Raw genomic sequence first — 121,896 nt, forward strand, 5'->3', positions numbered from 1 at the left:
ATCCCAATCCTTAATCATCTTGTTAACACCGTTGCTTGCTAGGATAATATTTATATGACTTTCCGATGTACCTCTCACAAAGGTTGGTTTTCTGTTGTTTAACACTGCGAGGTCCGCCGCATAGATCTATTCGTTCCAAAGTTCATCCCTCTCGTTATTTCGGAGGGATCCTCATAGAATGGACTTTGCGTATATGTCTCCGGCTACTAAAAAATCTTTCTCACTGTCTGCGTCGCACGTATCGATTATATTCTCCACGTGTTGTTTGTAGTGCTCTCTGTTAATATTTAGGGAAATATAGCATGCTATTATGATTATTTTATCAATTTTTATTGCTATTTATGGCTATGTCGATGTTATTACTATTAAATGATTATTCGGAGAACGCTGTCCGGCGACAATTTTTCCAGCTTCTGGCATATGCCTCGGGGTGTGTGAGCCTCGTTGAGCGTCGTCATTATTTCGTTGCAGGCCTTCAAGAACTCCGCCATAAGAGGATCTTCAAAGACCTGGACTTCTTCAACAGGTACCTGCGCGCTGGTTTGTATGGGTATACTAGGAGAGGAGGCGGGTGTAACATTGTCCTTTGCCTTTCGGCATCTCGGGCCTTTTGCAGGGATTCCCAAAAGTCTGGACAATCCAGGCTTCCTATTTTATGCATCACACAGAACACACCAGTGTTTTCCCTGTTACTATTTTAGGCCGTGATTTTTGTTTCCACAGCAATAGCACATATTGCTGCGCCCTGATCCTCTACAACTCACCGTTTCATTGCTATAGTCCCAGCACTTATTGCATCTAATAACTCCTAGTATAACTTCTGTCACCTTCACAAGAACTACCAGTGTGGTTACTTGGGTGTCTCCTCGTAGCGGTCTTAAGTTACCTATTTTGTAGGTGTCCTCCCATTTGACGACTTGTTCATTGAAGGCTTCTATTATTTCTTTTTAGTGGTGTCCATTGACATGTCCCTAATATATAGATTAACGTTCTTTCCCTCGTCCCTTAACTGAAAGTCCATTAAGCCACTCTTCTTTTTATTTAGCGCGGCCTTAGTTTTATTTGAGGCTAATTGAGTCTTTCCTAAAGTGATGAGAAGCGTACCATCTTTGACACTTCTCATTGACCTGACTGATTCCATGACCCTAAATGTCTTAACGGCTGTTTTTACCATTTGCAGAAACTGGTTGTAATCTCCATCGTTTTTGGAGACTATCACACCATACGTGAAAAGCGATTTCTCTGTGTCGGCGTGTAGACTAGCTCCTCAGTTTCAGTTTTCTGGAAAACGGCCTCACACATCTTCTTGAGGTCTTCAACGGTGAGATAGCTGACGTGATGTAACGTCACTTTACCTTCCAAGCATCTTTTCTTTTACTTTCAGGACGTTTTCCCAAAGATTTTTCCGGTCCCCTGTTAACGTAAAAGCACCGTATACCGTCCGGTCTCCCAATTCCGTCCGACAAAGAAATTGCGCTTTATACCTCAGAGTTTCGTCTCAATCAGACGACCGAGTAGAATTTTTGATAAGTTATATCCCCACTCATCCTACCTTTAGCACGCAGACATTTTACGTTCACTGCTGTTACGCAGTACGCTGTCAGCTGTCAGTGCGGCTCAGTTCATTGTAAGTGCATGTTTTGTTTCAAGCGATACTGATTCCAAAAAAAACATAAAGGTAAGGAATACTTATTTTCCATATTTTATAGATACTACGTTTAACAGTTATGTTTTTACTTTTTTTATTAGAATCTTACATATTTATTTATTGTAAATGTACATATATTTTGTGATTATCTTCGAACAATAGATTTTTTTACAGGAATTAAAGTGGGCGGAATACGGTAATTTAGAATATCAAGGGGTCCTTGATACCGTCCTACCGGACGGTATTAGGAATTAACTCCTTCAGTTTCAAACGCTTTTTAAATATAAGTCTTAGTTAAATAATATAATCCAGCATATTTTTAACATACTATATATTTTGCTCCGTTTAAAAACCTGAATACGACCTATAATAGGTACAACTCATTTTAAGAAAATTAGTGTCAAATATTAAGTGCATTCGAAAATTAAATTTAAAATTTAACTCAAGAAGGATGCATTTATTAACTATTCTATATTTAATGTGTAAGTTTGGTTTAGTTTTTATTTGTAAAAAATGTTTATGGTAGTTCTTTCTCGCAGTTTGTATTATCAAGTATGATAAAATGACTATCTAATTAGTAAAACACTCATTTAAAGGAATTGGACGGACACAGAAACCTTCTGTCCTATATCCGTGCAGGGTGGACGGACAGAGCTATTTTAAACTCCTGTAACCGGCCCCATAAAATATTACTAATAAAAGATTTTTGTTTAAGTTTTTTATTATCTGCAACTATTATATACAAAAATCGTATGAAGTATCCTCGAGAGAATATCCAAAAAGCTATAGAAGATATTAATTTGAAACGTTTAAGTATTCGACAAGCCTCCAAAATATTGTTATGTTATTATTAATCTAATTTATTGTCTTTTTATTTATTATTAAAGGTTCTACACTTATAACACTTATAAGTTTATTTAAAGTATTTATTTGCACAATATATAACTAATTTATATTACACCAATAATTATATAATTTATCTACATTTCTTATAATACGTGCGTTACATTTTAAAACCCGACGCGATGTTCAAAAACTAACTGTTCTCTTTACAACAAAATTCCTCTTTAAATATAAAATTCCGTTAGTTCCAGAATTGCCGCGATTTCCCATCGAAGAGCACAGAAGGTCGCTCAGACTGGTTTTATTCGGCCTGCTTCTGGAAATTTCAAGTCGCGGTTGAATTATCAGAATTCAGGTAGACAGGTCTTTCAACTGAGCTCCGAAATAACTAGAATAGAAAAGATATTTTCTGTAATTCATATGTCTACAGTTTTGAGTCATATGAGGCGTCATTATCTATAGTAACAATATACAATGTGCCTAAAAGTACTTTGTTAGATACTATGAAAGAAAAATACAAAACTCCGGGCAATATTGGAGGGCCAACAGTTTTGTCCAGTTCTGAAGAAGACTTGATTATAAAATGGATAATCGAAATGGGCAACGTGGGATTCCCGGTAACAAGATCTCAACTTGTTGATTCTGTTTCAAAACTAAATCAAAATTTGAAACGAAAAACCCCATTTAAAAATTACATACCTGCTAAAAAATGGTACAATGGTTTTCTCGCTCGTCATCCAGAAATTTCAAAACGTGTTCCACAATCACTTTCTTCTTGTAGAGCCGCAGTTGCGGAACAAAATATAAAAAATTGGTTTACCCAAGTTCGGGATTATATGACAAAAATGAATTATTAACACATTCTTTAAAACCCCAAAAGAATATTCAATTGTGATGAAAGTGGTTTCTATTTATCCCCTCAAGAAAAACAAGTTTTGATTAGAAAAGGTGCAAAAAAGGTATACAATCGCATAGCTAATGACGAAAAAGAATGTCTTGCAGTTTTGCTAACTGTTGGAGCTGATGGTTCTGTACCTCTGCCATTAGTTTTGTATCCCTACAAAAGGTATGTGTCAGCTGCAATAATAACGAACATACCAAAACAGTGGGGAATTGGGCACTCTGAATCTGCTTGGATGAGAAGTGAGACATTTTATGAATGTGTTACAAATGTATTTTTTCCCTGGTTGGAAAAGAACAGTATTCCACTCCCAGTGATATTGTTTCTGGATGGACACTCTTCCCACATCAATCTGCCTATTACTGAATTCTGCAAAAAAAAAGGTATGATTTTTACAGCATTTTATCCCAACGCAACTCACCGATTACAGCCGTTAGATGTTGGTATTTTTTATCCCATTAAATAACTGGCGAAAAGATGTTCGATCTTGGCGTATGGAGAATAACGGAAGAAAACTTCAACGGGCTGTGTTTGCAAAACTCTTAGACAAAACTTTAAAGGCTACAGTCTGTACATCGATAATAAAAAGTGCATTTGAATCATGTGGACTCTTTTCGTTCAACGAAAATGGCATTGATTATTCAAAATTAATAAAATCAATAGAATAAAAAGATTCTGATGATAAAATAACTGAATCAACATCCACTACAACTGTTAATGTTTATGATTCTGAACTACTTCCAGAGGTAGAGGTACGCTTAAACCCAGAAGTTGTTAACCGTTTTAGCATTGCTGAATCAGCAGCCCAACTAGAAGAAAAATATGTAGCATTGTATGATTTCTGGAAGAGTCTTCATCCACAAAATGTCGATCATGATACAACTTTGGAAAACAATTTGCCGATTAATGCTGCTAACGAGACCATTGTTGACATACACCTCGATGAAAACTTTTGGTTTCGCAATAATGATACAATTGAAGCTACAGTCAAAGCAGATGGAGCATTGGTCTTAATTCCTTCACAGAATAGCAATTCTAGTTCGCCAAAACCTGGTCCATCATCATCCAAGGACAATGATTCTGAGAAAATAGACTATTATTTAGCAGTAAGTTCACCCCAAGAAAAAACACCACTTAAGAACAAAGTAGTAAACAGAACTCCTTGTAATAGCCCATTAAAAGATGATTCAATAGTTATAGTTCATTCTGATAAAAAAAAGGACAAAATCAAGAAAAAACCCCACTCAAGCAAATTACAACATCAGAAAATAATAGTAAATATCCAACACCTTTTAAAAAAGCACTATTTTGGCCGAAAAGCTCTGCAAGGAAAAAAAAAATAATAGCACAGAAGAAACCAATGAAAGGAAAAAATCAAAGATTTATCCTACAATAGCTATAAGTGATGAATTTATGGAACGTCAACGAAGACTGAAAAAAGAAAAAAAGGAAAAAGAAAATGAGAAATGTGAACGAATCAGAAAGAGAAAAGAAAAAACAGAGATCCAACAAGCAAAAAAGAAAAATTGACCTCCAACACACACACCAGGCATAGATACTGGTAATAATAATACGGAAAACATAAATAAAAAGAATATAGAAATATATTCAAAGGACGATTTTGTGTTGGTGCAGTACGACAATGAATATTTCCCTGGTGTAGTTCTGGAACGAAGCAATGATACTTTGAGAGTTAAAAGTATGACTATGAGTGGAAAGTACTGGAAATGGCCAGATAGAGATGACATTTTAAATTATGACTTTGATGATGTAGTTTGTAAGATTGTGAGACCTTTCTCATAAATAAACGGGGCGCCTATGAAGTTCCAGAAATTGAAAACCTAAAAAAAATAAAGTCTTATTTTTTATTATTTAATTCATTTGCAGGCATTATGTCCTTTTCAAAACTTTGTACTTAAATAAAACATATTTTTAAATTATCTTTTTAAATTTTTGGCCATTTTTTTGCAAATTTACTTAAAAATTATTCTTAAAGGGTTTTTTTTGTCATAACTAAATAAATAGGACGGATAACGGCACTCTTGTGGGCGGTATTGGGAAAAAATCATTCATGTGGACGGAAAACGGCTATTTGCCAAATGTTTGCATTTGGTTTTTTAAATAAGCAATTTTGTTGAAATGACTAGTGTTACTATTATAAATTTAGCTCTAGTAAGAATTAATATTGCATAATAGCTTATAGACATGTATTACTTTCAATTTCAATGATTCGGAATTGATCTTTCAAACAATTTTATATATACCACTTATAACCGGTCGGAATTCGGTGCTCTTACGTTAGTTAAATTTTTAAGATCTTTCTAATCTAAGTGTCCTCATTTCTTATTGTTGTTGATTGCTCTAGGATCTCGTATGGGTCCTAGACCAGACAGTCTGGGTATCTCTCCCTGTACAGTCTTTGGATACTATTTTACATATATACGTCCCTTGGCTCAACTAAGAACACTTTCGCAGTCTTGTTGTCTGTTTCGACCGGGGTTACCGATAGCTACCTTGGTTCTGGTGACTGTCTACCTTTGTACGAGTAAAGCTTTTATAGGCAATTTGAATATTTTCATAAACTTCACTTCTGGGAAATAAACTTTATGGAACTATTTACTAATTACCTCTCTCGTGGCCCAACTTTTAGATCGTTTCTTGTAGCAGACAAACGTTTTTGAAAGCTCTGGGATTTTTAGCTTTACCAATCACTAGTGAATCCAATTTGCATGTTTCAGAAGCATTTGAACACGGCATAAATGTGATTTTATCTTTACTCATTTTACGACCTGATGCGCTCGTTTCTTTAGTTCATTTACTTTTTGTTTAATATGCTGGATAAATGGCTGCACTGCGGATTACCTGCTTGATAATTTTTCACCCGATATAGTTAAGACAGATACCAAATCGCTTTTTAAATTTATCCAGCCACCCAATACTGGCACGGAAATCATCTCTTTATATTCTTTATATTTTTTATAAAAGTCGATTGTTGTTAGAGATAGTGAAAGCACTCCTGACCACGGCGCAGTAGACGAAATTTGGTTTAGTCCCCACTTCCATGCGAAAGGCATTGTACTGTGCACTGTATAATTCCACTTACAATAGAACCTTTCTGCCTTTACGTGAATTTGACTCCGCCTTCGCGCAGCTCCATGGTCAGGAGTGTTTGTTTTACCTATACTTTCATAATTTTTCAAGATATGGGAATATGTTTGGAACGCTCTTTGAACCACATGTAAAAAGCGTTTTTCATCTTTGGACATTCACCAACTCACGTATTACACTATATTTGTTTTTTTTTCCTAATATTATGTATAGTAGCACTATACCCTCTTTAACGATAGATTAGAGGTTACACAAAGAACGCTACTAGGCTCGGGCTTCAGTCTGGTAGAGGTATCTTGGTCGGGGCTCTTATTACAGCTCAAATATAAAGAATCAGTTAGAGAAGTAGTGAAGATACAGAGACGAGAAGTTAGAAGATAAAAGAAAAGAAGTTGGAAGATAAGAGAAGGGAATTATTTTATTTGGGCACCACCCTATTTTTAGAGGAACAGGGAAACCTTAAGACATAAAGAATACGATAACGAGAAAGGTAAGATACAGTTTAGATACGCGAGAATAAAATAAACCTTGAGAGAAAAGGTATTTTGATCGTGCGGTACACACTTAATATTTCGACACATATACACTAGTTATATGATAAAACAAATAATAATATAAGTCAATAAAAATGCCTGAAAGAGATACACCTTGCACAAACATATAAATTCATATCATAGCAAAAAATAAAAAGCAAATATATCGTTAACAAAGTTATATTGAGGTATATTAGAAAAAAAAATGCACTATAACAATTTCGGCACAGTTAAATGTCACGAGATAAGTGATTACACAATCTATTATCGAATACAACAACAAAATATCTTTTTTGAAAAATAATACTGAATAATGTAGTATTCTCAAGAATAAAAAAACAAGGAATATTATGATTGTCAATATTCGTCAAAATAAAATATTATTATGCCTGGAGAATACGTAAACATTTACTAAATTTTTTTTTAATGTGATCACCTCAAATCTATTCCTAAAACTTATCATAAATATAACCTACTTTAATATCAAACAAATGGATCGTAATTTATACGTATAATATCGTAAGTTTATACCCGTGAAAGTTCATTCGGTTATACTTAACCATAAAGCAAAGTCACTGAACTGGATGTTATAAATCAATTTGTTACTATTTAGGTATTGAAGTTGAGCTTTAGTCAATAAAATTTATGGTTACTCACAATACCGTAGACAACAGGTGGACACACAGGTGATGGCGTTACGTCCTCAATACAGGCACTTGACACTGGGTCCTGGCAACAGGTATTGGACTGCAGGTACAGAAAATTTATGGTTACTCACAATACCGTAGACAACAGGTGGACACACAGGTGATGGCGTTACGTCCTCAATACAGGCACTTGACACTGGGTCCTGGCAACAGGTATTGGACTGCAGGTACAGAAAATTACGGTCTTCGATCCGTAATCCCTCGAATTTACTTAGGTAGTCGAAAAGAGAAACAACCAGACAGGAACAGCACAGGTAGTAGTCAGTAGTATAGATAAATTAAGAGACAAATGAACGTAAAGTTGAATGAAGGCGTCGAACAGCAGAGACGAATGAAGGTAGAGATGAAACGATGGTAGAGATGAACGATCGGCAAATAGAGGTTACTTCGTTCCTTCGAATTGGAATACGTCGCCGTGTGATGGAGAACCAACCGTTTGCCACAGGAAACAACTTGAAAAATGAATTCGAATTTTGATCTTAGGCAAGCTAAAGATAAAAAAAGAAGTGGAAGTATTGGCTGAAGAGTGCCACGCAAAATTGATATTTAAAAGACAAGGCTAGTGGAGTCATTTTTGTAACTTAAACACCATCTCCTGACAGGAATTATACGTTCACCGAAAACCAACTCTTCTGTTTTTCTGAGAAGGTAGACCGGGGATTTCACAATAGGCACTGACTCCTTTGTTACTAGGAAAGATTTCTATTAAGCAAAGGATAGATAAAAAGATCAGGGAACATTTGGCGAAATATTTCATTGTTAAAAAAAGCGTAGCGAATCGCTCGCTGATGTTGGGTTATTTTTACGGCTTTTAACAAAATATATGGACATAGGCGGCGGGAAATTAATTTTCTAAGGGGAATAATTTAAAGAAATTTTAAACATGCTTCAGCACGGCCAACTCCATATTCTTTTGTCAATTTGCACATGTTTTCTCCACTATCTCACTTCTTTCAAATTTGCACTTTATATTTCAAAGCTAGAGTCTTGTGTTTCCGTTTACCTACATGTCATTTTTAACTACAATATCCTAACTTAAAACAGCAGGTATAATCCCGGAAAATAAGATTTTTCTCGTGAAACTGACCCGGCCAGTCAAACGACTTGTTTTGAGTAGTATGAACCTTTATAACAAGAATGTTTCCTGCAGTCGATTTTTTAATTAGTTATTAACAAATTAAGGTCAAAAAAGTGAAGCGTTTGAAACAAATGTGAGAGTAATAATCTTATTAGTCATATAAAATCCTTCAAAATGGCGTTCTTTAAATGTTTCTATCCGTATTTGTTGCTTAGAAAATTGCAAAATAATTAAAACATTTTGGTTTTTGGGCCGAAGATATAGTAGAAGAAACATACCACCTGATACATGAAACCATCTCTAACATTCTTAAAAAAGGACCAAGGATGATGATAGGAGATTGGAATGCAAAAATAGGAAAAACTAAAATAGATGACCATTTGAAAGGATGAGCATGGCTTAGGCGAGCGAAATGAACGAACGGCTCCGTCAATTTGCCATCGATATGGATCTTAGTATAGTAAACACAATGTTTAAACATCATCATGAAGATTATCAACATGGTCTTCGCCCGGAGAACGATGCGAGAACCAAATAGATTATATTTTTGTCACTAAACGATGGAGGAGCTCAATAATCAACGTGAAGACAAAACCAGCTGCAGACTGTGGTACCGACCACAAAATGTTACAAGCAGAATTTCGCATTAAGTTACACAGTAAAACAATCACAAATAAAAGACAAAAATTGATTCCAAAACACCCGGAAAAGTTTATAGAAGCATTAGAAGAAGCTGACCTACCAGTGACTACCGGAGATCCTGACAAAACGTGGGAATACACAAAAAAAAATTGGATCACTGAAGCCATCAACAATACTAATCCCAAAGACAAAACAGCTAGGAAAAAACATTGGATGACTGAAGAGACTTTCAATCTTGTAGAAGAAAGACGAAAACAAAAAGAAAATAGAGATATGCACCATAAATACAATTATAAAACACTTGTGCAGAAGGGACAAAAAGAATTAAATTCAAAACATATGTGTACCTACAACTAGAGGAACATGCTGACCGCAGACTCTAGAGAACTTTTCTCAAAAGTCAAGTATCTAGCGAGAGAATTCAAACTGCAGATATACATCATCAAAGATAATAGTGGAAATACCATAACAATCCCAGACGGTATCGTAGAGGTGTGGAAACAATATTGCGAAATACTATTCTCTAACAACGACCCAGACAATAATACAGAGAAAAGAAGTTATGAAAAAGAACCTCAAATATTGAAATCAGAAATTGAGGCGGCAATTAAAAAGCTAAAATTCAGAAAAGCAGAAGGAGAAGATGGAATAACAGCTGAAACACTTAAAGAAATGGGAGAAATAGGGACGGCAGTAATGCTTAGAATTTGCAATGAGATCTGGAATACCGGAAAGTCGCCAAATGACTGGGGTAAACTCACGTTTATTCCCATATATAAAAAAGGTTCACCGACAGATTGCAGTAATTACCGTACAGTAGCATTGATATCACACGCGAGCAAAGTACTTCTAACCATCATCAATGAAAGACTAAAATCAATTCTCTTACCAGAAATTCCCCAAGAACAATGCGGATTCGTCCTAGGTAGAGAAACAAGAGAACATATTTTAAATATTCGTCAAATTATCGAAAAATCTCGAGAGTTTAATATAGAAACATATTGTAGCATTTGTATTTCAACAAAACGAGCGGTTTTAATTTATATAAATATATTTATTTATAAGTTTATAGCACGATTATATCTTATCAACTAACTTTAGCTAATATCAGCGCTACTTATATATACAAGTTATTATGTACTAAAATATTCTGGAATAGTCCACCTCTATTCACTTGCATTAACGCTTCGATTCCACCCCAGTCGATACATCCGGAAGGTTCTCGAAGGCAGTTTATCGTCGTCTCGAGATGCAACCTTTATATGGACTACGTCGAAATAAGCAAGTTCGTTACAATATTTATGTTTTGTTGACTATTCCAAGGCCTTCGATACCGTAAAATGGGATAAAATATGGCATATACTTAGAGAAATGGGTACGCCAGAAACATCTAATCTACAAAAACTATATGTAAATAATACTGCTAATGTAAGATGTGGTTTCTAAAAACTTCCAATTAAAATCTGGAGTTCTATAGGGATGAATAATATCCCCTATCCTATAGATATATATATATATATATATATATATATATATATATATATATATATATATATATATATATATATATATATATATATATATATATATAGTGAACATATTATGCGTCAAGTTTTTGAGAAACGGCAAGGTGGAGCAACGATAAGAGGAAGAAAAATCAAAAACCTACGTTATGCTGATGACATTGTTATATTGGCGTTATTACCCGAAGAACTGGAACAAATTATGATTACGCTAGGCACGGTGAGTACGGAATATGGTTTGAAAATAAATATGAAGAAAAGTGATGATCATCGATAGAATCAGAAACAACCAAGCAGAGATAAGAAACATGGCAGGTTACGAAGTGGTCAATTAATTTATTTACGTAGGTTCCGTTATTATTAACAGTGGAGAATGCTAAGACGAGATCCGTCGACGCATTACAATGGCCAGATCAGCAACAGCCAAACTCACAAAAATTTGAAAAAACACTGACATTACAAAAAACACAAAATTACGCCTTGTTCGAGCATTGATATTTTCTATCGCCACCTATGCTTCAGAAACTTGGACAATAAAAAAGCCGATTCAAAGCATATAATGGCATTTGAAATGTGGGTCTACCGTAGAATGTTGCGCATACCATGGACGGCCCATCGCACAAATAACTCAATTCTAGTAGAACTTAACATAAAAACTAGACTCATCACAACTATCAACCAAAATATACTGAGATATTTTGGACATATAACTAGAAGAAGAGAAGGCATAAAGCGAATGATAGTTGAAGGTAACGTAGCGGGTAAAAGATCCAGAGGAAGATCTCCAGTACGATGGTCGGACCAAATAAAGGACATGACTGGTTACTCATTCTCCGAAGCAAAACAACACGCACAGGAGAGAGATAATTGGACAGAAATAGTCAAACAAATTACATGACGCCACTACATCCTTACGAAGGAGAAAAGATATAGGGGGAGGTTTTTTTTATAAATGTTAATACTTTTTTTAATTATGAACCATCATATTATATGGAATGTTGGGTCTTGTGTAGTGTTTAAAATATGATCAAAATTTCGAAGCGATCGGTCAAATGGTTTAAAAGTTATTTTATTTGTTTATTCCAAATTAAATTTTTTTGCAACAATATAAGTAAAAAAATAATGAAGTTGTAGTAATTCTAGGGCTAGCTTATGAAATAAACAGATTTATTATATCAGTGTTAGTAAAAAAAATGAAGGTTAAATATTGCAAAATCATTTTGCAAAAACATCGATTTTTTTTATTGTAAACAATTATTGGAATAACTTTTTAACTATTTCCTTGAGAGCAGAATTATTCTATGTCCAAAATTTCATTTTGTGGGATTTTACGTCGAACGTATCCATTAAAACAGGCTTGCTTTGCCGCAGAAGTAACCGAAGCCCAAGTGAGGGGAAACCAGAAAATTACATCCTATTAACTAGTCTATGTGTTGAAGCGTCGTCAGTGTCAGTTCAGTGTAGAAGTATGCTGTATATGGAACGGTATACTTAATGAATCTGCGTTGTGTAATTTTAATGGACGTACACTTGTTCTGGTCTGTTTTCAGTTTATTAGTATATTGCGGTGGTGGAGACTTGTTCTGACCTAGTTTTGGTGCGTTAGTATAGGATATCATTGAAGATACACTTTTTCTGGGACATTGCTTCTGTATTAAAATATGAATAATCCAAGGATTTAAAGAATGTTTCAAAACCTCCAGCAAGGGAAGGAGAATAGGTATTTAGGTAAGTAAAATCGATAATAAAAAAATCGCGCCTATTAACCATTACCTAAAAATATTTTGTAATGCGAATTTATGTAATTATAAAAAAATACTTTTTTCAGTAGATAGCATGTGTTTCTTAGTCATACTTAGTTTGATCTTACATTATTGAATTACAATTATTTCATAGCATAAAATTTGTGTCACCTGAAATTAATTATAAAATAGTACCGACCTATTTTTTTCATTTCAGATAAGAAAATATCCGTGGGGAGTTGTCTGTCTCCAATTGCACGCGTCCCCAGGTGGTGGATAGAGGATCCCCAGGTAGTTGGGAAATAAAAATACCAACCGCGAGCCAAAACAGTCTAAGGTATGGCAACCCTAACAAAAGAGTCTCTGGCCCTCCAGGTTGGGAGGTTGGGCTAGAGGCTGACAACCTCTACCTGTAAAAAAACATATGTTACGGAACCTCAGGAACTATTAGCTGGACGGAACTAACGACGACGACTCTGCAAACGAAAAAAGGAATTAAGATTAGGAACATGGAATACCCGAACCCTGTGCCGAACTGGAGCACTCACATCTTTACTAGACATAGTGAACACGTACATACAAAGTAGATGTTTTAGCGCTGCAGGAAATGCAATGGACGGGAACTGGCACTCTTGACAAGAGAACCCATTCCATATATTACAGCTGCAATGAAAAGCAACACATAGATGGGGTGCGATTTATCGTAAACCGAAGAACATAAGGCCTTATTATTGATTATAAAGCCTACAGTCAAAGACGTGCTATTTGCGCTTAAAAGGAAAATTCTTTAATTACAGTTTGATCAATAAACATGTCGCAACTGATGACAAACCAGAGAAAATAAAAGAACAGTTCTTCGAAGACCTAGAGCAAGCCTACAGGAGATGTCCCAGAACTGACAATAAGATTTTATTGGGTGACATGAATGCAAGAATAGGACGAGAGCCAGTTTTCATGCCCACGATAGGAAAGCCTAGCCTACACAACATCAGTAGCGATAATGCATTACGACTGATAAACTTAGCAGCAGCACTCAATATGACAGTCGCTAGCACCTATTTTGAACACAAGAACATACACAAGGTAATCTGTACCTCTCCTGATGGAAGAACAACGAATCGGATTGATCACATCTTAATAGATTCCAGGCATGGAACAGACGTAATAAACTACAGAAGTTATAGAGGTGCAATCATAGATGCGGACCATTGTCAAGTGATCTCAACATTGAGGGTTAGAATTTCAGATACTAGTAAAGAAAATAAAATGTATACAAAAAAATGGAATGTGCAAAAGCTGAGAGATGTGACAATTGCAGAACGGTACTCTTAAAACATCACCAACAGGCTAAGGAATCAAAATGTAAATGAAGAATGCTAGACAGATATAGACTGCTACTGGAACAGAATAAAGGAAGACATTAAAACAGCAGCAAAAGAGGAAATAGGAACAGGAATTTGTGCCCATAGAAATCATTGGTTTGGCGATGAATGCAAGAATACAACAAAAGATAAAAATTAAACCTACAGAAAGATGCTTACCCGACGAACTAGAAGAACTGTATAGAATTACTAAACAGAGAAGAGAAGAAAAGAGGATACAAAAAGAAAAAATCGAAACCACCTAAATGAGGAACTTAAATATATAGAAAACCTCAACAGAAAGAAATAATTCAGAGCATTCTATAAGAAAGTTAACATCCACAGAAAAGAATTCAAGGCAACCACAAGACAATGCAGAAGTTAGAATGGCGACCTATTAACAACAAGGAAAGATGTATTGAATAGATGGGTGGAATACTTTAACCAGGCACCTATAGAGGAAGAAGAAAACCTGGAAGACGAAAGAGATGAGGTAAGGGGAACAGACGAAAGGTAAGAGGAACCACCAACGATTCTTGAAGTTAAAGATGCAGTTAAAAAACTAGCCACAAACAAATCACCCGGAATAGATAATCTCCCAACTTAACTATATAAAGAAGGTGGCCATGATACCATAATGGCATTAAAGCTGCTTATAAAAGGAATATGGATACAGAAATCCCTCCCCAATGATTGGAATATTGGAATACTTTGCACCTTAGACAAAAAAGGAGATATCTTTGAATGATCTAACCACAGAGGAATCACGGTTCTAAATGCAGCGTATAAAATATTTTCCACAGTATTATGTCATCGTATGGCACCATATACAGAACGGATAGTAGGAAAATACCAGGCTGGTTTCAGATAAAAAATACTAGATCGGTGTCGTAAATCGACAATTCATCAGATTGCAACCCTGAAACAAATTTTGGAAATAACACTGGAATATGGCATTGATACTCATCACAAATTTATAGACTACAAAGTAGCCTACGACTCTGTGAATAGAAGAGAAATGTTCAAAGCAATGAAAGAACTAAGAATACCAAATCAGTTGGTAAATTTAACAAAACTAACTCTTGAAAAAGTTGAATATAGAGTACGAATTCAGGGGGAACTGTCTGAATCTTTTAAAACAAATAACGGGCTGCGCCAGGGAGACCCTCTCTCCTGTATACTGTTTAATCTGGCTCTGCAAAAAGTAATAATACGTAGGTAACAAATCACAACCACTGGTTCAATATATAATAAATCAGTGCAAATCCTGCCCTATGCTGATGATATCAATATTGTTGGGAGAACGGAAAACGCTGTACGAGAGGAGTATGTAGCATTAAAAGAATCAGCTACAAAAATGGGTTTAATAATAAACAACAACAAAACGAAGTATATGAAAATAAGAACGCAACCACAAATACTACGACCACTTGTTATAGAAAGCGACGTCATCGAAGCAGTGAACAGTGAACGAATTTGTATACCTGGGAGCGCTCCTTAACACTGAAAATAATACTACCGCAGAGATAAACAGCAGAATTTGCACGGCCAACAGATGCTATTTTGGGCTCAATCTCCTCCTTAAATCCACAATTATATCGAAAAATAAAACTCTACAAAACAATAATAGGTCCAGTCCTAATATATGGTTCAGAGATCTAGATTCCAACAAAAATAATGAAAACATGTTAGGATGTTTTGAAAGAAAAGTACTAAGGCGAATTTATGAAGCAGTGAATGACAATGGGGTGTGAAGAAGACGATACAAGTTCAAACTTTATAGAATATACCAGGAACCTGATATCGTAAAACATATTAAGATAGGACGTCTGAGATGGATAGGGCATGTAATTTGGATGGAATAAAATGACCCAGCTAGAAAAACACTCCTTGATAGACCCATTGGTCAGAGAAGAAGAGGAAGACCTAGAACAAGATTCCTTGATACCATCGATGAAGACATGAGAAATATGGAAATACGTGCTTGGCACGTATGGCTATAAATAAGGCGATGGATACGGGCGAATGGAACGAAATTCTTGAGGAGGCTAGGACCCACGTAGGGTTGTAAAGTCAGAATAATGATGATGATAACAAAATAACTTGAAAACTCTTACTACAAATCAACTTCATATGTGGCAAACCATATTGATGCCATTGCCAACCATAGTGGATGTACCTAGTACATAACATAACATTATGATGGAAGATAAGTTAATAATTGATTGACTTGGTCCGTCTTCAAATGTATTGCTTGACGATTTAAGTCTATCTTCTTCAAATAGACTTACTATCTTCTTCAGTATCAGATCCGTTTGGAGGAGATGACGAAGATAATGACCCCAATTATGAATTAGCAGCTACTGTTGGCCGTCATAATCAAATTCCAATTAATGACTCTGAATCTGATAGTTCCGATGAGGAAGACACAAGTGGAAAAGAAAAACAATTCCGTAAACGAAAACGAAAATACAACACCTGGAGAAGAACTGAAATCAAAGCATCGAGAAACAGCGGCAAGTCTTACATAAATTGGAAAGGAAATCTAGTACCTGAAAGAAAAATTAAGGCGTTACATTTCAAAACTCGACTCGATATTATTATTGAGACTAACCCACACAATCAAAATTTCTCAATATATATTTATATAAATAAATAAATATATATATATATATATATATATATATATATATATATATATATATATATATATATATCTATATATATCTATATATATATATATATATATATATATATATATATATATATATATATCAAACAGCCGTTAGTCTGGAATCCCAGCAACCTGTGCTGACCCTTCGTGAATGATATGGAACGAAGACCGGTTTTATAGCGGCTCGCAGATCCTCCGAGAAAATACTAGAATAATAAAATGTTCACAGGTTCACATAAATATGAGTCATATTTAGTGTAACAATATCTCAAAATTTGTTCAATGTAACAGTAAGGTAAGAACTCGAATCCGAAATAATAACGCAGATGAAACAACCGGGGACGTAACTTCCAGACGAAATTTTACATACGTCTATTACCTTCAAGTCGACAATAAGAAAGTTCAAGTCTGCAAACTTTTCTTTCTTCATACTATAAGTATTAGCGCTCAGATGATTAGGACTGTATTTAATAAGATTGGTTCCACAGGAGTTATACGTGAGGATAAAAGAGGTGAAGTTTGTCAAAATTCAATTTTAGATGAATCGGTTAAACAATCCATTCGCGACCATATTAAATGCTTTGAAACTGTTGAAGGACACTACTGTCGACAAAAAACAACATGTGTGTTTTTACCTGCGACTTTAGATATATCCAAAATGTATAGCCTTATGAAGAATATTGTCAAAATAACAATATCGAACAAAAAGCGACGAAAAGTTTATACAGAACAATATTTAATAAATACCGAGTTCAACATGTTTTTTTTCGCCCAAAAAAAGATTTGTGTAATACTTGTCACGATTACGAACATTCATCTGCAGAAGAAAAATTAAAACTAGAAGAACAATTTCATTTACATATTCGGAACAAGAACACGGCGAGGGACCTGAAAAATATCGACAAAGAAAAAGCCAAAGAGAATACGACATTTTGCGCAGCCACGTTTGATCTACAACAGGTGCTTTCAACCCCAAAATTCGACGTCGGTCTTGCGTACTATAAATTGAAACAGTACGTATAATTTCATGGTCTTCAACTTGGCAACTAAAGATTCATTTTGCTACATGTGGTATGGATGTATTGCAAAAAGGGGATCCTCAGAAATTGGCAGCTGTCTCCTCCTTTTTATTGAAAATCAGATCCAAAAAGGTGTAAAAGTGTTTTCGTTCTATTCGGGCAACAGTTCTGGTCAAAACAAAAACAAATATTTGTTTTCGTTATACAATTACCTGTGTAAAAACACGAAATAAAAATTCGCCGCCATACATTTTTAGAAAAAGGCCATACACAGTCTGAAGGGGACTCGGTACATAGTGTTATAAAGAAAGCTGCCAGGAACGTATCTGTTTATACTCCTGAACAATGGTATACAATCGTTAGGTCTGCAAAAAGAAAACAACCTTACGTTGTAATTGAACTAGAGCAAGCAAACATATTAAATTTAAGAAGTCTACAAGAAAAAACTGCAATGAACTGGGACAAGGATGAACAAAATGAAAAAGTCACGTGGAATAAAATTAAAACTGTTGAAACAGACTTCCATACCCCAAATGTAGTTTTCATCAAATATTCTTACAGTAACGATGATTCATTTAAAAAAATATTTAAGTATATTTAAAAAAGGAAGACAGTCACTCAACGTCAATGCCAGAGACTTTTGCTTAAAACCACTTAATACAACATTACTTCCCATATCAAAAAAAAGTATGACCATTTAAAATTTCTGTGTGACAAGAGAGTTATATTGAATCGTTATCACAATTTTTTTTTTAATTTGCCATTTTCTGAGAAAAAACAGCAAAAGATTTCTATCCTAGTAACAGTATAAATTTGGATTATTTTTACGTTCGAATTATTTATTCATTGTAAAGATCATCTTAAAAATTTGTTTGCTTTCAAATAAAAGATTTAAACTAGTGGGTATTGTTTATAATTAATTATTATTATTACATCAGATCTATTCTATGTCACATTACAAAAGTAGTAGGTAACCTATAACGATACTTTACATTGAGTTATTAAAAAACTTGGGAGTTATACTATCTCCACTTAATTCATAATTTCATAATTTTACACAATATTAGGTAAAGGAACATGTATGTGGGTACTAAATAAATAATTCAATTTAATTTATTGCTACAATTTTACGTAATGAGATCTCAAAAACATCTCCTGTAAAGTTCTGCTCTCAAGGGACGAACTATTACCTACAGGAAAATTATTTTTTTATATTTTTAAAGTTTGCATTATTTCACAAATTTAAAAAAAGAAAAAGTTGTCCTAGAACAATTTGGGACGAAGTTAGTCCATTTTTTAACAAATTTACAGCAGATCTTTTTTTTAACAAGTAAGAGATCTAATTAGCGTCATTTGACAAAACATGTTAAAGTTTTTGAACATTTTAAAGTTTTAATGTGGCAAATTCGAAAAAGATTGCCTTTCAACATAATGGTCCACGAAGCTTCACAATGTGCTCATCAAAATCAACTGGTTTTAAAAATCGCGGGAGCGATAGTGGAGGAAAGAGCTGTTAATTGTATCTCTGGTTCTTACTTATAGATTTCTACTGCTATACATGCTATTGTTACGATACATGTAAGTTATACCCTATGCTATAAACACGGGTCCCCGCTTATACCTGCTATTGTAACTTTCCAGATGAGGATCGAATAATATCGTTGGCGTCCCGACCAAAGGTTAAAGAAGCAGGCAGAATCTAGATAAACAAATCAGGTATAAATCGGACGATTTGAGATTTAAAAGGACAATCAAAAACAAGTGTAGATGAATAAATTGTGCACGCGGCAATTTAAATTGTAACCGGTGTGAATGTTTTAAATAAATTATATAAGTGTAAATAAATTAATACTTAAGTGTTTCTATGTATATTAAATAAATAAATGTATGTAAATAAACTCATAAAGTGTTGTAAAGTGTAGAACATTTTTATAATAAATAAAGTCAATAAATTAGATTCATAAACAGTTCAGTGGTGTCAGAGTGGAATATATTTTAAATAAACTGTGAAAATGACTACGATTTATGAGCTCACAGTTACGAATTTAAGACATCTCGAGGACAGAGAATTAGCTTCTACCAGAAAAAAAGCTGATTTAGTCCAACGACTAAAGAACGCTTTGGCGGAAGACGGTTTGGATCCGGAAATTTATATATTTGAAGAAAACATGCTGCTGTCATCTCGTCGATTTCGAAAGTTTCTGGTGATGTGGCCAAAGTTTCTGATGACATCGCTTCTTTAGAAAACAAAGTTTCTGGTGACATCGCTTCTTTAGAAAACAAAGTTTCCGGAGACATCGCTTCTTTAGAAAACAAAGTTTCTAGCGAGATTTCTTCTCTGGAAAGCAAAGTTTCTGCTAACGTCTCTTTGGAAATCTCTAAAGTCACTTCTGAGACGTCTGCCCTCGACGATAGAATATCTTCGTTAAAAAACCAAGTTGCTGCCGATATGTTGGCCTTGGAAGAAAAGATGAAAAAGATGGAAAGCAAGATGGATGAAACAGGGAGAGCAGAGAGAGGAAACAATCCAATTACAGAAAAGACAAAAGAAGACGAGACGAAATGTAAGTTGGAAACGCGGCCGAAATTTGAAGGAAGTGGACAGAAAGTCCCAACTTTCGACGGAAAATCGTCATGGAACAACTACATGAAACAGTTCGAATCAGCTGCAAGAGCGAATGGATGGGAAAAGGCTGTGAACCTGACTATCGCTCTTCGAGGAGATGCCTTAGATGTGCTTCAGACCATAGCCGTAGAGGAGACGGATGATTTCGAACAACAAGAAGAGGTTAAATATGCGATATGGCCACGAACATTTGGAGCATGTATATCAGTCGCAGCTTAAAAAGCGAAGACAAAAGAAAAATGAGGCTCTTCAAGAATATGAGGTAGATTAGTACGATATGCTTATCCAACAGCTCCCGAAGACATGATGGAAAAGTTAGCAGTTCAAACATTTGTTGATGGTTTTCGTGATCATGAAATGCAGAGAACACTGCGATTAGCTCGTCACAAGACGCTGGTTGATGTCTTATCCAGACCATAAGATGCTGTAATTGTGGCGAAATAGGACACGTACGAAGTGCATGTAAGCACCCTGGGTGCGATGCAAATCAAGAAACTCACCATCAGGAAAACTAGAACGGGTCGGCCTTAGGGGGGCAGCTTCGACCCGGAACCTTTCCAAAGACCCTCTCATACTAATAGCTTCCTTGAAATGTCGTGAAGATAATGTATATGTAGATGGAGAAATAAATGGTAAAAGGCATACGTTGTTGGTGGATACCGGAGCGACCAGAACCATTATACGCCCGACAGTTATAAACAGCCGTAAGAAACTGTTACCAACGAGATTGCGACTTCGGACCGCTACAGGTGAAAATTACAACATTCATGGAGAAATCCAGGTACAATTAGGAATTGGAGCAGAAAAGTTCGTCCATACTGTTATAATTGCTGACATCGAAGGGACGTAATGAATATGCATGGATTCCAATTGGATTTTAAGAATAAGGTAATCAAAGTTGGTAACGAGGAGGTATTTCTTCATCCACATGATGACAACACTGTGCAAGCAGCCGTTAAAGAAGATACAGTCGTGCCTGCGCAAAGTGAAACGATCATAGTAGCGGTTACAGGGAATTGTGGACGAAGGGACACCTGTTATGATGGAGCCTTGGAACCATGATGACGAATTTGGTCGAGGAATCATTATTGGAAAGGAATTGGTGACTTCAGCTAAAGAAATACTTGTCAGACTTATCAATGTCAATGAATACCCAGTGACGATCAAGAAAGAGACAAAAGTAGGAACTTGTGTACCGGTGACATCCATAATCCGTAAGACTACAACATCTGAAAATTCCAACGCCAAATTCGACCAAATGATTGCAGTTGCTGGACAGCCTTTAATTAATCAGATGAAAAAAAGGAAATTAAGGGAATGCCTTCGGCGGTATCGTGATATTTTCGTACCGAATGGAGGAAAGAACTACCGTTGTTAAGCATAAAATTGATACTGGTAATGCTAAGCCAATTCGTCAAAAAGCTCGACGATTACCACAGGCGAAAAGAGAGGATGCTGAAACGATTGTTCAGGAAATGAAGAAAGACGGGGTGATAGAACCTTCTACGAGCCCATGGGTCTCTCCGGTGGTCCTGGTTAAGAAGAAAGACGGAACGACGAGGTTCTGTTTGGATTACCGTTTGCTGAACAGCGTTACCAAGAAAGATAGGTATCCTTTGCCTCGGATCGACGATACATTGGACATATTGGCTGGAATTGTTTTCTAAACTTTTGATTTGAAGTCTGGATACTGGCAGGTAGAAATGGACCCAGTAGATAAAGAGAAGACAGCCTTCACCACAGGATCTGGATTGTGGCAATTCAACGTTATGCCATTTGGACTCTGTAATGCTCCTGCGACATTTGAGAGGCTTATGGAAAATGTGTTGAGAGGATTATTTTGGAAAACATGCCTGGTTTATCTAGATGACATAATCGTATTGGGGGAGACATTTGAAGATCATTTGAAGAATTTAAAAAACGTTTTTAGTCGACTTAAAGCTGCCCAATTGATGTTAAAGCCCAAGAAGTGCCAGCTATTTAAAGGTAGCCAATTATCTGGGTCACATAGTCAGTAAAGAAGGAGTGGCCGTGGATAAGGGAAAAATCGATTCCTTTGAGGAATGGCCAGAACCAACTGACAAACATCAAGTGAGAAGTTTTCTTGGACTATGTACTTACTACCGGAGGTTTATTAAGAAGTTTGCAGATATCGCTAAGCCATTAACGCGACTTACAGAGGAAGCAAGAGATTACCGCTGGGATACAGACTGCCAAAATGCCTTTGAGACCTTGAAAAAGCATTTCATCACAGCACCAATTTTAGGGTACCCACTGCCACAAGGAGAGTTCATCTCAGATACAGATGCAAGTAATGTGGGAATTGGAGGAGTGCTATCTCAGATTCAAGGATGACAGGAACAAGTCCTTGGATATTTTAGTAAAGTTCTTTCAAAACCTGAGCGGAATTATTGCGTCACGAGAAGAGAACTTCTAGCAGTAGTGAAATCAGTCTTCTTCTTGCAGTACCGTCTCCTATCGGAGGTTGGCTACCATCACAGCAATCTTTACTTTGTTGGCTGCAGCTCTGAACAACTGTATTGAACTGCATCCAGTGAAATCAGTAGAGTACTTCTATCAATACTTCTATGGAAGGAACTTCTTAATCCGAACCGACCATGCCGCCCTTAAGTGGTTAATGCAGTTTAAGAATCCAGAGGGTCAGATAGCCAGATAGATCGAACTACTCCAAGAATACAAATTCAATATTAAGCACCGGGCCGGAGTGAGCCACAGAAACGCTGATTCTCTTTCCAGAAGACCATGCCCAGCAGAGTATTCCCACTGCATCAAAACGGAATCCAAGGAAGCAGCAGTGCTAAGAACAACGATGGTCAACGACGACTGGGCGCCTACTAAGATAAGGGAACAAGAGCGAGATCCAGTTGTACAGAAAATTTGAAAATGGAAAGAGGAAAACCGTCGACCACCTTGGCAAGAAATATCAAGCCTATGCTCAGTAGTTAAGACGTATTGGGCCCAGTGGGGCTCATTTATCATGGAAGATGGCTTGCTCAAACGAGTGCTGGAAAATGATGGTTCAGGGAAGAGAAGACAGTTGGTGATCCCAAAGAGCAGAGTAGTCGAAGTACTTCGTCAGGTACACGACAGTCCATTAGGAGGGCATTTCGGTGTAAAGAAAACCCGTCAGGGTTTTACTGGATGAACAGTTCCAACGACGTAAAGGACTGTTGTAAGAAATGTACTATTTGTGCTACGAGTAACGGGCCTTACCGAAAAAGGAGGGATCCTATGAGACAATATAATATTGGAAGCCCGTTTGAAAGAATAGCTTTGGACATTGCTAGGCCATTTCCAGAAAGTGAAAATGGAGGCAAGTACATGTTGGTAGTAATGGATTACTTCACTAAATGGGTCGAGATTTACGCACTTCCAGACCAGAATGCCGCCACCATTGCAGATAAGTTGATCAAAGAATATATCCGATTTGGATTGGAGTGCCTTTGGAGATCCATAGTAACTAAGGAAGGAACTTCGAAAGCGATCTATTCCATGGAATATGTGATAGACTAGGCATGAAGAAAACAAGAACTACAGCATATCATCCGCAATCGGATGGTATGGTAGAACGGATGAATAAGACAGTTGGCAAGTATTTGACAAAACTGAGACCAATATCTTCCGTTCTTCACAATGGCCTACAGATCTGCTGTTAACGAATTAACAGGTCAGACACCAGCCAGAGTCCTAATCGGACGCGAGATGAGACTACCTTGTGATCTGGAGTTTGGGTGTCGACCTGGAGAAGATGTAGCAGGTGAAGATTATGTGATCGAATTACGAAGAATGGACGATGTACACGGGTTGGTCCGTTCCCATCTTCAGGTCGCTTGCGACCGAATGAAGAAACGGTACGATACGCAAGCCGAAAATGAGTGCTTTAAGAAGAACGACAAAGTCTGGCTCTATAATCCCAAGAAGCGAAAAGGTTGTTCTCCCAAGTTGCAGCAGTTTTGGGAAGGTCCATATCTTATTATGGAGAAGATCAACTATGTCATCTACCGAATAAGCAAGATTCCGAGGGGAAAGCCGATGATAGTACACCATAACCGGCTGGGGTCTTTCGAAGGTGACCACGACGTAGATGAAGAAGTGGAAATACACCAAGCCCAAGATGTGTCTGACCTCACGTTTAAGGAATTCATGGGGGCCTATGGAGGTACCGGTAAAGCAAGACATGGTATTACCATTCAAGGTAATACCATGACTTCCCGATGACTACTCACTGGTTCTTACCATCTCAGCCAGTATCAAAGACGCACCAGGGTTGGCATCCGTCTTTCTAAGGAAATTCGGTCGAGTTGCAGCACTTCAATGCCAAGTGCCAGCTTCCGGGAAAGCCTTGAAACTCCAAGTTGCATCACGTTACCTTTTCTACCTGGTAAAAAAAGACACTGCCCGTGACCAACCTACCTATCGAGATGTATGGGAAGCCTTACTTCAATTGAGAGAACACGTACTAGAGTCCGACGTGCAAAAGTTAGCCATGTCAAAGTTGGAGTACCGCCAATTAGATTGGCGGGTTATCCGAAGTATGGTAGAGGAGATCTTTAAAGACACCGAAGTCCAGGGATTAGTCTGTTGCAATCTGCATAGTTACTGGTGCGGAGAGAAAACCGTCCCTTGTCATTTTTATACAACTGAAAGTTGTAAAAGAGGGTCCAGCTGCCGATACCAGCATACCGTTCCAGTTCCAGTCCCGACAAGGTTCCAGGAGGAACCGTCTTTTAAGAGGGGGGTAATGTTACGATAAATGTGAGTCAAAGCCTAAGCTATAAATGCAAATCCCCGCTTATACCTGCTATTGGAACTTTGCAGATGAGGATCGAATAATATCGTTGGCGTTCCGACCGAAGGTTAAAGAAGCAGGCAGAAATTTCTAAATAAATAAATCAGGTATAAAACTGATGGACGATTTGAGATTTAAAAGGACAGTCAAAAACAAATGTCGATGAATAAATTGTTCGTGCAGCTATTTAAATTGTAACCGGTGTGAATGTTTTAAATATTATATGTATAAGTGTAAATAAATTAATATTTAAGTGTTTCTATGTAGATTAAATAAATAAATGTATGTAAATAAACTCATAAAGTGTTGTAAAGTGTGGAACATTTTTATAATAAATAAAGTCAATAAATTAGATTTATAAAAACAGTTCACTATTATTATTAATTAGCATGTCACAAATTATACTATAATTCCACAGTGTGGAAATCTACAAAAAGTTGATGACTTTCAACATTAAATTTGTCTTAATATGAAAGTTTGGTCTGTTGTATACTTTTGCCAGCAGAAGTCACACTGATATTTTTTAATTATCGTCTCTGCCTACGATTTTAGTCTTTGGTATATCACATTTGACAAGATCTTACATGTAACATTAGGCAGGGTAATGCCTCGGTAATTGCCACATTCCATTGGGTCTCGTTGTTTGAATATGGTGACAATATATGATGATTTTCTATTCCTAAGTTTGTCGATAGCATATTTATTCTCTGAAATTATGCGAGATTCTTCTTTTTGTGGTCGTTTATATGTTGAATAGGAATCTCCACCACCTCGTTTTTGGTCTTATTTAATCGTTCTTTGAAATTTTCGACCCATCTCTTCAGAATTTCATCCTGGTCGTTTATTATTATTCCGTTTTTATTTCTACACATTAGTCTAGGTATGAACTCACGTTTTGTTTAACTCTTGATGCAATTTTCTCATCTCTAATCTGATTTTTGTGATTGCCTTGTTGTTGCTCTTTGTTGAAGTCTTAAGTACGCTTAGTTTATTCTTCTTGTTATCTCAGAACATTCTCCATATAATCAATGTTCCCCTTAACCGCCTCAATTACCTCATTAGCTGTTTCTTTTATGACGTTTTTGCATGTCTGCCAGTACTGTTATATGTCATTCGTTGAGTGTACATTAATTTGTGTTCTAAGTTTTGTTTTTTTCTACACTCTTCCACTTTGTGACGATTTTTGGCTTTTCCACATGGTATCTCTCTATTTTATGGACTCTTTTCTTTTTAATATTTGATATTCTTGCTCTTAGTTTTATTTCTACGATGTAGTAATCAGACGATAGATTTGTGCCGTAACGGTTTCTAACATCTAGTACATCTGAGAAATGTCGGCTGTCAATTGCTACATGATCTATTTGGTAGAATATGTGTTCCCATCTGATAAGTTCCATGTCCGCTTGTGCACGTTTTTATGCTGGAAAGATGTGCTTGCTACTGTAGACTGAACTTGCCAATGATTGGTCTATAGTAGTCTTTCTGTCCTATTTTTGCATTAACAGCACCCAAAATAATTTTTATATCGTAATCTGTAATAAAAAACTCGTTCGGTTAATCTTATCTTGCACAATCTCTCTGAATACGATTTGAGGTCGATTGGCTCTTGGTTTTTTTGTCTATTATGAAGCTGTAGTAGAATGAATAGGTATTCATTATTTTCCAGTATGTTCACGCCCGTCCACCTAATCTCCTGCAGAGCTAGTATATTGAGCCTATATTGTCGTAGAATTTTCCGAAATATTTAGTAAATAATTTTAAATTTTTGTCCACATTCTCCTGGAGGACCAAGACACTTCTGTTAGGGTTATCAAACCTCAACTAAGGGGTTCCAGATTTAAGGCGCTGAAAACTCGCCTTCGTCCATCTACACTATCACCCCCACTTGGCATAGCTACTACCACCAAGACCTATTCACAAATCATTTACCCTTACCCTCATCCTTTCTCAAATGGGCTTAGAACCGGCTACAGCGGAGGGTTTTTTATTAAAGTTGCATTCCCAATAAGTAAAATTCTGAACTAGATAGTTTGTGTTGGGATGCATGATAAATCTTAAGGCTCAGTTAATAATAGTCTCCCTTTATACCGTGGTTTTGGGGTTATAGCAGGGTAGTATTATTATACCGCCTATTATTACCACTGGTTTTATGAAAGGTACTTATTTTATTCAGACTGAGTCGGCCTGGTGCCTGTAGATATTTAAATATATCTAGATGTTCTCACAGGCGCGCGGCGCTGGGATTCGATCCCTGTTCTTTTGCGTGGAAGTCATACATCCTACCGCCTGAGCTACACGGTCCGATTAGGCCTCAGTTCAATTCGATTAATTAGACGTTGAGAGCCTTCTGCACAATCCACTAGTAGGACTGTATCAGCAGCGTATCAGAAATTATTAATGAATTTTGCAATATGATAATATGCAATATGAATAAGTTGAATGATAACAAGCCCTTTTTTTGAATATATATATATATATATATATATATATATATAGTTATATATATATATATATATATAGTTATATATATATATATATATATATATATATATATATATATATATATAAATATATATATATATATATATATATATATATATATATATATATATTAATAGATAATATATGGTAGCTAATTATAATTTATTCTCTTTCAGCCCTGAAGAAGCCAAATTAATTCTCTTTGGCGAAAACGTTCGGCGAAACAATTGATACACATTAGAGTATTTCTTGCAGATTTCCCCAATATTTAAGAGTTTACTATTTAACTAATCTGCAAAGATTAAATTTCTTTTCTTTTTAGAGGAACATGGGGTTCTATAACAACATACGGGTTAATTATGGTGCTGAGGCGTTGAGGTTGCTCAAGGATTACCAAAAAACTAATGTAAGACTAGCAAAAGAAAGGAATCGGAGACTTTTTTTATTGTCATGTCGTTCTAAAGGTATAACACCAAAACACATTGTTCATGCCACCTCCTCTGTCCAAAACTATATTCACAGAAATGGTTTCTGGCAATTGCAGGGATGTCAACAAATTATCAGGTTAGATAGCAAACTTTTAAATGTTGAGATTGCAACCAATCATAGAGTTCTCAAACAGTTAGAAAAATCACTCACTGAACAAAAAACCGAAATCATTAGATCAACCTCGGAATATGATTGGATGCAATTTTCACATATTCAATCTATTAGATATAATAAAATATTTTATTCAATTAAATCAGACAATATCAAAAAAATTAACTCACTATATCAGTCCTGTTGTAAATCTGTTCTTAAAACTGATCCAAAATGGATTAAAAACTTATCTACTACAACTATTCCTGATGATATTCTAGGTTTCTTGGCATTAGGAAATAAATTTAGCATCGAACCAAAGTTAGGAAAAGATTTTCAAGTAAAAACACTTTTAGCAGACTTAGAATACATAATTTCTTCATTGCCATCTGAATTAGAACAAAACTTAATCCGATCTAGAACCACCAACATTATCACTAATCACATTTTGAATACTTCTAAATCTTCTAATACTTTTTTTCATAACTTATATACTAAAACTAAAAAATTTCTTAAATACAATCCTGAGCTCTTAGTGACAAAAGCAGACAAAGGTAATGTTACAGTCATCTTAGAAAGAACTCACTACTTACAACTGTGTTCTTCTCTTATAGATAATGATAGATCTTATGTTTCACTTACATCCAATCCCACTTCTTCTCTGCAAAGGAAATGCAATACATTAATCGCATCCTTAGCCTCTTCCAATGAGATTGACCGTAACACAAAGAAAAAACTAACAACATATAATGGGAACATTGCAAAGTTTTATGCTTTGCCAAAAATCCACAAACCAACACTATCGGTTCGTCCCATAGTAGCTTCCATTGGAACACCCACTGAAAATATCTCAGCTTTTGTTACAGACATACTTACTAATGCATATAATTATGAAAGTCAATATTACATTAAAGATTCTTTTGAGATGGTAAATAAATATAATGGCTACATACTTCCATCAAATTATGTCCTCGTTAGCCTTGACGTTGTATCCTTATTCAGCAATGTTCATCTAGGAATATGTTTGACATCAATAGAGATCAACTGGGACCGTATTAGAGGTTGTTGTTCCATGTCTTACGACAGATTCATCAGCATCGTCGAATTTCTCTTTAATAACACTTACTTCTCATTTAATGATAAATTCTATCAACAAACTTTCGGTACCCCTATGGGAGCTAAGATTTCTCCTATCATTGCAACTTACGTTATGGATTATGTATTAGACTCAGTCATTCCTTTACTATCCTTTAATATTCCATTTATTAAAAAATATGTTGATGATATCATTTTGGCTATACCCAATGACAAGGTAGATGAACTATTAGACACTTTTAATGGTTATGACCCCTACATCCAGTTCACTATAGAGAGGGAAGATGGTAATTGGTCCGTCCCCTTTCTCGACATAAGGATGATCAGGGAAACCAACAACATCAAAATAGATTGGTATCAAAAACCGACCCATTCTGGTAGATACCTTAACTACAACTCATACCATAATAATTCTACCAAGTCAACTTAATCAAACAGATGAAAAATAGAGTAACAAAACTATCAGATCCTTCATTTCATACAAAAAACCTACAAATCCTACAGAAACTTTTTATTTCAAACGCTTATCCAACACCATTAGTTAATAAGATTTTGTTTAATACTATCCATGACGAAGATATTTCACCTTCCTTCGCGACTAACAATGCTGATCCTGATGTCTTAAGTGGGAACCCAGTCTCTGATACTCCTATAAACAAATATTTTTCATTACCATATTTCAAAGATATCACTCCGGGGTTAACAAGGATTCTGAAAAGTGTTGAAAATAGCTTTGGCAATAATAATAACAACATTAAACTTAATGTAGCTTGTAGATCAGCCCTAACAATTAATAATCTTTATTCTAAGATAAAAGATAAGACTCCCATAGATAGGCTTAGTAATATTGTCTACAACATTCCATGTCTCTCTTGCAACAATTCCTACATCGGTCAAACATCTCAATTATTGAAATCACGTATTACATTACACAAAAGTGATTCTCGACTTCACCCTGACCGTTGTGCATTAGCCAAACATGTCCATTCCACTGGTCATCTCATGGACTATACCAACACCACAATTCTCCACCGTGAGAACAATAAATCTAAAAGAGAGTTCATTGAAATGTCCTATATTTTTCTTAACGATTTCTCCATTAATGTTAAGAGTGACATCAAGAATCTAAGCGATATATACCACCTGTTACTTAAATCAGATACCAAGAACAATACTATATCACAGATTACTAATTTGACTGATATATCCATTAACAACTAACATACCTTTATAATTAATTTTCATTAACAAAAAAATATATAACATTCCCTTGCTTTTCTTAGATACGTCTCAATAAGATTCAATAATACATGAACAATAATATAATTAAATAAAGAAAATCAAAATAATATTTCCCTTTACTGGGATTTAAATTTATTCGTTTTTTACCAATGAACCTTAACGACATAAAGATTCATACCAATTACAATGAAGTTGTCAGCGCTTGCGTTCTGGCTTAAACAGAACCTCACTTTTAACTATTTAAAATCAAAATTTAGTTATTGCCGACATTTCAAAGAATTACCTCCTTTTAAATGTAGTTGCATTGGGTTTTTCGATTAACCTTGGGTAAGCCTTTACGTGTCAAGTTCGAAGCTACCATACATTTCAATTCTTATAAAAAACTTTTTTTGCACATAGTAACAAAAAACACCACTATGTTACTAGCAAAGTTTTTTAATATTCTAACTCTACAATTCTAAGTTACGGTAAGATCAATAATGTTTTAATAGATAATATATGGTAGCTAATTATAATTTATTCTCTTTCAGCCCTGAAGAAGCCAAATTAATTCTCTTTGGCGAAAACGTTCGGCGAAACAATTGATACACATTAGAGTATTTCTTGCAGATTTCCCCAATATTTAAGAGTTTACTATATATATATATATATATATATACACTGATAATAATATACAAACAGCAGATTACCAACATGTCGGGAAACCGAGTTATTCTCAGTTAAATGGAACATGGCATTCATGAGACGGTGTACATATATGATATATAAGACAGAAAAAATAGAAAACAGCCATCAGTGTATGAAGTTTATACATTACTTTCGTTATTACATTTTATAACAGTCTTGGAGCCAATCTATTGCGTCGAAAGTGAGTTGGTTGATGTGTTACATGTATTTGATTGTTTGTTCAGCAGTACTGTATGTGTCACATGACGGGTTGCTGGTAGTACCCCATTGGTTTAGCGGTTTGTTTTAAACTTCATGGAAAACTCTGACCAAAATGCACCATTGACAACGAGGGAGAGAAAAGCCGTTAGCTTGATTGTGAGGTTCTCTATGAGATCCGAATTTCTAATCTAATGACTCCATTTGCCAATTTAGTGCTTCTCAGATGTGAAATTTGCAATGTTAGTAGCAGTTCTTGTTGGCGGTTGTCTGGATTTTAGTCGCAGTCGTTCTCGACCTAGTTGATCGATGTCTGTATTTTATCGACAGTGATGTTTTTTTTACACTTTTCGACTACAGGTTTAAGTGCAACTAGTGATCTTGTTTTAGGTGGAGCGATATTGCTTAGAACCGGGAACCATTGCTTTGGCATATATTTTACAGTCCCCGTTATCTTCCTTATTATTTGATTTAGCAGGGAATATAGGACGTTTGTGTAGTGGCTGTTTACCTTCTGATTACCCCTGCATTGGGCCTATATAATGTATTTGCCAGCTTGTTGGGACTTTTTACTTTGGCTGCAGTATTTTGCAAGTGTTGTTCGAATATTATTTACTATATTTATTTAAAATTAACCACAATTTCAGTTTAAAATTGACGTTTCGTTTTCCACTTCGGAAATCGTTCTCAAAATACTGAAGTGGAAATCGGAACGTCAAAATAATCGTATTTAAACTGAAATTGTGGTTCATTTTTATTAAAAACAGTAAATAATATTAAAATGCCACAAGAAAATAGCTTTAAAACAATGTTGTTTGAATATTAGGTTACGCCGATGTATTTTGAATTTGAGTCGGGCTTTAGAATAGTACCATCGCAATCTATGTTCCGTCAACCTTGCTTTTATTAAGACGGAAAGCCGTTACTACGGTCGTTGCCTGGTTCGGTCTCAAACCCATTTGTTCATTAAGTTCAGATATGCTTCTATGGTAGATTTGGCGTTATCATGCCTTTTTCTTTGCCTCCCAGGGGTATGTGGTAAAAGCGTGGTAAAATTTGTGTGAGATGGTAGCCAGAACATCTGATGTGTAAATGTTGGAGAAACGGAGAAAGAACTGATCCTTAGTGTAGATCGTTTTGCAGACTTCTGGATTTGCTAATTCCTCCATTGAGGTTTATTTGAAAATGTCTATCACTTAGCATTACGATTATTGTAGGATATTCAATGATTGGCAAGGTACAATCTGGTATATTTTAACGAAAAGACTCGCTTCCCATGCCGTGTCTAGACCTATCGTAGGCGCAGGTTAGGTCTATGAAAGCTATTGCTATTTTAATTTTATTTTGGAATCCATTCTATAAATGCTGTTACAGCAAGAACTTAATCGTAGCAGCGTCTTTCTGACACGAATCTAGCTGAATCTGGTGAGATATTTGATTTTGCAAACTGAGAAAGTCTCATATAGATTATTCTCCCAATAGTTCTCAGGTAATGCAGAGTCTTTTCTCTGCTTTTTTGAATGAATTTTGCTTTATTTAAATGAATTAGGCAACTTCTGTTTAATCATTATTTGATTGTAAAATTCAAGTAGCCACTTACGTGAATTTGGTTGCATTGTGTTTTATAAATTCGGCATAAATTTTGTCAGCTTCTGCGGCTTTTCGATATTTAGTCAAGTTTAGTGCGTGTGCTAGTTCGTCAGACTCTATGACCTTCATAATTAATAGGGTTTGTTGTTGTGTAGCCTAGATTTCTTTAAATTGCTACCAAACTTCTCTCTTATGTTTTTTTGATTTGTTTTGACAGACTGACTATGCGTTTATTTATGTCTTCAGGTTTTGGGGTCGTATACTTTATTGTGGGATGTAAGAGATAGTGATGCGCAACGTATAGCCTCTCCTATCCAAATGTCAACCTTTCCTGCCCGTATGATGATTTGATTCTGGTCATCCGGTGTCTTTTGCCAAATTTCAAACGAGGCTCTGAAGTCCAAATGATTGCCTATAAAAGCAATCCCCCACTTACTGACCAACGGCTTCGAGCGGATGAGTTGGTAAGTGGTAGGTCACTCTTGTTTCCTGAGGTTGAGAAATCAGCCCCGAAGACAGATGAATCAACAAATGGCCAACGAAATAAGAATGCAGAAAGCAAAGGGGAACCACTGCATTAAAAACTCATAGAGTACACTCAGGAAAATCAGCATAGAATTGACACTTCAATTGCAAATTGTTACTAATAATGGAAAGCAGAGGCGAAGATTCGACAGGAGAGGAGAAACATATTTACACACAAAGCCTCTCAGGTCATAAACACGCGAAAACCTCGTGAAGAAATCCTGGAAATGCACATAGAGTGCCAGAAGTCTATCGGCGGCTTGAAAATTTGACAATGCAATGAAAATAGATCTAAGAAAATCTAATTTAAGAATATGCACATGGAATGCCAGAAGTCTATTGCCGGCTGGATAATTTGAAAATGCAATGAAAATAGATCTACTGGGAAATTAGCTTATTAGACAACAGTGTAGGTATATTATTACCATCAGAACTGAGTAAAAAGGTGACCAACTTCCTACCAGTCTCGAATATAATAATATTACTCCAAATAAATATTCAACCATTCAAAACCAATATACTTAAAATCTATGCCCCGACAGCAGATAGGAAATATGACATGATCTTGAAAAGTCTCATTTGATGATGGTAGCAACCCTGGGTCTTCAAGAAATATATAAAGAAATCCACAAGGAAACTAAGTTCCTGTAGTTGGCTGTAGGTATACCGTATATTAAAAAATTTTCAATAAAATCCTTTATAAAAAGGTATATAAAAACCCAGTCGGGCTATGTTAAATAGACAAAACGTTTTCGAAATAAGTATTCCATCATCAGTGTCAGGTTAAAACATGAATGTAGCCACTAAATATGGGGGTAAAAACCCTTTAAAAATTACTAAATGAAATATATTTAGTTTACATTGTGTCTTGTTTAAAATTCAACAAGACACAATGTAAACTAAATTTCATTTAGTAATTTTTAAAGGGTTTTTACCCCCATATTTAGTGGCTACATTCATGTTTTAACCTGACACTGATGATGGAATACTTATTCCGAAAACGTTTTGTCTATTTAACATAGCCCGACTGGGTTTTTATATACCTTTTTATAAAGGATTTTATTGAAAAATTTTTATATAAAGAAATATGCAAATAAATTATATACTTGTAAATGAGCGCTTCCAAAATACCGTCAAAAAAGTCACTTCATTTTCAGGAGAAGATATTGAATCTGATCACCAACCCCTTGTGCCAGATATTAAACTAAGGTAAAATGAATCCAATGATACAATCAAAAACCAATATACTTAACTTTGACGATATATGCATAAAAGATAACATTAAAAAAGAATTTAACAATAGAATAAAGAACATCGGAGAACAACTTGAAGATCCAGAGGAACTATGAAATGAATGTAAAAACCAAGTGAATGAAATCTCCACAAACAATGATTATAGTAGTAACTTAATCAAGAACAATAATGGATTTTGAAAGAAGGAAAACAACAGAAGATTTTGAAATTGATGGGACAACGTCCGCTTATAAAATCGAATGAAACAGAATATAGACATCTACAGACTAAAGAGAAGAATTCAAAGGGAGATATGTGCACAAAAAAGTAAAAGAAACAAGCAACGTCTTTAAAAATACTCGAGTTCTCTCTGTACTAGCTGATAGTAACGACAAAATTATTGTAAATGAGAACGAAATAAGAAGAGAATGGCAACTGTATATATCAGAGATGTTTGAAGATGACAGAAATAATATTACTGAATCCTACCAAAATTGTACTGACGGCCCAGAAATTATGAAATCATGGGTAGAACACGTTACAAAGAATGTTAAAATCAGTAAAGCATATTGTCACTAAATCAATAAAGCCAACTGAGTTGCTGAACCTAATAGATGAAGATAACAAAAAAGTAGTAGTCAAACTTTTTAATGCAATATAAAACACTGGAGTGATTCCCATAGCATGGTTCAAGTCTGTCTTTGTCGCAATACCTAAAAACACAATGCTAGAAAATGCTCAGAATTTCGTTTAATTAGCCTAAGGAAACACACTTTTAAGATTTTTCTAAGGATACTCCACAACAGAATTAGACGCAAATGCGAAGAAGATCTCGAATATACTCAATTAGGCATTTTTTGCGTTAAATATCCTATTACAAAAATGCCGTGATCAGAGAAAATATGTATTTGTATGCTTCGTGGACTTCGAAAAGGCATTCGATAAAGTACAGCATATAAATTAATGAAGATGTTAAAAAAGATAGAAATACATGACAAACATATTCGTGTCATTAACAATTTGTACTAGAATCAAACTGCTAGCGTACAAATTGCAGAAAACTACGATGAAATCTCTATATAACGAGGAGTCAGATAAAGTTGCATTTTGTATAAACATTATTTAATGTTTACTTGGACCAGTTATTTAAAAAAGCACTTAAGAGACAGCCATATGAAATAAAAATCAAAGGGGAACTACTTAGTGTAATTAGATACACGGCGATACAATAATCTGTCAGAAAATGTTGAAGGTCTCCAAATTCTGCTTGATCGAATTCACGAAGTAGGAGAGGAAATGGGCATTAAAATAAACTTAAACAAAACCAAATTTTTAGTCTTTAGCCGTAACCCAATCCAGATGCAGAGCATCAATTAAATAGAGCCCAAGTTGAAAAACTTCACAAAATTTCATATTTGAGAACTGTTATAATGACCAACTAGATGCAGACATAGAAATAAAACGCCGAATAGCAATGGTTAAAACTACTTTTATGAAAATAAAGACATTTCTTTGCAATAATCATCTCAGTTTCGAACTAAGACATAGAATTGACACTTCAATTGCAAATTGTTACTAATAATGGAAAGCAGAGGCGAAGATTCGACAGGAGAGGAGAAACATATTTACACACAAAGCCTCTCAGGTCATAAACACGCGAAAACCTCGTGAAGAAATCCTGGAAATGCACATAGAGTGCCAGAAGTCTATCGGCGGCTTGAAAATTTGACAATGCAATGAAAATAGATCTAAGAAAATCTAATTTAAGAATATGCACATGGAATGCCAGAAGTCTATTGGCGGCTGGATAATTTGAAAATGCAATGAAAATAGATCTTCGAACTAAGACAAAGAATGGTTAAGTGCTATACTTGGTTTTTACTTTTGTATGGGGCAGAAAAGTGCATATAATAAATAATTAACATCCCTGCTACGCCATCATGGGATATATCGCCGGATAATAAATATCACTCTTCTGTGTAGGTACTTACATTTTTATTCAGGAACACATATGCTTAACACTATTAATCATTAATGAATTAAATAGTACTTAGTTGACGTTGTAACCAGATCCATATCTGGACATTAAGTTATCAAAAAGAGGTTAGTCTTTGTATGTGGGTATATTTTATTAATAAAATATACCCACATACAAAGACTAACCTCTTTTTGTTATACGTGGTATACAGCCAGCTGCAGGAATGATTTTCCTTGTGGATTTTATTAAGTTATCAGTTCTAAATTATCAACTCAACTCTTCTAATTTCGTTGTTTACCCTTTTTATAATCGTCCTTGCCTAAGATGATATCGATAAAGTTTGTTGCGCATGTGTAAGCAAGACCACGCTTAGATTCTTTGACTTGACACACTACGTGTGTCCCCGATTCTAATTGAAAACAATTCCAATTAAAGAATAACATAAATAAATAAGAATTTAACAATTACGCAATGTAAAATATTACTGATATTATTTTTGAATTTTAATATCTTAGGAATAATGTCACATGGGCAATAAAAGTATGAAGCATTGGAAATATGGATTCATAACCGCATGCTGAAGATACCTTGGGCAGCCAGAAAAACTAATGAAGAAGTACTAAGGAGGGTTAACAAAGATAGAGAATTGCTAGAGAATGTTATATACCGGAACATGTCTTATCTGGGATATATAGTGAAGCGAAATCGATATAGAATACTACAACTGACCCTTAAAGGCAAAATAGAATGCCGTAGAGGTGTAGGACGAAAACAGGTTTCTTGGTTAAAAAACATTCTTGGACGGATTCAAATGCAAGACAATTATTCCATGTGGCAGATGATCGAGAAAAAGAAGACTTTGTTGAAGGGTTGTTTGAACCAGGATTTATTTTTCTAATAAGATTCTATACAGTGCAGCTACTGTGTATGAAATTAAGATTTTCCCATTAAAAGTTTCTCTCCATCTTGTGATTCTTGCGGCATTTGTTCATCAGCATCCAAATCTCCTGATTGTTCATAATTAGTCAAATAGGTCTTTATATTCATCATTCTAAAAGAGATGTACGATTTGTTTATTATACGTGAAATGTATATTTTTTAGGCAGCTTACCACAAGAATTGCGAATCTTTTATAATTTTCGATCACTGGCTTTATATGTGTTGGACTTGAAAATCTTCCCACTTAGCCTTTCGAAAATTTCATCTTGGCAGAGAATTGAGTTAATAATGGGAATAATTTTGCCCATGTTAGGATTTAAGAAAGTTCTCGATAACTTTTCTTGTAGCATTGTTAAAACCAGCGTCGCTGGAAGATATGAATATGAGATCGGGATTGTAGCCCCTTGTAAGTTGGATTTTTGTTTTGCATCGTGTACGAAACAGATTGTGAAACTCAGTCTATTCGGCCAGTTGTTTTCCCTACGCAAAATGGTGGTTGTTTAAGCCTCCAGTTTATATTGTCGAGCGACGAGTTGTAGGAAGCACATCGGGTTGCCACCCAACATTCTGTGGTTTCTATATGTTGACGATATTGTTGGGTCTACCTTCACAGCAAGCCTGAAAATCTTTTCTGTCGAGTAAAAGTGTAGTGTGAGAGTAAACTGTGCTATGTGTAATGTCTGCTCTGCAGTAGGTAGAGATGCCGTATTGAGCATGAGTAAGTGACGCTATCACTTTATAACGAGGAATTTGGCTGCGACTGCGACTTCTTTAAGTTCCATCTTCTATCGAAGGTTGAAAATCATCATCGTTATTTGATTTAATTCGATTCGATAACCTATTTGATCCGATAATCGCTTCGAACAGGATCGATAAACGATTCGATGTAATATTTGATTATATTCTATATTTGATTTGATTCGATTCCGATTCAATGATTGATTCGATTTGATAATCGACTCAATTTGATAATCGATTCGATCATCGACTCGATTGTATTTTATTTTATTGTATTCTATTGTATTTCGATTCGATATTCAATTCGATTCGATAATCACTTCGATTCGATAATCAATTCGATTCAATAATCGATTCGATTGGATAATCGATGAGATTCGATAATCGATTCGATTTGATAATAGCTTCGATTCGATTGTATTTTATTGTATTTCGATTCGATAGTCGCTTCGATTCGATAATCAATTTGACTCGATATTTCATTCCACTTTATTCGATAATCAATGCTATTCAAAGAATCAATTCGATTCGAGAGGACTGTATCGAATCAGGAAAGTGAATCGTCCAAAACAGTTGACTCATTCTAGCCTTAAAATTATTTTAGACGTGTAACAGTATACACGATTCATTTAACTAACTATATATAATAAAGCTTCAAGAAATCCCTTGTGTTATTTTTTTTCTACATGTCTTGCATTCGAATAATTTTAAACAGGCAAAGTTCTGCTATCACATATTATAGTCTTTTAAAATTTTCTACTCTAATCAACACATCTTAAGATACATTATCCTTCTTCTTCAATACGTAGGGAGGCATAACGAAGTAAAGAACGTGTTCTGTCCGTCATTTGGTCGCTTGACCTAAGGCATATGTATATGATTATCAGGATCCGACTAACCGAATTCAAAAGAACGAGTTTATCACTTTAGTTACAATTCAGGGGTAAGGTTTCTGTGGGATACAAGAGTAGCAAATTGTATATAAAATCAGTACCTATATATTTCTTAGGACTATATAGTCATGTTTACGGTACGTCAAATTTGATGATAAAGTTTTTATATTTGGTAATTGTATATATAACATAGTAGTACTCTAAAAATGTAACACAACTAAATCAATCACACTTTTGTCTTCTTCTGTTTGGGCTGATCAGTCTCCGTATCATCATCATCATCGTCGATGTCCACCGCAACATTAATATCTGCAGTGGCTATTGTTTTTTCTTGTTCATGGGGGATGTTTTCTACGAACATGATGGCTTTTCCGTGTCGTCTTCCAACTAAAACAAAATATTATAACAATTTTTCTGTGCGAATTTTTATTCTGCAAGCAAAGTTGTGTATCAAAATTATTTCGATCCAATAAGGAATATTTTGAAATAATTTAAATAATGAGAATTTCTCATTTTTAACAACTTTTCCATGATTTCCGACTAAATCTACATTAAAACCGAAAGACAACAAACTTATTCGGCGAAAGTAAAAACATTTTATGACCGAAACTTAACCAAGACACATTTTAGACGTATTTTTGCACGCTGATCACGAGTCCGTTCAGTTGAAATAAGTGTATCTATAGCCGTTTGTGAGTTATACCGTTTTTATTATTATTTAGTTCCAATGTCTGCTCTACGATGCTTCGTAGACAGTTGATAGTGACAGTTTTAAAAGAAATTTTAATGTCTATCAATTGTAAATGGTTTCGATAAAAACCATTATTTTGACGACGCTTCGGCAAGGTCGCACTTGTCATTGTCAAGTCAGGTAGTAGCGGTTCTTGCTGGTGCTTGAAATGAACTGATTTTCCTGGTCGATGCGTTTAAATACTGTTATAGCCGATCGAGACGCGCTTCTCTCGAACGGTCCTTGGCAAAGCTTCTTGTGATTGGTCCTGTCCGTGTGTAGGTAGGCGGGGTCCTACTAGTCGGTCTTGTGGTCTGATGTATTTTTAATTTTTTCTTTAATACCGTTTTCCATGTTGCTGGAAGCCTTTGAGCATCATCTTTTTGGTTTAGACTGTTGGAATATTTTTCTATTTCTAGTGATTCTCTGATTTCACGTTTTCTTTTAATTTCAATGTTAGCTAGCATGTTTGGTTCAGGTTCATTGTATGTCTTGTGTTTGAGATATGTTGTGCAGAGGACGACGTTTTTTCTCTCCTTTCAATGGCATTTCGATGTTCTTTTCGTCTAACATTGATTCCTCGGTTGGTTTGTCCGATGTACGATTTGTCACAGTCCCCACATTTAATCCCATATACGTCTTGACTTTCTAACGATATTTTTGTTTTGGCGGATGGTAAAATGGTTGAGATTTTTCTGTCGGTATTTTTGTGTTTTCTTAGCACTATCCCTATTTCCTCTGTTGCACCCTTTACATATGGTAAATTCGCTTTTGCAATCGGTTTTTTCATCTTCTGTTGGGGCCTTAATTCTTTCTTGAGCACTGGACTGTATCGGACAAATAGGACAGGGTAGGGATAATTTAATAAAAAGGGAGATTGGTTTTTATAATATCTTTTGCTTATTTAAGCTGGGTATTCGATTCAAAATTCATTTTATTTATTAAATCTCTTCCTGCAGTGAGTACTTACATTTCTAGTTACTCAATTATTTTATCTGTCTTTTTATAATTTCATTTTTTATACATACATAACCTCCTCCACACATGTTTTTTTAGCATTATAATTCGTCTCATATGCAGTTAGTATCTTTAATATAATTTAACTAATTTGTTTAATAATAATTATATTAATTTTATCCTTGCCAATTTTCTATTTAATGCAAATATTTTCAATCTTTATCCCTCGACACCTAACGGTATATGTTCTAAAACATATGATGTTGCTAAAACAAGGATTATTATTTTAGTTTTTTGGCTTTGTTAATTTTTCTTGTCCACCTTTTGGTTGGGACATATGACATATCGAAACCACATGGGTGGAACTTCCTGAGCCTCGTCAAAGACTTTCCACAGTACTTGGTCGAAAATGCAATAACAACTGCAGCTACTATTCAGAACTCAATAGTCACCTGAAGATACAAACATGAAAGTATTTAGATTCAGCTATCTCAGTAACTAACTAGTAACTGACTAACATCAGTAGAATTGGTAATATAGGAATTGTTTTTGTTCAATATCTAAGCCATTTTAAACTTTTCGACAAAATGGTAACAACTTAAATTTTTGCAATTATGATTACCTACAATTTCTTTTATGCAAATTTTTTCGTGTGGTTGGTATTTTTTCGAGTTAAAGGGGAAAAGAGTGACTAAGAATAATTATTGAATTATCTCGTTTATTATTAATTTTACGACATAAATGTACGTAAACAAAAATAAAGAGAAAATTATATTTTATACAATTTTGATTTCTTTAACATTTTGTGCTACAGCCAACATTTAAGGTCCTACGCCTATGACAAGTCTAACGAAACACAAGCGATTAACGAATCCTAGACGCTGACGTCATCAGCAGCAAGACAAAATAGGAACGAACCTACGACCTTAATTGATTTTAGCAAAAAAAAAGAGATCAAAATGATATTCCGACTGGACTATTTTTACAAGGCTCGGAAATAGGATATTTGGCGCCATGTTTTATAAAATATTGATACCCTATATAATTAAAACAATCAGTTTGACATACTTAAATATATCATCTTTTTTCATACTGAAGCAGCAGTTAAATATTCGCGAACTGAAAATCGCGCAAGCAATCTGGCAAAATTGTCTATTTTCTAGTTATGAACGCAGCATTTTCTGCGTAAATAGTCTTTTACGAAAGAGATAAAGCAATGGCGATCACTTTATTATTTCAATTTATCGTTGTCAACTTTGATCAGTCTCCAATGATCAACAAATTACTGTATTTATTTTATAAAAAAAACTTTCTTATTTAACTACTGAGGAAAGAAAAATTTATTGAAAACACTTACCAGAATTAATTACAACCTTATGAGGACAATACGACACTGCTGTTTTGCACTGTATTTCGCTCAAGCCAAATAAAAATCCACTGCAATATATAAAGTTAAGAAAAATTCATGAAATACATTTATAGATTAAGAATTTTTAAAATACAAAAGGGCATCAGTCATTCTTTCTTCTGTTTCAGGGAAAGCTATAATTAAATATTTTTACTTCTTGTGTGTTTACAATCCCAAAAGAAAAATAGGAGGAAATGTAAATACAGTCAAAAACAAAAATATTTCGTATTTTATTTTCGGTCTTTATTCTTTTTAATGTTTATACTCTTTATTGCTAAATATTCTCCACTGCAGTGTTTTACATTATAAATAGTCAAATAAATTAGATTTACCACGTATAACAAGTTCTTAGAGGAATTATTAAAATCACTTGTTTTTTGGCTAGAACTTCATTTTAAAATTCAACAATAATTACAATAATTAAATTATGAGCTGGACTTAGTGAGCGTATATTTCTTTTCAATTTGTCCCATAGCTGTTCTATGAGATTTACGTCAAGACGCCTTCAAAGCATGGGATCACTATCCTTGCTGCACACTCTTTGGCCTACGATAAGTACAAAATTCAATAGAATACAGAGCTTTGTACGGTTCTCAGAGGTAGTAGCGTAACATACTATAAAAAAAACCGCTTCCAAAGTTAAGAATGTGTGCAAGATTATATGTTGCGAAACTCTGCCCAACCTTCTGAATACACTTCTTGTTTCGTGAATTTTATGTTTTGCGACGTAGACGAAGTCTTAGGGCTCAGATAAAATTTATAAAAATTTTCGACGTTTACTGAGAAAAATACATTTTTTTAATTGTTAATTTTTAATTTATTTTTATGCATGTCAATCACTTCCATTTAAAAGTCTTCGTGAACTGTATCTACATCGATATTAAATGGCGAGGAAAACATATTCATGGAAACTGCTGTCTTTTCAACTTTGAACATTTAAAATCGTATTTGAAATTCGTTCATTAAGATGTTTACACATTAAGCGTATTTTTGAGAAATAGTAACGTTTTCTTTTTCAAACATGTGGAAAGTGAGACACACTATTCTGTAAAAGATTCTGTTTCCACAATTTTAATTTGCGCTCAAAGCCCTGAATTTTATCATGTTCTTCGCCTTGAAATTCCACATTTAGATCATTGAGATGCTGAGTTATGTCGATAAGACAACCAAAATCGCACATTCATTGTTTATTACCGAAATAAGGAAAGGCATATATACTTTATATCCGAGAATAATTGTATTTCGTTGTATATACTCTTTTTAAAATTGCACCTCTACTAAGCCAACGTAGTTCGGTATTAAAATCCACATCGCCATATTCAGTTTCTAATTATTTCAGGAATTCTTTAAATTTAGGGTTATTTAACCCGCGCGACTTTATAAAATTGATTAGTTTAATTATCGGTACTGTGACATGTGGCAAACTCAATCTTTTCGCATACAAATTTTCCTGGTGAATTATGAAATGGTTAACGAATATTTCCCTCAATGCTTCACAGTTCTCGTCCTCTATCCGTCGATATATCAATAATCTTTTCTAATAAAATTGAAAAATTTTCCAACACAGACTTTAGTTCATTGTACAGGTTTTTGCCGGTTGTCTCTTGCACTGGAATCAGTGAACACAATTCTTCGATAATATTAAATTTGTTGTCAATACAATGTTTGCAATGTGTTCACAAAGCGTTCTTGCTATGTTCTCGGAAAAGTCTTCAATTCTCCTTGCATTGGTGGATCTTAATAAACTAATGTTTGAAATATTATGTATTTCATCAGGAAATACTATTTCTGCAACAGCAGACAGACCATCTCTCCAGACCAGTTATGATCTCTCCATCCGCAAAGAGATGCATTATTTTTTTTACAAGTATTTAACAGACAACAAAATTAGCCTTTACTACCGTATTTGATAAAATAACTTTATTTTAAAAATAGTCTGTTTTCCCCCAGGTGTTTTTCCATTTGAGAATTTACTTATCTATCCGGAGTTCTTCTGTTAAGTTTTTATATTGATCTTCATGTTTTGTATCGCAATGCCTTTTTTTGTTATATTCTTTTATGTCGATACAGTCTCTGAGCATATTAAGCATACAGCTTTAACTTTGAAGAAAGTGAAAAAATAATCGAATTTCCATTTTTTCTTGAAAATGCCTGTGCTCATCCGTAACCTTCCGTTTTTTGTTTGCTTTTTCGACATGCTATTATGGATTAAAAATTTGAAAGTTAAAAAAATTTAATTAATTTTGAATAAAAAAACTCTAATATTACCTTTTTGACAATAATATTGCACTCACGCTTTTCAAGAAACACAAGAATTGCTAAAATTGCTAGTTGACAGCTTACCAGTCTGACTGATTGTGTGACAGATGACAGACCTGTATCTCGGGCAGCGATTGGGATTCACGACTACAAGTGTTTATAGCGATGTCAGTCGAAGTTAGGTGCGCTGGCGGGCTTATGAGGATATACCTACATTCCCCTTTCGCTGCCACTCCAGGAAGTGTGTATGTTATAATCAGTAAGTTTAAATTTTCAGACTACTTGGATGTCATAAAAATATAAATATATAAGCTTAATAGGCTTAATACTGATAATGATGAACGAACTAAAAAAGTGAAGTCTATGCTGATAGAATTTCAAGATGTTTTTGCCATTGATAAGAAGGATAAGGGCAAAACAAGGATAGTAAAGCATAAAATTAATACCGGAGATGCTCAGCCATTCAGACAACAACCTAGACGACTGCCATTTGCAAAAAGGGATGAAGCCGAAGACATCATCAAAGATATGAACAAACGAGGGGCAATTGAACCATCAAACAGTCCATGGACACCACCAGTAGTGCTAGTAAAGAAGAAAAATGGTTCAACGCGTTTTTGTATTGACTACCGATAGCTCAATGCGGTAACTAAAAAAGATAGTTATCCTTTGCCCAGAATAGACGATACATTGGATACACTTTCTGGTTCTCGTTGGTTCTCCACACTCGATCTGAAAAGTGGATATTGGCAAGTAGACATGGAGCCAGCTGATCGTGAAAAAACCGCATTCTCGATAGGATCAGGGCTTTGGCAGTTCACAGTTATGCCCTTTGGTTTATGTAATGCCCCTGCCACATTTGAAAGATTAATGGAGGCAGTTTTAAGAGGTCTAACATGGAAAACATGCCTGGTTTATTTGAATGATGTAATTGTGGTTGGAAGATTCTTCGATGAACATGCCAATAATCTGACGGAAGTTTTTCAACGATTGCGGGCAGCGAATTTGAAGTTAAGTCCGAAGAAATGTCACTTGTTTTGACAAGAAGTGAAGTACTTGGGACATATTGTACTAAGTAATGGTGTAACAGCTGATCCTGAAAAACTTGCAGCAATTAAGGATTGGCCATTACCAAGAGATAAACACGAAATTAGAAGTTTCCTTGGTATATGTACATATTACGGACGTTTTGTCAAAGGATTTGTCAACATCTCCAAGCCATTAACCAAGTTGACAGAAGAAGGCAAATAATATACATGGAGCGAAGAGTTTCAAAGAGCTTTCGAACACTTACACATGGCTCTGATCAGTACACCGATTTTAAGCTACCCTAGACAGGCAGGAAAATTTGTGTTGGACACCGATACCAGTAACAGTGCAATAGGAGCTGTTCTCTCCCAAATCCAAGATGGACAGGACTTGGCTTACTTTAGCAAAGTCTTGTCGAAAATAGAAAGAAACTATTGCGTTACCAGGAGAGAATTGCTAGGCGTAGTGAAGCCTTGCGAGCATTTATATAAATACTTGTATAACAGAAAGTTTCTTCTTCGTACGGATCACGCCGCTCTAAAATGGCTTCTACAATTCCGTAATCCAGAGGGCCAGATGGCAAGATGGTTAGAACGATTACAAGAATATGATTACGAATCTAACACAGGGTTGGATGAGTTCACTTAAATGCTGATGCTCTTTCGAGACGACCGTGCAGTGCAAATTGTAATCACTGTCTTAAATTAGAAGAACGACTTTGCCCCGTGAGACGAACCACTGTCATTAATGATCAATGGCAGCCTCAACAGCTACAAGACGCTCAAGCAGATGATCCATGTATAAAAAGAGTATTGGATTGGATGCGTCGAAGTCAAGTGTTACTGGAGCCAATGGAATTTGCTAGTTCTAAAAGATGATCTTCTGTATAGAAACTTTGAGAACGATAATTGCGTCAGTTGCATGACGGTGCATCAGGTGGACACTTCGGTATTACGAAGACTCTGCAAAAGGTTCTAGAACGGTTCTATTGGGTGAACTGTAAAGATGATGTAAGAAGATGGTGCCGGAAATGTGAACTGTGTGCACCCAGTAATGGTCCAGTTGGTAAAAAGTGGGCACCCATGAAACAGAACAATGTTGGTAGTTCTATGGAAAGAGTAGCAATCGACATTACAGGTCCACTTTCAGAGACTAATGATGGAAATAAATATACCCTGGTAGCCATGGATTATTTTACGAATAAATATGCGATACCAAATCAAGAAGCTGCTACCGTTGCAGAGGTACTTGTTAAAGAATTCTTTAGCCGATTTGGTGTTTCCTTGGAGATCGACTCCGAGCAAGGGCGAAACTTCGAGTCAACCCTTTTCCAAAACGTTTGTAAATAAACGATGTGTAACCACCTGTCCAAAGTTGTATCTGAACATCAAAGGGATTGCGACCAACACATTCATTTATTCCCAATGGCCTACCGCTCGGCCGTGAATGAAACTACAGGCCAGACTACATCAACCTGCCTGATGTTAGGTCGTGAAGTTCGTTTGCCTTGCGACCTAGACCTTCCGAAGAACATGTTGCAAGCGAAGATTATGTCGACCGCCTGAAGTTAAGAATGAACAACATTCATGAACTTGCCCGACAACACATCCAGTTAGCCAGTGACAGAATGAAAGATCAATATGATTCTCGATGCAAGAATGAAAGCTATGAAGTAGGTGATCTTGTTTGGCTTTATAATTCACAACGTCGTCGAGGCTTGTCTCCCAAACTGCAAAGACAATGGGAAGGTCCGTATGAAATTTAAAAGAGAATAAATGACGTAATATACCGAATTAAGAAGTTGCCAAAAGGTAAACCAAAAGTAGTTCACATAAATCGTCTTGCACCATATGCTGGCTCAAATAAAACAGAAGAAGCACGAACCCTTCAATATGAGATCAAAGATGACCGGCGACCAAGCTTTAATGAATTTATGTCAAATTACGCAGAGAGAAAGAGTACTAGATTCGGCGTGACCACAGAAGTTCAGCAGGATCTTTTTAGTGTTGTGCATAACGTCTCTCTAGCCCACTGTGTTGCCCAAGATCTTGAGATGACTAAAGGAATCTCATCTGTATTCTATAGGAAGTTCGGTCGTTTGGATGAGTTAAAAAAACCAGCAGCCTAAAGTTGGAAGAGCACTGAGATTAGAAGATGGTCCTCGATCTTTGCTGTATATGGTGACTAGGAAGTCGTATACAGACAGGGCAAGCTACGAGGATATATGGCGTGCTCTAACTAATTTGAAGAAAATCGTGTGCAATTATGACATCAAGAATTTGGCCTTACCCAAGATAGGCCATGAACTAGAAAATCTGGATTGGAAGATTGTCAGAAGCATGCTTGAAGTGATCTTCCGAGAAACCGGCGTACGAATTACTGTGTGCTGTATTAACCCGAAGAGATCGTATCCTTCAAATATAGTAGACAGTAGACAGTTATTTCTTTCTGAAGGGTACATGCAGAGCTGGAGAGTCCTGTAGATTCCGCCATCCTGAGCCAGAATATAGAGTTGCTGATCGGGACGCTCAGATTTAAGAGGGGAGCAGTGTTACGAACATGCATTTGACGTACACCATATAACGGTTGCATGGCGAGATGACGAGAAGCTTCCAGATGAATCGAGCGCGGGAGAGATCGACCCGTCAAACAAACGAATTAGAGGTGGACTATTCCAGAATATTCTAGTACATAATAACTTTTATATACAAGCAGACCTTCTATGAGTTAAGTTAGTCGATAAGATATTTTCGTGCTGTAAACTTATAAATAAATATATTTATATAAATTAGAACCGCTAGTTTTATTTAATCTCGCTACAATATATATATATATATGTATATATGTATGTATGTATAAAAGGATACAAATTAATAACATCATATGGACCTCTGATTACCACAGAATCATGGGCTCCACTTGAAAATATAATATTCCTCGATTTACCAAATGCGTGATACAAATGTGATGCGTGTATTAAATTTTTTCGTTTCGTCGTATCCTCTATGGCGGGGCTGTAGAGTAATTCGAAATGATATCCTCTCTGTAAGAGTTGGTTGTAGAGTTTTCTATTCAAACGAAGGCCAAATTTGTTCTCGGGATTGAAGGTGAAGATGTCCGCATCGAAGTTGTTGCAGGTGTACTGGAAAAATAATTAATAGTATATTAAAAATAAATATAAAAGGTCGAGTTGCGTTTTGATCTACGTTGAAGAAAAAAATATTATTAACATTATTTTTTGAGATTTGTTCTTATGTATATATTTATATAAGTATATATTTATTCGTTTAACACAAGTGAAATGGACCATAAGAAGAAAATGATGAAGATAGTTCATTCGATTACATGAAATCAACTTTAAACTAAAAATACCCGTCAGAAAAAATCATAGCATGTGATTCGTCTATAAAAAAACAATCACATTTCTTCTGTTAGTGATTATATATTTTGTATAATATCACTATTAATAAGGCAATAACATATCATTTAAGTATGTTTTTAAATTACATACATAGATATCAGAATTTAGTGTTTATTGAGAGTAAACTAAATGTAAGACCAAATACTTACTATGTCGGGATAGTATCATGAGTTTGTTTCCTGGTTTTTCCTCATGATTTATTAAGAAATCACCAACATAAGAATTTTACTGTCATAATTGTATGTGGTCGTCTTTTTAAAGGCAAATCACATGCTATGATTTTTTCTGACGGGTATTCTTAAGTTAAAGTTAATTTCACGTAATCGAATGAACTATCTTACAATAAAGTCGTCCCAGGAACGCAACTTAACAATATTGTCAATATCATTTTAAAGTCGTCTACTTATAAATGTATATGTCTGAATTGCCAATATGAATGTCAGATAAAATTAAAATAGAATAATTTTTCACGAAGTATTTATTAATGTTTAGTATTTTGAGAGCGAGTTCAGAAAATATTAAATTTCATTGTCACAAGAAAAAAGCTTCAGAATAGTATGAACAAAAGAACATAAATCTTACAATGGTAGATCCTTTTGGCTTGGTGGCGATTCTATGCAGCGCGTAGCCTTGTTTTGTTATGTAAGTATTTATTTCTTAAGTATATCATTTTTCACTCAATTTTTACCAAAATTCAGCCAGTTTGCTTTGTATATTTTACATATTCTGGTTTTTATAACAAGCCTAACATTTAAAATTAAGACCATGAACTTGAAATATTTTACCTTTCATCATTCTGTCATTTGGTTTAATTTAATTATTAAATTTTAATCAGGTATAAAAAAATACCAACAACCCTCATGGTCCCCTACCACTTTATTTTAATAACATTATTGACATATTCTGATATATACTTGTTAACTAGTTTGGAAAAGACAAAACTAAGTTTGGATGGGTTGGAGTCAATAAAAGGGGCTGTTAGAAAACTATTTTTTAATTACTCGAGCTTTCAATGTGGTTACAATTATTTTCAAAACTAAAATAAAAATCATCTGATAAAATAGAACGAATAATTGTAAAAAGTAGTAACTCACCAAATAAAATTAGGTTTGTTAACGAAACTGCTGCAAAACGGATTTAAAAAACATTATTTGAAAAACTATTGGATCCAATAAATTTTTCTCCTTCTTTTTAAATTAAAAAAAAAATATTTGAAAAAATTATTTAAAAAAATTTGTATTTTGATAAATTATAAACAAATTAGAATAGCAACCAATATGAAGTACAAATAACCGTTAATGTCTTGAATGCCAACCTTGAGAGAAAATTAGTTTGTAGTTTAATTTGTTTTTGACAATTATATTGCCAACATGAAAATGTTTTAAAAGATTTAATAAGAAAAAAGAAGATTTATTTATTATTCACAGATACCCGAAAACATGTAACAAGTATATGGAAAATAAAAATATCAATGTGATGTTTTGGTGGTTTTATGTATAAATTATAAAGAAATAATATAATTATAAATTTTACTTATATTTCTGATCTCTTGTTCAAATTATTATCACTTCTGCTAATACATACCACTTTTAAAAAGGTCATTTTGAATTTATTATCTTCATTACACAAAATTTTAATGTTATCAAAATCCAAGATATGATCTTTGTCAATTACATGCTCCGCCAAAGCACAAGATGGTTTCTTTATTCTACAATCACTCTTGTGGGAAATAATACGATTTGGTAGATTTCTTCCGGTTTTATCAACATTACAGCTTCACACTGAGTACAACTAATGCTATATACTACATTTGTTTTATCTAATTTATCTATAAGATATTTAGTTTTTGAATACAAAGATGAATTAGTTTTGATGTTTTTTGTTGCTATTTTTATATTGTCAATAACCTTTAGTATTTGTATTAATTTAGGTATTAATAATGATGGTATATAAGGCAATGAATGATAATAGATGTTCTGATTGTTAGAAACAATGTTCTGAGATGTCCAAAAAATGGTGTTAAGTCATTCATATTAACAGTTAACAGTATTAAAAAAAATCATCCTATGTAGCATATTTGGAGGATAAGAGTTCTCCAGTAGAGAAAATAGTTTTCAACAATTGAAGATCTTTCTGTAGGTAACCTGGATGAGAAAGCCTTAAAACATGTTCTTTTAATCCTGTTATAAGGTTAATTTTCATCCTGTTTGGATGATGTGAGTAATAGCTTATAAATCTATTGCTACACATGGGTTTTCTAAACCATCTGGTTTTTAACACATTATTTGTAGTTCTTACAATTCTCATGTCAAGGAATGGTAGAGAATCTTCGACCTCTTCCTCAACTGTAAATTGTATATTGTGATTATGATTGTTGAAAATGTTAACAGTTTCATGAATTTTGTCTCTAGGAAGTGTCAAAACTAAATCATTCACATATATTTTAATAAAAGGAATGAAAAAAGTGCAATTGTAGATAAAATCATTAACAACATCATCCATGATATAGCTACTTTGAATAGATGAAAGACTAGACCCCACAGAGCTACCAAAAATTTGTTTATAAAAGGCACCATAAAATATAAAAATATTAAAATCAAAAATAAAGTTGATAAGTGTTTTGAAGTGTAACAAGTCAATAGTAGTATGTTGTGAAATCTCATTCCAATGCTTTTCAACACTGCTTATGATTAAATCTAAAGGCGCAGAATAATGGGCACAATCTGTGAGAATGTTATTTGGAAACGGCGATATAATTTCGAATTGTATGAGAAGTATAAAGAAATAGTTAATGGTAGAGATGTAATATCTTATTACGTAGGCTTAGATGAGCTGGACATGTATCAAGATCTAATGAAAATTACCCATACAGACGAACCCTATTAGCGGCACCAGTAAAATATAGGAGTAGAGGTAGACCAAGATTGAGATGGAGGGATGGTGTATACGAAGACACCAGGAAGATCGGCGTAGCAAACTGGCAACGGTTGGTGATGAACAGAAAAGACTGGCGAAATAAACTGGGGAAGGTTGAGGCTCAACTAGGACTGTAGCACCACTGATGATGACGATGATGTTTCAAATTTGTATGATCTGATAATCATGTAAAACTTATAAATTTCGAAACCGGTCGCATTACACTCTATATGAAACAGTCCCATACACTAAAAAGGTATCAAAGTTACCTTGAAAATGAAAACACAATAGATGAGAATTTAACAACTAGCGCGCAATGGGGTATATGTAGAAGAATAATTAAGTAAGCGACAAATGACGTCCTAGAACCAGAAGAACCCACTCCACACAATGGTTGGTTCGACGATAAACGTGAAGATATTACTAAAAGAAAAAAAAAACAATGCATATAAACTTATGCAACAAAGAAGAACACGGAATAACAAGCAAACGTAGAAAGAGCTCAGGAAGGAGGAATAACGCGTGCATCGAAGAAAAAAGCAGACCTTGGAAAACTAGGTCATTCAAGAGCTTCAATTACTAAAGGGGCTAAAAAGTTCAATAACATTCGAGACGTGGTGCTTTTGAGCACAACACAGCTTTGAGGTGTGGTGTTATCGAATAATGTGGAAAATACCATAGACACAAAACGTAACAAACATGGAAACATTAAGATGAAAAGAAAGAAATACTAAACACTATAAGGAAGGAAAGAAAAATGAGCTACTTTTGTCACATACTAAGAAATGAAAAATATGAGTTGATGCGATTGGTTATACAAGGGAAAGTGGAAGTAAAAAAAAGTGGAGTAAAAAAACAACAATAGAACTCTTCAGAACTGCTGCAGACAGAGTAAAATGGGCCGTGATGATCACCAATGTCCTTAAAGGATGAGGCACAGAAATAAAAAGAACATCCTTCAATATTGGAAGCGAGGGACGCAATCACACGATCAAAAATAACAAGTCCCCAGGAGTGGACTGCATACCCGCAGAAAAAATTGAACGTAACAGCATATATCAAATTAACAACATAACATAATAGTCAAACTCCGAGAAGAAGAACAAATGCCAGAGGAATGATGCACTGAAATTAATTGTCCACTGCAGAAAAGGAGAGATTTGTTGGAATGTAAAAACTATAGGAGTATAACTCTTCTGAACACAATATACAAAATATTCTCCAACACCCTGTATAGTCGTTTAGGTACGTACGTGGAAGAACTGCTTGGTGAACATTAAAGTGGTTTTAGGCCAGGTAGGTCAACAATTAACCAGATTTTTCTGCTACGCAAATCTTAGAAAAAACTAAATAATTTAGTTTGACACGTTTTATACCTTTGTGGACTTCAAGTCAGCGTATAAATAAAGTTAATATTCTCCATGAATTAATAAAAATTGTAAAATCAACTACGAGTAAAGTGATCTACAGAGTGCAAGATCTGTCACAAGCCTTTGAAACATTTGCGGGCTGGCTTTCCGTGTTTGAGTTTGTATCTACCCGACTGTCTGAAGACGTAGGGCATACAAAAATAACGTGTTCCTTTCGCCGTTTATTTTTATATATTCAGCGTCTCAATTCATCAAAGCCGTAGCAAAGGTATTGCCGAAATTTGCAAATCTTTTACATATATATATATATATATATATATATATATATATATATATATATATATATATATACACTTGAGTGCAAAATAATCGACTCAAAAGCAACATTTGAGATTACACCTTCTGTTTCAATGTAAAAATTATGAAAATAAAAAAAAATAATGTGCAAACAATAACTTTATTATTGAACTTACAAAAACTTCTATTGCATTAAAAGTCGCATTTTAAAAATAATATGCAATACAAACAGAGTTTCCTAAATATTCATCATTGGAACTAACGCAAGAAAGACATTATGAACAGAGAAATCATCAGTTACAACATGAATTTCTTAATTATTCAGTATTTAATATTACCACCCCTACTCCTAATTACACTTTTCAATCGATTTCGCATGGATCGGATGACTTTTCTAATAAATTCTTGAGGTATTGCTTCCCATTCATCATTAAGTGCAGCTCTCAATTCCATTATGCTCCTTGGTGCATGATTTCTGTTCCGGACCCTTCGTTTAAGCTTATCCCAAACATGCTCTATTGGATTTATGTCCGGGCTCAACGCAGGCCAATTTATTGTAGGTATACCGATCTCAGTCAGATAGGTGGTGGTGACTCGTGCGGTATGACATCGTACATTATCATGCAATAAAATAAAGGCATTACCAATAAATCCCGCGTATGGAACCACATGTTCTTCCAAAATATCTCTGATGTAACGATCCGCCGTTAAACCTCCTCCACGTCCTCCACCAGGCACGAAAACCAACTCGGTTTTCCCATCCATAGAAATGTCTGCCCAAAACATACAAGAACCGCCACCATTTCCGACACAATTTCTCGTATACAACATTGAGCAAATCGTTCCCCTGGCCTTCTATAGACTCGACGCCTCTTGTCGTTGCCATGTAGGCAGATCCTACTTTCGTCGGAGAATAATACCGGACTCCATTGATAGTCGTCCCAATCCAGATGTTCGCGAGCAAATTCTAGTCGCCTTTGCTTGTGGGCTGCAGTTAGCTTGGGATCCGTAGCTGCCCTTTTTGGTGTCAGGTTGGCTGCTTTCAGTCTCCTTCTGACTGTCCAAACGCTGGTAACCACACCTCGAACCTCTCTAAGCTCTTCTTTGAGAATAACACCAGTCAAATGTCGATTTCTCAGAGATTTAGATACAAGAAATTGATCATCTCTCTCTGTTGTTATTCGTTTACGACCTCCTCCTTGTCGGCGGACATAAGCACCAGTATCTTGGTACCAACGATACACTCGAGACACAGCAGATTGGCTTAAATTTAGTCGATTTGCCACGGCTCTCTGGCTCAGGTCTTCTCTCAATAATGCTACTGCTTGAGCTGCTTTGACGGATGTGGTATCCATTTGTTATGAAGTTGCGAACTTAATTGACTGATGTATTAGTGGGTTGCTATGGAAATTAATGCTTACGATGTTCACCGAACGCGTTAAGTCGGTGCGTGTCGATTTCAATGAGTCAAATTCTGACCCCCTCTCTACGTATTGCATTATTTATTTGTAAGACGTCACCCGATTTACCAAAAATCAAAACTTTTTTCAAACTCAATAATGAGGTTAATAATTGTATACTAAATATTTTTAAATTTACACCTTTTTTGATTGAAACAAGAGACGAACTTTCGCAAAATATTTTTGAGTCGATTTTTTTGCACTCAAGTGTATATATATATATATATATATATATATATATATATATATATATATATATGTATATATATATATATATATATATATATATATATATATATATATATATATATATATATATGTATATTGAGATGATTGGTGTTTAAAGAAAATAATTTATAAATTATATAGTAGATAATATTAGATATAAAAAGTATTTGGTTATTTTAAGAAGTTATATACTAGAGAATTTAATAAAAATTATTTATGAGAGGGCATTTTTAAGAAATTAGCATGTAATAAGTGTAAAAAAAGTTTTATTTTAGTAATTATAATGTTGTAGATATATTTAAGTGAGCCATGTGACTAGGCAACCAAAAATACTCTTTAAAGTGACGTTTAAGTAATGATTACGAATATAAAGTGGGGTTATAATAATATGTTGTTTAAAATGTGTAGTTTATTAAATTAGAGTGTTAGTTACTGATTTAAGTGTATATTCTGATCTGAAAAGCCTAAATGTCAACAAAATTATCAATAGAAAATTAAAGAATTCTCCAGAATACAGAATTTGACCTTTGTTTACGGTAGAACATTCTCGAATAATGGTTATGTCTGTGGATCGAACATATACTTTTTCCAGAACATCCATATAGAGGAAATAGAACAAAATCGAATAGGATTTCTTACCAGATGGTTCTGGAAGATTGAAAAGGTATAAATACTCGGTGATTTGGATTCAAGAGGCCAGTTTTAGTATGAAAGTTAGTTAGAGTCAGTCAATTAGTTACAGTTCAGTAAGTTCAAGATAGTCAGAAGGTCCAATTGTTCAATATAGTGAGTTAAATGAAGATTAAGAAACAGTATAAAGAAAATATTATTGAAGATTAAAAATTATGTTATGTATAAATTGGTGGAAGCTGATAATTGGAAAAAGTAATTTCACAAAAACAAGGATAACCGAAGCACGAAGACATTGAGTGCTGATTAGAATCTATATAGTGGAAAACAGTTCATTTAGGTATTCAGTGACAGAAAAGTACAAAATTTTGTTAATATAATTTAGTTAGTGTCATAACAATTTCAATTTTGAAGATAGTTTGTTTAAATTTTACATTGTCTATAGAATTTAATTAGTTTCATAAGAATTTCAATTTAAACATAGTTTATTTTAAATTTACATTGGCTAGGTTAGATATATATGTGTGTTTCATAATAGATATAATAAAGATAATTTAAAAAAGTACTTACAAACTAATTCTTTGAGAACCGCGATAAAAACCCTATATATTATATTATTAAAAATACTCATTGCTCATCATTCACAAATAATACATCATAACAATATATATATATATATATATATATATATATATATATATATATATATATATATATATATATATATATATATATATATATATATGTATATAAATATATATATATATATATATATATATATATATATATATGTATATATGTATATAAATATATATATATATATATATATATATATATATATATATATAGTGTGTCCGTAAAGTATGGAATAAATTTGAAATTTCCTAAATGAAAAGCCTTTTTAAAAAAATCTAAAACACGTCGATTTTTAAATTTAATGTTCTACATTTTACAATAAAATTTCATTATACAAGGTGATACACATTACAGTGATGACGTCATTGGCTCTTTTTTTAAATGTAACACCCTGTATTTTAAGACATTTTTAGATCGATAAAAATGAGCTGATTCCAAAAAAGTATAATACTGGGGGTCTAACGGATATAATTTGAAAGATATGCGCTTAGACAATTAATTTTTATTGATTTATAATATTAATAAATTATAAATAAATTATAATAAATAACTTGAAAGTAATCCAGTAATTAATACATGACTTAATCTTAAATGTTCGGATGTTGACAGTAACCCAAACGTTGTACAAATTCTTGTAGAACCTTGTTTATGCTTTCTTGAGAAATATTGTTTATTTCTTTACGAATTCTTGTTTTTAAGTCTCCAATAATTGCAGGTTTCGTTTTATAAACAACATTCTTTAAATGACCCCACATTAAATAATCCCAAGGATTAAGGTCTGGCGACCTCGCTGGCCATTCAATATGTCCACGTCTTCCAATCCACCTATTCGGAAAAATTTCGTTTAGGTACCTTCGAACATCTAAAGCATAATGCGGAGGCGCGCCATCCTGTTGTAACCATAAACTTTTATCAAAACCTCCAAGATTAATTGTACTGGGGAATAAATTAACTAAAGTAGGTACGAGATACCAACTTAAAAACTGAAGGTATGCTGGCCCGTTTAAATTACCTTCGAAATAGTAGGGTCCAATGATTTTATTTCTTACAATGCCAGCCCATACGTTTACCTTTTGCGGGTATTGTGGTTTACCTTTTGCGGGTATTCCCGCATCCAGTTGGAGTTTTCTTTTGCCCAGTATCTACAATTCTGACGGTTGACCTCGCCATTTACTTTGAATGTAGCCTCATCAGAAAAAATAATATTTTGAACCAAGAGAGGGTTTCGGTGGCTGTTATCCATGATTATTTCGCAAAATTGTATTCTTTTATCTGGATCATCCTCGTTTAATTCCTGTGCAACTGTGCATTTTACTTAATTTACTTACTTTTACGTACTGTGTACGGCTGTTTTACAATCATCGAGATCACTACTAACCTTACGAACAGAAGTGTGCGCATCTTCTTCAAAAGCAAGTAGAACATCTAATGTTGTAACATAATTTACAGAGGGACGACCTGATTTGCGTGCATTTTCAACCGTACCAGTTTCTCGACATTTCTTTTCAATCTTACTTACTGTTGATTGCGTGATGGGTATTTCTGGTTATTTATCATTAAATAAATTACACACTTCCTCTGAGTTCGCGATTTGTCTCCATACCCAATCATCATGAGTATTTCAATTCTTTGCTTTACACTAAAATTCATTTCTACTTAAAATTAATTCTAAGCAATAATACAGAACATTCACGAATTAATACAATTATTGTACTACTTAATTGTTATTGAACGTTACTAAAAATAATTACAGTTTACCAAATACTAGAAGTAGGCTACATTTTTGCAATTGATAATAAATAATTTATTATCTAAGCGCATATCTTTCTTTCAAATTATATCCATTAGACCCGAGTATTATACTTTTTTGAAATCAGCTCATTTTTATCGATCTAAAAATGTCCTAAAATACAGGGTGTTACATTTAAAAAAGAGCCGATGACGTCATCACTGTAATGTGTATCAACTTGTATAATGAAATTTTATTGTAAAATGTAGAACATTACATTTAAAAATCGACGTGTTTTAGATTTTTTTTTAAATTTAGGAAATATCGAATTTATTCCATACTTTACGGACACACTGTATATATGAAACTAAAAAAGAGTTGAGTGAAAGTGTCTGGTGTACGTTTGCCGAAAATATAGAAGGGAAGATAAACTGTAAGTCATTTCCTTTAATTATTTGACTGGTTCCAAAAAGTTTTTTCATCCTGACTTCTTTTGTCCGAAGGATACAAACTATTGCGGATTTCATTGTAATATTTTTGGACAAATTTTGGGAGAAAAATTGTTTTTTTTTATGTTATGTAGAAAAGTACTTTCCATATAAAAGTATTGGCATTTTTTTGACTTGGTTATAAAAGTCAGGTTCTCCGTATAAAAGTATAATTTTGTTTAACAAGAAAACTAGTACTTATATTTCATTGTGGATTTTTAAAAATCTGATCAGATAATTGTTAGGGATCTATTTTTTTACATTTACAACTAATACTGTAATTTGTGTAAATTTTTGTTTCGGTATACTCCATACCTACTTCTATATTTGTTAATATGTCAATAAATTGTGTTTTATTTTGACATTTGGGTTTTATTTTCAATCTTCTATGAATCTAAATGCAATACAGAAGTGAGATATAAAGCACGAATAACCCTGAGAAATTAATTCATCAAATTAATTTTTTTTGTATGTTTCTGTGATAATCAAACAATAGATACAATTTTCAATAAAGTAAATTTTGTTTATCATAATATATAATAAATAGGATATTTCACTGACACACTCTCAACCTCAAATTAAATTTCTTTTCTTACGATCTTTATAAAAATATTAGATAACCATTGTTATTTTAAATGTTATATAACTAATTTTTGCTGCATTACATCAACGAGATAATGCTCTTTTAATGCTTGGTAACACTATTGCAGTGACAGTGTTTAAATATGCAGGGTGATTCTTAAAGAATTATTGGTGGGATTTTAAGAGCAAATTCAACAACAAGAAATGTTAATTTTTGGCTGAATAACTGGTGATAAAATATTATTGTGTATTAATGAAAATACCCATTGAGTCGTGGACTCTGTGAAGTTCAGGGAATAAAGGGATGTTATCTCAACTTCTTTTTCTTCTTCACTTTTCAAACTACGGTTGATGTTTAACATTTTATTGAGTAAACTAAACAACACTTAACAAGTAACCCAGGTGGGCTTAACTGTCATCGAATGCCATAGTCTGTGGACTAGTACGCATTTCGATGCGCATCGCCCCGCCTCGAATTTTCCCATTGGCTCTTGACCTGGAAATCCCTATTTATCGCTCGAACAGCGCATATAAATATTGGCGATTTTCAGGTCAGCCAGGTCAGTCCTTACGGGCTCTCCGAGAGCTTAGTGCTCTCGGGGCTCTGCTTCCTGCATTTATTTTCCATACTCTGCGGCTGAGAATTGTTTCAACTTAACTTGGTGTTTTTTTATTTCGACGAAGAAATTGTCATGTAAGAAATATCTTGCCTTTTTCAAGGCAAGACACCGAAGATAAATATTTTCCAAGTCCATAACCCGAAAATGGACTTAAGTAGAGGAGCTCTCGACGTTTACTCCGAAGCCCTCTACAGAGCACCCGGGGATATCAGAAGGTGGTTAGACCCTTATTTGTTCCCCCGAGGTGACATAACAAAGTCTCGTACTACATTGCACTGGCAGCAATCTCTACATCTATCCGCTAATTGAACTCTGCAACCTATTTTGTAATATTTGTTAAATATGGACTTGGCACTCTAAACAAGGCCATGTTTGTATACTTAGTTCGTGATAATAATTCACTAATATTTTAGCTAAGGCACACGTTAAGGTAAGGTAATATCAATTAAATCTATTAAGCTATTCTTAGACAGCCATTCTTAAACAGGAACTTTAAACGCCATTGCTTCCAATGTTTTGGAAGCGGAATGACCACTGTATGGCTGACATTTATCCACAGACTGTCAGCAAGGACGTTTTCTGTTTCCCCTTTTTTTGGTCCCAACAATTTTCCCTTTTTTTTTTGAGAGGAACCCCTTTCCAGAGAGCGCTCATCGCCCCTAGAACGGCATCAACCCTAGCCGGGCAATTCCTCCTTCCCCACAGTCTGAGTCACATATTCGTCTTCTATCAAAACGTATTCCTTATACCTTTAACTTACAATATCTTTCCCCCTTACCTTTAACGTTTGCCAGCTGTCTTTCTTTCACTTCTTTCTTCTTGATCACTGCGCGAATGTAGTTTTGTACACTAGTCCAACCTGCTTTATTTTTAATTATTTTTCTCACTGTCACAAACTTCACACCTGTCTCTCTTTCCATGCTGATCCTTTCTACTATCCATCTGTTGCACTCCAACAGAGTATATGTCTCACAGAGTCCGGGTGTCCTCAATACAGGCATTCCTCCGTGTCAGCCTTTACGACTCTAAAGAGGTAGGTCCTAAAACACCCGTGTCCCGTGAGCACTTGCGTTAGGAAATAATCCAGTCGCCTGTGACCACAGTCCACCCAAACTCTTAGGTTCGCGTTTAGCATCTTTGTCCATTGTGCCACATATTCCGTGTTGTCCATTCTTCTTGCCATCCTTTCAATTGACATTTCCCGTTCTTGTCTTCTTTCGGCCATAGTAAGGTCTAGGTCTCTTCTCTCACCTAGCTCTTTTCTTTACACTGCTAACACATGCAGAGGAACACATCCAGTAATATCCCACAAGACTGTAAGCTCATTTCACTCGCAGCAGACTTGTTCTGTACACTAGTGTGCGTCCTGTAGGCCGGTAGATCTACCGCCTTACTCCAGACTGGTGCTTTGTAGGGGACGATCGACTACACAACACCGTGAAAAACTCTTCTTTTTTAGGTTTTGGGTCACCCAATATTGGGCATTACCCTCCTCAGCGCATCCGTACTATTCGCAGTCTTCCACTTCCAGACCACTTCTCGCACGTGCTCCCCCCACTTTCCATGCTCAGTGAGCAACGTCACTCTAAGGTCCTACTATACGTGTTTCTTGAGTGTTGGAAACGCACATTGTAGTTCCACCCTTTTCTTGTTCCTTTTCACCTTCAGAATGATAGCTTCGGTCTTCTCTGACGCGAGTTTCAGTCCGTGTTGTGTCATCCATTTCTTCACGACGCCGCCGGACCTCCGAACCCGTTATTTGAGATATCCGGCATATCACATGCCACTACTAACACAGCAAGGTAATCTGCGAATGCGAATGGGGTTGTACCATTCACAGTTCATAACTTCTCATTTACTCCGGCACCACATTCATCAAGTAACCAGAACATTCTCTCTCCTCCATTGCCTTTACTAACTCGTTCCACTGCAGCGTATTAAAGGCATTTCTAACATCGAACAGGAGCAGGGCCGCCCGCGTGTTCATCCCCTCCGTTGCGCAGTGCGTCGAATACACTCACGATTGCATCAATCGTGCTTTTCTCCTTTACAAAAACCAAATTGCCTCGGGTATAAGCCTCCTAATCGCTCAATCGTGCCATCGATGCATCCTCGCAGCATCCTTTCATACAGCTTACCGATGCACGGAAGGAGGCAGATGGGGCGATACTTTGCATTACACTGCTTAAACTGGTGAGCACAAACTGCAAGGAAGGATTCGACTGAGGTGACTCTAGAATATTGAGGGTGATTTATGTCAACTTGGAGTAACAAGATAGATGATAGTTCACGAGGAAAAAAATGAATGCAAGTTACGAGATTACTGCAATGTAAAAAGTTTCATGACTGCATAACATTCACAATAGGATGCAAATATCTATTATAAAATCCTTTGTAGTGTTTGCTAGAAATATGGAAATTTAATCTCATATATAGAATATATCAACAGAGAGATTTTAGTTAACGTTTAGTTCGATTATTTAAGGCACTTTAAGAAGAATAGACAAGGAGACGCTTACTCTAAAATGAAATAATTTAGAACTAAATCTGCAGGTATACATTCTTTGAAAGGAAGTTGCTCGTCTACAATTATATTTTGACCTAAATATTATTTTTTAAAGTTTTAGTTAACTTGATTCTATATGTCGTGCACTGGTGCTAGTTTATAATTTCTTATTCGTTACGGTCTCGTATCTTTATCGTCAAATCGAACAAATGTTATAAAATGTTTGAAACATTTTACACCAGTAGTAGCCCTAAAGATAGTACCTCCATAAAATACATGTAGACGCGCAGGATTTCCAATTTTCCTACCACCCTGAACTTATACAAATCGCTATATTATACAAATATTTTTATTCATATATCAAGTAGAATCAATGCGATCATCTACACTCTGAGAACAAATATTAATTTTTGAATTATGCTTTTTATCATGTTGCAGGTTCAAATACCGTTGTGGTTGAATCTTCCAATTAGTTCCATTCTTAGTTTCAAAAACAGCAAAATCTCGTCGGTGTCATTCCGATTGGCGGAATATTTTCCGCTAATCGGAATGACAATTGGCTTCCAGTTCTACATCTGTTTATAATTTTCAGTTTCACTACTTTCGGAATGAAGTTTTAGTATTTAGGACAAATATTTTTCGACAGAGAAAATCTTTTAAATAGTAGTAATAATAAAAGCCTAGTTATTACGAAAAAAAAAATATTTTTCGATATAGAATCTTCACTACTGTTTATGAATCACACTGTATAAACAATTATCGATAATTAAGGGGGATAATTGCATCTCTAGTATAGATGCATAATTCTATTTAGTAACAATTATAATTAACACATTAAGTTTTGTGTCTAATGTAATATTATTCTTTCATATGGTTAATTTTTGCAATTAATCATTTTTCGTGGGAAAATAAATGTGATTACTTTATTCTGTCCTTGGTGCCAATAAAAAATAGTTTTTGCAGTAGTCTACCTCCTAAAAGTGTTTTTGCAGTAGTTTTCAGTTTTTTTTATTCTTTAAGTTTTATTTCTTTCAATTGTTGGTACTCTAATAAACCAGACGAATAAAAAAATGAAAAGTTCTTTTCGTGACACTTTTTGATACAGGTATCGAATAATGCTTTTGATAAATTTGTAAATAACAATATATAATTTTTTTATTATTAAACACCTAAGCTGTGTTAATACCACTGAAATCTGGTCACAGTTGACCAATTATCAGTTTATCTTTTAATTAAATTACTAAATCATACATAAATTCTAAGAGCTTAACCCTATGGTGTTCTCTTACGTTTTCTAACGACTATGTACTACAGCTAACACACAACACAGCACTATGCTCTGCTTTTACTTTACACTAATTAACACTTTACACCAACTCAAATAGTTTTCTTCGTTTAAGTCTTTTTTCTAACCCAGTATTATCGAGGAGCTGGATGGCCTCGATGGTTACATGACTATGAAGATAAGTTATCTTCTTGATAACTTTATCTACACCTTCCATCTGAAGATCATTGTGGACGACGACATTTCTGATGTACCAAGGAGCATCAACGATGTTCCTTAACACTTTAGACAATGCTGAGTTTCTTCCCATCAGCCAATACATTTTTTTGTAACGGATACCCTCCCTTTTCTTTTCAATATCGACTTTCCTGCGAAGTCTTACATCAAGTGTGATACCTAAGTATTTTGATTATACATAGAATATAATAATTTATTTGGTCAATATACAAAAATAGTTTTGATGTTGACAAGCCAAAGAAATAGTGACAATTATTACATACATACATCATAACTTTCCAAGATGGCGTCCGATAGTCAAGTCGCAGTTTTAACAGAGGAACTAAATAAGCTAAAAAAGCAGGAATTAATTGACATATTAGTGAATTCGAAGTTATCACTGTCCGGTTCTAATCCTCAGTTATCAGATAATAATAATAGTCTCCCGTTTTATACCGCTTCGCGGCTTTGGGAGTATAGCAGGGTAGTCTGCTATATCTAGGGCCTACGGTATACAAGGAAGGTAACATGGCCAGTGCTACGCTTCAACCGCCTATTATTACCCCTGGTTTTACCCAAGGTACTCATTTTATTCAGGCTGAGTCGACCTGGGGCCTATAGACATTTTTTAAAAATGTCTAGTTGTTCTTGCCGGCGGTAGGATTCGAACTCCGAACCACCGGCGTGCGAGGCAAGCATCCTACCGCTTGCGCTACGCAGGCCCAGTTATCAGATTATGTTAATAAATTAACACAAACAGTGAAAAAGGTATTAAAGCATTCAATGTCGAACATAACCTAGACGTTATTGTGTGTGAACAGTGTATAAAGACTAACAAGGAACTTACTAATATAAAAAATGAACTTGGAGCAGTAAGTAAACTATCATTCCGTCTAGAAAAACGTACGGAAGAGCAACAAGATTTAATTTCTTTATTAAAAGATAAATATAATAAAAATTCAGCCATGCCCGTTCCAATATCATCTAATGAAAAAACTGTAAATAAAGCAGGCCCGACCAACTCAGGTTCTACCAGTCAAGAACCCATTAAAATGTCATTAAACAAAAACATAAGTCTACCTCATTCATACATGAGTGAAAAACAAAAAGAAAATAAAAACAATCTAAAAACGGGACACTCATCTTGGAATACCCAACCGAAAAAAGAAATCAAATACAAACCGATTATTGGAAGCAATGAATCGTCTACTGTAAACACCATTCCTAGACATGTACATGTGTCCCGCATTGGTGTTGATATGAAAGCCGATGATCTTCTAAAATTTTTGGGTGAGACGGTACCCAATATTACTTTTAACTGCGTTGAATGGCATAAAATTGACAAATACTCCACATATAAGCTATCTTTCCCTTTCGATAAAATTGACGAAGTCTACAGTCCTAATATTTGGCCCAAAGGAGCTGCCGTTAGGAGATTTAACTTCAACAGAAATTTTCAGCACAAAAAGAAGACGGAGGAAGAAACCTAGAAGCTTCTACAAAATTTTATCAAAATAAACTAATTCGAAAAGGTACGGTAAGCATGTTTCATGTTAATTTGCAGTGTATTTCAAATAAAGTCGATATGATAAATGCTTTTCTTGCGGATCAAAAATTATATGACGTCATATGTTTTTCGGAGCACTGGCAAAGTGAAGAAAATTTAAAATTAATTAACATCTCCGGTTTTTCATTAGCCAATTTCTTTTGTAGGGTAAAAAAGAAACAAGGCGGAGTTGCAATTTATGTAAAAGAAAATCTTATGTATTCTTCTTTTAATCTAAATGAATATAATGTAGAGCAAAGTTCAGTTCAAATGTAGAGTTTTGTGCAATGTATGTACCTTCAATAAAAACCAATATTTTAACTGTATACCGATCGGGTAAGGGTGACTTTGACTTATTTTTGGTGAATTTTGAAAATGTCATAACCTCCTTGCTTAGTAAAGCAGACAAACTTATCATACTTGGTGATTTTAATATAAATTTTAAACTTGAATCTGAACCTTTTTTTGATATTCAAAATCTATTAACATCTTTTGGTCTAAAAACAACTATAAACGATTATACTAGAATCACATTCCAGTCCAGTAGTTGCATCGACAACATTATGACAAATTTTTCTGAAACTATCTACAGAGTGGGCGTATTTGAACCTTGTTTTTCTGACCATCGAGCTCAATTTTTATTTATTGACTCTGAGCATAAAGTTGTTGACACTTATCAAACATTTCAACGGTTTATTACTTCTTCTGGTTTACAGAAGCTTAAACGTGCGTTAGCTAGTACAAATATGGACTTATTCTACGATATTAATAATGATCCTGATTTTTTAACAGTCTTTCTTACCGAAACTTATAACAATTTAATATTAAAGCATTTTCCACTAAAAAAAGTACGACAAATGGCTGAAAAAACACCGGTGCAATGGTTGAATAATGAATTAAGGTCTTATAGATCCAATCTTTGTCTTGTTAAACACATTGCAGATCCCGATTTGTTCAAAGTATATAAACAACAAAAAGTTGAATATAATCGGCAATTAAAAATTGCTAAAAAGTCAGCTTACTGTAATTTTATCACTAATTCCAATAATAAACCTAGAGACTGCTGTAAAATAGTAAATTTCGAAAGAAACTACAAAGATCCAGTTCGGTACAACCTGATCTACCTCCAGACGAAATGAATCAATTTTTTACTACAATTGCAGAGAATATAATTACATCTCTTCCCAATATTAACGTCGAAGTCTTTTTTTTCGTCCCGTTCTGGAAGAAGAGGTCTCTCAAATAATAAAGTCTCTTAGTAATTCTAATTGTAGGGACGTTCACGAAATGAATAGCAAAATTTTAAAAGACACTTACCAAATAGTTTTAACACCTTTCACTCATCTTATTAATTTAATTCTATCAACTGGAGTATTTCCAGAAGTACTAAAATACTCAAAAGTACTACCAATCTACAAAAAAGGTGATTCCTCAAAAAGTGACAATTACAGACCCAAAAGCATTGTTTCTACTTTTGGGAAAGTGATTGAAAAGGTTATCAAACAACAATTTTATTCCTATTTTGAGTCAAATAATTACTTTAGCAACTCACAATATGGATTCAGAAGTGCTCGTTCTACTACGAACGCGGTATTTAATGTTGTGACCGAGGTGATTGAGGGGCTTGAACGCGGCAATCGCATAGCAATTTCTCTTTGCGACTTGTCGAAGGCTTTTAATTGCGTTTCACACGACATTTTGCTTCACAAATTAAATTGCTATGGAATCAGAGGTATCCCTGGCAAGCTTATAACTTCTTATCTATGTGGCAGATACCAGGCGGTAGTGTCTAAAGGTCATCTCTCCGATTTTCCATCCGTAAAACATGGAGTCCCACAAGGTTCGGTCTAGGACCTCTTTTGTTTATTATTTATTTCAACGATCTGCCTAAATTCATATCTCCGTACAAAACCATACAATTCGCAGATGATACGACATACGTTATATCAGGAAAAAATGATGAGTTAAAAATGTCTCATGAGGAAGTTTCTACTAAATCTAGCTCATGGTTTGCTGCAAACAAACTAAAACTTAACTCTGATAAAACGCAAAATTTGGTTATATCTGCAAGTAATTTACACAATGATCTAGTTAACAAAGAGACTGTTAAACTATTGGGAATAACCATAGATAATCTACTCAACTGGTCCGCTCATATCCCACAACTTAAGAAAAAGCTATCAAGTTCATTATTTGTTATTCGCCAACAAGTATTTTATTCTATTTTCCCTTCGAGTATCAGTTGCTTTTCAGCAACTGATACTCGAAGGGAAAATAGAGGGTAGGAGAGGTCTCGGACGTAAAAAAATGTCATGGCTGCGCAATATTCGACAATGGACAGGAATCCACAGCTATGAAATGCTTCGCAATGCTGCTAAAAACAGAATTATTTAATCCAGAATATTTAACATCTCACCTGACAAGACGATGTACGGTGGACGCCTACGCAGAAATGCATGGCACCTTAAGAAGAAGAAGCCAACAAGGGTTGTCATGACATATTTTTCCTTATTCCACTCTCATCTAAACTATGGTGTAATTATATGGGGCAATTCAACAAATGCACTTCAAATTTTTAGAATGCAAAAGAAAACTGTCAGTGATTTTAGCAGCGGTTAGTTATCTAGAACACTGCCGACCTTTCTTTATCAAATTCAAAATTATGCCGCTACCTACTCTGTTGATATTTCAAGTTCTAACTGAAATTCACAGAAAACGTGCCCATTTAATAAAGCAGTCTGATGTCCATGTTCACAATACGCGAAACTGTCACTAGGTACCTACGAACAAATCGCTGTAGATTAAGTCTTTCAGAAAAAAATAGTCTTAATTATAACTATTACAATATTTTACCAAAAAGTATGAAACAGCTAAGCTGTAATAGTTTCGATAAAGTTATAAAAAAATATCTTCCAAAACATTGTTTTTACTGCTCAGAAGAATATATAACTCATTGCAGAACATCCACTGACCTGCTTACCGTAACTTTGCCATAAATGTTTTTCTGTTTAATATGTGTTCTTGTTTGTATATATTATTTAAGTTACGTTTTATATCCCTTTTTTAATACTATGTATGTTTTTTTTGACTTGCTACAAACAATATTTGTATATATTATGTAGTTAAATAAATACTCTACTCTACTCTACTCTACATACATTGTAAAATTTAAGTAAAATTGTTGCGAATTTAAATATTGCAAACAGATATTTATTACTAACAATTTAAGGAATGACAAACACACTAAATAAAAATATAAAAACATGAAAAATTGTCATAATAGGCAAATACCCTGACCAAACTAGTACTATTGTGTAAAAGCTGTACTTAGGTATTCTGTTTTTGAACAGAAACAATGTTTTACAGTATGATTTGATTTTAAGCTTAGACGATTAGGTTGAGATTTTTTACTTCATCTGGCAAAAAGTACAAACCAACATCAGTAGAATTTTTTATACTCTTTGTCAACCTAAAATGTTGTGCTCTAATAGCATCTCTAGACCTTGTATCGTGATCATGGAAATTGGAGTTTATGTTATAAACTTACCTTATATATATATATATATATATATATATATATATATATATATATATATATATATATATATATATATATATATATATATATATATATATATATATATATATATATATATATATATATATGTTACGAGCAAAGCCCGAAATTGGACAATCCTAACATTGTACACAAATTATTGTCCACTTCTAGCATTGTACCCCCAAAATGTACAATGTCCGAAATAATCAAAATAATTGTCGAAACGATTATTTTCGATCGGTTCGAATCGATTATTTTTGACAAGCGACACACCAAATCAAAAATTGAAAAATCGAATCGAAGAAGAAATTGTTTTACAATAGAGATATTGTTAGTGAAACATTTCAAAGCTTCAAGAGATAGATACATCACTATAATATAAGGAAGATGTTTGTAAAACATCTTAGATTTTCAAGAGAGATGTATGATAATTTAAAACAATTTAATTCTACGAATCCAAAAGTCAAAAACGCTGGTTAGTTATGGATTTATAACCTCAATTGATGTTTGTTTGTCGTTGATAACAAATGGGGAATAATCGTAAAAATCGATATGAATTGATATCTGATATATTATCTCAAACTTTGACGCATGGCTACTTATTGAAATTCGAACATTGTACAGCAATTCTTTTATACAAAGTCCGCCGATTATATATATTTCGGAGTTTGTACAGTAAAGGGGTACAATGCTAGAAGTGGACAAGATTTTTTGTACAATGCTAGGATTGTCCAATTTCGGACATTGCTCGTAACATATACATAGAGTGAAAGTAGTAATATCTAAATCCAGAAATAAAAGTTTACTTAAATATTTATGTGTTATAGCAAACTTTAGCTATATATCTTATATTATATAGCTTATATAATAAGGTTATATTATGTATGTATATTATGTATTTTACGGTATACAGCAAGGTTACTACACCCGTCTCAATTTTTCGAGAAACTCAAAAAAATTTATTTCTGAAACCACTTTTACATGAGAAAAGTGCCTGGTCCTTTGAATTTATGAATTCAGTTTTTGAATTAGTTAAAATCGCTTCGTTTTTAAACCTTTTATCTTTGGCATACCATGGACGGCTCAGTTTTAAAGTATTGAATTTTTTTTTGTCGAAACTTGAACTCTTAATCTTTCAAAAGGTTCTTTTTGAATGCTTGTTGTTTATAAACAAAGCCCCGGTGAATTTTTGGAAAAAAAGGAGCTAACTCGAGTTTTAAGATTAGTGGGATATTATATATATAGTTCAGCTCAACAGGCCTCAAAGGCCCAAGGCTTCAACGGTTTTCTTCCATTTCTTTCTATCTTGTGCTAAGTTTTTCCAATCTTGTACCCGCAGCGACTTCAGATCTTCTTTTGCCGACTCCAGCCATTTTCTTCGGGGGCGGCCTCTTTTTCTTTTTGTACCAGCCTCCGTGTTTATTAATTCATTGGGAACTCTTCCTTCCTTCATTCTTGCTATATGTCCGAGCCATCTTAATCCTTGAATTTTAGCAAGTCTTGTTATTTTTGGTTGTCCATATATTTGCATTATTTCTTCATTCGTTCTTCTTCGCCAGATGTTCCCCTCTTTTACACCTCCATATATCCTTCTAAGAATTTTTCGTTCCCATCTATCTAATTTTACTTCCATATCTTTATTTAGGGACCGACCCAGGGAGAGTCTGACCAAGTTACGGCTCCGGCTACACCTGTCAATACGTGCTCAACACAAGAAAAGAAATTCAAAATCAATTTATTAGAAGAAGACTCAATAAAAGACCTATATAAGCGAAGATTAGACCAAAAGCTAGAAGAGTTTCGGTATGAATCATTAGAACAAACATACGAACACATAAAAACCTGCATGAAGACAGCAGCCCTAGAAGCTCTTGGAGAAGTGGACCAAAAATACACCCAACAAACTACGAAATTAACCGAAGACACACTAACATGCATAAAAGAGAAAAAAGAACTTCATATAAAATACCTGAACACAAAAAACTATGAGGACTTGGAACTATACAGAAAAAAAAATAAAGAAGTGAAAAGAAAAGTAGCAAATGAAAAAAATGAAAGATGGGAAAAAACATGCACAGAGATAGAACAGCACATAGGAGGAACGAGAAATTCAGAGTCATGGCGCATCTTAAAGTCGCTCCAAAGAAATAAGACAGAGAAAATCAAGATCGCTCAAATCAAAGAAAACGAATGGCAAGAATACTATAAAAAATTGCTAACCGAAGACCGCCCCGAATTCAAACAATCAGAAATAGACGGAATAGAAATCTACACACATGACGAAATCGAATTAAGCCTAGCTGAGGTAAAAAGAACGATCAAAACTTTAAAGAACAAAAAAGCAGAAGGCCCCGGCGGAATACCAAATGAATTGATAAAAAACGGATCGGAAAAGTTATTCCGTATGATACATAAAATGTTTGAGAGAGCACTGAATGGAGAAGACTTACCGGCAGAATGGACCCAAGCATATATGACATCAATATACAAGAAAGGAAATAGAAAAAACTGCGAAAACTATCGGGGAATCAGCATTATATCGTCTATAGGCAGACTGTATGGAAAGACCATAAAGGAAAAATTAGAAATATATATACAAGATAAAATCGGAGAAGACCAGGCAGGTTTCACAGCGGGGAAAGCATGCTTAGATCACATTTACACGGTCGAACAACTAATAGAAAAAAGAATGGCCAAAAATAGATCCGTCCATCTGGCTTTTGTTGATCTTAAGAAGGCATATGACTCAATACCTAGAACCAAGCTATGGGAAGCAATGGAAGACATCGAAGTTCCACGAAGATTAATAAACGCGGTAAAAGCACTCTACAAGAATAACGAAGTAGCTATCAAAACGGGCAATAGAATATGCAGGCCATTTAAGACGACAAAGGGACTACTACAGGGTTGCTCCACATCCCCCACCCTGTTCAAAATATTCCTGGAAAAAACCCTGAAACCATGGAAAAGAAAGTGCGAAGGAATGGGTATACCAGTAAGGAACGAATATCTATATACGCTAAGTTTTGCCGACGACCAAATAGTGATCGCACAAGACGAGGATGACCTCAGTTTTATGATGAGAAAACTGGAGCAGGAATATACAAAGAATGGGATGGAAATAAACCTAAAGAAAACTGAATACCTAACAACGGAGAATACAGAAATAAAACAGCTGGAAATAGACGAAGGTAAACAAATCAAAGGAACAGACAAGTATAAGTATTTAGGTTTCATAATATCAAACAAAGGAACAACGGAGGAAGATATAAAAAATAGACTAGGACAAACAAGAGACTGCATACGAAAATTGAACCCGGTACTATGGGATAAGAACATCAGCATGAAAACAAAGAAAAAAATATATAATACCATGGCAAGAAGTATCCTCACTTATGGGTGTGAAAATTGGACAATAAATAAGAAAACCAAAAACAAAATAAGAGCAACAGAGATGGAATTCCTAAGGAGAAGCTGCAGAGTAACAAGAAGAGACAGAATAAATAACATGGAGATTAAGAGGAGAATGGGAATGAACTCCGACATAATAGACTACATCGAACAGAAGAGATTAACATGGTACGGACATGTCAGAAGAGCAGACCAAAATCGGTGGATAAATAGAATAACAGAGTGGAGCCCGATAGGAAGAAGAAAGAGAGGCAGACCCCGAAGATCTTTCAGAGATGAGGTGGACGAAGCAATGAGTAGAAGAAACCTACAGGAAGGGGACTGGGTAAACAGGAAAAATTGGAGAAAACGGTTGAGTGAAGGAATACAGTGAAAACTGTGGAAATCCTTGTATATATATATATATATATATATATATATATATATATATATATATATATATATATCTTTATTTAGTGTCTCGCTAGCATAAGTACTGTAGGTCGGATAACTGTTGTATATATTCGTTTTTTTGCTGTTCTGGATATTATCTTCGACCTCAGTATCTTAGTCAGGCTCCCAGCACTCTTAGTACTTTTGGCCATTCTTTTTATGATTTCTTGGTTCTCTTCGTTCCTATTTGTTAGTGTCACTCCCAAGTAATCGAATTGGCTAACAACTTCAAAGTTATATTCTTTACTTGGGCTTTGTATCTTAAAGGACTGTCCTTGATGATTTTCGTTTCCCCTCATCACCATATATTTTGTTTTTTCTTCGTTTATTTCTAAACCATTTTCCCTAGCTATTCTCTCTATTCTAGTAAAGATTTCTCTTAATTCTGCAGGTCTCCTTGTTATTAAGGTAACATCATCTGCATATGCTACGCATTGATGTCTGTGATGATATATTGTGCCTCTAGTGTAGATGTTACATTCTCGTAAAATCTTCTCTAAGATCAAATTGAAAAAATCTGTTGATAAAGGGTCACCTTGTCGCAGACCTCTATTGGTGATAAAGCTATCCGAAACCCGTCCTTCTAACATGACTTTACTTTTAGTATCATTGAGTATGCATTTAGTCAGTCTTACTATTTTTGGTGGAAATTTAAAATATTTTAGTGCTTCATATACTTTATTTCTTTTTATAGTATTATATGCCTGTCTAAAATCAATAAACAGCATGTGTAATGTTAGGTTGAATTCATATGAGCTAGATAAAATTTGTTTCATTGTAAAAATTTGGTCTATTACCGATCTGTTTGCTCTGAAACCTGCTTGATATTCACCTAGACAATTTTCAACTTTTGTTTTAATTTTATTTCTAATTGATATGACCAGAATCTTATACACTGTATCTTGTAGAGCTATTCCCCTGTAATTTTTACATTCTGTAACGTCTCCTTTTTTATGCACTGGACATAAGATTGCTTCTTTCCACTGATTGGGTATTTTTTCTTTGATCCACACTTCGCGTATTAACTCAGCATCTAAACAAAAAGGAAATTTTACCATGGATGTGGGAAATTATGTGTTTTTCAACAGTGGAGACAATGAACGTGTATTTGGGGTGGGATTTTTTATAAAGAAAACATTTACCAATCTGGTGATAGATTTTGAGGCAGTCACAAGCAGATTATATAAAATAAGAATAAGAGGAAAATATAGAAAAGTAACCCTTATAAATGTGCATGCACCAACAGAAAATACAGATGAAGACGTTTAAGATAGCTTTTATGAACAATTAGAACATATGTTTTACAAAATACCATCATATGACATAAAAATAATTGTAGGAGATTTGAATGCCAAGATTGGCAGGGAGGATGTATACAAACAAATAACAGGGGGAAAAAGTAATCATAGAGACAGTAATCTGAATGGAAAAAGAGTAATAGAATTTGCTTTCGAACATAATATGCGAATTATGAGCACTTATTTTGATCACAAAGAAATTCATAAAGGTACCTGGGTATCACCAGATGAACAAACAGTAAACCAAATAGATCATTTACTAATAGAAGCCAAACATATGAGAGCCATAAAAGATAGCCGAAGTTACAGAGGTGCTGATGCAAATTCGGACCACTTTTTGGTCAAAGTTAAAATGGAGCAAATAATACCACAATTAATAACACTAGTTGTACAAAAATAAAAAGATATAACGGTGCACTACTTCAGGAGAGAGAAGTTAAGAAAAAATTCAGGCAGCAAATTGAAGAGAAACTGAAAAGCCAGACAACAGTAAATGATATAGAAAGCAGATGGGTACAACTAGACGAAAAAATTCAAGAAGCAGCCGACTCAGTATTATCAGGAAACAGACAATGTAAACAAACGGATTGGTATGATGAGGATTGTAAGAAAACCATTAATGACCGAAATAAAGCTAGAATAAATAGCATAAAAGAAAAAATGAAGAGAGTAAAAAACCTTATGCCGCAAAAAGACGGAAAGCAAAGAAGATTTGTAGAAGGAAGAAGCGGTCAAGTTTAGAGCAGAAACTAGTTCGTATTGAAGAAGATTTTTTACATAAACAAGTCAGGAATTTCTACCAAGAAATAAAACGAGACCGAACCCAATATAAAACCACATCAAGATATTATAAAGATGAAGAGGGGAATCTGTTAGGTGGAACAGATGAAAAATTAAGAAGGTGGGCCAATTATTTCGAGAACTTATTATGTACGGACGACCAAGATGAAAGAGAACAAACGCAACTACAACATGAAGAAGTAAGGGACCCAGATGTAAATGAAGAAGTACCTACCAAGGAAGAAATTATAGAGATCATAAAAAACTTAAAAAACAACAAAGCACCTGGTGAAAATGGTATCATTGCTGAGTTTCTAAAAGAAGGTGGCATATGTTCTAATTGTTCATAAAAGCTATCTTAAACGTCTTCATCTTTATTTTCTGTTGGTGCATGCACATTTATAAGGGTTACTTTTCTATATTTTCCTCTTATTCTTATTTTATATAATCTGCTTGTGACTGCCTCAAAATCTATCACCAGATTGGTAAATGTTTTCTTTATAAAAAATCCCACCCCAAATACACGTTCATTGTCTCCACTGTTGAAAAACACGTAGTTTCCCACATCCATGGTAAAATTTCCTTTTTGTTTAGTTTCTTGTATAGCTGCAATATCTATCTCATATTTCTCTAACGTATCTGTTAAGTTCTTTAGTGCTCCTACTTCAAAAGTCCCTCTAACATTCCATTGTCCTATCATCATCCTATTCCGCGCTTTATTCGTTTCCATATTTTTCTGACCACTGTGCCTGTGTAGACTCAGTTTTTTTTTCATTTTCTCTAGTTTTTCGGTACTATGGTTCCATTTCCACCATTCATCGTTTATACATATTTTCTGATAGCCGACTTTTGTTTCATTACCTTTTCCTTTTTCTTCTCTCGCCATATCTCTTAGCTCTTTCTGTAGTTTGGCTTCGGCTTGGGTTAGTTATATTACCCGAATTTTCGAATTAAATATCGGAGCCGTTTTAACCACGTCTTTCTCGCTCGTGTACCAGTGACGGAGTCCTTAGTAGGATATTACGTTTTTTTTAATTCGTGTAAAAATGCCAACATGGAGAATAAAAAAAAATTACTTCCTACATATTATTGCTTGTGAGTTACTTTAATTGTTTATAAGCTTAAAATCACAGTACTTTTGCAAACCTATTTAACAATATATCATAAAATGTTTAAGCTTTAAATGATTCAATTTGATAAAATAAGCCTTTTTCTTCAATTAAGTGCTTTCAGAATTCATGCAGACCCAATCTCTAACGTTGTAGATGCACAGTAATATTGTAGATAAAAACTTTTTGGGATAAAGAATTTCAATTATGCAATAACTATTAAGTGAAACTTTTTGGAAATTAAGTGAAAATTTTTAAAGCTGAATTTTTGTGATATTTTCGTTATTCTCACGCGAAATCAATCTCAATTGGCCGACACTCGTACGTGTTATTTATTGTAAAAGCTGTTTAATTTTTTTCTTAATGGAATTCCATTAAGTCATAATTTTCATTATAAATGGAAATCAATTCCACAACTTAAAATAGAATCCCATATTGTTTACTCAATGAATTGGAACTACTACCAGTTACTTTCAGAGTGAAGTGAATTCTGAACTTTCATAATAATATGTATGATCTTTATATATACATATATATATATATATATATATATATATATATATATATATATATATATATATATATATATATATATATATATATATATAATATATACATATATATATACATATATATATATATATATATATATATATATATATATATATATATATATATTGTTATGATATGTGAATTCGATGCAAGAAAACTACAAGTTGCTCTTATTTACCGGCTAGCTTTATGAAGATAAAAATAATTTTTTTTAAGTTGATTAATTTGTAATATTGTTAAATTTAGAAATGCTTTTAATAAAAATTATTGAACGCCTGAAAATAAAAAAAAATTTGACAAACATTTATTCTACTCACCTTGTATTCTCTAAATCTGTATTTTGAATTTAAATTTTTTTTTACTTATTTGTCTTAGAACATGCAGACTCTTAACTCAAGCGAGTTCTGTGACCTGTACTGCTTGATAAAGCTATATAAAATTATATAAAGCAAAAATCACCACACAAGAAGTTTTATTTTTAATGTACTGTGCAATTATTCACAAGTGATCAATTAAATATTACACAACGATATCTTGTATAATATATATAAAAAAAATTATTTAAGATTCTTCCAATAAATAAGCCAATACTTAACCGTTTAATACTAATATGAATGGATTTAGATTTATGACGTAATACAATATTGAAGTAAGTATATGAAATTAGTGTTTTGTGAAGTTGCAACAAGAAATACTTGATCTAAGATCTAATACGTGTTTGTTTGTCAAAGTATTTATAACCTCACTTACTATCTTTTTAGAGCGAAAACAAAGGTTTATAATCCTTCAATTTTTTTAGTTTAACTGTTTTGTTTAATGATTTTAGTAAGCAAAAGAAACGGTGAATTATATTTGGTTAATATTACAAAAGCGATAATAAAATTTTTGTGAACTTGACTTCAAATTATTTTGTTTTTTAACACAAAGATGATTTAGGATGATATAGGCTGTTTAAAAAAAAAAGGTAAGATTATTTCTAAAGAAATTTCAAAACTTGCGTTTAACTTTATTAAAGTTCACTTTCGTCTTTCAGATAATCCCTTCTCTAAAAATTTTATGGAAATCTTCAATAACAAAGATTGCATCTTTCAGTGACGTCTTCTAATGGATTAGGGCCGCAAAACTATCAGAATTATCTCTCCAATGGTTGAGAAATATTTATAAGTACCCAAAATGAATTTTAAATGATCTTCAGTCAAAAATAAACACCAAACGGTCTCTTTATTCAGCGAGAATTCAAATGAGTGTAAAAACTCACCTTTCTGGTAGCTGTGGACCTCTTTATGATGACTGCTAACAATTCCCTTATCGGAAAATATACTGTTAATCTGCAGGCTTTGCTAAAATTTAATCAGAAACGATGGTTTCTTATCGGCAAGGTAATTTGAATATACTTTGTTATAATTCAGGACTTTTTTAAGGTTTTTTTAAATACTTTTGAAAAATTGTGACTGCTGAAAAAAATCAAAAATTTTCTGGCCCTTCGTAACTATTGATTTTCTATCTTTTATTTTTCATTGCTTACCAGATCTCCAAGCATTTTGACAATGTTTTTTAAGATCTGACAGGATTTTTGTATATTTTTGACATTTATGATTAAAATGTCTTAAACTCTTATTTAGTGTCTTGACGAAAACGGACCTTAGTAAAACATATCTAAAAGCAATACTGAACATCTATAAATGTCCTCAAAGCACTGTAAAAACAGGAAATACTTTCTCAGGGGTATTTACAGTAACGAAAGGCTTGAGACAAGGATGTTGTCTTTCCCCCACCCTATTCAAAATATATATCCAAGAAGCACTGCACCAGTGGAGACAAAAATGTGCGGGAATGGGGTTGAAGCTTAACAACCATTATCTGACAACGCTGTTCTTTGCAGATGATCAAGTACTAATTGCAAGCTGTGAAGAAGATGCAGATTATATGCTTAGAAAGCTCAAAGATGAATACGAAAAATGGGGGATGAGTATGAATATGTCTAAAACAGAATATATGCGAATAGGCAGTGAAGACGAAGACCCGGATTTGGAAATTAGACAAATGAAAAGGTGCTACGAATACAAATATTTGGGAAGTATTATCTGCAGTAAAGGAACAACGGAACGAGATATAGACTATAGAGTGCAACAAGGCAGGAAGAGTGTTCAAATTCTGAATTCGATACTTTGGTCCAACAAAGCTACTATGAAAACTAAAATGACTATCTACAAAGTAATTGTAGAGCCAATTCTTACATATGGAGCAGAATGTTGGCAAATGACAGCAAAAGGAAAGAAAAAAGTTGACACGGTTGAAATGGACTACCTAAGAAGAGCTTGCCGTATATCAAGAGTAGAACGTGTACCTAATTCTGAAATTAGAAGAAAAACAGATAGAGTACATACAACTTCTGAAAGAATAGAAACTAGACAGTTAATATGGTATGGACACGTACAGAGGATGGACGACAACAGATGGCCAAAAAGAGCTATGGAATACAATCCAAGTAATAGAAGGAAACGAGGAAGACCAGCCAAGTCTTGGATACAAGGTGTTATGGAAACCATGAAAGACAGAGCCATTGATGAAGACACCTGGAGAGATAGAAAAAGATGGCGATCGAAATGCGGGAAGCGGCAGAAGCTGTAGGATCCCCGCTTATATATATATATATGATTAAAATAAAAAATATTTTAAATTTTCATAAATTGTTAAATCTTGAGAACTATATTGACTTTTGAAATGAATTGAAACAAATACTAGAGAATTTAAGCATTCTTTTGACATATAATTTCTACAACAAATGATAATTTAAATATTAAAATTTTTACTAACAAATTTGACATACACCAATTTTAACATGAATTAGTTGCTTTTATTTTGCTTTTATTTAATTTTAAAGCTATCTGAAAGCATTTTTGATATTGAATCACTGAGAATTGTCTTCAGATTACCTGTCCATTAAAGATTATATCATTCTGAACTCTTATTTATGAGATATATCCTATTTCACCTCCTAACACGTTTTATTTTCCGAGCTCTATCCATGTTAACTGTATGTTTACTAACAAATTGAAACTTCTTACTTTGTGAATAAATGACTTAAATCTGTATGTCGGAAGCATACTGTCCTAAGTCCAATTTTTACGTATTGGACTTATTTATGTAGGTTTGTTTACATTTTTACAATCTATTTAGTGGTATATAATACTAAGTCCATTTTAAATATAAAAAGAAAATAGTTAAAATAACATCGTCTTAAGTCCGTACCTCCTTAGAGGCATATAATCCTAAGTTGGACTTAGGACAGTATTCCTCTATCTATGTAAACCGACAGTAGTAGTGTAAGTCCGTGTAACACGAACACCCCCGAACATTAACGTCGCTCTCATAATCAAACATTAAATTCCGTTCGTTGTTTCGTTGCGCTTTGAGTGAAAAACACTTGGTTATTGTTTTTGGTTATATCTTAAAAACTCTGAAAATTTGTAGTTATTGACGAGAATAGTATTTATAATTTCGTGAATAGTTTTTATACTTTGTAAATATGAGTGGCCGAGGACATCGTTTATTATCTTTAGCGGTTGACTCCATAATGGATGGTAAGTAATTCGTTTACTAATATTACAGTTCTTAGGATAAAAAAAGAAATTAAAAAAAAATTTCTTTATATAAAATTGATTTAGATGGATTTTCAGATACGTCAAAAGAAAACGAACCTAGTACCTCGCAAGTAACTGAGATCGGTCAAGATGTAGATACTATGTCATCCAAAATGAAGACGTATGAAAAACAGTTTTCTCTCTTAGAAAATGACCTTTTGTTGAGCGACTCTGATGATTCTATAGCAGATAAAGATTATAATCCTATTAATGATGTTGATTATGATTCAGAAGATAACGTTGAACAACCAGACGTTCTTGTAGAAAATAAGCAAGTTAATAAAAGAACAGTTTCCAGAAAATCTGTTACAAAACAAGTTGGAAAGAAACGTTTAAGGCATGTTTCCGAGTGGATTGTAAATAAGCGAAAACGGGAGTATGCTGTCGGTAGATCCTATCTCAGTAAAAGCGGAAAAGAGATGCCTGAAAGAAAGAAAAAAGCTGCTTGTTCGTGTCGTATGAAATGTTATTCCAAAATAACTGAAGAAAAAAAAGATGAGATTTTTAATTATTATTGGAATGACGAAAAAGATTATAATGTAAAAAGGCAGTTCATTTTATCCTGTATAGAAACAAAGCCTACAGCTAGACAAAGATTGCGATTAGGAGACGAATCAAAAGCAAGAAAAAACACCTTGGTATATACTTTAACAGTAGATGGTGTAAAAATTGTAGTGTGTAAGTGCATGTTTGTGAATACATTGGGCATATCGCAATCAGTAGTAAAGACCGCTTTAGCAAAGCGCCAAGAAGGAGGCATAGTTATGGCTGAAAAGAGAGGTAAGCATACACCTAGTAATACAACTCAGCAGCATGTAATCGATTCCGTTGTATGACATATTTCCTAAATATGAAAGCCACTACTTTCGAGAAAGATCAAAGACAGCATATTTAGGTCCTCAGTTGTAAGTGCAGCAAATGTATACGCTCTATAAAGAATATTGCTTTGAACAACATGTTCATTTAGACGATGTAGCAAAACTATGGTTGTATAGGGATATTTTTAATAAAAAATTTAATCTCACTTTTAAACCACCAGAAGTGGATACTTGTGATACGTGTGATTTATTTTTAGCACAGTTAAAGACAGCAGCACACGACACTGATGCAGAACGTATAAACAATGAAAGAAATTTACATCTGAAAGATGCAGAACGTAGGTATAATCTCAAATCCTCAGACACAAATGAAACTAAAGAAAATTGCAAACATAAGGTACTCACAGCAGATCTTCAAAAATGTTTACCTACACCGTTGTTGACCAATTCGCTTACTTTTTATAAAAGAAAGTTTTGGACTTTAAATTATACAATTTTTGATTCCTCAAATAATTCAGCCTGGTGTATGATGTGGGACGAATCAAAAGGTAAGAGAGGTGGGAATGAGTTGACATCAGCTTTGGTAAAATGGGCAGATCTAAACTTACCTGGATCTAATATAGAGCACATAACGCTTTGGTCTGATAATTGCTTTGGCCAAAATAAGAACAGCAGCATCGTAATGGGCTTTTATTTCATTCTAAATAAATATCCACAGCTTAAAACCATTGATCAAAAATTTCTTTTAAAAGGACATAGTCACATGGAAGCTGACACCGTTCATGCACAAATAGAAAAACAGCGAAAAAACCCCTACAATGACAGTTGTAACTCCGTGGGATTGGCAGCAACTTATCCGTCACTGCTCCTCAAAATTTAAAGTAATAAACTTAGAATTGGCCGACGTTAAATCTTTTGATCCAATGTATACCGTTGCAAGGGGTTCTTCAAATGCTGCACCTTTCGTTGCTCGAAAAATTAATCGTAATAAACAGCCGTTCCTATTGTCTAAAGTAGTTGACTTGCAGTATAGAAAAGACCAGTTAGGAATACTGTACTACAAAACATCATTTCAAGCAACGAATTTAGAGGAAATAGATTTGAGAAGAAACACAAGAACCGAACTTACCTTACAGATGGATCTGGACCAAATAAATCAAAGGCTAGTGCCTATTTCAACAGCAAAATATAATGACCTCATGGATTTATTGCCTTTTGTACCATCGGAGTTTCACGAATACTATCGAAGCTTACCACATGCTTTAAATCGGAACGATTATCCAGAAGGAGATGCTGATCAATAAAATTTATTTAATCTAATACGTACTTTAAAATTTTTAGTTCATGTTTATTTTACTTTCTGTTTTAACTTTGTTTAATCTTAATAAATTGAAATTAGTATATCTATATTCGTTTTACTTATTGTCAATAAGGACAGGTGACTTATTATAAAAATGTTTTCGGGAAAAAAAATACAACTTAGAAGCATACTGTCCTAAGTCCATTTTTTTTTGTAAAATTAGAATATTGCAAAAATTTGAAATTGGTGGATTATAATACTCTACCTGTACTATTAATTGCTTAGAAAAAACTAGTTATTCATTATTTATTTATATCTGTAATAATTCCAAATATTCACCGAAAACCGTTAATTCGTTCTCCTGTAAAATCGATAAATTGGACTTGGGACAGTTTGCTTCCGATATACAGAAATATTTTATCTGTTTTAGGACTGTTGAAGATTCTATTGACTTGTATATATTAGAATTTGGATTATAATAAAAATTGTAATTAATTAATAAATACAAATTTATGGTTTTTATTTCCACTCGATCCGAAGTGGTTTGATATTTGCTTTTTGTATCTTTATGTTGTGGCTATATTGGCTTATTCTGTAAGTATCTCTTACATAAATAATATAATATATATATAACGAACAATAACTTAAGTTTAAATCATAATCAATTTCATGATCAACAATTGTTTTTGGTTTAAATTTTTTTTTATATATTTTTTTTTTTTTTGAAAAGTGTTTATCAACCAACTATAACTCAGTGGCTATAATAACTCACATATTAAAAGAATCTTATTTCTATTATGCTGAATTTGTTTATAATAAACCAACTGGTTTTAATTATAATAATAATAAAATTATTTTGAAAACATTAATTAAATCTGGTGATACAATATAGTCCTTATTGGTTTGTTACATGTCTGTGAATTCTGCTTATTTTTGCTTTTAGTTTCTTTCTTATTGTTGAATCTAGTTTCAACTATTAAATTAACAACAATAATACAATTGTTTGAGTTAAATATATATGTGGTATATTCAATATTGTCATTTTGTTTTATGTTCATACTATTCATAAAAAAAACTGTTTAGGAGCTTTAATTTCATAACAATTCTCCAAAAATTAATATTTCATATTTGACAATTTTTTTGGCAAATATCAAATATTCATTTTTCTTTGACTGGTTTTTTTTTTTGCAAGTTGTGTGATTGTTTCTCTGAACGTCGACACAAGTGTATGTTTCAGTGATTTTATGAATGTGTGATGGTTAAAAACAATTAAATTTTTGATTCAGTTGCATATATATGGTATACAATTATGCTGCAGATAGTTTGAATGCTCTCTTTGAAAAAAAATAATAATTAGTTTTGTTCTTTTAATTTTGCATGTGTAAGCTTAGGTTGCTTTAGTTTGTTTTATTAATGCATGTTTTATTTTGAATATATACAAAAAAATATAGAGTTTAAGTTTTATTTAAGCATGTGTGAGCTGCATTTTGTGGTTAGAGTGTAAGCTAGTTTGAATGTGACTTTATTATCATTCGGTTATTTTTAATAAGTTTTCGTTGAGGGTTGAGTTTATATTCTACTTTTGAATCCATTTTATAGTTGTTTTTCTTCCTTGGTTTCTTAGAGTTCTGCCATCTTCGTTTCAAATTTTTCCTCTCCAATCCTTCTTCTGTAATTCCATTCCAAGTTTTATTATTATACTGCATAATTATATCATTATAATCTTTCATAATTCATCATAATTCATATTATATTATATATCATATTCATAATCATAATATCCGCAATAATTCATATTTCATCATTTTTCATAAATAGCAGCATTATTATTATTATTATTCCATCTTCTGTATCCCATTCATGTCCTTTACTTAAAAAAAATTGTTTCATTTTATAAATATAACTTAAAATTAATAATGTCTTCTTATTTCTTCACTTATTGTTCATATTTGTAAATGTCTTTTATGTTAAAAACTCCTCTAAGATACCCACTCTCAGGATATTTCAATAAATAACTATTTTCTCCATCTTCTGTTTCAACTTCATAAGGTCCCTCCAATGGTGGTAAAAGTTTGTTACAAATGTTATCTCTATAATTGCTTACCCTATGTGCTCTAATTAATACTAGTTCTCCTTTTTGAAATTTTTGGTTTGTTCTCATCTTCCTTTTGTTTTGTCTTTTCACATATTTCTCTCCATTCTTGATGATTCTTAGTTTTACATCTTGACAAATTTGGTCATATTCAGGTTCTATTTCTATAATCCAAGGTCTTTCTGGTCTTATCCTTTTCATTAGAAATAGTGGTATCTCATTAGTCACAGTGTTTGGTAACTGATTTATGTATTGTTCTATCCTTAATAAATGTTGATCCCATACAGTGTGTTTGTTTTCTATTGATATTCTTAAAAATTTTATCACTTCTTGAATATATCTTTCCGAAGGATTTGATTGAGGATGTCTGATGCTTGTAAAACTTAATTTGGTTCCATTTCTTGTCATAAAATTTTTGAATCGGTCGTTTTGGAAATATGTGGCATTATCCAGTATGCATTGTTTAGGTTTTCCTATTTCTTCAAAATAATTGTTTAAATTATTTATGATAGTGTTGACTTTTGTATTTTTACTGGAATAAAGTTTGATGAATTTTGAAAATAAATCTACGATTACCATGATATGTTTATGTCCATTTCCTTCCGTTTGTATCAAGTCACTCAAAAAATCTATAGCTATTATATCTAAGGGCTCTTGTGCTATTATATTTTTGGGAGTATTCCAATTTGAAAAATTCTTCGATTTTTGTCTTTGACAAGTATGACATTTTCTAGTCAAGTTTTTGATTATGCTTGTATCCTTCTTGGTGATATAGTTTTCTCGAAACATTAACCATATTTTCTTACTACCCGCGTGTCCATTCTTTTCATGTAAATCCTTCAGTATTTCTTCGGCTAAATTTTTGCTGATGTAATATAACTCTTGCTCTCCAATTCTTTTAATGTAAATTTGATCTTTCAGTATACATCTTTCCTTTTCTTTCTGTGTTAAATTTTGCTGATCTTCTCTAATGGCTTGTTTTGAGTACATTCCCTCCTGTTCTTTTAATATATTTAATCCGATTTGAATTTTTCTCTCTTCTCTTGTTCCTTCCTCTTCGTTCCTTGTCAAGGCATCTGCAATGACATTATCTCTTCCTTTTATATGTCTAATTTCGAAGTTATATTCTTGAAGTAGTAAAGTCCCACGATGTATTCTATTATTAAGCAATTTGTTATTCATGATATTTATTAACGATAAATGGTCAGTTTCAATATAAAATTTTGATCCTAATAAATAATACCGAAATTTTGTTACACAAAATAGTATGCTAGCAAATTCCAATTCGGTGACACTATACCTCTTCTCGTAATTTCTGGTTACACGTGACACAAATGAAATAGGAACTTCTTCATTGTCCTGGACTTGTAACAACACTCCTGCAAATTTGTGCATGGAAGCATCTGTCTGTAGAATGAATGGCAAATCGTACCTGGGGTGATAAATTCTTAGATTAGTCCGAAATATGTCCTTTAAATTTTGAAAGGCCTGGTTTTGTTCTTCTTTCCATTTCCATTTTTGATCCTTCTTCAGTAGTTGAATTAATGGTAATTCTTTCTCACTCAAGTCTGGAATTAATCGTTTACAGTAGTTGATTAGGCCTATAGATCCTCGTAAATTTTTCAAATTTTTCGGTGCTGGATAGTTCATTATTTTCTCAATTCTTTCTTCGTCCATAGAAATACCACTTCTGTCTAATTTATATCCTAAATACGTGACCTCTTGTTGATAAAACTGGCATTTGTTTAAGTTAATTTTTAATCCTGCTTCATTCAATGCATTCAACAAAATATTTATGTGTGTTAAATGTTCGTGTGATGTGTGAGAATAAATGAGAATATCGTCAATGTAGTGTATAATAAAGTCTTCGTATTGATCCAAAATTTGATGTAAAGCACGTACAAGAGCTGAACATGCACTTTGCAAACCGTATGGAACTACTTTAAATCTATATATTACCCCATCTATCGAAAAGGCTGTAAAATCCCTACTATCTTTATGCAATGGTATCAACCAAAAGCTATGCTTCAGGTCAATTTTTGTAAAATAATTTGATTTAGTTATTTTTCCAAAGATTGCATCTACACTTTGTGGTGCTTCATATTGTGGTGTTGAATATTTGTTAATGTTCCTGGCATCGAGGCATAATCTTAACTCACCATTGCTCTTCTTCACTACCACTATAGGGTTTATGTACTTTGAATTGCTGTTTTCAATTATTCCGTTTTGTAACATCTTCTCTATCTCCTTTGAAACTTCTTTCCGGTATTTATAAGGAATTAGATATGTCTTCGATTTAAAATTTTCTATTCCTTTTACCTCAATTTTATGCATGTACTTTTCAGCCACTCGGTTTTCGGATTTTATCAAACCATCATATTTTTGCAACAATCTTCCTACATCTTCTTTCCATTCTTCTGCACATACTAAATTTTCTTCCAATTCCATTTTACTTTCTTCTGGTTCATTATTTATAAAATTGTAGTTTGTATGATTTTGAATATTGTTAATTTCCTTTATCTTTAATTCCTCTTGTTTTGATTCCTCGTCTTCTGTATTTCCAAATTTCAGTACTTCTTCTTGAATTTGTAAAGTTTTGTTTACATAATCGATGACCATTCCATTTCTGTCCATTTCGTCTGTCCCAATCAAAATATCATGTCTCATGTTTTCTACTATTATGAATTGCATACTATATTCGGTTGTATCAAATAATACTTTTCCCACTATTCCCTTCTTTGCTTCATATAGTTTTTTGTTGTTTGCACCCACTAGATTAACCTTTGGAATTGAATAACAATATTTTTGAAAATTTAATTCATTAATAACTTTATTGTCAATTAGTGAAACTTCAGAACCCGTGTCTATTAAAATTTTAACTTGTTTTTGAAAGAATTTACCCTGAATTAAAATTAACCCTTGCAAATTTTGATTTTTCTTTTCTTCCCCAAATGTTATGAACTCCCTTGTATGCTCATAGTGACATACGGCCGCATTTAGCAGGTGCTTTATTGAAAATTTGGTGATTGTGAATCTGTTGTGTATTGTGTGTCAAAGGGTTGTGATGGTGATGATGTGTTGAGTGTTTCAATTGGTGACTCTTGTTGACTGACGTCGGTGTATGATTGATGGTGACTTAGAAAATTCACTTGTCTTTTTTGGTTATTTCTATTTATATCTTCTAGACTTCTAGTGTTATGGTTTCGATTGTTTGTGTAGTTTTGATTTGACTGTTGTTGTGAATTGTTTGTCTGATTCTGTTGAATGGCACTGTTTGAAAATGCATGATTCATATTGCCATTGGAGTTAAAGTTTCTGTTGTTATTATTGTAATTATTTCTGTTAAAATTTCCGTTGTTTTGATTATTGTAATTACCGTTTTGATACCGTCCATTATTTCCATAGTTATTGTTGTTAGTTTGATTGTTACGATTATAGTTTTGGCGATTAAAGTTCTGATTATTTTGGTTGCGGTAGTTATTATTATTATTCCTAAAGTTCGAGTTATTATAGTTGTTGTTACCATTATTTTGTCTATAGTTATTGTTAAAATTACGATGATTATTGAAATTATTGCCGTTCTGATTATTGTTTCTGCTGTAGTTATTGCTCCCATTGAAGTTGTTATTATTATTATTATTTGCTTGGTCATTGTTTTGATACATGGGGTTTCGTTGCTCATGCATCATCAAAAATTGGCACAGTTTGTCTATTTCTTTAAAGTTGTATAACATCATGATATCTTCCAATGTCCGATCAAAGTGTTGCACGATACAACCCACAATGTATTCTTCGTTAAAACCACAGTCTAAGTATTGAGCTGTGCTGTAAATTTGCATGGCGTACCGGTGGTATGACATGCTACGATTTGGGTTGTATTTGCCACTTAACAGCTCGTTTTTGATTGAACGCTGTTGTGCTTGACCCCAGAAATATTCACTGAATTTGGTCGCAAAGTCTTCCAGATCCACCAACTCATTTTCTTTGTTCGAAAACCATAGTAACGCCTCATCCGTCATCTGGTTTCTGATGAATTCTTTAAAGTCTTCGAAATTTCTGTAAGATGCATATCTGTGCCTAAGGAATTTCATGAAAGGTACTGGATGCTGCTGTTTTATTCTTCCACTAAAATAGATTTTACAATCTCTTTCGACCGTTTGTACAACCGGCCTTGCATCCAATTCCTTCTGTGTCACTTCTTTAAGAGACTCTTGTACTCTCCCAATTTCTTTCTCCATTATCTCTTTGGTCTTATTCATATTTTCATCTATTTCATCTTCTTTTTTCTTCCACTGTTCATTAATGTCTCGTCGAAATATCTCTTCCTTCTGCTCAATATGATGCTCCAGCTGTACTGCCAACACTCCCATTTGTTCGTCAATATCTTCGAACTTTTTTTGGTTATTTTGTTGTTCTAGCTTCAAATTTTGTTCCATTAATTCAATCTTTTTATTTTGAGTTTCATTATTCTTTTCCAGCTGTGCCGATAACACTTCCATTTGTTCTTTGCACTGCTCTTCCATCTTGGCCATTTCTAGGGTTAACTCTTCTTTTACTTCTTCTATCTTCTTTCCCAACTTATCCTCAACCTGTTGTGCCATCTGTTGTATTTTGTCATCAAAATTTTGTGTTATTTCCCGTTTTATTTCTTTTTTTGTATCTTCAAGTTCTTTTGTCATATGTTGTTTATTTTCTTCTGCTTTCTGGTTTATATTTTGCTCAGTTTTTTTTATTTCCTGTAACAAAATTGCCATCATCTTGTGAAAGTCCAATTCATCCTTCTTTACGGGCTGAGCTTGGTCTCCACTTGCCATTTGCCTTTCCATTTGTGCTTCTTCTGGCTGTCTTTTCTCCTCCATTGTCTCCTGTACTTCTTCAGTCTCTTTAATTTGTTCTTCGGTTCTGTCTGTCACTTCCTGTTCTTCTTCTACGTTCTTATGTGATCTAGTCTTTCTTTTGTCCATGTTTATTTTTATTTAATTTCAATTCACTCAATAAACTTATTATCTACACAAATTATACTCTTAACACCCTGTATATTATGTTATTAAATGTTTAAGGTACACCACTGGTTAATACTTTGTTATAATGCACTACCTGTCACCGTCCAAATACACAGCCACACGTTGGGCTCGCCAAATTGTTATGATATGTGAATTCGATGCAAGAAAACTACAAGTTGCTCTTATTTACCGGCTAGCTTTATGAAGATAAAAATAATTTTTTTTAAGTTGATTAATTTGTAATATTGTTAAATTTAGAAATGCTTTTAATAAAAATTATTGAACGCCTGAAAATAAAAAAAAATTTGACAAACATTTATTCTACTCACCTTGTATTCTCTAAATCTGTATTTTGAATTTAAATTTTTTTTTACTTATTTGTCTTAGAACATGCAGACTCTTAACTCAAGCGAGTTCTGTGACCTGTACTGCTTGATAAAGCTATATAAAATTATATAAAGCAAAAATCACCACACAAGAAGTTTTATTTTTAATGTACTGTGCAATTATTCACAAGTGATCAATTAAATATTACACAACGATATCTTGTATAATATATATAAAAAAAATTATTTAAGATTCTTCCAATAAATAAGCCAATACTTAACCGTTTAATACTAATATGAATGGATTTAGATTTATGACGTAATACAATATTGAAGTAAGTATATGAAATTAGTGTTTTGTGAAGTTGCAACAAGAAATACTTGATCTAAGATCTAATACGTGTTTGTTTGTCAAAGTATTTATAACCTCACTTACTATCTTTTTAGAGCGAAAACAAAGGTTTATAATCCTTCAATTTTTTTAGTTTAACTGTTTTGTTTAATGATTTTAGTAAGCAAAAGAAACGGTGAATTATATTTGGTTAATATTACAAAAGCGATAATAAAATTTTTGTGAACTTGACTTCAAATTATTTTGTTTTTTAACACAAAGATGATTTAGGATGATATAGGCTGTTTAAAAAAAAAAAGGTAAGATTATTTCTAAAGAAATTTCAAAACTTGCGTTTAACTTTATTAAAGTTCACTTTCGTCTTTCAGATAATCCCTTCTCTAAAAATTTTATGGAAATCTTCAATAACAAAGATTGCATCTTTCAGTGACGTCTTCTAATGGATTAGGGCCGCAAAACTATCAGAATTATCTCTCCAATGGTTGAGAAATATTTATAAGTACCCAAAATGAATTTTAAATGATCTTCAGTCAAAAATAAACACCAAACGGTCTCTTTATTCAGCGAGAATTCAAATGAGTGTAAAAACTCACCTTTCTGGTAGCTGTGGACCTCTTTATGATGACTGCTAACAATTCCCTTATCGGAAAATATACTGTTAATCTGCAGGCTTTGCTAAAATTTAATCAGAAACGATGGTTTCTTATCGGCAAGGTAATTTGAATATACTTTGTTATAATTCAGGACTTTTTTAAGGTTTTTTTAAATACTTTTGAAAAATTGTGACTGCTGAAAAAAATCAAAAATTTTCTGGCCCTTCGTAACTATTGATTTTCTATCTTTTATTTTTCATTGCTTACCAGATCTCCAAGCATTTTGACAATGTTTTTTAAGATCTGACAGGATTTTTGTATATTTTTGACATTTATGATTAAAATAAAAAATATTTTAAATTTTCATAAATTGTTAAATCTTGAGAACTATATTGACTTTTGAAATGAATTGAAACAAATACTAGAGAATTTAAGCATTCTTTTGACATATAATTTCTACAACAAATGATAATTTAAATATTAAAATTTTTACTAACAAATTTGACATACACCAATTTTAACATGAATTAGTTGCTTTTATTTTGCTTTTATTTAATTTTAAAGCTATCTGAAAGCATTTTTGATATTGAATCACTGAGAATTGTCTTCAGATTACCTGTCCATTAAAGATTATATCATTCTGAACTCTTATTTATGAGATATATCCTATTTCACCTCCTAACACGTTTTATTTTCCGAGCTCTATCCATGTTAACTGTATGTTTACTAACAAATTGAAACTTCTTACTTTGTGAATAAATGACTTAAATATTTTATCTGTTTTAGGACTGTTGAAGATTCTATTGACTTGTATATATTAGAATTTGGATTATAATAAAAATTGTAATTAATTAATAAATACAAATTTATGGTTTTTATTTCCACTCGATCCGAAGTGGTTTGATATTTGCTTTTTGTATCTTTATGTTGTGGCTATATTGGCTTATTCTGTAAGTATCTCTTACATAAATAATATAATATATATATAACGAACAATAACTTAAGTTTAAATCATAATCAATTTCATGATCAACAATTGTTTTTGGTTTAAATTTTTTTTTATATATTTTTTTTTTTTTGAAAAGTGTTTATCAACCAACTATAACTCAGTGGCTATAATAACTCACATATTAAAAGAATCTTATTTCTATTATGCTGAATTTGTTTATAATAAACCAACTGGTTTTAATTATAATAATAATAAAATTATTTTGAAAACATTAATTAAATCTGGTGATACAATATAGTCCTTATTGGTTTGTTACATGTCTGTGAATTCTGCTTATTTTTGCTTTTAGTTTCTTTCTTATTGTTGAATCTAGTTTCAACTATTAAATTAACAACAATAATACAATTGTTTGAGTTAAATATATATGTGGTATATTCAATATTGTCATTTTGTTTTATGTTCATACTATTCATAAAAAAAACTGTTTAGGAGCTTTAATTTCATAACAATATATATATATAATCATGACGAACTGTACATCTTCCTAGCCTAAGGGAAATGCCATTTTTACTATTAAAATTATAACACGGGCTATGATTTGAACGGACACTAGAAATTATTAAAAATTAAATTTTTGCAAGAAAAATTATATTTTTTAAATCTATGGTTCAATTTGATAAATTTGATTTATAGTTAGATTTGACTTTTTTGTTAAAATTTAATAAAATCGTTAAACTACAGGACATTATAATAAGTTAATCAAAATATTAAGAGATAAACAAGTTCATAACCGCGACAGGATTGTTGAAAAATTATATTGAAGTCAAATAGCGACCATTCGTATTAATGGGAAGTCGACAGAAGAAAGTAAAATTCTAAAGGGCGTCAGACAGGAGTGCGTGCTGTTCCCACTATTGTTTAATTTATATTCAGATAGAATCTTTATGCTTTGCACACATGGAGTATAGTGTAAAAATTAATGGAAAACTGATAAAAAATACCATCATATAAGCAGATAACACAATTATATTGTGCGATGACTGAAATGGATTGCAATGTCTTTTTGTCCATTAACACGGTGGAAGAAGAAATTGAACTAAAAATTAATTGTTCTAAAATAAAATACATCGTATTTACCCGATTACCTTATTAAAATACACAATTAAAAATAGATAGAGAACCAATACAAATAAATTTTACCAATTTAAAATAAAATTTACCAATTTTAAATATTTAGGTTGTTATATTATCGAACAATTAGACCCAGACACAGAGGTAAAATTTGGAATTTAGATGGATCGTGTAACTTTTATAAAAATCAGGTCACTCTTCTGTAACGATAAATTGAAATTTCAGCTTCGGAAACGCATGATTAAATGTTTATATGGTAAATTGTCTAATATGATGTCGAAGCATGGACCTTGAAAGTATCTACTATAAACCACTTAAAGGCTTTTAAAATGGGGTTGTATAGACGAACACTAAAAACACCGTGAACGGCTGCAGACAAATGAAGTAGTTCTGAACAGAACAGAAGCTACTCGTCAGCTGATTTTAGCGTCAAATCCACAAAATAGCATATATTGAACATATAATACGGGGAAAATAGTATAATATTGTTCGAAAAAATTATGAAGGGTAAAATCGAAAGACGCAAGGAATTTGTACAAAACAAGAAAATCAGAGAATGGACCGGAATACGTAGAGTCGAGACAGTTAAAGTTGATGGGATTGGTAGATGATGATCTATCCAGATTCTGTCACCTCAGAGGAGGAAACAGCAGATCACATTTTGTGTCAGTGCGACAGCCTGACAAATCTGCGGTTCTTTACATTAGACGAAGAAGCAGAAGGCAAAGAGCTACATGGAAGGTTCAATCTCGAAGCCATTAGACCTTTTAAAGAGAATGTAATCTAGGATTAGAGGACCATAATAAATTTAATTCTAAATTTAAATTTATAAAAACTATCTCTTATTAATGTGCCACACACAATTTTGAGCGTAAGTAACTCCTCTGTGTATAGCTGTGTTGTGTATTTGTACACAACACACAATGTACAAACTATGTTGATCTCGAAAAGTTTATCAGCTTGCAATGACAATATATTAGAACCAGAAATGCTGCGAAAAGGGAAATGGTAAGAATATGAAAGACGAAAAATAATGCTAAATACACGAATCCAAAGCATAATATTTAAAAGAAATTTAACACTTTTTGATACTTACCGAGAGTGCTTGATTTGTTGTTGGGGAAGCTGCAACAATCTGGTACTTCCTATAGTTAGGTGATTTTGTCTGTAAAGGGAGAAAATATTTGAAAATTTTATATTAAAAGTAAATCTTTTCTCTAATCTTTCTTTAAAAATGTGATTAATTTTTGTGTTAGTTACGACTCGTAGACAAAAGTTATATAATAAAAATAACAAGAATTGAATAGAGACTGAATTAAGGAGCTAAGTACGAGAAAGAAAAAACTCATTAAGTCACAAAACCGATTAATTTAAGCATTTATGACATTATATATGAAATATTGATATTATGAAATACAAAATCTTTGTAATTTGACAAACCTGTTTATTTTCAAACATAAAGCATATACTCGTAGTGTAAGTTTGTGGTAAGTATAACCTTTTATCTTTTTCCAACTTTCAATATTACTGTATAATATCTTAATAAATACGTATCCTGGGGTGTGTTGTCAGATCTACCGTTTTTGCAGTGTATCTACCGTTTTCATATTATGAACTACCGTACTACCGCAAAGCTATAAATTTCTACCGCAGAAACTTTTATTCATAGTTTTTAATTGTTTTAAATATTTCTAAACTATTTGTTAAATTTTAATTATTTTAGTTTAAAGTTTAAGTGTTCTAATAGGACTAGATATGAGGTATGTAGAAATTATTCTGGATTTTCTGTAAAAAATTATGAACATGTATTATTATTTTAATTCTGACGATGATATAAATTTATCGGATTGCTGGTGCTGGAATACCAAGTAAGGCAAAAGTAGAAAAAGGGATATAAATATAAAAATATATAAAAGATATAAAAAGTCAGCAATATAAGAAAGAATAGGAGGAATAATTTTAAAATTGGCTAGCTATTGGAAATTCAAAAACAGAAGCCTATTGCAAAGTGCGGAACAAGACAACAACACGAACACTTCTTTCGTCAATACAAAAGTCACTACCAATTTAGACACATGTTTAAAAGCTGATTACTATATTTAAACATTCATAGCGAAATATAATTTGCCCTTTATAACAGTAAAACATCTATCAGAAATTGCCAAAAATATCATACAGCAGAATTGAAAACCGTAATTGGTCAATCATACTCCAACAATATATTATGTACGATATTGAGTCCATCCAAATTTTCTTTGATTATAGATGAGTCAACATAAAAAACATCTAGTGCTGGTTGTCTGATACCTTATTTTAATTGGAATGAAACATTCTAGACGTTTTTTTTATGTTTTCGAGATCGTAAATCAAAACGTCAAAATAAACGTATTTTCAAATGAACTTGGTTAATTCCCATTTAAAATAGTAAATAACAATATTAAAATCTACGTCATTGATAAATCCTAAATATATTTTTGAATGCAAAGGTAATAATTGCAAGATGTTTTTAAAAATTATACAGAAAGTCCATCAATATCATTTTGGGTGAACGTGGAAGTTTTTTTTTCATGGAACCCGTCTGTTGTAAACCTGACATACTGCAGACATTTGGCTTATTGTACATTGTACATCTTCCATTCCCTCATTTAGGATTCTTCAACCCTGTACTAGCTTATACAGATCTAGAGGATGGGTACCATATTTTTTGGGGTCCCTCCGATCTAATGACTCGCAGTCCTGCAAGATATGTTTGACTATTTTAGGTCCTCTGCTACAGAGCCCGCAGCGTAGGTTTCCATAAAACAGTTTCATTGTATGCAGGTGTCACTTGACTGGCGCATGTCCAAGAAGGAATCCTGTATGACTCTGAGCTCATTTATGCTTGTTTTCCGCAGTACTTCAGCCCTATTAGAATAGAAATATGCTTTATTGTCACTGAAAATTGTACACTTTTATGAAAAAAGCTTTTACAATAAGTTAGAAAATATCAATAACAATTACAATTTACTGAAATTAGATAAATCGTCAATATCACAAAATAAAACATAATAAAATAAACAATCCATTGCAAAATTTAAATAAATTGCAAATTGTATATAAAAATCTTACGAACTAATAAATTGAAGTTGCTGCATATGATACCCAAATATAGATAAAAATAGTTCCTTAGTTCCTTGTACGTGAAGGTACTGTACTTTCTTAGCGATTCGTTAAGAAACTCTTCTACTGAATAATATAGTCTTTCAGATAGATACGCTTTTGTCATTTTACGGAACTTGGGAAAATATGTTGCAGATTTAAGTTGTAAAGGGAAACGGTTTTTTTAATTGCCGTATTGGCAGATTCCAGTAAGAGCCCAAGAAGGTATCCATTGAATTCTGACAGGCAACGATGTGGGAAATCTTTTTTAGACATCTAACGTCACGGAGCAGGACACCCTGGCATCTTTAGGCCGAGTAGGATACTAGACCAGAAGATCCCAGCGTAGTACCGGATTAACCGTGTTCCGGCTAAAACCTTAACCACCGTTCCAGAGTAGTGGTCTTGCCACTCAATAAACAACTAAAATCCTTATATTAACTGTAACCTTAAAAGAATAACTATAATATATTAAGGAAAAACTTACAAATAACCATACCTATCACTGTAAATCAGAAAAGAAATTGTTTAAGAATTGCCTATTACCAAAAGAAATCAAAAGAACGAAAATATTTCCGTGAGGCCATAAACTAATTTTGGTACTTACCGGTTCTTGGCCCTCGACAAAAAAGAAATAAGATTTCAGATCCCTGGTTCAATTTCCTCCCCTGTCCTCCTGCTCCTTCTTCTTCGTTCATTCTTTCTCTCCTCCGATCATTATGTTTACCATGTTTAAAAATATGGACGGGAGCGTCCGGTACCCCACAAACAGTACAGTCTGCCGAGGCAGATTTGCCTATTCTATTTGTGAAGGTGCCAAAACCAAAGTCATGTTCGGTCAGAAACCGCGCCATGAAGTAGTCTAGTTTCCTGAACTTACATTCCCACCACGGCCTCATATCGGGAATAAGATCCTTCGTCCACCTTGTCTTTTCGTTATCATTCGCACATTCTCTCTGCCACTCCGCTATCGTTCTCTCTCTCTCTCTCTCATCTATATTTCCATCCATCCTCCTGGCATACACCCTCGCTTGCTCTGTGCACAAGAAGACGATCGGTATCACCGCTCCAATGACATACAGAGCCTCACTTGAAACCGTCCTGTGCGCTAGATACCCTGAGGAGCATTCACCTTTGCGAAGTCTCCATCAGCTTGGCGTATTTCCCAGTGTTCAGTGAGCTACAGCACATCGGGCAGCGTAGGTTACCACTGACTGCAAACTCCATTTAGCACCCTTCTGTTGGTATTACCTGGGCCTCCAATGTTTGACATCAGCCGTATCAACGCCTCCAAACTTCGGTTCGCCTTCTCTACCGTCTTTTGGATGTGTACTCCGAACCTCAGTCCTTTCGACAACCAGACTCCGAGATACGTAACCGATTTAACAGGTGCAACTTCCACACCTTCCACTATAAAGCGAAGAGAGGATTTGTCCCGGCTCCCTTTGAGAACTACCACCTCAGTTTTCTGACATGCTACCTGTAGATCGTTCTCTCTGATCCACCTCCAAGACACAGGGCTGTGTTAGCCGCACTAACCATGTCCGTTTTCTGACTCACCTTCGCAACCAGTGCGAGATCATCGGCATAAGCTACAAGAGTGCATCCCCTTGACATCTATAGCCTCAACACCCCGTCGTACAGGACATTCCACAGGGTGGGACCTAGTACTGAACCCTTCGGAACACTTTGGGACAAACTGATGCTGGTATATGTTTCCCTTATCGACCTGTCAGTAAAGAATCTGTCAATTACGTTGACCAGGTACTCACTAACGCCCAATTCTCTCAGTCTGGACATGACTTTTTTCCATGATGCCGTGTTAAAGGGATCGGTAAATAAACATCAAAAGTTGAATTTCTGGTGGAGTGGTCATGATTAGGTCCTGCTGGAAAAACATGTAGGTGTTTACGAATTAAGCAAACTTCTTCTTTATGCGCCGTCTTCTACCAAAGGTTGGCGACCATCAAACGATAGGTTTCTTTGTTTTGTGCCGCATGTATTATGTTCGCAGCTTCTGGTATTTGAAACCATTCTCTCAAGTTTCTCAGCCAGGATTTCTTCTTTCTGCCCAAACCTCTTCTACCTTCAATCTTGCCTTCCACGATAAGCAGACTGTACTTATCATTACGGAGCACATGGCCCAGGTATGACGCTTTCCTCCTTTTAACAGTTGTTAACAATTCCACCTGTTTACCCATTCGTCTTAATACCTCTGTGTTGGTCACTCTATCTGTCCAAGGTATTCTCAGTATGCTTCGATACAGCCACATTTCTAGAGCCGCTAACTTCTTTATAGTTGCTGCTGTTAACGTCCACCCTTCAACTCCATAAAGTAGCGTAGAGAATACGTAGCATTTCGTGGCGCACCATCGGAGGTTAACGCTTAGGTGGCGGTTGCTTAAGAGCTTTCTCATTTTGATGAATTTGGATCTTGCTATTTCAATTCGGATCTTAATCTCTACGTCTGGGTCCCACTTATCATTTACTGTATATCCCAGATATTTAAATCGGTGTACTCTTTCAATACGTTCGGATTCAATATTCAGGTCGATATGTTGAATGTTCTTTTTACTGATCACCATAAATTTAGTTTTCTTTCTATTGATCTTCAGTCCAAATTGGTTGCCAGTTGTATTTACTCTATTTAGCATCATCTGTAAATCTTCGATGTTATCGGCCAGTATAACAGTATCATCTGCATATCGAAAATTACTTATTGGTACGCCATTAATCTTGATGCCCTCGTTGTACTCTTCCAGTGCCGCTAGAAATATTTATTCCGTGTACAGGTTGAAAAGCAGTGGCGAAAGAATACAGCCCTGTCTAACCCCTCTCGAAATGGTTACGTTTTCACTCACCATATGTCCATTCTTCATGTGGGCTGTTTGATTCCAATATAGATTTTTTATAATCTGGATGTCCTTAGTGTCAAGTCCTGTAAGATGTAAGAAGAATTAAGCAAACAGTTTCCAAAATATATAAAGAGGAAAGCGTGAAAATCCCGTGATTCTTTAAGTAGCTTCTGCAATAGGTTGTTCTTTTGCAATTGGTTCAAACAGATACTGTATTGTTCTTTTTTGTAATTTAAAAATAACATCAGATTAGACAGCTGTACTAGAACCGCAAAAAGGATGTCTATATCGAAGATGAGACTAGAACAAAGAAAAATATGTTATTTTGGAAGATGCCTAATTGATTTCCTTCGAAACAGATCTTATTGCATAGCAGGCTGAGGCTAGTTTCTTATGTAATAAATCGATATGAAGGGACCATTTAAGGTTGCTGTCTATAAAAATACCAAGAAATTTTACAGAATCAATGATACTGATCTACCTGTTATTAAGAAGCAAGGGTTGAAGAGCTCCTTTATAAGATAATGCTGCTCGTTATCCACGTTAAAAGAGATATTCAGATACGGATAATCCACGTTAAAACAAAGTAATCTACCATATGGCCAGAAATCATCATCCATTCGGTATCCCCGATTTCATTTATTACGTTACTGTCCTGATCTAGCCGTTACGTTACTCAGGTTTTCTAGCAGTGTCTAAAGGATAGAGATAACTGCCGTTGGCAAAATACTGCATTTTTGGATACTATACACTGATGCATATGTAATTGTTGGTTTTACCACCATGCTATAAATGCAATAACTCATGTCTGGCTTTGAAGCCCTCATATTCTATAAATGCGTCTAGCTACCATTAACATAGTTAACGCTCTCTTAGTTATTCGGTCCATCTATTGATTCCAAGTAAGTTTCGAGTCTTATTTTACTTTAAGATACTTGATTTCACTCACCAGATTTAGATGTGTACCATTTAGACTTAGAGGACCCAATCCATCTAAATTCCTCCTTCTGGTAAATTTCATGGTTTTGGACTTCTTAAAGCTTATGTTAAGACCTACATTTGAAGTCTATTCTGTAACTACAGTCAGAGCCTGTTGCCTGTATAGTGACCGTAGCTCAGCGGCACGTTACTGGCTTAACAAACGGGAAGGTCCAGATTCGATTCCGTCACAGACACCAAGAAATTTTTCAATTTTTAATTTAACTGAGCCGCCACCGTACATCGGAGGGCAGGTAAGAGCCGTTGGTCCCTGCTACCAAAGTCGTCCTGAAGTCATTTTAGGGGCGCTTGCGCGATCGAAAGAAGATTTGGATAAATGTTGACCGTAACCGGTGATTTATATGGCTCAAGTAATTTTATTGACATTTGATTTATTTATTTTTGAATAAAAAATTATTGTAAAATGAACAACAAAATCGAGTAAATTTTGAAGGCTGGTCCAGATACTTTGACTGAATGGATCTCAATAATCAGGGGTTTATTTTTCTCGTTAAGATGATTAATAATATAATAATATTAATAATATTTAATAAATAAATAATTAATAAAATGATTTAATAATAAATAGCACTTTTTAAGCTTATAAACATTTAAAATAACTTCGTAGAATTTAGTTCAAATTCAATAGCTAAAAAATATTTTTAAATCTGGTTAAAAAACACAACTTAAAAAAAGGTCCTACGTCCCTTAAAAGCCAAGATAGCCCTTTTTTTAATCACTGTTACGTTAATTAAAAACATTATTGGCTGAAATTAACCAATCTTTTATAAGAAAAGTCAAAGTTTATAATAAAACTTTTATCAAATAAAATTATTGAATTTTTTTTTAAACAGGAGTGTTGTAAACAAAGAGTACTTTTCGTTCCGATTAAAGTAAATGGAGTGAGGCTAGTCGAATGAAGTTCCAGACGCGCTCTTCAAAAAATCCAGCACAGTTTCAAAATAGAGCACTAGAAAAAAATGACATATCTCGGGTTCTACTGGACCAAATTTGCTCTTTCTTTTTTACACTGGGGTACAACGTTAAAATAATTTATAAACATTTATCATATTTTCATTGCAGAATTATCCAAAACAAAGCAGCTAATGTGGGATGTACAAATATTTTCTTAAGTCGCATATTTATTGTTATTTATTTATTTATTTATTTAAAATATAATTATATTAAATAAATTTTATAAATATTATTAAATTGTTATTTATAGCCAATTATTATATACTCTTATTATGGTCAAAATGGTTTGAACAATTTTTTTAAACAAATTGTAAAACTATTTCTTGTCCCTAATAAGTTTTTTGTGTTAATTAGCTCATTCTGAGCAAAAAATGTTCGTAGTAACTTTTCTCTTAAATTTATCGTTATCGAGTTATAAACAATTTAAGGTGCATGAAAATAGCCATTTACAAGACTCGATAACTCAGTGAAAAATTAATATTTTTAGGTTTAGCAATCATCAAATTAGAATAAAATCGACAGCGACAGTCAGAGGCGTCGGTTTCTTTATTCACAAAAAAATTGCCAATAAAATTGTGTCAATAAACCAAATCTCAACAAGGGTGGTCTACTTAAACATCAAAATAAGCGCAAGATATATCATAAAGATCGTTCAAATGTAATCCCCTACTATAGAACATCCAGACGAAGAAGTCCAAATATTCTACGATCAAATATCCTGTGCAATCAAGGAAAATCCTAGCCACTTCTTAATAACAGGTGGCGATATCAACGCCAAAATAGGCACAAAGCAAGACCCCTCTGAAATAATATTGGAAAATTTTGAAAGGGAAGGCAGAAATGATAGAGGCAAACAACTATTAACTTTTCTTTTGGAAAATAATCTCTATCAAATGAACAGCTTTTTTAAAATGAAAAACCGCAGAGGATGGGCATGGGAAAGCCCTGGTGTAAATACAAGGAACGAAATCGACTATTTCTTAACAAACAAAAAAGAATTATTTAAGGACGTAAATGTGTTAAACCAGTTTAACAAGCAGTGATCATAGGTTATTAAGAGCGAAAATAACGATATCTTCCGAAAAAGAAAAACTCAAAATGACAAATGGACAGCCAAAGAAACAACCAAAGAAATGGATAAAACCAACTAATATTCAGAAGTTCGAAAAATATATTGACAACTCATTGAAATTTATAGTGAGGAATACGCTGATATACATGCAGTTTATTGTAAAATGAGGTGTAACACTAGAGCAGTAACGTAGATTGTTGAAAAATTTCCCGATTAAGAGAAACAAGTTCATTTAATGGAAATCGAGGAAAATTTAGAAATTAGCGTTCGAAGACTATCTGCCATGTGTCCCACAATTTCAAAATCTTCCGCAAGAAATATCTTACACAACGAAAATTTATATCTTTTTCATTTTACAAAGGTACTGCACTGCTACAAGGAGATTTTCCTGCTCGTGAAGAAATCGCTATATAGTTACAAAATCAGAAAAATCAAAATGAAGATTTTTTACATTTTATCCATTAGCAATTTTTGAAATAAAATGTAAAGGTTTTAAGTTATTCGTGAAAAATCGATTGAAAACATAAGAAAAATCGAAATTTTCAAGGTAGTGGTGATGGATTTTGATAATGGATACGACTCTCAAAGTGAAAACTGAAAAAATCCGCCCCACTCGGAAAAAACGAAAACTGGTACAAAAATTTATCCTCCAAAGTTGAATCAATTCCATCAATTGCCAATTTCTAGTACCGGTCATAGACCGGTACTATAAATAAACTTTTTAACTTTTAAGCATTCGTGATACTAGATTATTAGATTTTCAGGTATTCTAGTACTAAAAGGAACTGTCTTTTAAGCCGGTAGAATACACCGTTATCGAGAAAAATTAATTTGAAAATTGTTAGTTTTTGCGTCATGAAAGTTAAATTAATATTTTTTGCACTAGTTGGCTTTGACCAGTCAACAGAAGTGTACTTTACGTTTTTTATTATCAAATTGTTGTCAGTTTGTGAAGTTTCTCTTTTAGTTTTTACTTTATGGCATTTAAACACAACAATTTCAATTCAACAAAAATGGTTTTTACTACTAACGAATACGCTGATATGCATTTAGTTTCTTGCGAAATGAGGTGTAACGCTTGAGCAGTAAAGTAGATACGATGAAAAATTTCCCGATTAAGAGAAACAAGTTCAATGTTCTCAAAAAATAATGAAACAGGGCGACATAATGATGTAACAGCAGCATATGAAGATGTTATTTTAATGGAAGTTGTGGAAAATTTAGAAATTAGCGTTCGAAGACTATCTGCCATGTATCCCACAATTTCAAAATCTTCGTGCTGATTAATTACATTTCCTGCTAAATGTTTTACCTAATTTGTTAAATGATGTGCCTTTAAATATTCAGCAAAACTTATGGTTTCTACATGGCGGCTGTCGGACCAACTTTAGCAGGAATGTACGAGACTTTCTTGATAAGGTCGCAGGATTTGAATCCTTGCGATTATTGGATTTAAGGATATATAAAAGCATTTGTTTATTCCGTTTCGGTACAAAATCGTGCACAACTCTGGCTAAGGATACAAGATGCTTGTAAAGAATTTAGAAATAACTTTGGAATTTTTGCCAGAATTCGGCGTTCTCTAAGCAAAATTGAAAATATATCGTGTTCACATTGAGCATCTTTTGTTACTATCTACCTTTGATACTTGTTCTTTTGTGTTACTCGTAATTTCGTTCCATCGTAATAAATAGTTTGTTTTTAAAAACTTTTAAATACAATTTTGTTTCAAATTGATTTTTTGCTTATTTTCCCAACTCTTAAAGTAAGAGCACCTTTTAGGACTAGAATACCTGAGAATTTAACAATCTAGTATCACAAATGATTAAAAGTTAAGTACAAAAAGTTATGCGTTAAAATAACCGTTGTCTTACCCAAAAGGGACACCTATAAACGGTAATAATTCAATCGCAATTCGCAATTAATGAAATCGATTCAACTCTAGAGGATAAATAATCATACCGGTTTTAGTTTTTCTAAATAGAAGCGTTCTGGGAGTATAAAAAACTACTTACAATGCGCCATCTTCAAAGAGCTCCCTTAAGAAGCATTTTCGGACTAGGTGAATTGGGTTAAATCGTCTTAAAATTATCTGAGGGATCTCCGATTTTCGTTTGTCAGAAGATTTTCTGAACACCCTGTACATTTACAACTTAAACTTAAGTATTAATATCTAATCTCCTTTACCAAATAATGAATTAAACTATATTTTAGTGACTTAAATATAAAATTAGCTCTAGAGGGCTTATAGATAAGACCAATAATAATTGCAGGCGGTTAAATACTAAGGTCCAAAAAAAAGCAAAAACAAAAAAAGCCCTAAGTAAAAAATAATACCATATTATACTAGTTCTTAAAAAATTGCTAAGAATATTTACTAGTTCTTAAAAATAAACTCAAATGAAAAACACAATTTAATCAAATTTGGGAATTTATATTAAAAACTATACCTTTACCAAATAATGAATTAAACTATATTTTAGTGACTTAAATATAAAATTAGCTCTAGAGGGCTTATAGATAAAACCAATAATAATTGCAAGCGGTTAAATACCAAGGCCCTTATAAAAAAAAACAAAAAAAGCGATCATATGCCCTAAGCACAGTATAAAGAGGTTGGAACCTCTTTATACTGTGCCCTAAGTAAACAATAATACCATATTTTAAATACTTACTTAATACTTTATTCCCAACTTCTTATGGGACAAATACACACAAATTAGAAATGTATGGAAAGTTTTTAAAATCCCCGCCCATTGTGACGTCAGACATAAGTAGCCCATTATAAAATAAACAGGTTTCTAAGCAAACGAATGAGATATTCGTCTTCTGAATTTAGGAATTTTAATCAGATGTTGCTCGTCTAATGCGGTTATCTTACCTAGAAACCCCTTATATTATTGTAGAAGAAATAGCGGTAGATGCATTCGTTAATGATTTGAAAGAGACAGCGAGAGCGAGAGAGAGCGAGCGAGATAGAGAGAGAAAAAGAGAGAGAGAGCGATGGACCATGGATTCAAACCATTGGAGGAGGAAAAGAACAGAAGAATGAACATCTGGAAGAAATGGACGGGAAAATATTTTGGGACAAGAAGCCGAAGAAACATGAGCCCAAATGTTGGAATTGTGAGAAATGACAAATTCGTCGCATTTGAAAGAAACCTATACAAACTAAAAAACTAGAGCGGGTCTACATAAAGAGCAATCGGCGACCTCGAAATGTAAATCCCTTGAAGTACTGTTAATATATAATCTTCTGGTGGAGTTCATAGCTTGTACATTGACAATCGTATCAATAATAAGCATATATTGTTTTTGATTGATACGCGTGTAACAAGAACTATTGCTCGACTAGAGATAATAAAAGCCCATCTTCGACGCTCACTAGCATAAGAGCAACTTAAAACAGCAACTGTTGAGATAGACGACAGTCTGACATTGACTGACCACAAAATATTAATTCCTGAAATCTCCGACCACTTTATATTGAAGATGAACCTTTTTAAAAAAGGCAGAAAGACAGAAAGAGGTTTAAGATTTAATTTCAATGCAGGTATAAACATACGTATTTCGACCGTATTAGGTCTTCTCAGAGTGACTTATGCAGAAGCTAGAGCCTACATTGAAATTTAATCTCAAACGTCTTTCTGCTTTATTTATTTACTCATGTTCGTGAGTACTAGAAACTAATTAGCGAAGGATTTTTGCCGTGGTGGATCGACATGGTCGTGGAATGCAAATTGTAGATTCCCCTTGTCGACTAATTCATCAATCTGCCTGCTTTGTATATTGTGGAAAGAGCAGTACGCAAATATCTGAATTTTAGTTTTGCCAAGTAAAAAACCTTCGAATGTCTATTATGATTCTTTTAAAAAAACTTGGGATTACCCAATGTAAGGCTGTACTAGATATTAAAACGGGATTCTTTAAAGTTGGCGATGAATAGCTTCTCTTCATGAAGAACAAGAAGAATTGACCGCTTACTAACTATCTGTGACGTAACTATACCCAGTCATCACTCACTCACTAACTAAACCGGTCAACTATCAGAAAATTAGATTTTACTGGTTGTATAAATACACGATTTGCTCACGATGTGTGTTTGCGGATGATATTATCGTAGTAAGTTGCACCAAAAGTTTAGGTGAAAGAATTACATTGTTGAAACGAGAAGCCTCTAAATCAAATCAAATCTACTTTAAAACCGAAAGGTAGAAAACCACACATACGAATTTGTCTCCAGCTTACTTGGGCATAATATTAAAGGAAAACAATATTGTTAGTCACTATTGTGAGTCTAAGAACATATAAAACATATATATATATATATATATATATATATATATATATATATATATATATATATATACAGGGTGGTCCTTAAGTGTGGCATAAATTTGAACTTAACTTTTTTCCTCTTTGAGTTACCGGTATTTGTGACAAAAAATACTAAGGAAAAATAGACAAAAACATTAATAAATCTAAATTTTTGTATAAAATACCTTTAACCAAAGTTAATAGTTAACGAAATATTAAATAAAATAAATATATCAGTAGGATAATTAATAATAGGATTTGACAAAAAACAGAATAATAGGATTTTACATAAAACATTTTACGTTTTATGTTAAATTAAAGTCATAATTAAAACATTTTGTTTACAAACCAAATTAAGAAATAGTTAAACTAAATATCATAACTTTTTGTCAAAGTAAGTGTTCGATATGTCCACCATTTTCTTTAATTGATTTGTCAAAATATTCCATAAAAGATCGTCTCATATTAAATAGCATCATTAGTTCTAAAGAAACTGCTGCAGTATTTATTTCTTTTCATAGTTGGTTACGAATGTTATGGGATTCTTATAGACACGTTGTTTTAATACGGCCCATACACCAAAATCAAGCGGATTAAATTCTGGGCAGCGTGGTGGCTATAATGTATAATGGATATTCTTTTGGATACATATCCAAATCTTATGGAACTACATCTTATTTGTCGCAGAGGTTAAATAATGTGTTAAACTGTGATGTATCTCATTCATTGGTTGACATTACTTATTTATATGATTACGTTACAGCTTACGAGTAACTATAATTACATCTCGAACAAATAGACTATTATGATTAACTAACGAACTAATATTATGTTGAACTAAAATGCCTGTGTGTTTACTATATTTATAACAATATAGGTTATTAGGCCAACCAATGATGTTTTTGTAAAAATGCTGAGTCTTTAAGGTTAGATTTGTAGCAAAAGTATTATGAAACAAAACACATATGTGTTATTCAATACCTGTGCTTTAGTTTCTAATTGTCCTAATAAAAATGAGTAAAAAATTTACGTAATGAATAATAAGTATTCTTTTGGGATTTTTTATAAATTAAATAGTTATATCAATATCTCACCACATTGCCAAGTAATATGACTGCCACGACCAATCCAAGGTTCAGAAAAGTTATATTTAAGTATGTTCTCACTGCCTTCTCTCTAGAATGTGGTGGTGTACCATCTTACATAAACCACATATTTTGGGTTTTCAGCATTTTACAATAGGGAAAAAGTAATACAACGCCAGTAGGTATAGAAACTTAAGAAGCGATAGAAAAGGGAAATTGTAAACATGATGACGGCCAACGTCTGAATACCGACACGGCACCTAAAGAAGAAGACGAAGAATATTTTCTCCAATAAGACATTTAGCAGCCATAACAAAAATTTTGTAATGTTACATTATCATCTTTGAGTTGTTTTAATAAGAATAAACTATGAATTATGCTTATCTACAGGTATTCAGTGCTTTACCGCATAAATATCACAACTAAGAATTATTATGCAGCTGACTTATAAAATGCGATTATCACGAAAACGGTTAAATTCTGAGGTTACTAAGAACTATACCTTTTCTTTGTAAAAATAATGTATCTTTAATAGTTTTTAAAACAAATAGAGCTAACTTAAAGAGCAAAAAAGTTAAGCGCAAATCTATGCCACACATGTGGCATATGTGGCGCCCTCTATCAGTTACATTAAAGTATGTATAAAATTATAACTTATCCTACTTAAAAGAATCCAATTATAAATTTTTGTCCAAAAATATTTACAAACTTAAGAGTTATAGCGAAAAATAAAATTTTCAATTTCCACTTTAACACCCTGTATCTTTCTTAATATCAACATTTTATTAAAGCAAGTTGGCTTAAATTGTAATATTTTAAAGTGCAGAATCTACGGTTTCTGTTTGTACAATTATTTAAGGACCACCCTGTATATATATATATATATATATATATATATATATATATATATATATATATATATATATATATATATATATATATATATATAATTGATGGATTCGACCGTTACTTGATGGAAATTCATTTTATGTAACAATTTAATAATGAATTATATACAAATAACAGTGCAGGACTTATAATAGGCAATCCTCTAAGCCCATTGCTATCAGATATTTTTATGGATCATCTAGAGACAAAGATTTCAAAACATCCCATATTCAAACAGTTTTTATATTGGTGGAGATACGTAGACGACGTACTGGTATGTTTCACAGGAACTAACAGGCAACTCGACCAATTTTTATCGTATATTAATTCTCTTCATAGTGATATTGAATTTATAATAGAAACAGAACAAAATCAATCCATAAATTTTTTAGATTTAAAAATTACCAGACTTAAAAACAAACATGACTTCTCCATATTTCATAAACCTACCCATACTGACACGACTATTCACAATTCATCATCCCATCCCACACAACATAAACTGGCAGCCTATCATAGTATGTTACATAGATTAACAGCAATTCCTATGTCAAAATACAATTTTGAGACAGAATTAAATATCATTAAGCAAATAGCAGTAAACAATGGATACAACGAACAAACAATTAATAAAATGTTAAATCAAAAACTACACAAGAAAGCCCTGAATTTAGTATTTCCACCACCAGAGAAAAAACCCAGTACCTGCTGCTCGATTACATATACAGGCAAAATATCAACAAAAATAGCCAAACACATAAAAAAGAAAGGAATAACACCAGCTTTCAGAACAAATAACAACCTAGGCAAATATATTAAAAACAATAAGAGCCAACATAAAAAACACTTACACAGTGGTGTGTACAAACTTAAATGTAGCGACTGCCCAAAAACTTACATTGGTCAAACAGGTAGAAATTTTAATAAACGAATAGCAGAACATAAAAGGGCTTTCAATAATAGAAAAACAGATTCTACATACGCACTTCACCTTCTAGATCATAATCATTCTTTTAATGACGAATTTAAAATTCTACACATTCAAAATAAAGACCTTAAGCTATCTTTGTTAGAATCTATGGAAATCAACAAGTTAAAAAACACAGATATAATTCTGAATGACCAGCTTGAGACAAACAGTTCTCCCCTCCTCAACCTATTTCATTAGAGACTATAAAGTGTAAACCCATGCCAAAAACAGATCACTTGAGAAAGGCAATCAGCCGAAACAGCTGTAGTGATAAGAATTTAAAATAAATTTTGTGGAAGTTTTGAAAACAAAGTTTTCAGTGTTTTATTGTTACATATATATATATATATATATATATATATATATATATATATATATATATATATATATTTATTATATATAATATATATATATATATATATTATATATAATATATATTTATATATATATATATATAATACAATATATATATACCGGCCGTATTCCCGTTCCCGGTCCAAGGCATGCTCCTCCTCCAAACCTCTCGATTCCATCGCTCTTCTAATTCCTTCATTCCATGGGAGTCGAGGTCTACCTTTTTTATTCTTCTAGGGGACTTCCATCTGTGAAGTTTTTGGGGCCAACGGTCGTCAGGCATTCTCAATGGGTGTCCAAACCATTTTAAACCCCTTCGTTCTATTCCGTCAATGACCGTTTCTGTAGCATTCATGTTATTTCTTATAGATTCGTTGGTCTTCCTTTCCAGCCTTGATGTTCTAGCACTTCTCAAATAATCCATTTCAACTGCCAACAATCTTCTCTTCAGGTCTGCATTAAATGTCCATACTTCAGAGCCATAACAAAGAACTGATTCAACCATGGTTTGCCCTATTCTTTTTTTGTTCCTTTTGGGAATGTTGCGAATAATATAAATCAATTTGGCCAATTGTCACTATCTCGAAGCGAAAACAACTCATTCAAGCATTAATGAAAATTAGTTAAGAATATTTGAGCGCAAAATCCAAATATCACAAAGGCTAAACTGGCTTGTCCATTTAGGAAGACTTCTGAATAATCGCGCTGTAACAATAATACAATAATGGAGGTCTCAACGAAGAAGAACATGGAAGACCCCGAATATGTTGATGGATGATATACAAAAGGATCTAAAAGCCATGAACACCGGACAATGGAAAAAGAGAGTAGCTGACAATAGACCGTCGGATTTCAATACAAAGTTCGACCACGATTCTATCTCTTATGGCTTTTTGTGTACTGAAAATGTCATATAAGACAAGCAAAAAAAAGGAAATTTGGAGTTAAACCAGGGTACGTTTTACTAAAAATCGAATTTTCCTAATTTTCCGCAACTTTTCCAAGGTAAAATTTTTCGTTTTCACGACTTGCCGTTATGCCTTTTTGCAGGTTTCTTATCCTGAGAACTAACAAACTTTCAAGTGGTATGAAGGAGAAAATCACAGACACTGACCTAAATACATTACATATTTAGGTTATAATTAACACCCTTAGGGCACTAGGAGCCCTTATGCTAAAATTTTTTAAAATAGAATCAATACTCCTCTATTGATTCGTAAAATGGCATAAGAGAGAAAACATTTTTACAAAAGAAGATTTTATTTACAAAAAAAATTCAATTTTCACGCAAATGCCTCCAGGAAACCCCACAGTTTTCACATATTTTACTCTCCTTGATTTCATCTCTCAGTACTCTCAGGGGCATAAGGGATAAAATCGGGGTCGAACTTCGCCGGAAATCCGACGGTCTATAGGGTAGAATGGAATAATATCGTTAAGCAGCCCAAATCTCACAAAGCGTTAAGAGAAGAAAAAGATTTGATTTGTCAATATATCTCAATTGATATACTGACGATGTCATTCTGACAGCTGATAAAAAACGCTGATCTAAAATTGATCATTGAAGAATTAAATACTAAGGCCAAAAAATAGGTCTTAAAATGAATCTCAGAAGATATCAATGATATGAATGACGATATGAATAACAAGTAAAAATAAAAATACCTTGTTAATAATTATAAAACAAAACACAATATTTATATTTCACGCAGTTATTAAGCACGCAATGTTAAAACTAAATTTCATCTTAAACATTGCTATTATAAAGTGAAAGTGGGTTGATTGAAAAATAATAGATGTAGGTGCATAAGATTATAGACGAGGCTAGATTTAAAAACTATTAGTGCATGTAGTGCTATGAAAATAAAAATTATTTATAAATAAGGAGGCGAGGAAAATAACAATAAATAGATTTTAAAATATCTCTTAACTGTCAATTAAATATTTAGTTAACCATAAATCTACGTATAACATTGTGTTGTGAGTAGAGAAACTTTCAGGTTTTAATCCTAGATGAAAAGCTGAAGTTAAAACATCTGTTTTTGTTTTGATGATTTTTCTCAACATTTCTTCCACTAACTGAGTTCTAATTCACTTTTTGGAGTTTTTTACTCATCTTGTGCGACATTTGAAACATACTGTAACGCGAATAAAGTATTTACCTTCTCGTAGAAACATTTGATACTTCTTTGGGCTCAGTTTTATATTAGCTGCAATTAATCGTTGGAAGAATTCTACTCAGATTCTTGGAATGCTCGTCGAATTATCTTTCGACCACAATTACATCATTCAAATAAACCTAATATTTGCTTCTTAAAACTACCGCCATTAGCCTCTAAAATGTAGCATGATCTGTAAGCAGACCAACAAGCATAACAATAAATTGCCAGAGACCTAATCCTATTAAGAATGCAGTTTTTTCTCGATCGGTTGGTTGTATTCCTATTTGCCAGTTTCCATTTTTTTAGTTTGAGAACTAACGACACCAGAAGAAAATATGGCAAGGCTATATATATATATATATATATATATATATATATATATATATATATATATATATATATATATATATATATATATATATATATATATTTAGTTACCGCATTACAGCAAAACAGGGAGATGCACTTTCACCACAACTCTTCAAGTTAGCTCTGGAACACATAATCAGAAGTGCAAGAATCGAAAAACCGAATACAGTATTTCATCGAGAAGGACCAAACTTACTACTGGCATTTGCAGACGATATCGATCTAATAGGAAACACACGTTAAGGATGAAGGAGACTTTCGTGAGGTTCGAGAAGGAAGCAGAGAAGATGGGGCTCAAAATCAACTAAAACAAGACGAAATATATGTATATGAGCCGCAATAACAAAAGTAGAGACATAATCAGTCAGAACATCACCATCGATGACTTTAACTTTGAGCGCTTTAGAGAATTCAAGTATCTTGAAACAACAATAACTGAAGACAATAACGGATCACAAGAAATAAACAACAGGATCCAGGCCGGCAACAGATGTCTTTTTGCCCTCCAAAACCTTATAAAATCGAAACCACTAACAAGACGTACGAAGATACAGGTGTATAAAACAATCATACGACCCGTTGTGATGTATGGAAGCGAAACGTGGACGATAACAAAGGCAAACGAAGAGAGTCCATCTTAGGGCTTATAAGAGTCCCCATGGCTGCTTGGCTATTTGTACATATATTGACCTGCTTCAGTTCGAAGGCCCTCATGTTAATTTCTCTTGCACAGTGTCAGATTACAAACATTTCTGCCTGAAATATAGAAGTATATTCTCCTAGTGGAGTAGAAATGTTTAAAGTTCCACTTCTACTGAATATTCCTGCAACCTGGATCGAGTCTTTGCACTGCCCCATTGCTCTCATGGGCAAATGCCCACTTTAGGTCTATATCTGGTTACACCATAGTCAGAAATTACCATCCAAACAGTATTGTTGTAACAGTCATTGTAATGGTACTGCCAAAATTAACTCGGTATAAAACAGCTGTGCATAAATTACTCTTGTAGATTGAACCATACAAAGTAATTGGTTTTATGAATTCAAATATGTAACAGGATTTCTGTAATGATATCCTTTGTTTTGACATGTATCTTGCTGTGCATATATGTGTATGTCTTTGTATATATTATGTATGTACAATTTTTGAAATAAAGATTTGATGTCCTGATCGAACCAATACATTGTTCCGGTTTTCTATAGTCTACAATATTTGATTCTCGTCTTCCCACTTATAACTACATGTAAAGGAGGGAGGTCAAGTATGGAGTCCATAGCTGCCAATATACACAAAAGTAATCAATTTATAACATTAATACATAATAAGATAAAAATAACAATTGCACTTAAAATATAGTACCTACACGTATTAAAAATATAAAACAATAATATATAACATAAAACATGACTACAAAACAACTACCTAACTATTGGTGCTTTTAATATGGTTGATTAATTTGCTTTTAAACATTTGTACAGATGAACAACTTTTAACTGTTTGAGGAAGCTTTTTAAAAATATCAAAACCCTTAAACAACAAAGAGTTTCTTGAAGCCGTCCTTTTTGTTTTAACATTGTGTAAATTACCTATTATTAGCTATTAGCCCATCCATGACCAGATTCCATATGAGAGGAGGTAAAACCCGCTCTGCAGACAGCCTCTGGCTACTTGTACTGACACTGCTTTCCCCTGTAATGTTGAATATATCACATGGCTTCTCAGCATACAGTCTATCCATCTGCAGCTTGCTTTATCTCTTTCTTCTAGATGAATCGCATTGTGATTGCTTCATAGGAGGTCTTGTTGAATGCTTGCTCTATATAGATAAATTAATCCAACTTCACTTCACGTCACTTCTTGGTTTTCCAGAATGTACTCTACACTTTGTATGAGATGGTGCAGGGCTGTTTCTATCAAAAATTCTTCTCATACTATCCCTGATATATCAGACTTTTAAGCAATATACCATCTCTAATATGTCTATTAAGCAGGTTTTCAAGAGTCTTCACTACAAAAGACATCAGACTTATCAGCCTCAGGGACTTAGATTTTTCCTATCCAGTTTTGGGTATAAAAGCCACCCTTATGAGCTTTTGGTATGTACCCCAGTCCTAAGTTAGCCTGTAGAATTATACCTACATAATTTCTTGTTCAGAAGATCATTTCACTTCTAATTGGATAAATCTTGTCTGGTTTACCACTTCTTCTGTCACATGAAGTTTTCCCTAGATCCATAATTCATTGTATCCAGTAAAGTCTGCTGCCATGTGTCTAATGGTATATGTTGTGTTTTAGACTCACAAAAGTGTACCCTGAAAACTTATTTCAGGATTTCTTCATCATTATGAGCCCTTTGAGGGAACTTTGTGGAGCCTTGATATCTTGATATTTGTGCAGTCTCTTCTATCTCCTCGCAATGCCTTCTCCACAATTCTCTTTATGTCCTTCTTAGGTCTTTATTATATTGAGTCAGAGCTTCTTGATCATTGCCCCACTTACATAATCTTTTGGCGAAATTAAATTTTAATCTGACTTCTGTCTTTTGATTTGCAAGGTAGTCATTCTTTAATTTGCAAGAAGAAATGGAGATGGAGTTTTGAAAATTAAAAGGATTATCTGTGAAAAGAATGAACAATCTCCTGGAAGCACTACAGAATAAAACAGGGAACACTCATCACTGGACTCTCCTTCACACCTACAAAACATATATCTAGCATGTAGTCAAGTAAAAAGTGTAACTCTTTAACCTAAGCTTCTAAATTTAGCAGGTAATGGAACTTCCTGATAAGTACTTAGATGGACATGTTAGAAGCTACACCTCTCAAATATAGGCATACACTAATAAGCTGAATCCAAGAGGTGTTCTCAAAAACTATGTAACTATGTAAAAAAAAAATTTATCTGGTAACATGCATTGAAGCCCTTTGCTGAGCAGAACAATTCTGGCTACCTAACACCTTCCCATCTTCTTTTTCTACCCACACTTTTACACCACCAATCCCTAAACAAATGTCTACCCATGCCCCAATCTCAATTATTGCAAAAAAAATGGGAACAGCCATTCTTTGAAGAGCCAAAAACCTAGCAAAAATCTGCTTTTCTATCTAAATGGGAATGTGTAATGTACATGGACCTTTCTTCAATACCATTTTCAATTAGGTACATGTAAAAATGTTTACTGTTTGTTACCTTGTGTTAACTATTGTGATTTTATAACAAAATCATATATCTCATTTAAAATTAGGGCAAAAAAACTATTTTTTAGCTTTGTTTTAATTTTCTTGGTAATTAGTTCAACTACTAAATATATTAAACAATTTTGTATATTAGGGAATGACCACAAAGCACAGAAGAATTATCTAAATGAGTTTTGAGCACATTATCATTTTTAGCGAGTTTATCTCTAAAAAATTTTCTACTTAGACTATTCAACTTTTACCTAAATAACCATAAATTTGAGTGAAGGAAACCGTCACTCTCATAATGCACATTGTGCTCTTATTCACTATTTTTTGTTTTAAATGAGGACTTTGATATAAGACAACATACTTACGATTTTATTTAACCCGTCTTGATTGACAAACTCTATTGTCAAGCGGTTAAATACTTGAAAATTAACCAAATTCAGAGTCCTAATTACAGTTTTAATTGGTAACAAATCGTAGGGCAGAGGTACTGGTTCTTGGACTTCCCTCACTTCCCCTTTTTTCTTTTTCTTTTTAGGTTCAAGATTTCCATCTTCGATTGTTTGATTTACTGCTATAGTTCTATAACCATCTGCAAAAGAACCCTAATTGATTTCTACAGAAGCAAGTGTTTTTAAAATATACTTACAGTCATATAGTGATTTGATAGATTTTTCTACATCGCCTTTGGAGAAAAAAGATTCTTCTATACATAAATCATAAAATCCTGAAGTTTTTATCATAATTAAATTTACATTAGCACCTTAAGGTAAAATATGTATATATTTATTTGAATGTTGACTTGAATTAACAAGTAAACATATGTACCTAACCTCAATTCAATTTCAAATTGATTGTCAAATTTTGTAAAAAAACGTGCTTCTTGAATGCGCATGTCACGCATTATTGTATTTTGATAGTAGTTATAGGTCCACATTCCGGTGTTTTAAGAAATAATTTAAATTGTATCCAAAAATACACCACTTAAATGAACATTACCCATATAAATACCATTCTTGAACGAAGAACTACAAATAACTATAGACGATAGACGAGAAGTAGAGTGCTTATATAGAACCAAAGAATATATATGCATATATATTTATATGCGTCTATATATTCTTTGATAGAACTACTCGATAAAAAATATGTAAGTCGCTAAAGACATAATAATATATACATAATACATACCTACAACCAAAAGAAAACATTAGTAAGTATATATAGTCATGAGACATTTAGACCAGACAGGAGAAGATGTACTAGACCTACTCAGCATAATTTAAAACTAACAGTAGTCAGATATACCTAATATCACAAATATAGACTACAACAGCTAAATCGAAGAAGTTAATAATAAATGAAAATATATATGAAAAATAGAAGAGCCGCAGTGATATTATGAAAAAACACTGAATCAAATATGCAGTGCAGGCACTTTCTGCCATTTAAGACTCATACAGTTTTCACTATGTGCTTGCATAAGTATAAAAACCACAAACTTGTGAAAAACGGCAGAGATATTTTCTCTATCGTAAAAGGTAAACAGGAGCGACTGGAGAGTCATTAGTTTACGAAATAACGCATATAGAATCTACGTAAAGATCCTAAAAGACCACACCAGAAAAAATAGTGTTAAAGATGAGAAAGGAACGAAGAAATCGCAACCAACCAAGCAGTGAGACAGAAAAAAATGATGCCAAAAAACAAAAATTGTCCCTTCTAAATTCATTTATTTTAAATTTCTAAAAGTTGTGTAGCTCAGCGCTATTATCAAATAAAAAATTGATTGTATAAAAATATATTTACCAAAGTAATTGTCAGATATACCGTTTCTCATTGTATTTCTGAGAGTGTGACATACATAATTTGTAATTATTATGAATGCCAAAAATCTCTTGGAACTTGGCAACACCTTATTTAAAGATATATTTTCTGAGATTGTATTTTCTTATAATAAACAATTAAATTTGTTATCTCAACAAAACAGTATATTTAATTATAAAGAGACTTTAAGAAGAGCTGACTTAGCGCGTCTATATTCTTTGGTACACTCAATAAAGGAAAGACGAAATGTAAACTCAATGGCATGACAAAAGGTAATTATTTTGAGAAACAGTTTAACTTACCTTATCTTATACAGTTTTTATTAAAAAATTGTGTATTTTTGAAGTTTTTGAGAAAAATGTAATTAGTAAATTTTACCTGACGAAATATCGTCTTAAAACTCATGCCGTAACAGAAGGTATATTCAAAGAAGGAAGGAAGGAATGTAAACTCAATGATATAACATAAGGTAATTATTTTGAAAAACAGTGTAAACTAACTTATATTACAAAGTTTTTATTAAAAAATTGTGTATTTTTGACGTTTTTGAGAAAAATGTAATTAGTGAATTTTACCTGCAAAAATATTGTCTAAAAATTCACGCTATAACAGAAGATACACTCAATAAAGCAAGGGAGGAATGTAAATGAGTTTTAAACAAATTTTTATTTATTAAAGTAATTATTATAATTTAAGAACGTCAAACAATAATAAATACTGATTAAATCAACTTACTGAACGTAATCCACAAAATAGCATGCAATTATGACTTTTACCTGTCGGCATCTTATGAAAATTTGCAAATAATGAAATATTTCAAATTGAAAGTCTGTGTTAAAACGATGTTTGTACTTGTGACTTTTTCCAGTCAAAGATCTTAAAGCATGAATGCATTTGGTGATAAAATGACAATTTCGATCATTTTTGTATTTACTTAGTGAGTTTTGCTTCTCAACTGACGATTTTATAACTACATATAAAATATCCTAAAATCCTAAAAAATGAAGTTTAAAAAACGTTATTTTATGTTTTTATAACTTTTTCATAATAAATCGAGAATGACTGAATCGATTTGGATTAGTTTGATTTTGAAATAACTATTTGAAGTCCTTGGAAGGTCTAATGAGTGAGAAAATATGACGAAATTGTAAGGAGAATAGTAGAAACAACGGTTTTGTTTTTCCATAACAACAGTTACATTATACCCTTATATAAAATGTTTTATAAAACTCTACCTCCACTACAGTGGTAGTTCATTTAAACATAAAGTGGCATTTAACAAACTAACTTCACGTCTATTTATTTTTTTCGTTTCGCATAAACGCGAGAAAATATGATGAAATTGTAAGGAAAACACTAACAGTAATAATTTTAAAATGTTCATTCAACATTGTTTATTTACAATAAAACACGATTTTTCAACCTTTTCTCTACAATAAAGTTAAAAATATAAGTTTGTGCATTAATTTAATATATTTTATTACAATTAGTCGAATTACAAGACGACCAATAGTCAGAAATACGTATATACGGTTGACTTCCATCTTATACACATATTTTATTATATATATTAAAGGAATCGGAGAAATGATCCCGCTCCTTTACCGTTATTAGACGATGAGTGACATATGAATGGATAAGTCTGACGAATGAGAGTGGCAGGCCGATGTTCAACAGTTTCTTGACCAGTCCCACATGCCAAACTTGCCAAAAGTTGCCAGACAAGATGACGAAATAATTCTTTGTACTTCCAAACCCCCACCGTCAAATACCAGTCTTTCAGAAAGGACGTGCCCTCAAAGAACTTTATAACAACCCTGACATTGTTATGCTTCCGGCCGACAAAGGTAATGCCACCCTCATTCTCAACTCTTCTAATTATTTCGAAAAGTGTTCGAACTCCTCAATTTTACAGAATACAAACACGTTCCAAACGATCCCACCATCTATCTAGAAAAAACGACCAAATCCAGCATAAAAAGTCTACTCTATCTCCAGACATCAAAAAATTTCTTATACCCACAGAAAAATCATCCCGAATTCCTAAAATACACGGCTTTCCAAAAATCCATAAGCCCAATGTTCCCCTAAGACCCGTGGTCAGTGCATACAACTGCTGCACTCAGAAATTGGCAAAACATCTCGCTTTATCCTTACACCCATTGGCCGAAAAAGCCTTTTCCTTTGTCAAAAACTTTTTTCATTTCATTGATCTTCTGAAAAATATTTATATTTCATCCTCAGATATACTAGCTACATTTGACATTTTTTATTTATTCTCCAACATTCCTATCGATGAAACCATTTCCATCTTGGACTCTAAACATCAAATCCCCCCAGACACATTATCTCTTATGAAACACTGCATGTCTAATACATACTTTTCATTCCAAAATCATTTCTATTGTCAAATCAAAGGTGCCCCAATGGGATCTCCCCTCTCTCCCGTAATAGCTGATATCTACATGGAACATTTCGAAGCAACAGCCCTGTCCTTTTCAAATCTTAAACCCACCTGCTTACGGTACGTAGATGACACTTTGTCATTTAACTTCACGGTAAAGACACATTAGATCTCTTCCTCTTCCACCTAATTCACGATGGAAGTTGAGTCTGAATTGTCTTTGCCATTACTTGATGTTTTTATTCAGAACCGGAAAGAAGCCCATACAAACCGTTATCTCAATGCCCAGTCACATAATCACCCCGCCCAACTCAATTCAGTTATCAATAATCTTGTTTACCGTTCCATAAGACTTAGCGACAACAATCACAGATCATCCGAAATCAATTCAATAAAGTAAACACTCTTACAAAACGGCTATCACCAAACCCAAATCAATAGGGGCATTCAAAAACATCTAAACCCCATTCTACCCAAAAAAGAAATCTTGCCGCCTGATCAACCCAAAATCTTTCTAACTTTTTATTAAAGGTGTCGCTGACAAGATCAGTAGAACTCTTTACCCTCTAAACATCAAAATCACCTTCTCTACTCACTCCAAGTTGTCCAATCTCGTCCGATCCGTAAAAGACCAAATCACCAATGAAGACCATGGGATCTACGAGATACCTTCCAGTTGCCCACGTACATACTTAGGACAGACAAACCGACGAATCCATAACCGTATTTACGAACATTCTATATCTGTTAAACATTCCGATACTACTTCATCCCTAGCTCAACATCACATTCAGACAGGCCACAAAATAGATTTCGGATAAGCAAAAACCATCGCTACCATCCGCTCCTTAAAATCGAGAATTATTCGTGAACCATCAAAACTGAAAAACGGTCTAACAGCTTAAATACGCGCGATTACGCTAAACGACTGTCGGCAAGATGGCGACCACTGCTTCAGCGACCCCCCGCCCCAACCCATCTGCTCAGACCGTTTCCCCACATATCGTTCCCGCGCATACTGAGAGTATAAAAGCAGCTACACATGGTAAGACCCATAGATAAAGAATATATATTACTGAATAGATAGGAAACTGTGTAGGTTATTTCTGGACAATGCGCCATCTGGCGGCCTTAGGAAAGCAACATCTTTTTAAAAAATCTTCTCGTAATTCTTCAAATATAAAGATTAATATTGAGGGTTTGATTACAAAAATAAAACAAACGTTGGTTCTTTTTCTACTTTATTTTCTTTTTTACGTTTTTATAATATAAACATTAATTACATGTATTTAAATGTAGTTGGTTAAACAGTGGCTATTCTGTAGTTTCTATAAATTACAACACAGAAACAGAGAAGGAATAGCATCACATTTCAAGGTGGACTTATATCTCAATTCAACATAGCGGGCTTCTGGTCCAAAATGAATTGTGCAAGTCTTCTCTGCCAATTTTGTTAATCCAAATATCATAAAGCTAAAAAATAAATAGTTTGTTTTTAATATTTTCTGTGAAATAATGTTACATAGTATATTTCTAGAGGTGCTTTACAAAAGGACAAATAAACAAAAGTTTTGTAGAAAAAGTTCTTGAAACATTGAAGAATTGCCACATTTTTAATGGCGATAATTTTTATTCCTAAAAAACTTTTACCTAATTCTATATCGGCAACAATTCTAATACATATCATAACGTGAAAGAAAGAAGTTTGGGACAACGTCGGACATTTTAAGGCAATTATTAAAAAATAAATAAAATCTTATATCAGCATTTTCTACTTACCGCCCTATCTTTTGGAAAAATATGCATTTGAGCATCCTTATTGTAATTATTACAACCATTAACGCAACAGTTAAAAACCGTAATTATTTAAATATGATGGCAAAAAAGCAAACAATTATTTAATCGCAAATAATACAACTCGAAACACTGTGTCGAAACCACAATAAAAATGGCGTACTTGTTTTGTTGGTTGCGGTATTGCGCAGTCACGAAGCTTTGCTATGAATGCTACGCCCTCTGGTGTCCTTAGGAAATACAAATTTCAGAGGACTGTCACTCCCATAAGAGATACCCGGGCATGGTAAGACCGTTCGAAATTTGTAAGCGAGCATTTGTAAGCAGCGAAGCAAATTTGTAAGCGCTACCGCGAGTATCCGAAGTGTACGGAAGTGATAGTGTTCTGTGTTTAGTGTTTTAGGTTTTTAGGTAGTGCGGCGAATCCTTACAGCGCAGGGTCAGACGGCAGCCATAGGCAAAGGCAT

General features: G+C 33.5%; 1 protein-coding gene across 2 annotated transcripts; it reads right to left on the minus strand.

Annotated features, from left to right (window-relative positions):
- Nucleotides 1-39,475: 39,475 nt before the first annotated feature.
- Nucleotides 39,476-116,254, minus strand: Rpp30 (ribonuclease P protein subunit Rpp30). 2 transcript variants are annotated; one of them, XM_072540566.1, is made up of 6 exons: nt 116,054-116,254; nt 115,773-115,996; nt 94,152-94,220; nt 48,644-48,918; nt 42,438-42,517; nt 39,476-39,780 (listed from the first exon to the last, which is right to left on the minus strand). In XM_072540566.1, the coding sequence occupies exons 1-6, from the start codon at nt 116,145-116,147 to the stop codon at nt 39,620-39,622; spliced, it is 903 nt and encodes a 300-aa protein (XP_072396667.1). In that variant the 5' UTR covers nt 116,148-116,254; the 3' UTR covers nt 39,476-39,619. The 2 variants fall into 2 exon arrangements, with proteins under 2 accessions (XP_072396667.1, XP_072396668.1); XM_072540567.1 differs by having other exon boundaries at nt 115,773-116,009; nt 116,054-116,184.
- Between the last annotated feature and the right edge of the window lie 5,642 nt (nt 116,255-121,896).

The sequence above is a fragment of the Diabrotica undecimpunctata genome, chromosome 8, assembly GCF_040954645.1.
Source record: "Diabrotica undecimpunctata isolate CICGRU chromosome 8, icDiaUnde3, whole genome shotgun sequence".
In the NCBI taxonomy this organism is placed as follows: domain Eukaryota; kingdom Metazoa; phylum Arthropoda; class Insecta; order Coleoptera; family Chrysomelidae; genus Diabrotica; species Diabrotica undecimpunctata.

What these genes read in the sequence shown, in the direction of transcription:
- Rpp30 (XM_072540566.1), bottom strand. Translation starts at nt 116,147, where the DNA reads ATGATAAAAACTTCAGGATTTTATGATTTATGTATAGAAGAATCTTTT. An exon ending in TATCAAATCACTATATGACT is followed by an intron (nt 115,997 to 116,053) that starts GTAAGTATATTT and finishes GTTCTTTTGCAG; the next exon opens with ATGGTTATAGAACTATAGCA. An exon ending in TAAGGTTGTAATTAATTCTG is followed by an intron (nt 39,781 to 42,437) that starts GTAAGTGTTTTC and finishes ATTTTGTTTTAG; the next exon opens with TTGGAAGACGACACGGAAAA.